Source organism: Oncorhynchus nerka, linkage group LG18 (assembly GCF_034236695.1).
Source record: "Oncorhynchus nerka isolate Pitt River linkage group LG18, Oner_Uvic_2.0, whole genome shotgun sequence".
NCBI lineage: Eukaryota > Metazoa > Chordata > Actinopteri > Salmoniformes > Salmonidae > Oncorhynchus > Oncorhynchus nerka.
In genome coordinates, this window is record NC_088413.1 from 38,755,034 (window position 1) to 38,899,212 (window position 144,179).

At 42.7% G+C, this 144,179-nt stretch overlaps 3 protein-coding genes across 3 annotated transcripts; 1 reads left to right on the forward strand and 2 right to left on the reverse strand.

The window, feature by feature from the left end:
• Window positions 1-38,758: 38,758 nt before the first annotated feature.
• LOC115146746 (FH2 domain-containing protein 1-like) lies at window positions 38,759-81,942 on the forward strand. Its single transcript, XM_029688800.2, has 11 exons — window positions 38,759-39,271; window positions 47,426-47,487; window positions 53,765-53,867; window positions 54,695-54,780; window positions 55,463-55,563; window positions 57,566-57,636; window positions 57,928-58,035; window positions 71,780-71,850; window positions 74,683-74,800; window positions 75,154-75,318; window positions 75,611-81,942. Exons 1-11 carry the CDS (start codon window positions 38,759-38,761, stop codon window positions 77,891-77,893), a joined length of 3,681 nt encoding a protein of 1,226 aa, XP_029544660.2. The 3' UTR covers window positions 77,894-81,942.
• A 6,632-nt stretch (window positions 81,943-88,574) lies between these two features.
• LOC115145799 (serine/threonine/tyrosine-interacting protein A-like) lies at window positions 88,575-97,577 on the reverse strand. The gene is made up of 11 exons (XM_029687332.2): window positions 97,366-97,577; window positions 96,972-97,004; window positions 96,771-96,824; window positions 95,843-95,940; window positions 95,673-95,733; window positions 92,549-92,585; window positions 90,959-90,998; window positions 90,762-90,812; window positions 90,574-90,646; window positions 90,289-90,382; window positions 88,575-89,132 (listed from the first exon to the last, which is right to left on the reverse strand). The coding sequence occupies exons 1-11, from the start codon at window positions 97,423-97,425 to the stop codon at window positions 89,059-89,061; spliced, it is 675 nt and encodes a 224-aa protein (XP_029543192.1). The 5' UTR covers window positions 97,426-97,577; the 3' UTR covers window positions 88,575-89,058.
• Window positions 97,578-125,283: 27,706 nt separating this feature from the next.
• On the reverse strand, window positions 125,284-134,456 carry LOC115145797 (fos-related antigen 2-like). Its single transcript, XM_065004067.1, has 4 exons — window positions 133,798-134,456; window positions 130,860-131,114; window positions 130,495-130,602; window positions 125,284-127,846 (listed from the first exon to the last, which is right to left on the reverse strand). The coding sequence occupies exons 1-4, from the start codon at window positions 133,924-133,926 to the stop codon at window positions 127,310-127,312; spliced, it is 1,029 nt and encodes a 342-aa protein (XP_064860139.1). The 5' UTR covers window positions 133,927-134,456; the 3' UTR covers window positions 125,284-127,309.
• Window positions 134,457-144,179: the final 9,723 nt, after the last annotated feature.

Genomic DNA, 144,179 nt, shown 5'->3' on the forward strand with positions numbered 1-144,179 from the left:
CTGTCTTCTTGGTAAGCAACTCCAATGTAGATTTCGCTTTACCTTCTAAATTATTGTCCTGCTGAAAGTGGATTTAATCTCCCAGTGTCTGGTGGAAAGTAGACTGATTTTTAATATGTTTAGCTCTATTCCATTTATTTTTTATCCTTAACAATTACAAGCATACCCATAACATGATGCAGCCACCACTATCCTTGCAAATATGGAGAGTGGTACTCAGTAATGTGTTGTGTTAGACTTGCCCCAAACATAACACTTTGTAGTCAGGACAAAAAGTGAATTGCTTTGCAACATTTTGTTACAGTATTACTTTAGTGCCTTGTTGCGAACAAGATGCATGTTTTATAATATTTTTTATTCTGTACAGGCTTTCTTCTTTTCACTCTGTCAGGTTAGTATTGTAGAGTAACTATAATGTTGATGATCCATCCTCAGTTTTCTCCTATCATAGCCATTAAACTGACCATCCAAAGTGACCATTGATACACCATCCAAGGTCTAATTAAGAACTTTGCCATGCTCAAAGGAAAATTCATTGTCTGCTTTTTTTTACACCTCTACCAATTGGTCCCCTTCTTTGCGAGGCATTGGAAAACCTCCCTGGTCTTTGTGGTTGAATCTATGTTTGAAATTCACTGCTCGACTGAGGGACCTTACAGATAATTGTATGTGTGGGGTACAGAGATGAGGTAGTTATTAATAAATCATGTTAATCACTATTATTGCACACAGAGTAATTCCATGCAAGTTTACGCCTGAAATTATTTAGGCTTGCCATAAGAAAGGGGTTGAATACTTATTGACTCAAGACATTTCAGCTTTTCATTTTGAATTAGTTTGTTAAAATAAATCTAAATGCATAATGCCACTTTGACATTATGGGGTATTGAGTGTAGGCCAGTGACAAAAAAAATCTACATTTAATTCAGGCTGTAACACAACAAAACATGGACAAAATTCATGGGGTGTGAATACTTTCTGAAAGCACTGTATGTCCCAAATGGTACCTTATTCTCTATATAGTTCCCTATATAATTCCCTATAGCCCCTTTGGGCCCTGATCAAAAGTAGGATAGCTTCTATATAGCATTTTGCTGTACATTAGACCGTTTGAATGCAAAATGACAGAGCAAATCTTCCAGAATTGAATCTCTCCATTCTGAAACGCTTTGCCTCAGACTCCCAGGCTGTGATTAAGGGATGGATCCTAAGCTCTGGGATTTGTTAGATACTGCCGTGTTGGAAGTCTATAGCACGAAGCCTGGAATAAAAATGAGATTGCAGGTGTTGGTGCTGCTATCGGGGCTATGCGCTAGAGGACATTGGTACAGTACTGCAGGTTCCATAGAGAGATATGTGATTCAACTATTCACACTGAGATTTGCTGGTACTTTCTTTTAATGAGATCTGGAATCCTATTTCCTTGAGATTTGCTGGTACTTTAAAAAAAAAAGAGAGATCTGGAATCAACATTTCCATGACAGAATGTATGTAGATCAATGTAGGCTGTCCATGTGTATGATTTGTGAATAAAAAAATAAAAAAATGTATCCGTTATTTTACCAGGTAAGCTGACTGAGAACACGTTCTCATTTATAGCAACGACCTGGGGAATAGTTACAGGGGAGAGGAGGGGGATGAATGAGCCAATTGTAAACTGGGGATTCTTAGGTGACCGTGATGGTTTGAGGGCCAGATTGGGCAATCAATCCTTCCTCGTGTGCAATTGCAGTATGTTCTAGGGACCCTCAATAAAATATCCCATTTCATTAATAATTTCCTTATTCCGTCAGATTGTACACTCTATGAGAAAGTACATGAATGACCAAGTTGCATTAAAGAGAACTCAGATTCTGTCTGCCTCAGCATCATTTGCAAGATACAGTATGTCTTTGAGCTCCATAGTTAATACATTTTCTGGGTTTTATATATGTTTTGAAAGACTTAACATGATGAGAAGACACTAATGACACTTTCATGAAGTAGATTCAAAAGTGACACTGTTAATGATTGTGAAATCAGAGACATGCTTTCATGTACCTCACTAGTTGTTGTATTGTATGCACTATAGTAGTGTTGTAGTACTCAAGACTGGTCTCAGTCACAAATCCGGTCTTGAGACTTCTTTTTTATTGTTTCAGACTTGGATAACGTTGTTTTCAGTCTTCACTCAGTCTCGAAGCCAATACACAGATTACTTGATATTACTGTCGAGCCCCAGACCAGCCTTTATTGCTATATTTTCATATCAACATTTTTGATAATGACTATAGTACACAAAGTACAGTATAGCAATGTGTTCAAAGTGGATGCTGAAGATTTTGGACAAGACAGGTAACAAGATGCTGCCTAAAGTTACACATCTGACAACAGAGAAAGACTTCTACTTTGTAGTACGAAGAATTTCATACGCAATCAGCTTCCTCGATACCCACATAACTCCCTTTTTCATCTGAATTGTAGTCTAAGACAATGCCTCAAATAGACAGTGGTTTGGTTTTACAACGTGGACTACCTAACCCAGAAACCCACTTACTGTGCCTTATTGGTTTAATCATCTGTCCAGCCACTCCTGGGAATAGATGGCCACCTGTAGGCCTCCCTTTTAGTGTGTTTGAAGAGATCAGTTTGAGTAAGGTGATCTTGATCACATAATGAGTAGTTCCTTGGGATGCAATGTGATTTGTAGATCACGTGATTCTGAGCACTGCATGGGCAGTCGGACTGCAATGTAGTCAATCTCAAACACACACTTTGTTTCCCCAGATTTACCTTTTCTAATGACTCAGAGGATCAATGGAGAAACCCAGACAGAAAATATGGGGTAGTGATTAGCTCCCACACACTCACTGGCAGTCTTCCACTGAAGTCCAATGGTCTGGATCTTTGTTTGTATTACATCATATAAGCGACAGATGGATGAGAAGAAGTTAGCAAAATCATTAACAAAATGTAGAAAAGCTGTAGTAGATATTAAGGCCATTTTTGTTTTGGAGGGTTTGTTATTCTAGTGATGCCATGTGTGTGTGTGTGTGTGTGTGTCAAAATAAAGATATTGAAAGGATAGAAGTAAGACATAATCATGTCCTAAAATCTTTTGCTATAGTGGCATTAATCCAACCAGTCCTTTGACCATCTGCTTCACCTTCTGAGCTCCATTTTGTCAGATTGATTGAGATTAGATTAGAGAATAGAGAGTTTAATAGTCACATGTACAGGGTTACAGATGTAATTACAGGGCACAGTGGGGGGGGTAGAACCTATTGGCGAGTCTTTCTTTTTGCCGTGGTGCTCCTATACTGACAAAAACTGTAAGACTGGATGTTGTACCGACAAAAGGAGGGCTATCAGTCATGAATTCTGAAGGCATGTCAAAGTTGGAGAGAAATTTGCATGGTTGAAACGTGACATTCGAATGGCCAATGGACTTCTCTTACAGTATATCTTACTAATGTTCACCTCTGTAAGAGTGTGTAGGTTTCCTTTTTATTGATTAATCTGTCTGTCTGTCTCTCTGTCTGTCTGTCTGTCTGTCTGTCTGTCTGTCTGTCTGTCTGTCTGTCTGTCTGTCTGTCTGTCTGTCTGTCTGTCTGTCTGTCTGTCTTGTCTGTCTGTCTGTCTGTCTGACTTCTGAATGACACCATCACACCACAACTAATTTGCATAATCCCACAGTGTGACAAATATGGAGGCGGCCATCCGTGTCTTCCGTATCCCCAATTTCCTTTACTCAATTACAAAACAACTGGAGGAGGAAGAAATAATTGGAGCACACAGAGAAAATTTAATAGAGATATGATTTAAGTGTAATTAGTCACCTTCAGCCATAATCTCTCGCACCGTGAACAAGATTATGATGCAGAGAAAATGAATAGCAGTGTATTTATAGCAACGTTTACAAAAAAAGTATTCTGTAGGCCACTGTTGAGTCAGAGCAGGGAGACAATGGGGACAGTTTGGAGGAAGAATGATGATCATTTTGGTGATCCCAGAGATTTGAAAATAACTTTATCTTCATGTTTTTGATTGTCATTTGTTATGACTGCTTTCCAAACCATAAAGTACATGCACATAAAATTGTGTAGCTTAATCGGTTACCACATAATGTTTAGTCTGGATAAATGTTTCGTCTGAATATTGTGAGGTGAACTTCTATATTATTCACAAAGAATGTATTTGATTAGTATAACTACTTTAGTCTGATCACCCATTGCAAAGTCCACCGTGACCTTATCATCTGTATCCATTATTCCAGTGTTCATAATTGCTACTACACCAACAACAAACTGTGATAATCTGCTGAAACAGCCAGGAGATTTCTAATAAACTCTTGGGTTCTGTTACACCATTACACCCAGTATAAATACCTGTCCCATACACAGCTTTGGTTGTTTGTTTGTATCCTTGATCATTTAGAATATGCCTAACCAGCCAGCCTTGTCTCATAGACTAGATGTAAGATAGTAAATGCAAAGTAGTATGATATGTTACGTTTGGTATGGTTACATAAGAAAGAAGGTTACTTAAGGTAAAAACAAAAGTAAGGTGGTTGGTCGGGCGTATGACAAGAACATCTAGCAACCCAAAGGTTGCGTGTTCGAATCTCATCACGGACAACTTTAGCGTTTTTTGCCAATTAGCAACTTTGCAACTATTACTACTTTTTATCTGCTTTGCAATTCTATAGCATCCCAAATAATAAAATGTAACCTGTACATTATCAGACTATAGGACCTGCTGCTGGTTCAAGCAAGATTGGCTTGTGGCTAATGTTTGTTAGCTAGGTTAGGGGTTATGGTTAGCGGTTAAGGTTAGGGCTAGGAGTTAGGTTAAAGGGTTAACGTTAGGGTAAGGATTAACTGACATGCTTGGAATAGAGGTCAAGCAGTAGTTCTCCCTTATCTTAAAATTTTCCAGCAAAACTAGAAGTTTAGACGCTAGTATCCTTCATTGGATATATTTTATTGGCCCCAAATTATCACAGACATCCCAATAGGGAGGGACATACTCATAAAACATAAAACAATGTAGTGTTTGAACACCTCAGTCAAGAGATGAGATAGGGGGATGGAGGGAAAGCGGGAGAGAAGGTGCATGTGTGTGTGTGTGGGGGGGGGGGGTTACTTGATAAGGAGCTCATCTGACAGAGTAAACAAGACACAATATTTCCTCAGCAAGAGTCTAAATGGTGAGTTATTTGTCTCTAGGGATGAGGTTCAAAGCTGGGGCAGTGGTTAGAGCATTGGACTAGCAACCAAAAGGTTGCAAGATCAAATCCCTGAGCTGACAAACACAAATCTGTTGTTCTGCCCCTGAACAAGGCATTTAATCTTAGAACTACCCATCCCGGAACCGGTATATTTGTCATCAGCAACGCTGAATAGCATAGCGCAACAGTCAAAATATATTACTAGAAAATATTAATATTCATGAAATCACAAGTGAAATATAGCGAAACACAGTTTAACCGTTTGTTAATCACCCTGTCGTCTCAGATTTTGAAATTATGCTTTACAGCGAAAGCAATACAAGAGTTTGTGTAAGTTTATCGATAGCCTAGCATAGCATTATGTACACTTAGCATCAGGAAGCTTGGTCACGAAAATCAGAAAAGCAATCAAATTAACCGTTAACCTTTGATGATCTTCGGATGTTTTCACTCACGAAACTCCCAGTTAGACAGCAAATGTTCCTTTTGTTCCAAAAATATATTTTTTTATATCCAAATGCCTCCGTTAGTTTGGTGCGTTATGCCCAGGAATCCACCGGAAATAGCGGTCACGACAATGCAGACAAAAAAATCCAAATTATATCCATAATGTCGACAGAAACATGGCAAACGTTTTTTATAATCAATCCTCAAGGTGTTTTTCAAATATCTATTCGATAATATATCGCCAAGACAGTTGGCTTTTCACGAGGACCGGGAGGAACAATGGCCGACTCTCTCTTTTGAGCAAAAATCACTCTGAGAGCCCCCACCTTACCACTTACGTAATGTGGTCGTTCACGCTCATTCTTCAAAATAAAGGCCTGAAACTATGTCTAAAGGCTGTAGACACCTTAGGGAAGCCATAGAAAAAGGAATCTGGTTGATATCCCATTCAATGGTCAATAGGGATGCATAGGAACACAGAGCTTTCAAAATAAGAGTCACTTCCTGATTGGATTTTTCTCAGGCTTTCGCCTGCAATATCAGTTCTGTTATACTCATAGACAATATTTTTACAGTTTTGGAAACTTTAGAGTGTTTTCTATCCTTAGCTGTCAATTATATGCATATTCTAGCATCTGGTCCTGAGAAATAGGCCGTTTACTTTGGGAACGTTATTCTTCCAAAAATAAAAATAGTGCCCCCTAGCTTCAAGAGGTTTTAACCCACTGTTCCTAGGTTGTCATTGTAAATAAGAATTTGTTCTTAACTGACTAGCCTAGTTAAATAAAGGTTCAATAAATAACCCAGGGAAGAGACTTGGTGTACTGTTTGTTATTTCATGTTTTAACGTTCGTAGAAAGTCTAAAGACAGTATGGAACCCACTTCCCCTCTGTTAGCAATTGATGTTATTCTTCAATAACACAAAATCCAGAGCAAATCAGAGGGAGAAAAATAGGTTTATTTGAGAAGGGCAATTCAAGATGTTACGCTGGGAGGTAGATGTTCAGTCTCCCCTCTCCTCAGCTTTTCTCCACCGAACAAAGGAACAAGATGCCATTTATAACCCCTCACCCTAGCCTGGGGTTGACCAATCAGAAGTCCTTGCAGTACAACTGGCCAATGGCCAAATAACAAGTTTCCTGCTCCCGACTAAATGTACATAGCACACATAGCACACGCAGCACACGTAGCTCAGGAGTGTTCAGGAGTGACATTCCACAGATTCTCAACAGATGTTGAACTGAAAACGAACTCCTATTGAGCGTTAACTCTAGTCCTCTCGTCCTCTGCGTTGTGTATTTATCTTCAAAATATTCCTATTTGATTCCCAGCGCATCTAAGCGTATCTGTATTTCTATAATGATTCATTTGTTTGAATTAGTTTGATTCATAATAGAAAATGTATATTGCAGATGCCCCATGAAATGTGCAGTGACATCTTATGAAGTATCTTGGTAGAAATGGCTCAAACTTTCAAAGGAAAAGCTCTTTTGAGAATCATGAATTCATAATATATTTGCATAGGAGCAAGTACATGTTGCTTTCGCTGTGTTGAATATTGCATTGACTCAGAAGCTTATGTAAGCTGTCTGTCTGGGTGTATTCCAAATGGTACCCTATTCCCTGTATAGTGCACTACTTTTGACCAGGGTCCATACTGCTCTGGTCAAAAGCTCTGGTCAAAAGTACAGTGGTTCTTCCTTTAAAAGTTTTGAGCTTATGCTGCGACCGTTTGTAGTAGATGGTGGCAGATTGCATTGTTCTGTCATTGCACCACATTATCACAAGGGAGAGTTAGAACACTGATCTATTGGTAGTCTAAACTGGACTATCTTTTCGTAAATTAATGGAGTGTTTTCAGTCCGAGAGTCTCTCTTCTCTGGCACTAGAGTCCTGCATCAGGCAACAACAAAAAAATGCTGGTGGTGGTCCTGGAGTTGAGAGAGACTTGGGTAAATACAATAGAGGAATTACACTTGACATGTGGACTGACGAATTTCTAAAAATAGGCACTGTGGGATTTTGGTTTCTCTCCCTCGAAAAAATGAAATAAATCATTCTAAATAACAAACTGGATTTATTTACGTGTGTGAAAGAGTGATAGCTCCTCTATATGAAGTGAGTTTCTGAAACACGGAGTCCTTTACTGATGTGAAGCAGAAACGGAATGAAAGAGAGTCCAGTGAGGATTTGTCATAGAGGTCGACCAATTATGATTTTTCAACACCGATACCGATTATTGGAGGACCAAAATAGCCGATTTAAAACAATATTTGTAATCATGACAATTACAACAATACTGAATGAACACTTATTTTAACTTAATATAATACATCAATAAAATCAATTTAGCCTCAAGTAAATAATGAAACATGTTCAATTTGGTTTAAATAATGCAAAAACAAAGTGTTGGAGAAGAAAGTAAAAGTGCAATATGTGCTATGTAAGAAAGCTAACGTTTCAGTTCCTTGCTCAGAACATGAGAACATATGAAAGCTGGTGGTTCCTTTTAATATCTTAAATATTAAATATGCCCAGGTAAGAAGTTTTAGGTTGTAGTTATTATAGGAATTATAGGACTATTTCCCTCTATACCATTTGTATTTCATTAACCTTTGACTATTGCATGTTCTTATAGGCACTTTAGTATTGCCAGTGTAACAGTATAGCTTCCGTCCCTCTCTTCGCTCCTCCCTGGGCTCGAACCAGCAACACGACAACAGCCACCCTCGAAGCAGCGTTACCCATACAGAGCAAGGGAAACAACTACTAGAAGGCTCAGAGCGAGTGACGTTTGAAACGCTATTAGCGCGCGCTAACTAGCCAGCCATTTCACTTCGGTTACACCAGTCTCATCTCGGGAGTTGATAGGCTTGAAGTCATTAACAGCGCAATGCTTGACGAACAACAAAGAGCTGCTGGCAAAACGCACGTAAGTGCTGTTGGAGGAACCCCTGCAGATACTTAGATACTTGTATGCTCAGTCAGATTATATGCAACGCAGGACACGCTAGATAATATCTAGTAATATCATCAACCAAAAATGGATCACAAATCCAGGGGTTCAGAAGCCACTGCTCCAAAACCACCATAAAAAAGCCAAATTACGGTTTGCAAATGAACATGGGGACAAATGTCCTCTGGTCTGATGAAACAAAAATAGAACAGTTTGGCCATAATGACCATCATTATGTTTGGAGGAAAAAGGGGGATGCTTACAAGCTGAAGAACACCATCCCAACCGTGAAGCATGGGGGAGGCAGCATCATGTTGTGGGGTGCTTTGCTGCAGGAAGGACTGGTGCACTTCACAAAATCGATGGCATCATGAGGAGGAATACTATGTGGATATATTGAAGAAACATCTCAAGACATCAGTCAAGAAGTTAAAGCTTGGTCGCAAATGGATCTTCCAAATGGACAATGACCCCAAGCATACTTCCAAAGTTGTGGCAAAATGGCTTAAGGACAACAAAGTCAAGGTATTGGAGTTATAGCGTCTTATGCTTTCGCCGAAAAGCCTTTTAAAAATCTGACATGTTGGCTGGATTCACAACGAGTGTAGCTTTAATTGAGTATCTTACATGTGTGATTTAATGAAAGTTTGATTTTTATATACATTTATTTGAATTTGCCGCCCTGCATTTTCCCTGGTTTTTGGCCAAGTGGGACGCACGCATCCCCTATACCATAAGAAGTTAAACAGGTCAACATTCAGAAGGACGCAGGGGCAGACGGATTACCAGGACGTGTACTGCGAGCATGCACTGGCAAACTGGCAAGCGTCTTCACTGACATGTTCAAACTCTCCCTGTCCAAGTCTGTAATACCAACATGTTTTTAGCAAACCATCATAGTCCCTGTGCCCAAGAACACTAAGGTAACCTGCCTAAATGACTACCGCCCCGTAGCACTCACATCTGTAGCCTTGAAGTAAACTGAAAAAAATCAAGAGAAAACTGCAAGACTCAATAGAAGACAAAACAAGGAACAAACCAAAAAGACAGGCTTTTGAAGAAGTAACTATTTTTCATAAAATTGTACAGTTATCTTAGCTAGCTGAATTGCTAGCTGAATTGTTTACTTGTTGCTAAGCAGTTGCTAGGGACTCCCCTGGAAGAAGCTAGCTAGCTTACAAAGAATAACAACAAAAAATATCTAGTTAACAGAAGAAAGGAAGACAAAATAAGGACAGAAGAAAAAGGAAAAGAAAAGGACAACAAAGTGAAACCTCTAAAGAAACAAGAGACCATAATACAAGAAACAGCACTATAGAGAGATAGAACAACAACAACGCAGCCACTGCCAGCTAGCCTACTTCAGCAGTACTGTATCATTTGAATTATTTTAGTCAATAAGATTCCTGCTACGTAAGCTTAACTTTCTGAACATTCGAGACGTGTAGTCCACTTGTCATTCAATCTCCTTTGCATTAGCGTAGCCTCTTCTGTAGCCTGTCAACTATGTGTCTGTCTATCCCTGTTCTCTCCTCTCTGCACAGACCATACAAACGCTCCACACCGCGTGGCCGCGGCCACTCTAATCTGGTGGTCCCAGCGCGCACGACCCACGTGGAGTTCCAGGTCTCCGGTAGCCTCTGGAACTGCCGATCTGCGGCCAACAAGGCAGAGTTCATCTCAGCCTATGCCTCCCTCCAGTCCCTCGACTTCTTGGCACTGACGGAAACATGGATCACCACAGATAACACTGCTACTCCTACTGCTCTCTCTTCGTCCGCCCACGTGTTCTCGCACACCCCGAGAGCTTCTGGTCAGCGGGGTGGTGGCACCGGGATCCTCATCTCTCCCAAGTGGTCATTCTCTCTTTCTCCCCTTACCCATCTGTCTATCGCCTCCTTTGAATTCCATGCTGTCACAGTTACCAGCCCTTTCAAGCTTAACATCCTTATCATTTATCGCCCTCCAGGTTCCCTCGGAGAGTTCATCAATGAGCTTGATGCCTTGATAAGCTCCTTTCCTGAGGACGGCTCACCTCTCACAGTTCTGGGCGACTTTAACCTCCCCCACGTCTACCTTTGACTCATTCCTCTCTGCCTCCTTCTTTCCACTCCTCTCCTCTTTTGACCTCACCCTCTCACCTTCCCCCTCTAATCACAAGGCAGGCAATACGCTCGACCTCATCTTTACTAGATGCTGTTCTTCCACTAACCTCACTGCAACTCCCCTCCAAGTCTCCGACCACTACCTTGTATCCTTTTCCCTCTTGCTCTCATCCAACACTTCCCACACTGCCCCTACTCGGATGGTATCGCGCCGTCCCAATCTTCGCTCTCTCTCCCCCGCTACTCTCTCCTCTTCCATCCTATCATCTCTTCCCTCTGCTCAAACCTTCTCCAACCTATCTCCTGATTCTGCCTCCTCAACCCTCCTCTCCTCCCTTTCTGCATCCCTTGATTCTCTATGTCCCCTATCCTCCAGGCCGGCTCGGTCCTCCCCTCCTGCTCCGTGGCTCGACGACTCATTGCGAGCTCACAGAACAGGGCTCCGGGCAGCCGAGCGGAAATGGAGGAAAACTCGCCTCCCTGCGGACCTGGCATCCTTTCACTCCCTCCTCTCTACATTTTCCTCTTCTGTCTCTGCTGCTAAAGCCACTTTCTACCACTCTAAAGTCCAAGCATCTGCCTCTAACCCTAGGAAGCTCTTTGCCACCTTCTCCTCCCTCCTGAATCCTCCTCCCCCTCCCCCTCCTCCCTCTCTGCAGATGACTTCGTCAACCATTTTGAAAAGAAGGTCGACGACATCCGATCCTCGTTTGCTAAGTCAAACGACACCGCTGGTTCTGCTCACACTGCCCTACCCTGTGCTCTGACCTCTTTCTCCCCTCTCTCTCCAGATGAAATCTCGCGTCTTGTGACGGCCGGCCGCCCAACAACCTGCCCGCTTGACCCTATTCCCTCCTCTCTTCTCCAGACCATTTCCGGAGACCTTCTCCCTTACCTCACCTCGCTCATCAACTCATCCCTGACCGCTGGCTACGTCCCTTCTGTCTTCAAGAGAGCGAGAGTTGCACCCCTTCTGAAAAAACCTACACTCGATCCCTCCGATGTCAACAACTACAGACCAGTATCCCTTCTTTCTTTTCTCTCCAAAACTCTTGAACGTGCCGTCCTTGGCCAGCTCTCCCGCTATCTCTCTCAGAATGACCTTCTTGATCCAAATCAGTCAGGTTTCAAGACTAGTCAATTCAACTGAGACTGCTCTTCTCTGTATCACGGAGGCCCTCCCAACTGCTAAAGCTAACTCTCTCTCCTCTGCTCTCATCCTTCTAGACCTATCGGCTGCCTTCGATACTGTGAACCATCAGATCCTCCTCTCCACCCTCTCCGAGTTGGGCATCTCCGGCGCGGCCCACGCTTGGATTGCGTCCTACCTGACAGGTCGCTCCTACCAGGTGGCGTGGCGAGAATCTGTCTCCTCACCACGCGCTCTCACCACTGGCGTCCCCCAGGGCTCTGTTCTAGGCCCTCTCCTATTCTCGCTATACACCAAGTCACTTGGCTCTGTCATAACCTCACATGGTCTCTCCTATCATTGCTATGCAGACGACACACAATTAATCTTCTCCTTTCCCCCTTCTGATGACCAGGTGGCGAATCGCATCTCTGCATGTCTGGCAGACATATCAGTGTGGATGACGGATCACCACCTCAAGCTGAACCTCGGCAAGACGGAGCTGCTCTTCCTCCCGGGGAAGGACTGCCCGTTCCATGATCTCGCCATCACGGTTGACAACTCCATTGTGTCCTCCTCCCAGAGCGCTAAGAACCTTGGCGTGATCCCGGACAACACCCTGTCGTTCTCAACTAACATCAAGGCGGTGGTCCGTTCTTGTAGGTTCATGCTCTACAACATCCGCAGAGTACGACCCTGCCTCACACAGGAAGCAGCGCAGGTCCTAATCCAGGCACTTGTCATCTCCCGTCTGGATTACTGCAACTCGCTGTTGGCTGGGCTCCCTGCCTGTGCCATTAAACCCCTACAACTCATCCAGAACGCCGCAGCCCGTCTGGTGTTCAACCTTCCCAAGTTCTCTCACGTCACCCCGCTCCTCCGCTCTCTCCACTGGCTTCCAGTTGAAGCTCGCATCCGCTACAAGACCATGGTGCTTGCCTACGGAGCTGTGAGGGGAACGGCACCTCAGTACCTCCAGGCTCTGATCAGGCCCTACACCCAAACAAGGGCACTGCGTTCATCCACCTCTGGCCTGCTCGCCTCCCTACCACTGAGGAAGTACAGTTCCCGCGCAGCCCAGTCAAAACTGTTCGCTGCTCTGGCCCTCCAATGGTGGAACAAACTCCCTCACGACGCCAGGACAGCGGAGTCAATCACCACCTTCCGGAGACACCTGAAACCCCACCTCTTTCAGGAATACCTAGGATAGGATAAAGTAATCCTTCTCACCCCCCCCCCCCCCTTAAAAGATTTAGATGCACTATTGTAAAGTGGCTGTTCCACTGTTCCACTAAGTCGCTCTGGATAAGAGCGTCTGCTATATGACTTAAATGTAAATGTAAATAGAAAGCCTCTCTCTTCCTCACACACACATATATAAGAAGTCAACAGACCTTTTCAGTTGTCTGAGCTGCATTGTACCTGCATTCTCAGAACCAAAAGAACATTCTTTAACACCCAAGCTATGGCCTACCTTTTGTGACTAGGGGGCAGTATTTTCATTTTTGGAAAAATAACGTTCCCGTAGTAAACGGGATATTTTGTCAGGACAAGATGCTAGAATATGCATATAATTGACAGTTTAGGATAGAAAACACTCAAGTTTCCAAAACTGTAAAAATATTGTCTGAGTATAACAGAACTGATGTTGCAGGCGAAAGCCTGAGAAAAATCCAATCCGGAAGTGCCTCATGTTTTGGAAGCGCTGCGTTCCAATGCGTCCCTATTGATCAGTGAATGGGATATCAACCAGATTACTCTTTCTCCGTATTCCCGAAGGTGTCTACAGCATTGTGACGTAGTTTTACGCATTTATGTTGAAGAATACCCGTAAGCGGCTACATTGCGCAAGTGGTCACCTGATTGCTCCCATAGTGACTCTCGCGTAAAATACAGAGGTAGCCATTATTCCAATCAAATCAAATCAAATCAACTTTTATTTGTCACATACACATGGTTAGCAGATGTTAATGTGAGTGTAGCGAAATGCTTGTGCTTCTAGTTCCGACAATGCAGTGATAACCAACAAGTAATCTAACTAACAATTCAAAAACTACTGTCTTATACACAGTGTAAGGGGATAAGGAATATGTACATAAGGATATATGAATGAGTGATGGTACAGAGCAGCATACAGTAGATGGTATCGAGTACAGTATATACATATGAGATGAGTATGTAGACAAAGTAAACAAAGTGGCATAGTTAAAGTGGCTAGTGACATAAGGATGCAGTCGATGATCTAGAGTACAGTATATACGTATGCATATGAGATGAATAATGTAGGGTAAGTAACATTATATAAGGTAGCATTGTTTAAAGTGGCTAGTAATATATTTACATCATTTCCCATCAATTCCCATTATTAAATTGGCTGGAGTTGGGTCAGTGTCAATGACAGTGTGTTGGCAGCAGCCACTCAATGTTAGTGGTGGCTGTTTAACAGTCTGATGGCCTTGAGATAGAAGCTGTTTTTCAGTCTCTCGGTCCCAGCTTTGATGCACCTGTACTGACCTCACCTTCTGGATGATAGCGGGGTGAACAAGCAGTGGCTCGGGTGGTTGTTGTCCTTGATGATCTTTATGGCCTTGCTGTAACATCGGGTGGTGTAAGTGTCCTGGAGGGCAGGTAGTTTGCCCCCGGTGATGCGTTGTGCAGACCTCACTACCCTCTGGAGAGCCTTACGGTTGTGGGCGGAACAGTTGCTGTACCAGGCGGTGATACAGCCCGCCAGGATGCTCTCGATTGTGCATCTGTAGAAGTTTGTGAGTGCTTTTGGTGACAAGCCGAATTTCTTCAGCCTCCTGAGGTTGAAGAGGCGCTGCTGCGCCTTCTTCACGATGCTGTCTGTGTGGGTGGACCAATTCAGTTTGTCTGTGATGTGTATGCCGAGGAACTTAAAACTTGCTACCCTCTCCACTACTGTTCCATCGATGTGGATAAGGGGGTGTTCCCTCTGCTGTTTCCTGGAGTCCACAATCATCTCCTTAGTTTTGTTGACGTTGAGTGTGAGGTTATTTTCCTGACACCACACTCCGAGGGCCCTCACCTCCTCCCTGTAGGCCATCTCGTTGTTGTTGGTAATCAAGCCTACCACTGTTGTGTCGTCCGCAAACTTGATGATTGAGTTGGAGGCGTGCGTGGCCACGCAGTCGTGGGTGAACAGGGAGTACAGGAGAGGGCTCAGAACGCACCCTTGTGGGGCCCCAGTGTTGAGGATCAGCGGGGTGGAGATGTTGTTGCCTACCCTCACCACCTGGGGGCGGCCCGTCAGGAAGTCCAGTACCCAGTTGCACAGGGCGGGGTCGAGACCCAGGGTCTCGAGCTTGATGACGAGCTTGGAGGGTACTATGGTGTTGAATGCCGAGCTGTATTCGATGAACAGCATTCTCACATAGGTATTCCTCTTGTCCAGATGGGTTAGGGCAGTGTGCAGTGTGGTTGAGATTGCATCGTCTGTGGACCTATTTGGGCGGTAAGCAAATTGGAGTGGGTCTAGGGTGTCAGGTAGGGTGGAGGTGATATGGTCCTTGACTAGTCTCTCAAAGCACTTCATGATGACGGAAGTGAGTGCTACGGGGCGGTAGTCGTTTAGCTCAGTTACCTTAGCATTCTTGGGAACAGGAACAATGGTGGCCCTCTTGAAGCATGTGGGAACAGCAGACTGGGATAGAGATTGATTGAATATGTCCGTAAACACACCAGCCAGCTGGTCTGCGCATGCTCTGAGGGCGCGGCTGGGGATGCCGTCTGGGCCTGCAGCCTTGCGAGGCTTAACACGTTTAAATGTTTTACTCACCTCGGCTGCAGTGAAGGAGAGGCCGCATGTTTTGGTTGCAGGCCGTGTCAGTGGTACTGTCTTGTCCTCAAAGCGGGCAAAAAAGTTATTTAGTCTGCCTGGGAGCAAGACATCCTGGTCCGTGACGGAGCTGGTTTTCATTTTGTAATCCGTGATTGACTGTAGACCCTGCCACATACCTCTTGTGTCTGAGCCGTTGAATTGAGATTCTACTTTGTCTCTATACTGACGCTTAGCTTGTTTGATTGCCTTGCGGAGGGAATACCTACACTGTTTGTATTCGGTCATATTTCCGGTCACCTTGCCCTGATTAAAAGCAGTGGTTCGCGCTTTCAGTTTCACGCGAATGCTGCCATCAATCCACAGTTTCTGGTTTGGGAATGTTTTAATCGTTGCTATGGGAACGACATCTTCAGCGCACGTTCTAATGAACTCGCACACCGAATCAGCATATTCGTCAATGTTGTTGTCTGACGCAATACGAAACATATCCCAGTCCAGGTGATGGAAGCAGTCTTGGAGTGTGGAATCAGATTGGTCGGACCAGCGTTGAACAGACCTCAGCGTGGGAGCTTCTTGTTTTAGTTTCTGTCTGTAGGCAGGGATCAGCAAAATGGAGTCGTGGTCAGCTTTTCCGAAAGGAGGGCGGGGCAGGGCCTTATATGCGTCGCGGAAGTTAGAATAGCAGTGATCCAAGGTTTTGCCAGCCCTGGTTGCGCAATCGATATGCTGATACAATTTAGGGAGTCTTGTTTTCAGATTAGCCTTGTTAAAATCCCCAGCTACAATGAATGCAGCCTCAGGATGTATGGATTCCAGTTTGCATAGAGTCAAATAAAGTTTGTTCAGAGCCATCGATGTGTCTGCTTGGGGGGGAATATATACGGCTGTAATTATAATCGAAGAGAATTCCCTTGGTAGATAATGCGGTCTACATTTGATTGTGAGGAATTCTAAATCAGGTGAACAGATGGACTTGAGTTCCTGTATGCTTTTGTGACCACACCACGTCTCGTTAGCCATAAGGCATACGCCCCCGCCCCTCTTCTTACCAGAAAGATGTTTGTTTCTGTCGGCGTGATGCGTGGAGAAACCAGTTGGCTGCACCGACTCCGATAGCGTCTCTCCAGTGAGCCATGTTTTCGTGAAGCAAAGAACGTTACAGTCTCTGATGTCCCTCTGGAATGCTACCCTTGCTCGGATTTCATCAACCTTGTTGTCAAGAGACTGGACATTGGCGAGAAGTATACTGGGGAGTGGTGCACGATGAGCCCGTCTCCGGAGTCTGACCAGAAGACCGCTACGTTTCCCTCTTTTACGAAGTCGTTTTTTTGGGTCGCCGGCTGGGATCCATTCCGTTGTCCTGGGTGAAAGGCAGAACACAGGATCCGCTTCGGGTAAGTCTTATTCTTGGTCGGACTGATGGTGAGTTGACGCTGCTCTTATATTCAGTAGTTCTTCTCGACTGTATGTAATGAAACCTAAGATGACCTGGGGTACTAATGTAAGAGATAACATGTAAAAAAAACTGCATAGTTTCCTAGGAACGTGAAGCCAGGCAGCCATCTCTGTCGGCGACGGAAGTACAGACAATGACAAATGTGATTTAGCTAAGCACCTGAGTGAGTTGGGTGAGCAATTGCGCAGGTACTTTCCCGAAACAGATGACACAAACAACTGGATTCGTTATCCCTTTCATTCCCTGCCTCCAGTCCACTTAATTATATCTTTTTATTTTACCTTTATTTAACCAGGCAAGTCAGTCAAGAACAAATTCTTATTTTCAATGACAGCCTAGGAACAGTGGGTTAACTGCCTGTTCAGGGGCAGAACGACAGATTTGTACCTTGTCAGCTCGGGGGTTTGAACTTGCAACCTTCCGGTTACTAGTCCAACGCTCTAACCACTAGGCTACCCCTCATCTGAACAAGAGAGTCTCTTCGAAATGGCAACTAGCGGTTCTGTGAAAATATCATTTAATCAGAAGCCACTGCCAGATTTCTGGATTGGGCTGCGCTCAGAGTATCCTGCCTTGGCAAATCGCGCTGTTAAGACACTGATGCCCTTTGCAACCATGTACCTATGTAAAAGTGGACTCTTGGCCCTCACTAGCATGAAAACTAAATACAGGCACAGACTCTGTGTGGAAAATGATTTAAGACTGAGACTCCAATACAACCCAACATTGCAGAGTTATGTCACAATTTTCGATGAACAAATTAGGTTTTATATGTAAGATGGTTAAATAAAGAGCAAAATTATTGATTATTATTATATTATTATTTTGTCCTATAAGAGCTTTTTGTCACTTCCCACAAGCCGGGTTGTGACAAAAACTCACACTCATTCTTATGTTTAAGCTTTCACTGATGCCAAAAAACAACATTTGAGAGTGCGCTGACCCTGGTGCTAGAGGGGGTACACAGCTGGAGGTTGAATGTTTGAAGGGGTACGGGACTATAACAAGTATGGGAACCACTGGTGTAGATGATGTCAGCGTGGGGATGAAAGCAGTGTAGACAAACGATGACTTGAAGAGAATAACCGGATGGTCCTGCTTAAATTCACCTTCTTAGATACAGTACAACAGAACAGCTACTCAACCGTAGCATTGATTGTTAAGAGGTTCCTTTGTCTTCAACCTCGTGTTGCGTTGAAGACAAACTAGACCCCAAAGGACTCGTCTGCTGCCTAATGGTTTACAATCGACGTGAGGTGTCATAAAACCCCCACAACCATTCCTCTCCCCTTCTGCAGGGAGAGAGAGAGCTCTGTAGAGCTGATCCACTGTAACCTGCTCTCTTGTGTATTCAATACTTAAGTACTCTAAAACCAGATTTGCCCCAACAAAAAAATGCATCAACCCCTACAAATATATACATTTATTAATTACCCTGCATTATAATTGTATAAAAGTCCCTTAGATATTAATTTAGAATCCTCTAAATTTAATTAGATCTACATGGACATTTTATTGATCTGCCAGTATTTTTATTTAGAGATTCCGGTAAACTCTTTGATGTTTCCTTCTATGTGTCTTACCAATTATTATTGGATTATTCACCATGGCAACAAACAACATGTATTTCTTAGTTAGGTTGGCTTTTGTGGAGATCAGAAGGTTTTCATTTTCAGGAATGTTTGTGCGTTTTTGACCAAATGTATGTCAGAACCTTGCCCTGACCATGAGCCTGCCTGCTGTCCTGTACCTTGCCCCACCACACTGGATTATTGATCCCTGCCTGCCCTGACCCTGAGCCTACCTGTCGTTCTGTACCTTTTGGACTCTGATCTGGATTATTGATCCCTGCCTGCCCTGACCCTGAGCCTACCTGTCGTTCTGTACCTTTTGGACTCTGATCTGGATTTACTGACCTCTGCCTGCCCTTGACCTGTTGTTTTGCCTGCCCCCTGTTCTAGTAATACACTTTTGTTACTTCGACACTGTCTGCATCTATGTCTTCCATGAAACGTGATACATCCAACCATGATGGGCTATTTGCAGGACAATAGGAAAGGGGGGTAGGGTGAGCATTGTATTTACATACACTGCACAGTAGCCTACTAAACATGTGTATTTTCAAGTAGTAAAAAAAAAACTGTTCTAGTAAAAAAAACGTATTTCTACCACGGTAGATGCTGTGTTTTTGGTTGATGGACAATATTAAAAACAGTCAAATGCATTCCTGAAGTCAACTGCTTTAGCTGACATGTTGTGGTTTATTCATTGTTTAATTAAAGGTCCTTTCTCTTCTCTGTGCTGGAGTTTTTTAAGAATACAAAAGAAGCCTTCCTCCCTTGATGTGGGCTATCAGCAGGATAATAGACTCTTGCCGAGTTTGGGGACTTTAAATGTATTCATTGGTGTTTGCGAGGCATGTCACTTCTCTCTTCTGCATAGCCCACCACATCTGGATGGATGATAACGAATTACTATGGAAATAAATATCACTGATAACATAAATATTGGAATAAAGTAGGCTAATAGATTGTTGCTTACTGAAACTCCCAAAGTCATCCAATTGTTATAATAGGATTTGAGGCATTAACCTACCTGTGTGTGGTCAACTATTTCAGCACCGTTTTGTGCTGCTCTGAGACAAGCATGGGGACTGGTCTTGATAAATCAATGATATTTTTATTTTCACTGAATCTCCGTTTTGGTATTGGTTAGCCTACAATTAGGGTGTGGAAATGTAAGGATTAATTTGCTCTTCACTCGCAGTCACTTAGTAGCCTAGGTCTACTGCTGACCGGTCACGTTGTACAGCATCATATTTTCCTAATATTAAAAACAGTCAAATGCATTCCTGAATTCAATCGCTTTAGCCAACACGTTGAGGTTTATTCATTGTTTAAATATTCAAGGCTCCCTTTGTTATTTCATTTTATAAAAAATGCTTGAATGTATTTAAAACATGGATGACTTCTGTGCTGTGTGATGACATGCACAAATGAATGAATGATTGATTGATTGATATACTGTATATTGAAGTAGGCCTGTATGCCATTAAGTAAGTTACGCTAACATAGCTACAGTAAACATGACTCTTAGGTCACAGTTCCATGTAATTTTTTTGTCATTTAACTTCTCAAAGATACCCTCTGGTGGTCTAACTAGCATTAATGGCAACAATGGCTGACACTTAAATAACATGAATTCTACAGCACCCCGCAAGCTGTGCTGCAGTGTGACACAACTTTTAAAGGAAGAACCACTGTAGTGCACTATATAGGGAATAGGGTGCCAGGAAACCTAAAGGTCAGTACTTGCTTAGGACAGCAACTTGGACATTTGTTAGTTCAGTCTGGAAGAGATATGAATATTCATAGGGGACCTGTCCATTTTCAGTTAGTAGGGCTACTTACACTGGCCTTTAATGTCCAATCAGAAAATACAGGCTCCATCCGAGCACTAATCTCCATCTTAATCTCAATCTTAATCCCTTTTCATTCCTGAATCTGATCAGGATTTGTCGAATAAAAGCCCCCGTTGTTCACATCGTTGCCTGACATCCCAGACACTGAATGGCAGATTTCTTAATCTGTTGTTTGAGCTAGTTGTCTATATTCATAACAGTAGACGAATGAGGTTTTGGTCTGCACTCAAAACATTTCAAACCTCGACTCGTCAGGTAGAGTGACACATTTTGCTCTGAATAACACATATTGCACGACAGGTGGATTCAGTGAGGTATGAAAGTGGATAGACCAGAGTAGACAAGTCTACGAGCAGAGTAGACTAAGAGCAGTATCGGGATCATTGTTGATGATGCAGTTGATGCATTGTTGATGCAATCTGTCATCTCCTGCCATGTGTAAATGATGTACTTGGTGTCTCTCCTGCTGTTGTACAGCGTGTACTGGAAGCATCTGTCCCGGTTTGCCACACACACCCATAAGGCGTAATTTCATATCATTTTCATTAAAATAGATTATTTGGCTGAGAGTCTCTTTTGTCTGGGTTTCTGAGTAACTGTGTGTGTTTGTGTGCGTCTATGTACGTAAATGCCTGCGTGTTTTTAATCTCACACAGTTGACATATCCACCTGCTCGTCCCATTGTTTACTCTGCAGAGATCTCTCCTCTCGCTCACACTCCCACTCCCCTTACTGTTGCTATGTGCGTGTGTGTGTATGAGTGCAAGTGTGTCACTCACCTCCCCATCTGATGTGTAAACAGACTGAGTCAGGGAAGGGGTACGCCAGGAAGCCGGTATGCTGTACTAAACTGAATAAACCCTGAACTGCCTTATTTTTCTATCGTTATCTGCCCAAAGGAGTTATTCAACTTGCCCCTCCATCGAGAAGTAACCTGAACGTCCATCTGCTAACTGCTTCCCGCTAATCATTAGCTGTCTTGGGCATATCGGCTGCTATCTGCACAGGTCTATCGAACAATCTTCTTGGACCACTATAACTATAACTATTTTGACAATTGGATTGGTCCCCTCTACCACATGGAACCCCACTAATCTACCGACGGAAACGCACAGGGTGGCTAAAAACAGACCTGCATCTTCTACTAGCTTGCTACCCATGGCTCGGCTAGCTGTCTGAATCGCCGTGACCCCAACCAACCTCACTACTCACTGGACCCTTATGATCAGGCGACTATGCATGCCTCTCCTTAATGTCAATATGCCTTGTCCATTGCTGTTCTGGTTAGTGTTTATTGGCTTACTTCACTGTAGAGCCCCTAGCCCTGCTCATTATACCTTATCCAACATTTTAGTTCCACCACCCACACATGTGATGACATCACCTGGTTTCAACGATGTTTATACAGACAATGTCTCTTTCATCATCACTCATAGCCTAGGTTTACCTCCACTGTATTCACATCCTACCATACCTTTGTATGTACAGTACATTATACCTTGAAGCTATTTTACCGCCCCCAGAAACCTGCTCCTTTTACTCTCTGTTCAGGACGTCCTAGACGTCCAATTCTCATAGCTTTTAGCTGTACCCTTATCCTACTCCTCCTCTGTTCCTCTGGAGATGTAGAGGTGAATCCAGGCCCTGCAGTGCCTAGTTCCACTCCTATTCCCCAGGCGCTCTCTTTTGATGACTTCTGTAACCGTAAAAGCCTTGGTTTCATGCATGTTAACATTAGAAGCTTCCTCCCTAAGTTTGTTTTATTCACTGCTTTAGCACACTCTGCCAACCCGGATGTTCTAGCCGTGTCTGAATCCTGGCTTAGGAGACCACCAATAACTCTGAAATCTCCATCCCTAACTACAACATTTTCAGACAAGATAGAACGGCCAAAGGGGGCGGTGTTGCAATCTACTGCAGAGATAGCCTGCAGAGTTCTGTCCTACTATCCAAGTCTCTACCCAAACAATTTGAAATTCTACTTTTAAAAATCCACCTCTCTAATAACAAGTATCTTACAGTTTCCGCCTGCTATAGACCACCCTCTGCCCCTAGCTGTGCTCTGGATACCAATTGTGAACTGATTGCCCCCCACCTATCTTCAGAGCTCGTGCTGCTAGGTGACCTAAACGGTAACATGCTTAACACCCTGGTCATCCTACAATGTAAGCTTGAAGCCCTCAATCTCACACAAATTATCAATGAACCTACCAGGTACAATCCCAAAGCCGTAAACACGGGCACCCTCATAGATATCATCCTAACCAACTTCCCCTCTAAATTCAACTCTGCTGTTTTCAACCAAGATCTCAGCGATCACTGCCTCATTGCCTGCATCCGTAATGGGTCAGCGGTCAAACGACCCCCACTCATCACTGTCAAACGCTCCCTGAAACACTTCAGCGAGTAGGCCTTTCTAATCAACCTGGCCCGGGTATCCTGGAAGGATATTGACCTCATCCCATCAGTAGAAGATGCCTGGTTATTCTTTAAAAATGCCTTCCTCACCATCTTAAATAAGCATTTCCCATTCAAGAAATTTAGAACCAGGAACAGATACAGCCCTTGGTTCTCTCCAGACCTGACTGCCCTTAACCAACACAAAAACATCCTGTGGTGTTCTGCATTAGGATCGAACAGCCCCCGTGAAATGCAACTTTTCAGGGAAGTTAGAAACCAATAAACACAGGCAGTTAGAAAAGCCAAGGCTAGCTTTTTCAAGCAGAAATTTGCTTCCTGCAACACAGGTTCTGGAACATTGTAAAGTCCATGGAGAATAAGAACACCTCCTCCCAGGAAACTCTGTCACCACCGATAAACCCACTATAATTGAGAATTTCAAGAAGCATTTTTCTACGGCTGGCCATGCTTTCCACCTGGCTACCCCTACCCCGGTCAACAGCATCTCGCCTTCCCCATTTCTCCTTCTCCTGAATCCAGTTAGCTGATGTTCTGAAAGAGCTGCAAAATATGGACCCCCCCAAATCAGCCGGGCAAGACAATCTGGACCCTTTCTTTCTACAACTATCTGCCGAAATTGTTTCAACCCCTATTACTAGCCTGTTCAACCTCTCTTTTGTGTCATCTGAGATTCCCAAAGATTGGAAAGCAGCTGCGGTCATCCCCCTCTTCAAAGGGGGGGACACTCTTGTCCCAAACTGTTACAGACCTACAGTGCCTTGCGAAAGTATTTGGCCCCCTTGAACTTTGCGACCTTTTGCCACATTTCAGGCTTCAAACATAAAGATGTATTAAACTGTATTTTTTTGTGAAGAATCAACAACAAGTGGGACACAATCGTGAAGTGGAACGACATTTGTTGGATATTTCAAACTTTTTTAACAAATCAAAAACTGAAAAATTGGGCGTGCAAAATTATTCAGCCCCCTTAAGTTAATACTTTGTAGCGCCACCTTTTGCTGCGATTACAGCTGTAAGTCGCTTGGGGTATGTCTCTATCAGTTTTGCACATCGAGAGACTGAATTTTTTTCCCATTCCTCCTTGCAAAACAGCTCGAGCTCAGTGAGGTTGGATGGAGAGCATTTGTGAACAGCAGTTTTCAGTTCTTTCCACAGATTCTCAATTGGATTCAGGTCTGGACTTTGACTTGGCCATTCTAACACCTGGATATGTTTATTTTTGAACCATTCCATTGTAGATTTTGCTTTATGTTTTGGATCATTGTCTTGTTGGAAGACAAATCTCCGTCCCAGTCTCAGGTCTTTTGCAGACTCCATCAGGTTTTCTTCCAGAATGGTCCTGTATTTGGCTCCATCCATCTTCCCATCAATTTTAACCATCTTCCCTGTCCCTGCTGAAGAAAAGCAGGCCCAAACCATGATGCTGCCACCACCATGTTTGACAGTGGTGATGGTGTGTTCAGGGTGATGAGCTGTGTTGCTTTTACGCCAAACATAACGTTTTGCATTGTTGCCAAAAAGTTCAATTTTGGTTTCATCTGACCAGAGCACCTTCTTCCACATGTTTGGTGTGTCTCCCAGGTGGCTTGTGGCAAACTTTAAACGACACTTTTTATGGATATCTTTAAGAAATGGCTTTCTTCTTGCCACTCTTCCATAAAGGCCAGATTTGTGCAATATACGACTGATCGTTGTCCTATGGACAGAGTCTCCCACCTCAGCTGTAGATCTCTGCAGTTCATCCAGAGTGATCATGGGCCTCTTGGCTCCATCTCTGATCAGTCTTCTCCTTGTATGAGCTGAAAGTTTAGAGGGACGGCCAGGTCTTGGTAGATTTGCAGTGGTCTGATACTCCTTCCATTTCAATATTATCGCTTGCACAGTGCTCCTTGGGATGTTTAAAGCTTGGGAAATCTTTTTGTATCCAAATCCGGCTTTAAACTTCTTCACAACAGTATCTCGGACCTGCCTGGTGTGTTCCTTGTTCTTCATGATGCTCTCTGCGCTTTTAACGGAACTCTGAGACTATCACAGTGCAGGTGCATTTATACAGAGACTTGATTACACACAGGTGGATTGTATTTATCATCATTAGTCATTTAGGTCAACATTGGATCATTCAGAGATCCTCACTGAACTTCTGGAGAGAGTTTGCTGCACTGAAAGTAAAGGGGCTGAATAATTTTGCACGCCCAATTTTTCAGTTTTTAATTTGTTTAAAAAGTTTGAAATATCCAATAAATGTCGTTCCATTTCATGATTGCGTCCCACTTGTTGTTGATTCTTCACAAAAAAATACAGTTTTATATCTTTATGTTTGAAGCCTGAAATGTGGCAAAAGGTCGCAAAGTTCAAGGGGGCCGAATACTTTCGCAAGGCACTGTATATCTATCCTACCCTGACTTTCTAAGGTCTTCGAAAGCCAAGTTAACAAACAGATCACCGACCATTTTGAATCCCCCCGTACCTTCTCCGCTATGTTTCAGAGCTGGTCATGGGTGCACCTCAGCCACGCACAAGGTCCTAAACAATATCTTAACCGCCATCAATAAGAAACAATACTGTGCAGCCGTATTCATTGACCTGGCCAAGACTTTCAACTCTGTCAATCACCACATCCTCATCGGCAGATTCAACAGCCTTGGTTTCTCAATTGATTGCCTCGCCTGGTTCACCAACTACTTCTCCGACAGAGTTCAGTGTGTCAAATCTGAGGGCCTGTTGTCTTGGCCTCTGGCAGTCTCTATGGGGCTCCACAGGGTTCAATTCTTGGGCCGACTCTTTTCTCTGTATACATCAATGATGTCGCTCTTGCTGCTGGTGAGTCTCTGATCCACCTCTACGCAAAAGACACAATTCTGTATACTTCTGGCCCTTCTTTGGACACTGTGTTAACAACCCTCCAGATGAGCTAGCTTCAATGCCATACAACTCTCCTTCCGTGGCCTCCAACTGCTCTTAAATACAAGTAAAACTAAATGCATGCTCTTCAACCAATCACTGCCTGCACCTGCCCGCCCATCCAGCATCACTACTCTGGACGGTTCTGACTTAGAATATGTGGACAACTACAAACACCTAGGTGTCTGGTTAGACTGTAAACTCTCCTCCCAGACTCACATAGAATATCTCCAATCCAAAGTTAAATCTAGAATTCCTATTTCGCAACAAATCATCCTTCACCCATGCTGCCAAACATACCCTCTTAAAACGGACCATCTTACCGATCCTCGACTTCGGCGATGTCATTTACAAAATAGCCCTCGACACACTAAACAACAAATTGGATGCAGTCTATCACAGTGCCATTCATGCTGTCACCAAAGCCCGATATACTACCCACCACTGCGTCCTGTAGGCTCTCGTTGGCTGGCCCTCGCTTCATACTCGTCGGCAAACCTACTGGCTCCAGATCATCTACAAGACCCTGCTAGGTAAAGTCCCACCTTATCTCTGCTCGCTGGTCACCATAGCAGCACCCACCCGAGGCAGGTATATCTCACTTGTCACCCCCAAAGCCAATTCCTCCTTTGGCCGCCTCTCCTTCCAGTTCTCTGCTGCCATTGACTGGAACGAACTACAAAAATCTCTGAAACTGGAAACACTTATCTCCCTCACTAGCTTTAAGCACCAGCTCACATATCACTGCACCTGTACATAGCCCATCTATAAATAGCCCAAACAACTACCTCTTCCTCTACTGTATTTATTATTTATTTATTTTTTATATTTCTTCTTTGCACCCCAGTATTTCTACTTTACACACTCATCTACTTTCAAATCTACCATTCCAGTGTTTTAATTGCTATATTGTATTTACTTCACCACCATGGCCTATTTATTGCGTTTACCTCCTTTATCTCACCTTGTTTGCTCACATTGTATATAGACTTATTTTTGTACTGTATTATTGACTGTATGTTTATTTTACTCCATGTGTAACTCTGTGTTGTTATATGTGTCGAACTGCTTTGCTTTATCTTGGCCAGGTCGCAGTTGTAAATGAGAACTTGTTCTCAACTTGCCTACCCGGTTAAATTAAGGTGAAATAAAAATTTAAAAAATGCCATGATGATGGACAGTGAAAAGAGCCAGATTTGGACAAGATTCACTGTCACAAGGTCAACAGGCAGTCTTACTGAGGTTAACACTAGTAAAATAAGGCTTAGAGATATGAAGAAGACACAAAAGAAGGCCATGGGCAATATGACTACCTTACACTCGTAGACAAGTCTAGATCGAGACCCTTATGAGGGATCTAAAACATATAAGTTCAAAAGCAAGGGATCCATTCCCCCACTGAGCTCTCCGCAAAGCTGTTCTCCTCTAATAAGCGTCTCCGCTTCGATGATGGCGGATGCAGGATTGGCTTAATCCCAGAGAGGCGGACCCTCTCTGCTCCCACTGTGCGAGTGAAAAGCTCCAGCACTGCGGGGGTTAACTAGCACTCAGACTGTGTGTGTGTCTGCGTGTGTGACTGCGTGTGTACTGGGGTTAACAAGCACTCAAACAGCCACAGGAAGTAACCTCTCTTGGGGACGCCGGATTACAACTCGCCCTTCGATCTGGAGGAGAATTTATCTCCTCAGCCCTCAATATTGGAGTAGTGAATGAGAAGATGGTGGTGGGCTAGGTGGAAAGTAATATGCCACATGGTCTAGGTAAAGAATGTCACCCTACAGTTGGGGGACGACACACACATACACATATACAATATCATATCTCTGCCACCCCCTTTCCCCCTATTGTGTAGAATCTGGCCACAGTATCCTCAGGGCTAAAAATCTAGCTTCAACAATCCACACTACCCGTCCTTTAAAGATAAACTTTAGAGAGCTTTTTTGCGTCCACCTTAAAACCCTTTCTCTCTGTGCCGGGGCACATCATCCCCAGTGGTTAATAAGGCTGGGTGGGGCAGCCCTGTCACTGATAAAGACTGATGGGAGTGGGAACGCTGTAGGGCTAAACAGTCTGTCTGGGCTCGCTCACTCTCAGTACAGCAGGTGGGATGTATTGTAGCTAGACACTCTTTCCAACTACGCCCTCGGTCAGTGGTGGAAAAAGTACTAAATTGTCATACTTGAGTAAAAGTAAAGATAACTTAATCTGGTTTTAAATGTACATAAGTACAGTGGTAGAAAAAGTACTCAATTGTCATACTTGAGTAAAAGTACAAAGTAAAAGTAAATGCTATACATCAAATTCCTTATTAAGCAAACCAGACGGCATGATTTTTGAATTATTTTTAATTACAGGGGCACACTCCAACACTCAGACATCATTTACAAACACAGTATTTGTGTTTAGTGAGTCTACCCGATCAGAGGCAGTGTCACGACTCCGACCGAAGGTGGCTCCCCTTCCCGTTCGGGTGGCGCTCGGCGGTTGTCGTCGCTGGCCTACTAGCTGCCACCGATTATTTTCTCCCCCTCCTTATGTGTTTATTGATTACACCTGTTTTGAGTTTGTTGTAATTAGTTGGGCTTTATTAGTCAGCCGGCCCACCCGTTTCTTAATTATTGTAACCTTTGTGTTTGGTGTAGACGAACGTGTTGGTTTATGTTCGTGGAGTTTGCTGGACTGTTTTCGTCCCCCGTGTCTGCGGCATTTGTCTTGAGCACCCAGTGTTTCATGGGGTGGCCGTTGTTCACCGTGTGTGCATTAAAAGAGCAGTATATTGAACTCTCTGTTTTCCTGCGCCTGCCTTCACACTCCCGACACCCAGAACGTTACAGGCAGTAGGGATGACAAAGCGTTATATTGATAGGTGCCATAGTTCTGTCCTGTTTGAGCATTCTAAATGTAACAAGTACTTTGGGTGTCAGGGAAAATGTAATGGTTAAAATATATATTTTTTTTTTTTAGGAATGTAGTGGAGTAAAAGTAAAAGTAGTCAAACATTTAAATAGTAAAGTAAAGGAGAAATACCCCCCAAAACAGTATTTTTACTTAAGTACTTTATACCACTGCCCTCAGGGCATTTTACAGAGTTACACATAGTTTAATGTCTCTTTCGAAGGGAGCAGACAATCTTGTTGTTGTCTTATTGGGGTCCTGTCTTCTCTTTTCAAATCAAATCAAATCAAATTTATTTATATAGCCCTTTGTACATCAGCTGATATCTCAAAGTGCTGTACAGAAACCCAGCCTAAAACTCCAAACAGCAAGCAATGCAGGTGTAGAAGCACGGTGGCTAGGAAAAACTCCCTAGAAAGGCCAAAACCTAGGAAGAAACCTAGAGAGGAACCAGGCTATGTGGGGTGGCCAGTCCTCTTCTGGCTGTGCCGGGTGGAGATTATAACAGAACATGGCCAAGATGTTCAAATGTTCATAAATGACCAGCATGGTCGAATAATAATAAGGCAGAACAGTTGAAACTGGAGCAGCAGCATGGCCAGGTGGACTGGGGACAGCAAGGAGTCATCATGTCAGGTAGTCCTGGGGCATGGTCCTAGGGCTCAGGTCAGTTGAAACTGGAACAGCAGCATGGTGTCTTTTGTCTCTAGATGCCCCAAACTAGCACTGCTGTTTTAAACTGTTGTTGACAGTTAACGTTATTTGAACATCTGTGGGAATGCTCTGACTTTAAAATTGTCTGAGATATCTGTCATATACAGAAAGAACACCTTCCTAATATTGAATTAATGTCCTTAGCTGGATGCTTAGAGTTATGCATTGACATGGACTGTTTGGTTTTGTCAATTGGCTTACAATATACAGTACATGTCCTGTTGGAAGGTGAACTGTTGAGGCACAGATCTGGGAAAGGGTACCAAAAAATGTCTGCATCATTGAAGGTCCCCAAGAACACAGTAGCCTCCATCATTCTTAAATGGAAGAAGTTTGGAACCACCAAGACGGTTCCTAGAGCTGGCCTCCCGGCCAAACTGAGCAATCGGGGAGTAGGCCTTGGTCAGGGAGGTGACCAAAAACCACAGAGTTCCCCTGTGGAGATGGGATAACCTTCCAGAAGAACAGCCATCTCTGCAGCACTCTACCAATCAGGCCTTTATTGTAGAGTGTCCAGACGGAAGCCACTCCTCAGTATACATTTATATGCAGATGATACAGTCTTGTACTCAGCTGGCCCCTTCACGGATTTTGTGTTAAATGCTCTACAATTTATAGATCAACAGGTAAGCATGCTCATGAGCGGCTAGATGTACTTTACCCAGTGGTGTAAAGTACTTAAGTAAAGATACTTTTGAGTACTACTATACTGTTTATATTTTTGACCATTTTTCCTTTTACTCCACTACATTACTAAATGAATGCTCAAGCAGGACAGAAGTATAGCACCTATCAATATAACGCTTTGTCATTCCTACTGCTTCTGATCTGGCGGACTCAGGAAACACAAATACTGTGTTTGTAAATTATGTCTGAGTGTTGGAGTGTGCCCCTGTAATTAAAAATAATTCTAAAATCGTTAATCCTTAATATAAGGAATTTGATGTATAGCATTTACTTTGTACTTTTGCTGTGTATGACAATTGAGTACTTTTTCTACCACTGTACTTCAGTACAATTAAAACCAGATACTTTCAGACTTTTACTCAAGTAGTAACGTTCACTTTTACTTGAGTCATTTTCTGTTAAGGTGTCTTTACTTTTACTCAAGTATGACAATTTAGTCCTTTATCCACCACTGTCTTTACCATTCAGCCATCAGATTTTCCACCAATGCTACTTATAGGACACATCACTGCACTCTATACTACTCAGTAAACTGGTAATCTCTGTATACCTGTCGCAAGACCCACTGGTTGATGCTTATTTATAAAACCCTCTTAGGCCTTACTCCCCACTATCTGAGATATCTATAGCCCTCATCTTCCACATATACCATCCGTTCTGCCAGACACATTCTGTTAAAGGTCCCCAAAGCACACACATCCCTGGGTCGCTCCTCTTTTCAGTTCACTGCAGCTAGTGACTGGAACGAGCTGCAACAAACACTCAAACTGGATAGTTTTATCTCGATCTCTTCATTCAAAGACTCAAACATGGACACTCTTACTGAAAGTTGTGGCTGCTTTGCGTGATGTATTGTTGTCTCTACCTTCTTGGCCTTTGTGCTGTTGTCTGTGCCCAATAATGTTTGTACCATGTTTTGTGCTGCTACCATGTTGTGCTGCTGCTATGTTATGTTGCTACCATGCTGTGTTGTCAGGTGTTGCTGTCTTGCTATGTTGTTGTCTTAGGTCTCTCTTTATGTAGTGTTGTCTGTCTTGTCATGATGTGTGTTTTGTCCTATATATATTTTTATTTTATTTTATTTAATCCCAGCCCCTGTCCCCGCAGCAGGCCTTTTGCCTTTTGGTAGGCCATCATTGTAAATAATAATTTGTTCTTAACTGACTTGCCTGGTTAAATACAGGTTAAATAAATAAATAAAAACATTTAAAAGGCACATGACAGTCTTCTTGTAGTTTGCCAAAAGGCATCTAAGGGACCCTCAGACCATGAGAAACACGATGATCTTGTCTAATGAAACCAAGATTGAACTCTTTGGCCTAAATGCCAAGTCAGGATCGAGGGAAAAATGAATGGAACAAAGTATAGAGAGATCCTGCTCCAGAGTGCTCAGGACCCTAAGCACTGGACAAGTCTCATTGACACCCCTCCCTTTGTTTTTACACTGATGCTACTCGCTGTTTATTGTCTATGCATAGTCACTTTAACCCTACCTACATGTACAAATTACTTTGACTAACCTGTACCCCGCACATTGACTCGGTAGTGGTATATAGCCTCGTTATTTTTTTCATTTTTTTTCTTTACTTTAATTTCTTTAGTGAATATTTTCTTAACACTATTTCATGAACTGCTTTGTTGATTAAGGGCTTATTAGTAAGCATTTCACGTAAGGTTGTATTCGGCACATGTGGCAAATAATATTTGATTTGATTTTGATTTGATTTTCAATAGCCGCGCAGCGACACACCCCTCCAAACTGACACAGCTTAAGAGGATCTGCAGAGAACAATGGGAGAAACTCCCCAAATACACGTGTGCCAAGTTTGTAGGGTCATACCCAAGAGGACTCGAGGCTGTAATCGCTGCCAAAGGTGTTTCAGTCTGAATACTTATGTAAAAGTATTTATTTTTGTATAAATATGCAAAAAATCTAAAAAACTGTTTTTGCCTTGTTATTATGGTGTTTTGTGTGTAGATTGATGAGGGGGGAAACTATTTCATCCATTTTAGAATAAGGCTGTAACGTGACAAAATGTGGAAAAGTCAAGGTTCTGAATACTTTCCAAATGCACTGTATGAATATGCAGCATATTCAGATGTGTGTTAATAATATAGTAGCCAAGGCCCTCCCTGATAGCCTTGGCCCTCCATTGAGCTCAGAATCTGTAGTGTGTTTGTGTGTGTGTGTCAAATCAAATCACATTTTATTTGTCATATGCTTTTTAAACAACAGGTGTAGACTAACGGTGAAATGCCTTCTTACGGGCCCTTCCCAACAATGCAGAAAGGAAAAAAATATAAATAATATAAAATTAATAACAAGAGAAATAAATACACAATGAATAATGATAACTTGGTTATATACACGGGGTACCAGTACCGAGTCGATGTGCCGGGGTATGAGATAATTGAAGTAGATACACTATATGTACGAAATCATGTGGACATCAAATTAGTGGATTCGGCTATTTCAGCCGCACCCATTGTTGACAGGTGTATAGAAATCGAGCACACAGCCATGCAATCTCCATAGACAAACATTGGCAGTAGAATGGCTTTACTGAAGAGTTCAGTAACTTCACCGTCATAGGATGCCACCTTTCCAACAAGTCAGTTTGTCAAATTTGTGCCCTGCTAGAATTGCCCCGGTCAACTGTAAGTGCTGTTATTGTGAAGTGGAAATGTCGAGGAGAAACAACGGCCCAGCCGCGAAGTGGTAGGCCATACAAGCTCACAGAACGGGACAGCCGAGTGCTGAAGCACGTAGCACATAAAAATAGTCTGGACTGGTGTAAAGCTCGCCGCTATTGGACTCTGGAGCAGTGGAAACGCGTTCTCTGGAGTGATTAATCATGCTTCACCATCTGGCAGTCCGACAGACAAATCTGCCCGAATGCATAGTACCAGCTGCAAAGTTTGGTGGAGGAGGAATATTGATCTGGGGCTGTTTTTCATGGTTCAGGTTAGACCCCTTAGTTCCAGTGAAGGGAAATCTTAAAGCTACAACATTCAATGACATTTTAGACGATTCTATGCTTCCAAATTTGAGGCAATAGTTTGGGGAAGGCCCTTTCCTGTTTCAATAAATAAAATCTGCTAAACACGTGTATGTGACCAATAAAATGTGATTTGATTTGATTTGGTCATTTAGTGTATGTACATATGGGTATGGCTAAAGTGACTAGGCAACAGGATAGATAATACACAGTAACAGCAGCATCTGTGATGAGTCAAAAGAGAGTGCAAAAAGGGTCAATGCAGATAGTCCAGGTAGCTATTTAGCAGTGTTATGGCTTGGGGGTAGAAGCTGTTCAGTGTCCTCTTTGTTCCAGATTTGGTCCATCGGTACCACTTGGATGGCTGGTGTCTGACCATTTTCCTCTGACACCGCCTGGTATAGAGGTCCTGGGTGGCAGGGAGCTCAGCCCCAGTGAAACAAAGTCCAGGGAGATGTGAGACCAGGGACGGTGAGGGACAGGCAGAGGTTGGAGGAGACCAGCCAGAGCTTGCCAAGGAGTCTTGTTCTGTGCACAGACTGTGTAAGCGTTGATGAATGCGGAGATGTCAGGAACCATGGTAGGCCACCAAAAGCGTTGTTGCACAAAGGCCAGGGTCCGACGGGAGCCTGTGGGGCAGGCAAGCCTGGACGAGTGGGTCAACTCCAGGACCGAGGAGCAAGCCACATCAGGAACCAACATCTGTTTATCTGTGCCCAACCCCCCCCTCCCCGGGGTTCGGCTGGGAACGCTGCACCTCACAAACCTGCTTCCCTATTCCCCAGATGAGTGCCGTCGCCAGGCACGAGGTAGGAAGGATCGTTTCAGGTTCCGGGATAGTAGCCGTTTCCCAGGAAACAGTGCAGCTGTACCCTGGACGTAGGCTGGGGCCATTATCAGGTTTCAGGTATGACCCAGTTGCAGACAGTGTCGAAGTAACAAAAGTTTATTTCTAGTACAGGGGCAGGCAAACGACAGGTCAAGGGCAGGCAGAGGTCAGTAATCCAGAAAGAGTGCAACATGTTCAGAACGGCAGGCAGTCTCAGGGGCAGGGCAAGCAGGGGTCAATAATTCAGAGAGGTGTGGCAAGGTACAGAACGGCAGGCAGGCTCAGGGTCAGGGCAGGCAGAAAGGTCAAAACCAGGAAAGACTAGAAAACAAGAACAGACAGGAGCAAGGGGATAAACACTGATAGGTTTCATGAGACAAAACGAACTAGCAACAGAGAACACAGGTATAAATGCCCTGGGGATTATGGGGAAAATGGGCAACACCTGGATGGGGGTGGGCAGGTACAATAGATCAGGGTGTGGCACTTGGTGGACACCAAGGAACTTGAAGCTCTCAACCTGCTCCACTACAACCCCGTCGATGTGGATGGGGGCATGCTCGGACCTCCGTTTCCTGTAGTCCACGATCAGCTCCTTTGTCTTGCTGATGTTGAGGGAGAGGTTGTTGTCCTGGCACCACACTACCAGGTCTCTGACCTCCGCCCTTTATTACAGACTGGGAGAAGTTGAAAATGTCAGTGAAGACACTTGCCAGCTGGTCAGTGCTTGCTCTGAGTATGTGTCCTAGTAATCCTTCTGGCCCTGCGGCCTTGTGAATGTTAACCTGTTTAAAGAGCTTTGCACATTGGCTACGGAGATCGTGATCACACGGTTGTCCAAAACTATAGTGTTCATCCCGTTTATTCTCCAGTGATTGCGTGTTTGCCATTAGAACAAAGGGTATAGGCGATTTGTCCACCTTCCTTCGTAGTCTTGTCCGGCATCCCACACGCTGGCCTGTACAGAGCCGTCCCCTCCTTCTTCCAGTATTGGAGATTTGGGCCTGGTCTGACATAATCAATATACACTACCGTTCAAAAGTTTGGGGTCACTTAGAAATGTCCATATTTTCTAAAGAAAAGCACATTTTTTGGCTATTAACATAACATCAAATTGATCAGAAATACAGTGTTAAAATGGTTAATGTTGTAAATGACTATTGTAGCCGGAAAAGGCAGATTTTTATGGAATATCTGTCATTTCTCAGAACAAGAATAGACTGACGAGTGTCAGAAAAAAGTCATTTGTTTCTGGCCATTTTGAGCCTGTAATCCAACCCACAAATACTGATGCTCCAGATAATCAACTAGCCTAAAGAAGGCCAGTTTTATTGCTTATTTAATCAGAACAACAGTTTTTCAGCTGTGATAACATAATTGCAAAAGGGTTTTCTAATGATCAATTAACCTTTTAAAATTATCAACTTGGATTAGCTACCACAGTGTGCCATTGGAACACAGGAGTGATGGTTGCTGATAATGGGCCTCTTTATGCCTATGTAGATATTTATTCCCCCAAAAATCTGCCGTTTCCATCTACAATAGTCATTTACAACGTTAACAATGTTTCCACTGTATTTCTGATCAATTTGATGTTATTTAAATGGACGAAAAAAAGCATTTCTTTCATAAACAAGGACATTTCTAAGTGACCCCAAACTTTTGAACGCTAGTGTACAGTATATTTCACTTCCGACTCGTTGAAGTACAAGTCCTCATCCAAATCGAGGTTAGTGATAGCTGTTCTGATGTCCAGAAGCTATTTTCTTTCATAGGAAACGATAGTGGAAACATTATGTACAAAAACAGATCATCGCAAAAAAATACACAAAATAGCACAATTGGTCAGGAACCGGTCAAACCACCACTATTCCCCCCAGTGTGTGTGTGTGTGTGTGTGCGTGCATGTGTCTGCGTGTGTGACTTTGCAGCAAATACAGTATGACAAGGCGAGTTTGCCAGAGAAGGCGGCTGTAGCAGCTTTAACCCCCCCCCCCCCTCCCACTGACTGTTTTCCCAATATCATCTCCTAGCATAACCTAGCCTACCTAATCACCACATATCTAGCATCATCCTTTTAGAAGATGACTCACCATGGGGTCAAGTGCTCCTCACAGATCCCATGAATAAAGCATGAGTGACGCGGCGGCCCAGCCAGGGACAGAGGACAGGACAGTTGACGTTGCACTGTGAGCAGGCAACACGAGGCCGGCCGTGACGTCAGCCGTATGAATTAGTAAAGGACCCGTGGGATCCGGTGGACAGGGCGCTAACGGATGTAGCGCCGTTGCCATGACATGGCAAGATCCAGGAAACAGCAGGCCTTTGGTTAAAATAGACTAGGGTTTGTCACGTTCTGACTTTAGTTCCTTTGTTTTGTCTTTGTTTTAGTATGGTCAGGGCGTGAGTTGGGGTGGGCAGTCTATGTTGGTATTTGTGTTCGGCCTAGTATGGTTCTCAATCAGAGGCAGGTGTCGTTAGTTGTCTCTGATTGAGAATCATACTTAGGTAGCCTGGGTTTCACTTTTGGTTTGTGGGTGTTTGTTTCCGTGTGAGTGTTTGGGCCACACGGTACTGTTTCGGTTTTTGTTTTGGTTACATCGTTTATTGTTTTGTATTTCAGTGTTCAGTTCGTTTAAATTAAAAATCATCATGAACACTTACCACGCTGCGCTTTGGTCCGATCCTTCTTCCACCTCTGAATGTCGTTACAGGGTTAGCATAAACGCCTTAAATCCCTGACCCAGGGTTAGTTTGAGTTTGTTTCAGCACAAATGGTTAATGTTAGGGTTGGAGTAGGAAAATCTGTTCTTAAATCAGTGCTTAGGGGCAGACTGGAGCACCTCTTCCCTTTTACCGTTGTTTCCACTGTACCATTATTATGCCTCATATCCAGTTCTTTGTTTTGTCGGGTCAGCTATCCATTTACTTGTTTGCACATGAGTGGCTATCACATGACCAAGGCCATGTCAGCTTAGGTTGTGAGTGATGTGTTGTTCTGAAAGAGAGTTAGTCACAATCACAGAACTATGGGCATTGATTTGAAAAGGGAGGAAGACCCTATTTGCCTTCCTTATGGTCGTGGTCTTTTATCAAACAGACAAAGGGATTAGGATGAGAGAAATTGATTGAGTCTTCTGTCCTACTATCCGCATTCCCGGAGGCTACTCCTTTCATTCTTATTATCAGACAAAACCTGAAAGTACTGTACAACAGAAGGAATTATTAAAGCGGAACTTAAAGAGATGGCTCACCCAAATTACAAAATTATATATTGATTTCCTTACCCTGCAAGCAGAAAAGAGAGCAATCAATGCTTTGGTTTAGTTAACCTGGCCACTTTCTCCAAACTATTTAGCATGTTTCTCCAAGAACCAATGCAAGTCAATATCCCAGATATTAACATGCTTTCCATTTAATGTACCATTTTCTCCAAACTATTTAGCATGTTTCTCCAAGAACCAATGCATCCTGAATTGAAATTGACTGTGTAGCTCAATAAAGTAACTTTAAGATGATTTAGGTATGAAACACAAAACAACATTTAAGCAATCAAGCATTGCATTGAATATGATCATGGTGCCAGGACTGGTTCAATTACTTCCTTTCAGGAATAATGCATCATATTCAGGTTTGGTAGAAACTAAGGCCCTATAAGGGGATTTGTTCAGGTTTGAGGTAACTTTCTCTCAAAGTGGCCCTTTATGTTTTATGCTGCTCTTCTGGCAACAGCTGTCTTTGTGATATCAGGTGCTTTGCATTTAGAAATGTGGGTTATTATGCGAACGTCGATGGAATATTACTCATTTCATACAAAGGTGTAAGATGACGTCACTCATGAAGTAGATTCGTAGTCCACTCCCACTCATAAAGGTAGGTCAGTAGAACTACCTATCATCCAATCTATGATATTTAATTCCTACATGAGAAAACTTCCACAGAGAAATGGACTGGAAACTTTTGTACAAATGAAAATAAATCTAATTCAATGGTTTTACACTATACTATAACTATATTCAAATCCACAAAGGGAAAATGTAAAGAAATGGAATATTCGCTAAACTGTGGAAAATGAAATACACTCCTGGCAAATCCATGTTGACTGCACTTGTGCTTTGGTAAATCTTCCAGTAACCACTGGCGTAAGCATGTGTAGACTAGTGTCACCGGACATTTTGACTTCAAGGACTTCAAAAGAACAATGGAGTCTGTCATATCCCTATTGTGGTTTCCCCTCGACCGGGGGCTTCCCCCTTCTCTCTTTTGATGTGTCGCACCCCTCAATTTCCCCAAATGTAGATTGTCCTGGGGACAACACGCATGACTGCCCCCAAATAATCCTCTCTTGTGTTGTTTTTGTACCTCCCTATAGCTCCATGGCGGTTCCCCCAACTACGACCTCCACAGAATGCTCCAGAACCCTATCAAGGCCCAGTTTGGAGTGATGGTATACGGGCAGCAAGATGGAGACAGACGGAATCAAAGAGCATGCTAACATCGCCGTGACTAGACAGACAGAAGGACACCTCATCTCATTCGCCTCAGGAAAAAACTGTTGTGCTCTTGCTATTTTGCCATTTAATCCTTGACTCGTGATTTTATTAGTTTATCAGTGTATCATTTCTTCGACATACCTGAATAACTTGAGTAACTTGAGTTGAAGTTGCATGAAAGGTTGTTAGTTGATTGGGCTACTTCAAACTCTTGAGAGCGAAATTGAGAACATAGAGAATTTGACGCAGTGGCCTCTCAGGACTAGGCCCCACCCCAGCACCACGCTAGTGTGATGCATGTTATGAGCAGCCCATCGCTGACCAATGAGACAGAGAACTGCAGCAGCGAGTGCAGCAGCAGCGCCGCCAGCACCACCTCCGACCTCTCCCCAATGTTGGGCCACATCCCCTCTGCTTCTACTCTCCCCTCTCCCTTCCCCAATGAACACCCCCTGCACCCTACCACACTACCCCACCACTACACCCCACCACCACCCCTGCCCCCGAACACACCTCCTCCTCCTCCCCCACCACCAACCTCCCTCTCCAGCCACGGTGTGTGGAAGAAGCGGCAGGTTCGGAGCTTTTTCTGGAAGCCCATCCCAGAGGAGAAGGTGCGGGGGCAGCCCAACATCTGGACCATGGCGGTGCGCTGCCAGCAGCAGTACCAGATCGACGTGCGCTCCGTGGAGGAGCTGTTCGGCCAGCCGGAGGAAGTGCAGGGCCGGGGGTGTGTGCCCGCCACCAGTGGATCCTCCTTAGCCCGCATCACCCGGTCCAGGTCCTTCAAGGAGAACAAGGACAAGGTGAGTCTGACTGGGTGGATTGTGAATGGTGGATTAGAATACGCCCTGACCTGTTTTTGTTCTACTGGTGGAATTACACGACAGAAGAGTGCTGGTAGGTCCCCTTCATTAGAAAAAGATGTTAGCAGTATACTGTGCTTAACAAAGAGTTTTTGGTTTGCACTAACATGACTAAGATTGACTGGTTGGTATGGCAGTTTACTCTGTAGTAAAAACAATAAAACGAAATTGACAACAACAAGACCAGTATAGACAGACAGTATATACTGTACCTGAACCTGAACTCAAAGGTTATTCTTTGAAGTCACTGTAATCACAGAACACAAGCTAACACAACCACTTCACAGCACAGCACAATCAGCCTCGTCTCAAGGGATGGAAATAACACTACCAATACAGAAGCCAATTGTATGGCATGCGTACCTGGAAACAGGAAACACGTCGATGGTGAGCGTAGGGTAAATCATTGTATACCCCTGAAAAAGGCTTTGGACAAACTGTAAATCTATGCCCACATGAGGCTTAGTGAAGCTTATGTCACAGTTTGACAGTCTGAACAACCTGGAGGGAATACTGTCTGTTATTTCACAACCCCTATTCCTCAAGGGACTCCAAATATAGAAACATGCTACGCACTACTCCTGAGAGCCCTGTGATTGTACGTAGGATATACAGTGCCTTCAGAAAGTAATCACACCCCTTGACTTTTTCCACATTTTGTTGTTACAGCCTGAATTTATTAAATTGAGGTTGTCACTGGCCTACACACAATACCCCATAATGTCCAAGTGGAATTACATTTTTAGAAATGTTTAAAAATTTATAAAAAATGACAAACTGAAATATCTTGAGTCAATAAGTATTCAACCCCTTTGTTATGGCAAGCCTAAATAAATTCAGGAGTAGAAATGTGCTTAACAAGTCACATAATAAGTTGCATGGACTCACTCTGTGTGCAATATTATTGTTTAACATGATTTTTGAATGACTACCTCATCTCTGTACCCCATACATGTAATTATCTGTAAGGTCCCTTAGTCAAGTATTGAATTTCAAACGCAGATTCAACCACAAAGATCACGGAGGGTTTCCAAATACCTCGCAAAAGAATACACCTATTGGTAGAGGGATAAAAATGGTGTATCAATACACCCAGTCACTACAAAGATACAGACGTCCTTCCTGACTCAGTTGCCAGAGAGGAAGCAAACCGCTCTGGGATTTCACCACGAGGCCAATGGTGACTTTAAAACAGTTAAAGAGTTTAATGGCTGAGATAGAAGAAAACTGAGGATGGATCATCAACATTGTAGTTACTCCACAATTGTCAGCGATTGGGTGCAGAGATGTAGCAGAGTCAGGCGCAGAACACAGGTTTGAGCAACACAACGGAGTTTACTCAAAAAAATCAAGCAAAAATTCCAAATAGGAACAAACATACACACTAGCACATACAACAACCACTTAGACACCAACGATCACGGACAGAACAGAAATGTATGCCAGAGGGTTAAATAAGGAACATGATATGGGAATTGAAACCAGGTGTGTGTAATACAGACCAAACAGAACGAAACTGAAACATGGATCGGTGGTGACTAGAAAGCCGGTGACGTCGACCGCCGAACACCATCCGAACAAGGAGAAGGGGTGACTTCGGCGGAAGTCGTGACAACAATACTACATCAAATAATGCTTTATTTATACAGCACATTTCAGACGTGGAATGCAACGCAATGTGCTTTACAGGGAAAAAACGAATAACAAACAATGAAATTAAATGCTGAAATATTTACTACACAATATCATAAAAAACTAAAGAATTACAGAAGCCGAACAACTAAAAAGCACCCTAAGGAAAAGCAAAGCTAAAAAGATGTGTTTTAAGATCTGTGTTTTAAATATGTGCACAGTTTCGGCCCCCGCAAGGTTCTCTGGCAGGCTATTCCAGAGGATGGGGGCATAATAACTAAAGGCTGCCTCTACATACTTCTTGGTCCTAGGCTTCAGATAGTTATAATACCAATACCAAAGTACACGAGGAACCTAATTGACAGAGCGAAAGGAAGGAAACCTGTAGATAATAACAAATATTCTAATATTCTAAAACATGTTGTTTGCAACAAGGCACTAAAGTAATGCTGCAGAAAATCTGGAAAAGCAATTAACTTTCTGATTTCCATCAGACACTGGGAGACGAATTCCCCTTTCAGCAGGACAATAACCTAAAACACAAGACCAAATCTACACTGGAGTTGCTTACCAAGACGACAGTGCGTGTTCCTGAGTTTTGACTAAAATCTACTTGAAAATCTATGGCAAGACCTGAAAAAGGTTGTCTAGCAATCATCAACAACCAATTTGACAGAGCTTGAAGAATTTTGAAAAGAATAATGGACAAATGTTGCAAAATCCAGGTGTGGAAAGCTCTTAGAGACCAACCTAGAAAGATTCACTACAAAGATTCACAGCTATAATCATTGCCAAAGGTGCTTCTACAAAGTATTGATGCAGGGGTGTGAATACATTTGATATTTATGTATTTCATTTCCAATCCATTTGCAAACATATTTAAAACATGTTTTCACTTTTTTATGGGGTATGGGGCTGAGAGATTATTATAATTGTTTTTATTTTTATAAATATTGAATTCAGGCTGTAACACAAAAAAAATGTGGAATAAGTCAAGGGGCATGAATGCGTTCTGAAGGCACTCTGGATACAGAAACAATAGCATCACAAATGCCAGCATTTGTGGTGCTGTACCTTAAAGGGATACTTTGCGATTGAAGCCCATTATATACATGCAATGAAGCCCATTACATACATGCACTTCCTCAGAACTCGTGGATACCATTTTTATGTCTCAGTGTCCAGTATGAAGGAAGTTAAAGGTAGTTTCGCAAGCCAATGCTAACTAGCATTAACGCAATAACTGGAAGTCATAGGCATTATGAAGGTATTTTTATGACATATTTTATTGTTTTATGCAGTTCCTTTGTCAGGGACCATGTGCAAATAAAACATGAATCTCTGAGACTGCAATCTAATGCATTGTACTAGCTCATTGTGGCAGCATTGTACAGCAAATGTTCATCACCAGACCCTGGGCAGGTGTACAATAAAAAACATTCATCGGAATCCTTCTGGCTGGCATCTATGTCACCATCTGTGGCACCAGTTACTAACCAAACCTCAATGTTGCACAACCGTCCGTGATTGGGAGTCCCATAGGACAGTGCACAATTGGCCCAGCGCCATCTGGGTTTGGCCGGTGTAGGCCGTCATTGTAAATAAGAATTTGTTCTTAACTGACTTGGCTAGTTAAATAACAAAAATGTTAATACAAAATAAATTCCAAAAGGAAGTATGCCCTATTTTGCTTTTAACACAATTGCTCTGCCATATGCTAGTGTAAATAGTGATGATGGCTTGATAAAAACATCTTTTGATTTGTTTTTCAACTTTTTTTCAACTCTTCTTCCCAATGCACTTTTTTGGCATCATGATGTCCCAATAAATCATCTCTATTTTTGCATTTTGGATTTGTCCACTTTTTCGACAGTGTCTCCATCTCTCCTATTCTTATTTTGAAACCTTTTCAAATACTTGAGGCAGTCGAATGTAGCTCTTATAGAGTTTCAACTATAAGGCAACTATTTTCTTTGATATTCAAATACAGGCCTCAGAAAAACAAATAATATTTGAAAAATATATATTTATTTGAAGGCTGTCAAATATTTGATGAAGAACCGAAAACGCTCACCCCATTTCTATGCAATTAAAATGCAATGACCAAAGTATTAAGTCACATGCTAATAAAATGTTTCTCCAAAAGTAACTACAGTTTTATTACACAGGTACAAGAACAGTTTAATGTCAAGTGTTACTGAGAATGCTAACAGTAACGAAATATGGATATTAAGTGTCGAAAGGAAACTAAATATCCAAAAAGCTGCCGTCTTGAATCAACTACAGCCAAGGTAAGTCTAAAATCATGTTATATTCCCCAATAGGGGAACCCTGCACTATATTTTATTTGCCCCCCCCCCCAACATAAAATGCTATAAAATCACCCGGAAATCAGCTCAAAGTGATTTTAATGTAGGAAATCGGTTCCCAAGTATTCCCACGCATAAATGTAGAGGCAAACGTGATCGTATCTCAATGTAATCAGGGTTTGAAATGATTCTATTTTTGTCAAATACTACAGTTGAAGTCAGAAGTTTACATACACTAAGGTTGGAGTCATTAAGACTAGTTTTTCAACCACTCAACAATTTTTTTCTTAACAAACTATAGTTTTGGCAAGTCGGTTCGGACATCTACTTTGTGGATGACTTAAGTAATTTTTCCAACGATTGTTTACAGACAGATTATTTCACTTATAATTCACTGGATCACAAATCCAGTGGGTCAGAAGTTTACATACACTAAGTTGACTGTGCATTTAAGCATTTCACATTCTTAAAATAAAGTGGTGATCCTAACTGACCCAAGACAGGGAATTTTTACTACGATTAAATGCCAGGAATTGTGAAAAACAGAGTTTAAATTTATTTGGCTAAGGTGTATGTAAACTTCCTACTTCAGCTTTATATCAGTTTGGGATTCGTGCAGTCAAAATGTGCAGTGTACAAATTATTTATAATTATGTCTCACGACCATCTGCTCAAGGAAAAATCGTCTCACGGCTGAATGTAATTGGGGAACCCTGGAATAGTATGTTTGAAACAAGAACACTTCCCCTCCGATGGAAAAAGAGTTTTGAAGTTGCTTTTGCCTATCATCCAAATTGCTGTTTGCAATGATTGCAATGGCTTTTAATTTTTCTGTTGTATTTTCAGGTATCATCAACTGTTTCAGTGGCACCTATTGTTCACCTAATACATTTTTTGCACTATTGGTTTGAGCCTGTAAGTAAGCATTTCACTGTAAGGTCTACTACACCTGTTGTATTCGCCACACGTGACAAATAAACTTTGATTTGAAGTTGAAAGAGGCATACTTATCTGTACAAAATATAATTGTTTTTTGTTTGACTTGATTATTACATTTACATTTAAGTCATTTAGCAGACGCTCTTATCCAGAGCGACTTACAAATTGGTGCATTCACCTTATGACATCCAGTGGAGCAGCCACTTTACAATAGTGCATCTAAATCTTTTAAGGGGGGGGGGTGAGAAGGATTACTTTATCCTATCCTAGGTATTCCTTAAAGAGGTGGGGTTTCAGGTGTCTCCGGAAGGTGGTGATTGACTCCGCTGTCCTGGCGTCGTGAGGGAGTTTTTCCACCATTGGGGGGCCAGAGCAGCGAACAGTTTTGACTGGGCTGAGCGGGAACTGTACTTCCTCAGTGGTAGGGAGGCGAGCAGGCCAGAGGTGGATGAACGCAGTGCCCTTGTTTGGGTGTAGGGCCTGATCAGAGCCTGGAGGTACTGAGGTGCCGTTCCCCTCACAGCTCCGTAGGCAAGCACCATGGTCTTGTAGCGGATGCGAGCTTCAACTGGAAGCCAGTGGAGAGAGCGGAGGAGCGGGGTGACGTGAGAGAACTTGGGAAGGTTGAACACCAGACGGGCTGCGGCGTTCTGGATGAGTTGTAGGGGTTTAATGGCACAGGCAGGGAGCCCAGCCAACAGCGAGTTGCAGTAATCCAGACGGGAGATGACAAGTGCCTGGATTAGGACCTGCGCTGCTTCCTGTGTGAGGCAGGGTCGTACTCTGCGGATGTTGTAGAGCATGAACCTACAGGAACGGGCCACCGCCTTGATCTTAGTTGAGAACGACAGGGTGTTGTCCAGGATCACGCCAAGGTTCTTAGCGCTCTGGGAGGAGGACACAGTGGAGTTGTCAACCGTGATGGCGAGATCATGGAACGGGCAGTCCTTCTCCGGGAGGAAGAGCAGCTCCGTCTTGCCGAGGTTCAGCTTGAGGTGGTGATCCGTCATCCACACTGATATGTCTGCCAGACATGCAGAGATGCGATTCGCCACCTGGTCATCAGAAGGGGGAAAGGAGAAGATTAATTGTGTGTCGTCTGCATAGCAATGATAGGAGAGACCATGTGAGGTTATGACAGAGCCAAGTGACTTGGTGTATAGCGAGAATAGGAGAGGGCCTAGAACAGAGCCCTGGGGACACCAGTGGTGAGAGCACGTGGTGAGGAGACGGATTCTCGCCACGCCACCTGGTAGGAGCGACCTGTCAGGTAGGACGCAATCCAAGCGTGGGCCGCGCCGGAGATGCCCAACTCGGAGAGGGTGGAGAGGAGGATCTGATGGTTCACAGTATCGAAGGCAGCCGATAGGTCTAGAAGGATGAGAGCAGAGGAGAGAGAGTTAGCTTTAGCAGTGCGGAGCGCCTCCGTGATACAGAGAAGAGCAGTCTCAGTTGAATGACTAGTCTTGAAACCTGACTGATTTGGATCAAGAAGGTCATTCTGAGAGAGATAGCGGGAGAGCTGGCCAAGGACGGCACGTTCAAGGGTTTTGGAGAGAAAAGAAAGAAGGGATACTGGTCTGTATTTGTTGACATCGGAGGGATCGAGTGTAGGTTTTTTCAGAAGGGGTGCAACTCTCGCTCTCTTGAAGACGGAAGGGACGTAGCCAGCGGTCAGGGATGAGTTGATGAGCGAGGTGAGGTAAGGGAGAAGGTCTCCGGAAATGGTCTGGAGAAGAGAGGAGGGGATAGGGTCAAGCGGGCAGGTTGTTGGGCGGCCGGCCGTCACAAGACGCGAGATTTCATCTGGAGAGAGAGGGGAGAAAGAGGTCAGAGCACAGGGTAGGGCAGTGTGAGCAGAACCAGCGGTGTCGTTTGACTTAGCAAACGAGGATCGGATGTCGTCGACCTTCTTTTCAAAATGGTTGACGTACACCTGAGGCAATGGACATTCAGGAGAATGGACATTTACAGAATGCTCAGATATACATCTATTGTGTAGATCAAATATGACTGTCAGATAAATTGGAAGAGAATAGGAAATGGTGTTCTATTCATTCAAATTTTTATCTTCAAAATGTAGTTCCAGATACAACCCAGATACAAGGTGAGCCAATCTAATAGTTTTGGAAAAGTAGTCACTTCCTGAGATCTATATAAAAAAACGTACCGGTAGTTGCTTAAAAAAATAGTACTTTTTTATAATCTTCACCCCCTATTGTTTTTAACTATATTTCAACATATAGTTATCCCAGGTCTGGAAGAGTTGCAGAGTTAATTGAAAATAATACCATTGTTGGTTATGTAAGGGTTTTCCTGTGGTGAAGGAGAAGTGGACCAAAATGCAGCGTGGTGGTTATTCATGTTCTTTAATCAAGGAACTAGACATGAAATAACTAGCAAAACAATAAATGTGCAAAAACCTAAACAGTCCTATCTGGTACAAACACAGAGACAGGAACAATCACCCACAAACACACAGTGAAACCCAGGCTACCTAAGTATGATTCTCAATCAGAGACAACTAATGACACCTGCCTCTGGTTGAGAACCATACTCGGCCGAAACATAGAAATACCCCAAAACATAGAAAAACAAACATAGACTGCCCACCCAACTCACGCCCTGACCATACTAAATAATGACAAAACAAAGGAAATAAAGGTCAGAACGTGACAGGTTAGTTATTTTTTTAATTAACTAGGCAATTTGCTCTTGATCCATATGGTCTATCCACTTGAAACTTGTAGACAATATGGACACAGATATAAACCATTAATACTATACATAAATAAAGTTTTTAAAAGTTATTCAAGCGCAAAATTACTACCGTACACCGTTCAAAGGTGCTTATGTTTTGTGTCTTGCCCATTCACCCTCTGAATGGCACACATACACAATCCATGTCTCAATTGTCTCAAGGCTTAAAAATCTTTCAATAACGTTTCTCCTTTTCTTCATCTACACTGATTTAAAAAGTGACATCAATAAGGGATCATATTGTTCACCTGGAATCACCTGGTCAGTCTATGTAATGGAAAGAGCATGTGTTTTGTGTACTCATTGTAGATAGTCACCTGTTATGTACCAACATTATTGATCCCGTTAACGTTGGTAAATTACCTGTAGCTTTACAACACTAATCTCGCATCACAATCATTCCCACATGATCCTCCTGTACCGAATCGTGTTCTTCTCTTTCTACTGTTCTCAGATCAGCATTCTGGACTCCAAGCGGGGCATGAACGTGGGCATTTTCCTCAGGCAGTTCAAGAAGTAAGTCTTCCTCCGGTTTTGTTAGATTAGTTTACATAAAGCGGGGATACAATTCCACCGATCGGCCTGAGGGAGAGAAACGAGACGCCTTGTGTGAAACACGACACCGTTGTGTAACTTGTTTTAAGTGGTAGCCTCCTTAGTCCGGCACGCTAGAGGATAAGGTCACGTGTGCGTGCATGTCGTAATTATGGTGTTTGCTGTATTTACATTTTAGTCATTTAGCAGAGGCTCTTATCCAGGGCAACTTGGGTTAAGTGGGTTAATTTGGGTTAAGTGCCTTGCTCAAGGCACATCAGCAGATTTTTCACCTAGTCGGCTTGGGGATTCAAACCAGCAACGTTTTGATTACTGGCCTATCTCTCTAACCGCTAGGCTACCTGCCGCCCCTGTAGAGTTGTCAATCTGTTAGGGTAGTGGTTCTTAACCCAGTTCCTAAGGATCCAAAGGCGTGCACTTGTTTTTTTTACACACCTGATTCAAATCATCAAAGCTTGATGATGAGTAGATTTTGCTTAGGCAAAAAACAACATTTGCACCCCTTTGGGTCCCCAGGACCAGGATTGACAACCACTGGGTTAGGGTATTTCAATAGAGGGGCGAGGCAAATTACAGTACAACTAGTTTGTACTGTCTGTGCCTGTTGTGTTTGTTGTTCACAGCATGACATACAGTGCCTTGCAAAAGTATTCATCCCCCTTGGCATTTTTCCTATTTTGTTGCATTACAACCTGTAATTGAAATGGATTTTTATTTGGATTTCATGTAATGGACATGCATAAAATAGTCCAAATTGGTGAAGTGAAATGGAAAAAAGGGGCACCACCAAGCAAGCGACACCATGAAGACCAAGGAGCTCTCCAAACAGGTCAGGGACAAAGTTGTGGAGAAGTACAGATCAGGGTTGGGTTATCAAAAAATATCTGAAACTTTGAACATCCAACGGCGCAACATTAAATCCATTGTTAAAAAATGTAAAGAATATGGCATCACAACAAACCTGCGAGGAGAGGGCCGCCCACCAAAACTCACAGACCAGGCAAGGAGGGCATTAATCAGAGAGGCAACAAAGAGACCAAAGATAACCCTGAAGGAGCTGCAAGCTCCACAGCGGAGATTGGAGTATCTGTCCATAGGACCACTTTAAGCCGTACACTCCACAGAGCTGGGCTTTACGGAAGAGTGGCCAGAAAAAAAGCCATTGCTTAAAGAAAACAATAAGCAATCATGTTTGGTGTTCGCCAAAAGGCGTGTGAGAGACTCCCCAAACATATGGAAGAAGGTACTCTGGTCAGATGAGACTAAAATAAAATAAAAATGGCCATCAAGGAAAACGCATCACCCGAGAATACCATCTCAACAGTGAAGCATGGTGGTGGCAGCATCATGCTGTGGGGATGTTTTTCCATGCTTTTTCCATGCTTTATGCAGTAGTAGTTTTAATGAAAAACCCCTAGAATTGGTTTTCTAATCAAAGTATTTCTCTATCCATATACTGTATTATTCCATGTGTGTGTGACTGGCAGTGCTCTCCTCAGCTCAGACACACAGTTAATAAGTATGGCGTGGAAACATGACGGCCTGCAGAAGAAGTACAGTCTGGTCTTACCGCATCGCTGTCTGTGAATGTCCTTCAAAGGCTCCTGCAAAGTTGTTTTATGTCAAAAAATATATAATTTACAGAGGAATATTAGTATTGGCACTGAAGATATCCGCACAGAAAGAGCAATGCACGGCATACAATACACACTCACATATACACACGGACACATACACACATGCAGGTGCGCGCACACACACACACAAAGTACAGAGAGGGTTTCAGGAACATCACAAAACTGACCCTCAGATTATCTGGGTTGATAATCCAGGAGAAAACGTCCACATTGTTCAAATCAAATCACCAATCAAATTTTATTGGTCACATACACATGGTTAGCAGATGTTATTGTGAGTGTAGTAAAATGCTTGTGCTTCTAGATCCGACAGTGCAGCAGTATCTAACAGGTAATATCTAACAATTCCACAACAAAACCTAATACACACAATCTAGCAAAGGAATGGGATGAGAATATGTCAGTATAAAATATATGGATGAGCAGTGACAGAGTGGCTAAGATGCAATAGATAGTAAAGAATAGATAGTGAAGGACACAGTATACAGTATATACAGTGGGGCAAAAAAGTATTTAGTCAGCCACCAATGCAAGAACTTGCACAATTGGTGGCTGACTAAATACTTTTTTCATCATAGGTCATTTTCATCATAGGTACACTTCAACTATGACAGAATCCAGAAAATCACATTGTAGGATTTTAATTCATTTACAGTGGGGCAAAAAAGTATTTAGTCAGCCACCAATTGTGCAAGTTCTCCCATTAAAAAGATGAGAGAGGCCTGTAATCATCATAGGTACACTTCAACTATGACAGACAAAATGAAAAAAAAAAAAAAAATCACATTGTAGGATTTCTTATGAATTTATTTGCAAATTATTGTGTAAAATAAGTCTTTGGTCACCTACAAACAAGCAAGATATCTGGCTCTCACAGACCTGTAACTTCTTCTTTAAGAGGCTCCTCTGTCCTCCACTCGTTACCTGTATTAAATGGCACCTGTTTGAACTTGTTATCAGTGTAAAAGATACCTGTCCACAACCTCAAACAGTCACACTCCAAACTCCACGATGGCCAAGACCAAGAGCTGTCAAAGGACACCAGAAACAAAATTGTAGACCTGCACCAGGTTGGGAAGACTGAATCTGCAATAGGTAAGCAGCTTGGTTTGAAGAAATCAACTGTGGGAGCAATTATTAGGAAATGGAAGACATACAAGACCACTGATAATCTCCCTCGATCTGGGGCTCCACGCAAGATCTCACCCCGTGGGGTCAAAATGATCACAAGAACGGTGAGCAAAAATCCCAGAACCACACGGGGGGACCTAGTGAATGACCTGCAGAGAGCTGGGATCAAAGTAACAAAGCCTACCATCAGTAACACACTATGCCGCCAGGGACTCAAATCCTGCAGTGCCAGACGTGTCCCCCTGCTTAATCCAGTACATGTCCAGGCCCATCTGAAGTTTGCCAGAGAGCATTTGGATGATCCACAAGAAGATTGGGAGAATGTCATATGGTCAGATGAAACCAAAATATAACTTTTTGGTAAAAACTCAACTCGTCGTGTTTGGAGGACAAAGAATGCTGAGTCGCATCCAAAGAACACCATACCTACTGTGAAGCATGGGGGTGGAAACATCATGCTTTGGGGCTGTTTTTCTGCAAAGGGACCAGGACAACTGATCCGTGTAAAGGAAAGAATGAATTTGGCCATGTATCGTGAGATTGAGTGAAAACCTCCTTCCATCAACAAGGGCATTGAAGATGAAACGTGGCTGGGTCTTTCAGCATGACAATGATCCCAAACACACCGCCCGGGCAACGAAGGAGTGGCTTCGTAAGAAGCATTTCAAGGTCCTGGAGTGGCCTAGCCAGTCTCCAAGTCTCAACCCTATAGAAAATCTTTGGAGGGAGTTGAAAGTCTGTGTTGTCCAGCAACAGCCCCAAAACATCATTGCTCTAGAGGAGATCTGCATGGAGGAATGGGCCAAAATACCAGCAACAGTGTGTGAAAACCTTGTGAAGACTTACAGAAAACGTTTGACCTCTGCCATTGCCAACAAAGGGTATATAACAAAGTATTGAGAAACTTTTGTTATTGACCAAATACTTATTTTCCACCATAATTTTCAAATAAATTCATTAAAAATCCTACAATGTGATTTTCTGGATTTTTTTTTCTCATTTTGTCTGTCATAGTTGAAGTGTACCTATGATGAAAATTACAGGCCTCTCTCATATTTTTAAGTGGGAGAACTTGCACAATTGGTGGCTGACTAAATACTTTTTTGCCCCACTGTAAATTCATTAAAATCCTACAATGTGATTTTCTGCCCCACTTTTTTGCCCCACTGTACATATGAGATAAGTAATGCAAGATATGTAAACATTCTTAAAGTGGCATTATTAAAGTGACTAGTGTTCCATTTATTAAAGTAGCCAATGATATCAAGTCTGTAGGCAGGCAGCCGCCTCTCTGTGCTAGTGGTGGCTGTTTAACAATCTGATGGCCTTGAGATAGAAGCTGTTCTTCAATCTCTCTGTCCCAGCTTTGATGCACCTGTACTGACCTCGCCTTCTGGATCGAAGCGGGGTGAACAGGCAGTGGCTCGGGTGGTTATTGTCCTTGATGATCTTTTTTGCCTTCCTGTGACATCGGGTGTTGTAGGTGTCCTGGAGGGCAGGTAGTTTGCCCCCGGTGATGTGTTGTGCAGGCTGCACCACCCAATGAAGAGCTCTGTGGTTGTGGGCGGTGCATTTAAAAAAATATATATATATATTTCACCTTTATTTAACCAGGTAGGCCAGTTGAGAACAAGTTCTCATTTACAAATGCGACCTGGCCAAGATAAAGCAAAGCAGTGAGACAAAACAACAACACAGAGTTTTACACATGGAATAAACAAACGTACAGTCAATAACAATAGAAAAAAGTCCATATACAGTGTGTGCAAATGGCGTGAGGAGGTAAGGCAATAAATAAGCCATAGTAGCGAAGTAATTTCAATTTAGCAAATTAACACTGGAGTGATAGATGTGCAGATGATGATGTGCAAGTAGAAATACTGGTGTGCAAAAGAGCAAAAAAGTAAATTATGGGGATGAGGTAGGTAGATTGGATTGGCTGTGTACAGCTACAGCGATCGGTTAGCTTCTCAGATAGCTGATGTTTAAAGTTAGTGATGGAGATATAAGTCTCCAACTTCAGCGATTTTTGTAATTCGTTCCAGTCAGCAGAGAACTGGAAGGAAAGGCGACCAAAGCAGATGTTGGCTTTGGGGATGACCAGTGAGATATACCTGCGTGCTACCGTACCAGGCGGTTGCCGTACCAGGCGGTGATACAGCCCGACAGGATGGCGATAGCTTTGGCTAGCAATATGTCCTACTCTATCTATTACATAAGCAGTCTGGAGTGGCTAATGCTAACTCACTGTGGAGTGGTAGACTGGGAGAGAGTTGTAGCTCGGGATTTGCATGCCAGCACAGAGCATGTGCTGTATACACTCAGCTTGTACAACACATTTGACACAATGGGTGTGATTGAACTGATATTTTTGTGATACTAATGGAGAGTTTGTCTGCACAGTTGTGCAGAGAAACTCTCCCTTATATCACAACGGTTTTACATCAGTTTACATCAGAGTGTGTACGGGGCCAGAGGGCTGATCTCATAGGACATTTTGCATGGCTCCCCCTGTAATTTTCATAGCATTTGACTCTTATCACAAGAGCACCTATCAACACTACCTTGTCCACATTGGATTTGGACACTTTCGCTTATGTAACACAGTCGCTAGTGTAGTACAGTATATCGCCATTTTTTTTGCAAGTGGCTAGCATTGCCTCCAGCCATTCTCAGCTAGCATGTTGCTAACAGTAAAACTCTAACTACTTAGTATGTTATTCGTTATTCATGTCGATGGGAACCTTGAATGCAGACAATAGGCAGATTGATAATGCTAACTAAGCTAACTAGACATTTGAAACATACATTCTCCCCCTTTCAGTTAATCTCCAATGAGAATATCATATTTTAAGTGATTCTCCCGAATTTGATATGACACAAATGTCCACAGAATTCATTTTTACTGAATTAGCGGCATGTTGTTGCAGTTGCACGGGCTCCCACCACATCTCCCTGAACCCCTTTCAATTAATGGATTCTCCAGTCCCATGGCTCATAAATCCATATCAGGCCTGGGCATTAGGCTCACTCATCGGAGTGCCTGTGTGAGGAATGGCTGGATTTACTGCTATGTACAAACAGAGAGTGAGAGCCTGTGTGGTTTACCAATGAACTGAACTGACTGTTTCGGTACCACTTAAGCCATAAGTGGTACCGGCTTTATAACTTGTTTTGTATGAGCCTTTAGGATGTTCTATTATAAGGTGTATAATATGGTATGTTTCTTTGACCAACGGGTATAATGCTTATAACTTGTAATGAGCGCATAAGAGCCTCTTAGAACAAGGCTTATAGTGTGTTAAGTCTCATTGCACCAAATTGTCAACTGGCTCAAAATGGCTTTTATTCACCTTATGAGATGTTCATAAGATAATATAATACTGTACATGCTTATAACAAATCTTGTCATGCATTATAACCACATCATAATGCACTATATCGGTTATCACTTTGTCCATCTCATCCAGGTCCAATCACTCCATCGTCGAGGACATTCGCCAGGGAAATGGCAAGCTGTACGGAGCTGAACTCCTCAAAGACCTGCTCAAACTCCTGCCCGAGTCTGAAGAGGTGTGTGTGTGTGTGTGTGTGTGTGTGTGTGTGTGCGTGTGCGTGTGTGTGTGTGAGAGTGAGAGAGAGAGAGAGAGGGAAAAACACACACACACACACACACACACAATGTACCAGCCAAACAAGGCACCAATGCACCACAGTTTTTGAATAGGATACTAGCACAGCCCAGCTTGCATAGGCTTCCTCTATGTCTATGATATAATTAAGCAATAAGGCACGACGGGGGTGTGGTATATGGCCAATATATCATGGCTAAGGGCTGTTCTTAGGCAAGACGCATCGCGGAGTGCCTGGACACAGCCCTTAGCCGTGGTATATTGGCCATATACCACAAACCCCCATGGTGCCTTATTACTGATCTAAACTGGTTATCAATGTAATTATAGCAGTAAAAACACATGTTTTGGTATACCCGTGGCATACGGTCTGATATACCACAGTTATCAGTCAATCAGCATTCAGGGCTCTAACCACCCAGTTTATAAATACCTTTAAATCATTCTCAAATGGATGGAGCACGATCATTCAATGATTTAATTCAATGACAGACATTTTCTAAGTTACTTTGTACATCACATTTTTAAGGTAAATTTGTGTTGTTGAGGTTAGTTTCTTATGGATTGCACTTATTGGAGCACAAAATAAAATTAATAATATTATTACACTTTCATCAAAAGTGACTTACAGTTAGTCATGTGTGCATACATTTGTACATGGGTGGCCCCAGTGGAAATTGAAACCCATGATCCCGACTTTGCAAGCGCCATGCTTTACCAACTGAGCCACACAGGAACATGTTTGTATGTTTATTGTCGTATCCACAGGTAAAGAAACTGAGGGCGTTCAAAGGGGACTCCAGCAAACTGACCCTGGCAGACTCCTTCATGTACCTGTTGATCCAGGTGCCTCGGTAAACTACACTCATTGGTATTACAGCTCAGAAACGGATTGGCAATAGGGCAGTTTGGACAAATGCTGGTCCATCTTTAGCCTTTTTTTGATGCAGAAGGATCCTTATTTACCTAATAAAGAGGGCCTCAACAAAATAAATGGGCCGGTGTGGGGGCCTCGAGGAAAAACTTAGTGTTAGAAATGCCCGAGACAATTTCTGAACTCACTCCGTCCCTGTTACTGCATGAATCAATCAAATCTTGATTCACTTATCAATCAAATCAGCCATGAGTCTACCTACCTTGCTAGTATTTTTCAGGTACCCACAACTGTTCATTCTGCAATTGAATTTGCTCAAAGGAAAATGCATGGTTATATGCTATAGCATAAATTATGCAGGTTTGAGAAATTGACTGAGTACTTACTTCAATTAAATAAAAGGGTGTGTAGTATATGGTACTGTACATAAGGTCTATTCTATTTTGCTTCAAGGGCTAAGCCACTGCTGTTTTTCTCCCTGGTAGTTAATTGATCAAGGCCAAGTGTAAATCAGTACCAGATTAGAAGAATGAAAACCAGAATGAAAACCAGCAGTGCTTTGGCCCACGAGACTGAGGGCCTGGAGTTGTATAGCAAATTGCACTATTCTGTGCCCTGTGCCAGTGAATCTGACACCCCCTGTTCTCTGTCGCCCCTGCCAGGTTTGAGTTGCGCATCGAGGCCATGGTCCTGCGTGAGGAGTTCTTTCAGTCCTGCTCTGTGATGAGCCATGAGATCGATGTCATCCGCGTGGCCACCAAAGGTAATGATGATGACACACCACTGCCCCACCATCGGCCACTGGCGCTGCCACACATCGTCGACTGGTGACCCAGAGTCACTTCTCTGAGGTGTGACAAGGACCCAGTGTGTATGTGCGGGTGCGTGCGTGTTATATGAGCTGGTGCTGTATTTGGACAGATTTAAAAAGTAGATGAGTGATAGCAGCAGAACAGCAGAACAGAACAGAAAAACTGAAAATAACAAAATTATTTGAGGAACAGAACCCAAACCAACAAACAAAAGTGCTGTATACTGTTCCTGTCACATTTGGAGTAGACCAAGATGCAGCATGGTATGTTTCCATCCTTTATTTTGGAAATGAAAACGTCAAAGAACAAAAGAACAAAACGAACAAAGAAACGTGAAGCTAGACTAATGCTCACAGGCAACAATACATAGACAAGATCCCACAAAGCACAATGGGAAATGGCTACCTAAAAATGATCCCCAATCAGAGAGAACGATAAACAGCTGCCTCTGATTGGGAACCATATCAGGCCAACATAGATATACAATTCCCCTAGATAACCCACCCTAAATCACACAACCGACCCAACCAACAAAGAGAATAAACAGCTTTCTATGGTCAGGGTGTGACAGTTCCGTAACAGAACTGTTATTTTGAAAGCATGGGAACAGGTTAATAATATTATCTTACGTTCTAGGCATTTTCTTCCAGTCCGACAAAAATCACAACAAAGCTCCTATGCAAAGCCCTCATTCTGTCACTCAGAAACGTATTCCAGAGTCTGCCTGCCAGCTGGAAATCTTTGCCAGTGGGTGTGCGTGTGTGTGTAGGCTACATGCCCCTCCCCTCTGAAGCATAGGTTACTGTAGCCTACTGACGACATTACAAGCGTAATTCAGAAATTAGGCAGAGATGTTAAATTAGAGAAGAATGGATAGACTATTTTCAATGCTTGTTAAGGATACTATAGTTATCAGGTTTCACATTGGATTGATTAGATACAAAAAGTAAGACGCATTTTTAATTCTAGCTAATTCTAGCTAACGTTTGCTCTGGTCCAACTTTAAACCAACTTGGAAAGTTCAAAGTTCAAAGTTCCTCCATAGAAGCCGCTCCGTAGGTATAATTCTGTGGACCTAATACAGATAATGCATAACATAAGATGCCCAGCGCTTCAAGGCAAGCTTCCGCCATCCTCTCTCGTTCTCTCCTCACCCTCAAAATGTCAGTTGCGTCTCGCACCCTACACTGTGACTGGCAGCACAGTATGTGTGTTTGTCTTTCATTATGATTAAACCATGCTATTATGACAAAATTCAATTTGCTCTTTTAACGACTTTCTTATACAGATTAAATTGCTTACCTGCTCCACAGCAAGTTTCCGTCGTTATTTTGTGGGCGTTTTTTGTGTTTACTCCATCTCATCATGAATAGCTTTTGATCTAGGATGTGCATATACATATATATGATGCATTTTGTTAAGCTGTTGTCCATTCGCTATTTAAACAAAGGTCAAGTCACAGACAAGCTACTTCCTGATTGTGATTACTTGTGAAACCAGACTCTTGGTGTGGGCTGACGTTACTCCTAATGAGTAGCTAGCTGTATTGTACAGTATTTGAAATATCAATAGGCCTACAGTCATGCTGGAATTATGACATCATCTCCATACAGTTGTATACCTCAGTTGAAAACTAGCTTGAGTTGTAGTGGAAGTGTATGGTGGAAGTTAATTCCAAACAGAGATGGTGTTTGATGGGGGTACTTGAATACTTGAAAAGTATTTCCAAATACTTTGAGCATTTGCTTGAGTCTGCCTGGAGCGCCAGATGGGCGGGGTTTGCAGTTTTGGAACTTTTTTATTAGTTAGCCAGGCAAGGTCAACTAGGCACAGGTAAAGTATTTGAATCGATTTTTGAAGTATTTGAAACCCAGATCTGATGGAGGTTGCTGCTGAATGCTCTGTGAGCTATGGGTTTGTATTGACCCCTCTCTCCTCTCTCTCTCTCTGTAGAGCTGATGACTTGTGAGGAACTACACGCCATCCTCCACCTGGTCCTGCAGGCTGGAAACATCATGAACGCTGTAAATCAACGATGCCATTATCTCTCACTCCCTCCCCCCACCCCACCCCTTTCTATTTATCTATCCTCACTCTCTCTTCCTCTCTTTCTCTCTCTCCTCAATCACTCACTCTCTCACTCACTCAGTCGGTCTCTCTCTCTGTCCATCAATCTGTGACATCTGTCTCATTCTTTCCTCCCCCCCATCTCTCCTCTCTCCCTCACTCCTTATCTGTCTGATATGACGATGGCTAAGGTGGGATAATGGCTTTTATTTCACCACTGCCTGTTTATCCTCCTCCCTGTCCCGCAGGGTGGCTACGCGGGCAATGCCGTGGGCTTCAAGCTGTCATCGCTCCTCTCGCTGGCCGACACCAAGGCCAACAAACCTGGCATGAACCTGCTGCATTTTGTGGCTTTGGTGAGTCTGACAGAGAGAGATGGGAAGAGATACTGAAGGAGACACACTGGAGGAAACACACAGACTTGCACACACACCACAGGATATTGATGGCACCTTAATTGGGCAGGACGAGCTCATAGTAATGGCTGGAATGGAATAAATGAAACGGTATCGAACTCATCAAACATGATAAACATGGTTGCCATGTGTTTGATACCATTCACTCCATTCCAGCCATTATTATAAGCCGTCCTCCCCTCAGCAGCCTCCTGTAAAACACACACACACACACACACTGGAGGAGACAGACACACTGGAGGAGACAGACACACTAGAGGAGACAGACACATTAGAGGAGACAGACACACTGGAGAAGACAGACACACTGGAGGAGACAGACCCACTGGAGGAGACAGACACGGTAGAGGAGACAGGCACACTGGAGGAGACAAACTGACACGCACGCACGCACGCACGCACGCACGCACGCACGCACGCACGCACGCACACACACACACACACACACACACACACACACACACACACACACACACACACACACACACACACACACACACACACACACACACACACACACACACACACACACAGGAGAAGACACACATACACACTGTAGGGGAGACCCTGGAGGAGACACACAGAGAGGCAGATTAGTGGAGAATCCCTTTGTAAAGCAAGCAGTGTGCAGGAATATCTTCAGGTTTCTTCTGCTGGTCATGCTCACTTTAAAATGAAATGTCACCGATTGGGACTATGAGTCAGTGTGCTGACCCGTGGATCCTTTTGGCATTCGCACAGAGTACAGACACTCCCCACTGGGCACAAACTGGTTGAATCAATGTTGTTTCAACGTAATTTGTCCCCATATTGAGACATGGAATCTAGGTGGAAAATACATTGGATTTGCAAAAAGTCATCAACTGTTGTTTTGAGGGTAAAATTTAAACCACAGGATTTTCAACATAGTCATAACTTTTTTCAAATTCAACCTTGTTCAATTTGTACATTTGAAACAACATCAGATCTTCAACGTTATATCCACTATCAGAAAGCTGATCAGCTGATCTATCTACAGCTATGCATTTGGTCTCTCGTCCAGGATTTTAACCTCTTAGTGATCCCTTCACGTGCCAATCCCTTTAGCGGGATCGATTTGACAACATCCAGTGAAATTGCAGAGCGCAAAATTCAAATTACAGGAATATCAATATTCAACATTCACGAAAATATAAGTGTAATACATCAAAATAAAGCTTAACTTCTTGTTAATCCAGCCGCTGTGTCAGATTTCAAAAAGGCTTTACGGCGAAAGCAGACCATGCGATTATCACATGAAAATCATTTTTCAACCAGGCAGGTGCTACACAAAAGTCAGAAATAACGATATAATAAATGCCTTACCTTTGAAGATCCTCTTCTTTTTGTAATCCCAAATGTCTCAGAGACACAACGAATGATCGTTTTGTTTGATAAATTCCTTCTTTATATCCCCAAAATGTCCATTTATTTGGCTTGTTTGATTCAGAAATACACCGGTTCCAACTCGCCCAACATGACTACAAAGTATCTAATAAGTTACCTGTAAACTTAGTCCAACACATTTCAAACAACGTTCCTAATCCAACTTCAGTTATCCTAAAATGTAAATAATCGATAAAATTTAAGATGGGATAAACTTTTTCTAATACCGGATAAAAACAACGTGCACGAGTACCTAAATAGTAGGGAACTTCAGAGTGACACATGGAATGAATTGGTACTTCTTCATTTCTCAAAAGAAAAACATCGACCAATTTCTAAAGACTATTGACATCTAGTGGAAGCCATAGGAACTGCAACCAGGTTCCTCATAAATAGGGTTTCCCATTGTAAATTTATTGGGAAATCCTATGACCGCAATTTGTTTTCTTCCCTGGATGGTTTGTCCTCGGGGTTTAGCCTGCCAAATCAGTTCTGTTCTATTCAGACATTATTCTAACAGTTTTAGAAACTTTAGAGTTTTCTATCCAAATCTACCAATTATATGCATATCCTAGCTTCTGGGTCTGAGTAAGAGGCAGTTTACTTTGGCACGATTTTCATCCGTAAAAGTTAAGCTCTACTTAGCTTTAGAATATGTCACTGACTAATACCAATTTGTTATCGTGAGAATGATTATTGAGCGTTCTCTTAATAACTAAATAGATTCACTGTTGTTATCGAAGTAATTTCAAGAGATGGGTTTAACAGAACAAATTTAAGCATACTTTATATGCCATATATCATCAATGATACTATTTAGGCCTATATTTAGCCTTTTATTATTAATATTATAAATATTATTATTGTTATAGAATTTGCAAAGTCATCTACAAAACTTTATTTAAAGTGTGTTTAAAGTTTGATTTGATTCACGTCTCCATTTCAGCCAAACATCTAACTTAAAATAATATAACTAAATTAAATTAAATAAAACAGTAAATGCATTTTAAATAAAGTTTGATTTGATTTTGTCATGATCTTTAACTTATATTTTTGATTGAGATGGAACAGTTATTTCAACATATCAATTATTAAATGGTTGATAAACTGGAATTAAAGTCAGACGAAGTCAATGGTACAAAATATGCAACTTCTTCAAATGTTGATATTTGGTTGTGGGGACAACAAAACACAATTCAATATCACTTTTGCAATGCACTTTTGCCTATTAACTTGTCCACAAGTTAACAAATTATATGTTGGATTCACGTCTCCAACTAAACCAAAAATATCATTTCAAGAATAGGATTAAGCTTGTGCCTCAGATTAAACTATCTAAGCATTAGATACAGCTCCTTTAAATGTTGATATTTGTATTACAAATATAACTTTTGTAATACAGTTAATAGCCTAAAGTTAGGCTATTTTACAAACTAATGTGACAGTATTTATTCAACCTTAAAATTAGTAACACATCCAGAGCCACTTATTGAGGTTCCTGTAACTATAAAGATCTTCTTCTGTAATCATAGAAAGCGTGCATGTTCAAGATAGTATGCAAAGGTTGCAGGTCTGTGGAGATCTTCACAGTTGTTATAATAATCTGTGCAGAATATTAAACAGCATGGATTACTTGTACTTTTAATGTAATCTCAACTACAATACAGGTAATTCAGGGTTCACAGTGAAGCACACTAGAGGCCATGAGTAAAGAATGGCTGAGTTATTGATAAATCTGATTTATGTGTCCATTTAAATCATTTGTAAATCCACTCCACAATGGCCTATCAACTTGAAACCGTTTAAGTTAGTCAGAGACATTACCACGATGAACCAAGTCTGGCATTGATATCCTAAAAAATAAGGAAACTATTAACAATTTACTTTTGTTACGCTAATGCTTAAAATAAGTATAAAGAATCTTCTCATGGACTAAAAGTCAGATTCACTGCAAATGTGTTTTTTGGTCATAATAATCCCTACGTTGATGCATTCAAAGATGTCCACACTATACCAGTAGGTGCATATTAGCACATGCACTAATATGCTACAATTTGCTGAATGTACACACCAAATGTGGAATGTATGCCTATTGTACATGTCTTAATTTAGTTCAAAAACTAAGGGATTGGCCAAAACAAACAAAAGTTATTGACAAATAAAAAATGTAATTTCCCTTGTCCATTTAAAACAATGTAAATCGACTCCACAGTGGCTTATCAACTTGAAACGTATCATTGCTATCATGGCCATCCCTAAAATGAAACATACTGAATTTGGTATTGATATTTCAAAAAACAAGGAAATTATTAAAACTTCTTAGGGCTAGGCCCCTTTTTTTTCTCAATTTCCGCCTGAATGACGTGCCCAAAGTAAACTGTCTGCTGCTCAGGCCCTGAAGCCAGGATATGCATATAATTGGTACCATTGGAAATAAAACACTTTGAAGTTTGTGGAAATGTTCAAATAATGTAGGAGAATATAACACAATAGATATGGTAGGAGAAAATCCAAAGAAAAACCAACTGGAATTTTTTGTTATTGTTGAGAGACCATCCTCTTAGAATGGCAAGTATAAGTTCATATTGAAAATTAGCTCCCTGGATGCAATTCCTATGGCTTCCACAGGAACGTCAGCAGTCTATGTCAGCAGTCTATGTTCAAGGTTTTAGGCTTGTAACTTCAAAAATGAATAAGAAATATCCGTTTTAGTACAGGGATACAGTCTTGGAAATTCGTGTTTGTGCGCCATGAAGACAGGACGCACCTGCTAAAACCAGTTTCCTATTGAACATACGTCTTTCCGTAAGCAATATTATAGTTTGATTACATTTTAGGGTATCTGAGAAGTAAATAGAAACTTATTTTGACTTGTTGAAACAAAGTTTAGGGGTAGATTTTCGGATTCCTTTCTCTGCATGTTGAACGAGTGGATTACTCAAATCGATGGCGCCAACTAAACAGACTTTTTGGGATATAAAAAATGGTTTTATCTAACAAAATGACAATACATGTTATAGCTGGGACCCTTTGGATGAAAAATCAGAGGAAGATTTTCAAAAAGTAAGTGAATATTTAATCGCTATTTGTGAATTTATGAAACCTGTGCCGGTGGAAATATATTTTGATGTGGGGCGCCGTCCTCAAACGATCGCATGGCATGTTTTCGCTGTAATAGCTACTGTAAATCGGACAGTGCAGTTAGATTAACAAGAATTTTAGCTTTCAACCGATATAAGACACTTATATGTACCTAAATGTTTCAAATCCATACTTTTTATGATTATTTATTAGAATTGCGCGCCCTCCAGTTTCACCGGAAGTTGTCCCGCTAGCTGGATGCCTAGCCCTAAAAGATTTTAACAACTCATTATTTGCATGTGTAACACTAATGCTCAAAATCATCTGCATTTACCTTATCCTCATGAAAAATGTCAGAATCACTTCAGATATTGTATTTAGACTCATTACATCAGTCTAATGGTTTTTGAGACCTTTGTGCCTATAGATGCATGTTAGCACATATGCTAATGCTACAAATATGCTAATGCTACAAATACTTTTGAAAAATGTTATTTCAAAAAATATTTTTAGCATTATCCTATTTGCTATAGTACACCTATAGGTACAATGGAGCCATATTTGAATGCAGCAACATGTTTTTAAGTCAGATTGACTCAAGATTTGGTATATAGACTCCATGAATTAGCCTCTAATGAATTTTAGAATTATAAGGTGCTGCATTCAAAGTCGGCAACGGTACACCACTAGATTGCACCATATCACACCAGGGCTATAAGAACTGAACCGATGGACATGGGGCAATGAAATGTGTCATGTAGATCTTATATGAATATAAAGTCACTGCAACCTTAGATGGGTGCACCAGACGAATTGGTGGCACTATAGATGTCATTGGCACTAGTGGCACCATAGGGATACTAGAGTAATTACTATTGATCAAATGGACTTTGTCTCATGCAAATGAGTGTTAGGTTTAAATTATGCAGGCGAACAATGTGATGTAATTGTGATAAGTATATCTGTATAATCACACATAGTTGCCCTTTTATGTAGTTTGAACTTGAAAAGTGGCTATTTTATTTGGGTCCTGCCGCTTAAGCGGTCAGCGTATTACATCTGTGAGAGTGTATTGAAGTATTTTGGAATGCTAATGTGGAGTGTACCAACTGAGATTTAAATAATTTACAAAAACAGATTGAATTTTTACAATTTAACCTTTATTTAACTAGGCAAGTCAGTTAATAACAAATTCTTATTTACAATCACGGCCTACCCCGGACAACATTGGACCAATTGTGCACCGCCCTATGGGACTCCCAATCACGTCTGGACATCCTGGAATCAAACTAGGGACTGTAGTGACACCTCTTGCACTGAGATGCAGCGCCTTAGACTGCTGCTCCCAGAATTCAAAGATGACCACAATATACCAATAAACACAAATCTAAACCATTAGTCAAATTGACCCCATAATTGGATTATAAACTCAATACATTAACTTCTTGCGTCGAGCCATCCCGGATCCGGTATCGTGACTACAGCCTCAAGCTCATTACCATAACGCAACATTAACTATTCATGAAAATCGCAAATGAAATGAAATTAATTTATTTGCTCTCAAGCTTAGCCTTTTGTTAACAACACTGTCATCTCAGATTTTCAAAATATGCTTCTCAACCATTGCAAAACAAGCATTTGTGTAACAGTATTGATGGCTAACGTAGCATTTAGCGTTAGCATTCAGCAGGCAACATTTACACAAAAAAACAGAAAAGCATTCAAATAAAATCATTTACCTTTGAAGAACTTCAGATGTTTTCAATGAGGAGACTCAGATAGCAAATGTTCAGTTTTTCCTGAAAGATTATTTCTTTAAGACAAATCGCTCCGTTTTCTGCGTCACGTTTAGCTACGAAAAAACCCCTGTATCCAGGATTGTGTAAATCTATCAGCAAGCTCATTACCATAACACAACGTTAACTATTCATGAAAATCGCAAATGAAATGAAATTAATCTATTTGCTCTCAAGCTTAGCCTTTTGTTAACAACACTGTCATCTCAGATTTTCAAAATATGCTTCTCAACCATTGCAAAACAAGCATTTGTGTAACAGTATTGATGGCTAACGTAGCATTTAGCGTTAGCATTCAGCAGGCAACATTTACACAAAAAAACAGAAAAGCATTCAAATAAAATCATTTACCTTTGAAGAACTTCAGATGTTTTCAATGAGGATACTCTGTTAGATAGCAAATGTTCCGTTTTTACAAAAAATATTATTTGTGTCGACTAATCGCTCCGTTTTGTTCATCGCGTTTGGGTAAGGAAAAAAAATAAAAATAAGTCATTAAAACACGAACTTTTTTCCAAATTAACTCCATAATATCGACAGAAACATGGCAAACGATGTTTAGAATCAACCCTCAAGGTGTTTTTCACATATCTATCGACGATCAAATCCATCGTGGCAGTTTACTTTAAATTCTGAAGAAATGGAACGCGCATGGACCTACAGATTACGCACACAGGACACCGGGCGGGACACCAGGTAAATGTAGTCTCTTATGGTCAATCTTCCAATGATATGCCTACAAACACGTCACAATGCTGCAGACACCTCAGGGAATAGACAGAAAGCGCAGGCTCATTCCTGGCGCATTCACAGCCATATAAGGAGACATTGGAACACAGCGCCTTCAGAATCCGGGGCATTTCCTGTATGAAACTTCATCTTGGTTTCGCCTGTTGCATTAGTTCTGGGGCACGCACAGATAATATCTTTGCAGTTTTGGAGACGTCAGAGTTGTGTCTTTCCAAGACTGTCAATTCCATGCATAGTCGAGCATCTTTTCGTGACAAAATATTGCACTTAAAACGGGCACGTCTTTTTATCCAATAATGACACAGCGCCCCCATAGGTTCAACAGGTTAAGTAAGGACTTTAAGAATGATTACCTGCTGGATTCAAAGGTAACCAACTTACAACACGAGACAAAACTTCACTTTTGGTATTGAAAAATAAACATGGTAATGCTTTCACGGATTGCACGTAAATGAATAAAGTCACATGGTATAGTGCTTGCTTTGCTATCCAACTGATCTCGTGTCCTTTCTGTCATCTTGTAAACCCTGTTGCTCACAGCTATATATTGGTTTTGCTATTAGATGAAGCACAGTGAGAACACGTACACTGAGTATACAAAACATTAAGGACACCTGCTCTTTCAATGTCACAGACTGACCAGGTGAATCCAGGTGAAAGCTATGATCCCTTATTGAAGGTATTCCTAAAGTTTGTAAGGGAACACCCCCCTGAAATGTACAAAAATGAATGGGAACATATTGGCACCGTACGAAACATATACACGGTGTCCAATACCACTCAATTGGACTTTGTTTCATTCAAAGTTGATTGCAAATGCCATATGGCAAATGCCAAGTGTAACTCTGCAAAAATCCAATAGATGGCGAGTGCGCTCCACCGTAATTTTTCATATTGCAAATGTAACACAAGGCAAGACCCAAGAGTAAAAATTTGAACATTTTGTCAAAACTTATCACCCCCTTAAAAAAGTGCTTTCTGGACCGTTTTACGAAATTCTTTCAATTTTTTTGGTCAATTACACATGTACAGTATAAGAACTGTATGAACATACTTTTGTCAAAGTAAAAAAAAAAAAAATGTTTTAACTTGTCCATAAGGCGTACAGTGGGGAGAACAAGTATTTGATATACTGCCGATTTTGCAGGTTTTCCTACTTACAAAGCACGTACAGGTCTGTAATTTTTATCATAGGTGCACTTCAACTGTGAGACAGAATCTAAAACAAAAATCCAGAAAATCACATTGTATGATTTTTAAGTAATTAATTTGTATTTTATTGCATGACATAAGTATTTGTTCACCTACCAACCAGTAAGAATTCCGGCTCTCACAGACCTGTTAGTTTTTCTTTAAGAAGCCCTCCTGTTCTCCACTCATTACCTGTATTAACTGCATCTGTTTGAACATTACCTGTATAAAAGACACCTGTCCACACACTCAATCAAACAGACTCCAACCTCTCCACAATGGCCAAGACCAGAGAGCTGTGTAAGGACATCAGGGTTAAAATTGTAGACCTGCACAGGGCTGGGATGGGCTACAGGACAATAGGCAAGCAGCTTGGTGAGAAGGCAACAACTGTTGGCGCAATTATTAGAAAATGGAAGAAGTTCAAGATGACGGTCAATCACCCTCGGTCTGGGGCTCCATGCAAGATCTCACCTCATGGGGCATCAATGATCATGAGGAAGGTGAGGGATCAGCCCAGAACTACACGGCAGGACCTGATCAATGACCTGAAGAGAGCTGGGACCACAGTCTCAAAGAAAACCATTAGTAAAACACTACACCGTCATGGATTAAAATCCTGCAGCACACGCAAGGTCCCCCTGCTCAAGCCAGCGCATGTCCAGGCCCGCCTGAAGTTTGCCAATGACTATCTGGATGATCCAGAGGAGGAATGGGAGAAGGTCATGTGGTCTGATGAGACAAAAATAGAGCTTTTTGGTCTAAACTCCACTCGCCGTGTTTGGAGGAAGAAGAAGGATGAGTACAACCCCAAGAACACCATTCCAACCCGTGAAGCATGGAGGTGGAAACATCATTCTTTGGGGATGATTTTCTGCAAAGGGACAGGACAACTGCACCGTATTGAGGGGAGGATGGATGGGGCCATGTATCGCGAGATCTTGGCCAACAACCTCCTTCCCTCAGTAAGAGCATTGAAGATGGGTCGTGGCTGGGTCTTCCAGCATGACAATGATCCGAAACACAGCCAGGGCAACTAAGGAGTGGCTCCGTAAGAAGCATCTCAAGGTCCTGGAGTGGCCTAGCTAGTCTCCAGACCTGAACCCAATAGAAAATCTTTGGAGGGAGCTGAAAGTCCGTATTGCCCAGCGACAGCCCCGAAACCTGAAGGATCTGGAGAAGGTCTGTATGAAGGAGTGGGCCAAAATCCCTGCTGCAGTGTGTGCAAACCTGGTCAAGAACTACAGGAAACGTATGATCTCTGTAATTGCAAACAAAGGTTTCTGTACCAAATATTAAGTTCTGCTTTTCTGATGTATCAAATACTTATGTCATGCAATAAAATGCAAATTAATTACTGAAATATCATACAATGTGATTTTCTGGATTTTTGTTTTAGATTCCGTCTCTCACAGTTGAAGTGTACCTATGATAAAAATTACAGACCTCTACCTGCTTTGTAAGTAGAAAACCCTGCAAAATCAGCAGTGTATCAAATACTTGTTCTCCCCACTGTATGTTTTGTCCATTTGCAATATGATGTCATAGAAAGTCAGTCAAAAGTCACTTAAAAAAAATTGGGGGCCAAATGCCATAAGAAATCTCCAAATGCAATATGAAAGATTTGAAAGTGCCAAGTCAGGATGTTATGTTCTTTTGCCATGTACGATCAATGGCAGTCGGTTTACAAACCCAAAAGTCAGTGAACCATGTCCAAAAGGCATTTACACTGCCAAAATTATATATAGCACTATGTTAAGCCATGAATCAACCTAGATGGTCTATTTGTCATGTATGATGAGGGAGAAGTGGGACTGTTGTTTTTTAACGATTTTTTTTAAAAATGTCCAAAATGACAAGGGGCACGGGTAGGGGGTGCTCCCTACCCAACCGTGGACCCCTTGCTACCCCGTAATGGCATTAAAAACCATTTTAAAAATGTGCGCATGGTAACCCGTTCCAATCACAAGGTGCACGGCTGTGCATTTGCAATATGTTTCAATGTGCATTTACCATCACAAATTTGACATGCTCAAAAATTCTGCGGAAATGCAAAATTGACTGGTCTGATGAACTCGGGATGGCCGGGCAGTGATAGTGGTTCCTCTCCATCGCTCGTTGTGTTGATTTCCTCATGTCCATTTGGTGATGTTTTTTCACTGTTGAATCATATTGCAAATGCCCTGTGCATTTGCAATATGTTTCAATGGGCATTTACCATGACGAATTTGACATGCTCAAAAAAACTGCAGGAATGCGAAATTGACTGGCGTGATGAACTCGGGATGGCCAGGCAGTGATTCTGGTTCCTCTCCATCGCTCGTTGGTGTTGATTTCAGAGTGACTTTTTGGTGATGGTACCTCACTGTTTAAACATATTGCAAATGGACAAAAGTCAGCCAGCAAGTCACCGTCCATCAGTCAATTAGATATCATTCTGATACCAAACTGATACAAACTGACCCCACACCCACTTTTTCCAACTTGTTTAGAAGCCAACTATCACATATTCAGAGCTGGCCCAAAATTCACAGCGCCTTCTGTTCAAACCATAATAAAAACATTAAATTTGTAGTCACGTTCTAGCTGCGGGTCCAGTTCTGACATAATATGTAGGCCTAGCTGAGGCGACCCTGAATCCCAAGTTTCGGCTCGACAGGTCATTCGGTGCCCGAGCAACGACCTTAATTGGTGTTGAAACTCCACATTTTACGGGAGTTGCTATGGGGTCCTTGAATAAGCTATCGGACAGAAACGTTTGGGTCCGTCTCTATGGGCCGAACCGGTTTCAATGCACCTAGTCTTGCGACTCTGGGACTTTTCTAAATATCGTCATTTTCGTGATGTCAAAATGAATTGAAGTTATTGCAAATGTACGAGGCTGTTTCTCTTTCCGAGAACCTTCTAGAGCCACGTAACTCAACACGCACTATCGACCGGAGGTCTAGAACAGGTTTCTAAAGGTTCAGAACTCTTAAGTCAAACGGTTCTTTTTTAGTTAGAACAAAGGTAACTATTGCAGGCACTGTCTGTCTCTTTAACCCTTCGAAACAGCTCCTATGACACCATTTAAGGCACTTCCGGTTGGCACAGGAAGCTATAAGTAAACACATATCCTGAATGGGGTATGCCTTTACAGAATCCTGAGTTTTAAGTGTTTACGTTAAGAACTGACCGATTTACACAGGGTTGAATGCACTATTTATCACAAACTGCTGGTTGGGTATGAAAAACACTTTTAGAATGATATTAACCACTTCCGATTGCTCCAGGAAGCTTAGAATAAACACAGGTAGACCTCATAGTGGCCTGATGGATTGTCGTTAAAGACAGGTTCATAAGACATTCATAACCCACATAGGCTTCAGGTTGAATTTAGGGGTGCAGGCAATGTATTCCTATGGTGAGAGAAGTCATTGAAAACTGTTTGATGTAAACACCTTATTTGAACTGTTAAGGGTTAATGCCACATGGTCAAGGTTAGGCTTGCACAGATCAGGAGGACCTCAGGAATGTTCCTGAGGTCTAATTGTGGTTCTAAACCTAACTGTTCTCCCGCTGTCACCCAAAAGCACCAGCAATTTAGGGCCAGGCTTCATTATGGGCCTACTTTTTTCATGGTCGCTGAGCTCAGACCGAGCAAGCTACGGTCTAGTGGGGCATCTCGTTGAACTCGGCACAGCCGAGAGATTATGATAATGCCATTGCAGGCTCTGAGTGTCTTTAAGCACCGCACTTTGTCACTCCATCCTTGCTGTGTGTGTGTGTGTGTGTGTGTGTGTGAGAGAGAGAGAGAGAGAGAGGGAGAGAGCTTTTCTTTGACATCTGTTGGGAGAAATGACTGACTTACAGTTCATGAGAGTTGCCTAATCACACATATGAAGTTTTGAAAATATCTGACTTTTTTAACCCTTCGAAACAGCACCTATGACACCATTTTAAGGCACTTCCGGTTTACACAGGAAGCTGAAAGTGAACACATATCTTCCTTGGGGTAGGCACTTATAGAATTTTGAGTTTTAAGTAGTTATGTTCAGAACTGACTTATTTACAGAGGGTTGAATGAGTATGTGTTATTTCAGAAAATCACAGAAATCTCACAGAGCTCCGAAACACACTTCAAAAAGATTAGTCTGAACACGCTGCAACTGGATCTGTAACTTTTTTTTAAATAAACCTTTTTTTGAACATCACCAATTGTACATTGTACGATTTTTCTTAAATTACAATAGATAAATGGCTGGTTCTTTTTTTCCTGACACCGTAGGTTCATTTACTTTGACGTGAAGCAATGAAATTATTGCTCTATTTTCGTTTTTGACATTTAATCCCAGAAAAATGGCCATAACTCAAAAAACGTTGAGGCCTCTGCGCCATCTTGTTTGGGGCCAACTGCCCATTATGCCAAACCTATGCTCATCAAGTTTCGTCTACGAAGTCTTTTCCGTTTAGGAGAAAAGGCCACGTCGTGATTGGTGATGTTTTGTACATTTGCAATATGATTCCATTCGCACTCTTGTGGGATTTACCGGGACAGCGGAAAAATGACCAAAATTAGAAAATTTTATAAAACGGAAACCGAATGTCCGAGAGACTTCGTTTGATGACTTCCTGGAAGATCCGGGCCCTGCTGCACGGCCCGCCGCAGTCCGCAAATTTTAGAAACGTTAGTAAGGGACTGTACATTTGCAATGTGGACTTTCTCACTAACCATATGGCGAATGTCAAAATGTTCCATTGAGGTATGTTATACTCAGTGTATGGACACAAAATATCTGACATTGTATTCCCATTTGATAACACATTTAGATGACAACTAAACCAAACATCAGACATTGTTTTTTCATTGGAATTTGGTTTTGCTTTTAGAAGGTTGAAAGCATAGTGACACATTGGGAATTCAACAAACTTCTGGCTGTCTTTTCAGTGGGTCAATAAAGGTTTCTCATTGATCAACGTCTCAACCGAATATTTTTGACACAGAAAAAGGAGAGGCTTTCCACAGATGCCTTTTAGGACGGCAGAGAAGTTGTCACCCGTAAATATTCCATGACATCGATGTTTGAGTAAACAGAGACTAAATGAAAGAAATGTTGAATATTGCAGGATGGCAGATGTTAAGGAGTTGAGTTCCACCATCTGTATGTATTTTCAAGCTTTTTTCAAGCTTTCAGATTGGAAATTACAAGCGGGATATTTAATTTTTTTACCTTTATTTTACTAGGCAAGTCAGTTAAGAACAAATTCTTATTTTCAATGACGGCCTAGGAACAGTGGGTTAAATGCCTGTTCAGGGGCAGAACGACAGATTTGTACCTTGTCAGCTCAGGGATTCGAACTTGCAACCTTTCGGTTACTAGTCCAACGCTCTAACCACTAGGCTACCCTGCCGATATGGGTGTACATAAAACATAATAAAGCATTATACAAGGCTAATCATAATTCCCTTTCTATCTACTCAGGAGGCACAGAAGAAGGACGAGAAGCTGCTGAAGTTCCCTGAGAAACTTCAGGACATCCAGAGCGCTTCCAGGTAAATAGTCCTTCATTATGCGGTCTTCATGATGTCGGAAACAAACTGGGAATAAGTCATTTGAAGAGTCCTCCAACTCATAATTTCCGTAAAGTCAAGACACTCAGGTGTCAAATATGTGCCACAACTACAACGTCACCTATTCAGGAAATTATTTAGAAGACAGCATTTTCAGCAGTTAAATGCAACAACAATACATTATTTATCAAAATCAATCAAAAAAAGAAACGTCATCTCACTGTCAAGTGCGTTTATTTTCAGCAAACGTAAATATTTATATGAACATAACAAGATTCAGCAACTGAGACATAAACTGAACAAGTTCCACAGACATGTGACTAACAGAACTGAAATAATGTGTCCTTGAACAAAGGGGAGGGCTCAAAATCAAAGTAACAGTCAGTTGCTGGTGTGGCCACCGGCTGCATTCAGTACTGCTCCTCATGGACTGCACCAGATTTGACAGTTCTTGTTGTGAGATGTTACCCCACTCTTCCACCAAGGCACCTGCAAATTCCCGGATATTTCTTGGGGGAATGGCCCTAGCCCTCACCCTCCGATCCAACAGGTCCCAGACGTGCTCATTGGGATTGAGATCCGGGCCCTTCGCTGGCCATGGCAGAACACTGACATTCCTGTCTTGCAGGAAATCAAACACAGAACGAGCAGTATGGCTGGTGGCATTGTCATGCTGGAGGGTCATGTCAGGATGAGCCTGCAGGAAGGGTACCACATGAGGTAGGAGGATGTCTTCCCTGTAACGCACAGTGTTGAGATTGCCTGCAATGACAACAAGCTCAGTCCGATGATGCTGTGACACACCACCCCAGACTATGAACAACACTCCACCTCCAAAACGATCCCGCTCCAGATTACAGGCCTCAGTGTAACACTCATTCCTTCGAAGATAAACGCAAATCCGACCATCACCCCTGGTGAAACGAAACCGTGACTCGTCAGTGAAGAGCACTTTTTGCCAGTCCTGTCTGGTCCAGCGACGGTGCTTTTGTGCCCATAGGTGACGTTGTTGCCGGTGATGTCTGGTGAGGACCTGCCTTACAACAAGCCTACAAACCCTCGGTTCAGCCCTTCTCTCACCTGGTGTAACTCGGGCAGTTGTTGTTGCCATCCTGTACCTGTCCCGCAGGTGTGATGTTCGGATGTACCGATCCTGTGCAGGTGTTGTTACATGTGGTCTGCCACTGCGAGGACGATCAGCTGTCCGTCTCCCTGTAGCGCTGTCTTAGGCGTCTCACAGTACAGACATTACAATGTATTGCCCTGGCCACATCTGCAGTCCTCATGCCTCCTTGCAGCATGCCTAAGGCACGTTCACACAGATGAGCAGGGACACTGGGCATCTTTCTTTTGGTGTTTTTCAGAGTCAGTAGAAAGGCCTTTTTAGTGTCCTAAGTTTTCATAACTGTGACCTTAATTGCCTACCGTCTGTAAGCTGTTAGTGTCTTAATGACTGTTCCACAGGTGCATGTTCATTAATTATTTATAGTTCATTGAACAAGCATGGGAAACAGTGTTTAAACCCTTTACAATGAAGATCTGTGAAGTTCTTTGGATTTTTACCAATTATTTTTGAAAGACAGGGTCCTGAAAAAGGGGCATTTATTTTTTTGCTGAATTTATTTATACCGTTTTTGAACACTGTAATTTGATTTTGACCATAATAACTGTAGTTTATGATTAACATACCTAGTTAGCCAATTGGCATTTTCAATGACTTCAAAGCACGTGAATACATACAACTTAATGCTCAGAGTTTGTAAGTTTTGTTTCAAAACACTCTGACGTCAAGGACACAGCATTTGCACTGCTTTCCTTTGACAGGAGTTTTAGAACTACTTCACCTAGAAGACGCCCAGTCAATTTCACACCCATTATCTATGAATGCCCTATACTGTATAAGGACTTTTAATGGGCTCTTTTCACAATCAATATCACTAACTCAGTTCCTGGAATGCTATGTGTAGCCTATAGGTTCTTGCTTCAGCCACTGTTCTTAGAGAGCATTAGCACGATTATTTCCCTCCATTAGCCCTATCTAATGCTGCCCCACCCACAACATTTCTGCTGCCCCACCCACTAGCTGCAGTCTGGTAACATTTCTGCTGCCCCAGCTACATCCCTTAACTGTTTACCTGCAGAGAGCTGGGACCAAAGTAACAAAGCCTACCATCAGCAAGGGCATTGAAGATGAAACGTGGCTGGGTCTTTCAGCATGACAATGATACCAAGCACACTGCCCAGCAACAGCCCCAAAACATCACTGCTCTAGAGGAGATCTGCATGGAGGAATGGGCCAAAATACCAGCAACAGTGTGTGAAAACTTTGTGAAGACTTACAGAAAACATTTAACCTCTGTCATTGCCAACAAAGGGTATATAACAAAGTATTGAGATAAACTTTTGTTATTGGCCAAATACTTATTTTCCACCATAATTTGCAAATAAATTCATAAAAAATCCTACAATGTGATTTTCTGGATTTTGTTTTCTCATTTGGTCTGTCATAGCTGAAGTGTACCTATGATGACAATTACAGGCCTCTCTCATCTTTTTAAGTGGGAGAACTTGCACAATTGGTGGCTGACTAAATACTTTTTTGCCCCACTGTGTGTGTGTGTATATATATATATATATATATATATATATATATATATATATATTATACGCCATTTAAAATACACTTTCATCTATTTTATGGGTGGTCACAGCAGCAATCAAACACACAACCCTGATGTTGCGAGTGCCACGCTCTACCAACTGAGCCACACAATGTATTTTAACAGCCTTTGGATGATTTGCATATCCCCGCAGAATATCAGTGGAAAACATTGAGTTGGAGTTCTCGTCTCTCTACGTCAGGACCAGATCCCTGGAGGAGAAGGTCCAGAGTGACCCAGAGCTCCTGGAGCAGCTGAACCCCTTCCTGCAGGTGGCAGCACATTTAGTCAGAATCTAATTTAGGAATTCCGCCCTCATGCACTGATTACGGTGCATGAGGGCGGCACACAGTGAAGGCATCCTTAGCCAGTTGTGGTATATAAGGGGATCCTAGGGTGACTGTAACAAAGAAATGTATATCAGATAACTTACCACTATGGTCTCAATTGGAAGAACACCCTATAAGCATAAGAAAATATTGGCCAATATGGGCCAATATCCTAAATCCCTGATATACGGTATCACCAAGCCCCCTGTTTTTGGTATATTTTGATGGTAATAATATGTTATAATTCTTTTATATCTTATCTGTGTCTGTCTTCCATTGTTTGCCATCCCCAACAGTGCTCCACAAGGACACTCCAGGACCTGAAGAGGTGTAGGCTGGACCTGCGGAAGGAGGGTAAATCGCTTATTGACTTCTTCTGTGAAGACAAGGACACCTTCATGCTGGATGAGTGCTTCCGCATCGTCCAGGACTTCTGTCTCAAGTTCAAAAAGGCTGTCAAGGTGAGGTCTTTTCTTTAAATATTTCAATTTAAAATGTTAAGTCTCTACTAAGTAGTTTCAGATAAGTAATGTAACTCACATTCTCTATCTAACCTACAAATGCACACTCACATTAACCTGCACTACATTTCCTGAAGTAACAAAACCAATAAACTCTTCAAAAGGACATACTGATGTAGATGTATGTAAACATATAACAAAATGTGGAAAAAGTCAAGGGGTCTGAATACTTTCCGAAGACACTGTATACAATATGTTATTTATTAGCCCGTCCTTTCGCTGTCTCCGTCAGGATAACCGGGAGCGGGAGCATAAAGAGGCGGCCAGGCAGCGGCGTCTCAGAGAGCTGGAGGAGAAGCGCTTTGCCTGGAATGCCGACCAGCAGCAGGCTGCTTGCGCAGGTAATGGCGGCTTTGGCCGCAGCAGCAGCGAGAACGACATGGATATGCTCACCAAGGAGGGCCTCCTGGACTTCCTCCAGCTGCGTCCCGCCAGCCCCCACAGCCCCCTGGGTCGTTCAGCCAGCGCCCGTCGCCACCGCCACACCGTGGCCGCCATGGCCGACCGCGAGCTTAACGAATACCTGGAGCTGTTCGGCAGTGACACGGCACTACCAGCTGACTATGCCAACAAGTTCAACAGCCTGCCGCGCTCCGGCCGCACCCTCCATCGGAGAACCGCCCCCTGTCTTGTGTCCCAGGATGACAACCACAAGCTGGGGAATGGGCAGCAGGTGCTGGCCACGTCACACCGGGCTGAGACGGAGCCCATCAGCCCCTTGGCCATGTACTCTTTCACAGCCTTTAATGCCAACGAGGAACCGTATAACAATAACAACAATTACACGACCGTGTCCGAGGGGAGCTATCTGCCTCGCTCATGTCAGAACCGCAACGTCTTTCAGAAGACGCCCAACCCCGGAGCGAGCGTCACGGCACACATGAACGTCAGCGTGGAGAGGCACACTCTAGTCCTGGGAATTCAACAGTTTGACCTCCCCAGTCCGAACAATAACACAAATCAAATGCACTTCGTTGACCACAAAGACTTGGTGGTAACGGACTTGGAAATGAAGACGGAATCTCCAAAGACACTCATTTTGGATACCCCTCCTCCTTGTCCAAAGAGTTTGGAAAGAGGACCAGAGCCCGTGGCGTGGGAAGGTAAAATGCCGTCCTCTCAGTTTGTGGTTGGTTCGCTTCAGAAGGAGGAAGAGGAGGAAAGCAGCACCGTCTCCTCAACCACCTGTGATATGCCCCTCCCTCTTGACCCCTCCGTATCCAATAAGAAACCGGTGTTCTACATCTTAGACTGCACAGAAACGGACTGCTCCGTAGCGCTTGACTACTCTGAGATCGAAAGCTCGCCTCTAATGAGGGAAGGATTGGTCCCCGATGTAAAAAACACTGACTGCAACAACATCCAGGGGAACCTTCGAGACCCCAGCTCACTATCCTCCAACTCCAACTTTGATTCCACATCCAAAAATGATCAGTCCGTCTCTGCCTCCACAAATGAGCTGTCGGTGTCAAAGTCCACAGACGAACGTGCCCCATCCGTTGGCTCACTCGTCACCACGGAAGAGGGGGACACAGATAGCTGGGACACGGCAGAGGCTAGGCAGGTGGGCGAGAAAGCTGTACAGACATATAGCCATAAACCAACACACACCAAGACCAAGAATGTGTCAAAAGTTTCCAAAAACAGCAAAGTGGGTTGCGGCGTCAGGATATTGACCACCACTGAGAACCAGGGCATGCGGAAGGTGGTGCCCATCACCAAGCTAAGCCGGACTGGCCGTAATGCCAAGCGGGTGGAGAGACCCGCCGGAGGCCATGAGGGTGCCAGGCAGCCGCTCATCGACAAGAGCACCCCAGCCAGGGAGAAGGGTGAGAAGACCGGTTGGCCCGCCCGCCACTCCAGCTTGCCCCCAAAGACCAAATCCCAGGGGAACGCTGGCCTCTCTGGCTGGGCACGTGACCTCAACCTGCGAAAGCCCTCCTTCCGCAAGCCCAGCGCCAAGCCGCTGAGGAACCTGCCCAAGGCACCGCCGGAGGAGAAGATGTGCCGCTCCACCATGAGAGCCCTGGCTGCTCAGGCCCAAGGTCAGGTTAGGACACCCTCTGAGGCTAGCGCTCCCGAGACACCTATTCACAGCTCCAAAACCCCATCAGCCACCCTGCCTGGCTGGGCACGCAACACTGTGGCCTCCTCCTCTCGGACCACCAAGAAGGAACTCGCTCCAACCCTCTCCAACCCCCTGACCCCCTCCAGGAGCCCCTCTCTCCTGTCCCGGAGCAGCTCCCAGAGTCAAGCACCTGCTCGGCCGCAAGCCGCTGCCACAACCACACCTCCTGCCAAAGGGGGGCAGCATTCACCCCGGGGGGAGGAGAAGGAAAAGGCCCAAGAGGGTGGTCTGCAGAGGGTCAGGGAATCAAGCCGGGCGAGCACTCAGCGTAGCGACGCCCCCTCATCGCCGCCCACCCGTGAGCGCTCACGCAAGAGCAGCAGCTTCTCCGAAAAATCTGTCCAATCCACTACGTCATGTAGGACCATCAAGCCCACCTGGAAGTAGAACTCAAATATGGTGGAACTTGATTGGAGCAAGAGAGGAAGAAATGTACTATGGGTTTCCCCACATACTGTAGACTGACATTTTGTGTCCTCTTTCATTAGCTACTCTAAGACATCCCACCTCATCCATATCAAGTCATTATACAGGGCTCCGTCAACACGTATTGTATGAACTGCAAAAATATATAATGCACTGTATAAGATTATTTCTTCATGAGCCCCCGTTTATTTTTGAGCATTCTTCACGGGGAGACAGAACTGACAAATGGCAAAATCCCCCTTTTTTCCTTCTTTGCCTGCGTTGTGGTCTTAAACTCTATTTAATAAGGTTATTATACATGTCAAAAAAGAAAAAAAAACATTATGCTTTTTTTACAACCCATTTTAAGATGGTGTTTACATGGTATTTACTTAAAAACGATGTGGTAGTAACAATGGATATTTTCTGGTACTCACCTCAAAGAATTCAACACTATTGGTAATTTACTGTTACCAAATGGCACATAGCGACACGTGTGTCAACGCATCTCGTGTGATTACTATCAATTATTAGATAATTACCATTTAAACAAGTACTTTCTAGGTAACTACCTGGTAAACAATGACTGTAAAATGAAGTGTTACTGAAAACCCACTACTGAACATGTTTGAATGCTGCTAATTAGCTTTGACAATTTGGGGACTGTGTTAGTGTCTTCATTCAGGGTATGAGCTTTGTAAGACGCTGCCTTGCTGCTGTTGTGATTGTGACTTTCTGTGGTTCTCTACTTTCCTTTGCACAGCCGTACTATACAGTAGCCTGGAGTCCACACTGAATATTGCTCTGTTTTTCACTTTACTGATTTAGTCTGAGTCTGATCCAATAGGGTTCATTTGGAATTGGCAAAAAAAGAGCTGGTCCAATCAGTGTCTTCTCAGATACTATGTGCGGGACAATAATGAAAATAAATATTCAGGGCCTAACAAAGAAACAACTGTTTTCGTTTTCCGTTTGCACTAAAGAATATGACCCTGGCTCAGTGTCATTGTACTTCTCAGCAGCTGGCCACTGAGTTCCTTTCCCGCTCCACTGAAGTTATACCGCGGTTATACTTGACATTGCAAAAATAGTATATAGTAAAACAAATCCAAAATAAAAGGCCACAGAAGAAATGCCCATAGGCCCCATTTAATCCAACCGGGTATCCGGGGTTAAGATAAATAGACATTATTGTTGATGTGCTGCATCGTCTTGGACAAAATTATATGTGTAGTCAGACATTAGGAAACTGAACTATATTTGAATTCTAAGGTCAATGAAGTTGAAGAATTTTGTTTTTCACTTGTTTTGGATATTTGGTTGTCAGTGTTTGATTGAATCAGGTATCCTATTGTGTACTGAGTCAAGTACATTAACTATTACTATTAGCAAGTACAGAACGTTATTGAGTCATTATCCTCTGTTTATGATACTCCAGTTAGTCCTTTGGTATGATTCCACTGTAAAGTTTTACCTTTACCTCTTAGAATACAGTACATGCCAAGGGTGTACTTTGTCATGCAATGCATTTTCATGTACTTGTGGTACTTTTGACATTTGTATGTATATATCAATATAACGAGCAATGTTTCTAAATGCTCTTGATAAAACGCCTTCATTCAAGCATGGAGTAGAAGTGCACACAAATGAAATATTTGTCCTGCTTTATGCTATAGCTAGACCAACACTAACGCTATGAAAAACAACATTGAACATGTAGCTCTTCAGACTGAAGTAACACCCAACATGGTGTTGTTTTTCTTTGCGTTTTGTCACAATAATCGTCTTTGTAATCCTCAACTTTTTTACTGTGAATGTTGTCATCTCCTGATTTTTGTATTACTTGACATTGTGTAATTGTGTTCCTTGACCGCCATCGGTCGTGATCAAAGTAATACTGTAGATTCTTCAGCCCTGCAATTGCTCCTCACTACACTGGTCCCAGATCAGTTTGTGCTGTCTTGTTGACTCCTATGGTCATTGGCAAGCCAGCACAAACAGATCTGGAACCAGGCCAGCTTGTCACACCAGTTGCCTTTCAAACAGCATTGTGCCATTGACATAAACAACAACTAGAGTGCATTAACTTGAAGCTTGATGTTGCCGTCCCATAATCAGTGTCTCCTAAATTGTAAATAAGAGTAGAAATCCTCCCTACCTTCCATTGCACCTACCAAAATAGCTATTAGACTGGATACTACAAATCACGGGCTTAGCCAATTAGCTGTCCACTCTGTGTACATAGTGTAAAGACATACTATTTTTGATTATACGTAGAGCTCGCAATATGTTTACATGTAGCAAACTGTATATGGAGGCTTGGAAGTAGTGAAGGTGAAAGGATTCTGTTGACAAGTGGAAATGGTTAACCAGACTTTTTCCTTTCTTGAAATTGTCACAATGAACAGCATCGTTGTTCACAGACCATACATTGAGGCACTCAATTCAACTTGTCTTGAATCAACCATGTCAATCTACTGTACTCTAAGTCTGAGGATATCTCAAGCATCTCTATACAGTTGTTGTACCATGTCTGTCTGCAATATTGAAAACCCACAACTGAAAATGTTTGAATGCTGCTAATTAGCTTTGGCAATTTGAGGACTGTGTTAGTGTCTTCATTAGGGTATGAGCTTTGTAAGACGCTACCTTTCTTCTGTTGTGATTGTTGTACCATTTCTGTCTGCAACTCTCAGAGTAGGCTTAAGAGAGCCCATTTTAAATTGATCCTACAGGCCACAACCCTGCAGTAGGCCATGATATGTGTATCTCCCTGCTCTCTGCAATGCAAATGAAGTGAGGCAGCGAATGTCACTAAAGACCCAGAGGCCATACGTCAGCCCAGATGGTCTGTCTCTCAAATGGCACCCTATTCCCTATATAGTGCACTGCCTTTGACCAGGGCCCATAGGGCTCTGATCAAAAGTAGTGTACTATATAGGAATAGGGTGCCATTTGGGACGCCGGCCTACAACATGGCTAATGACTAAAGAGCGAGACACAATGCTCCTCTCTCTCCCTCTCTTTTCCCACCTACAGTCACAGTCACCTGTTCACCAGACTTAACACAATGTCCAGTCTTTTACAAGGATGGTCTTTTACAAGAGCGGCCTCCCACATCTTATCGCACAATGCTTCCTGCTGTTGGGCTCATTTTAAGAGGAGCATGTCGACAATGGGTGGTCTTGCGTCAGAGCCACTAAATACGGTGGGACTTCAATACGGAATGTCTACCCTTGCATCCACCCACCACTCTGCCGCCACTTCCTTGTTATGTGATGGTAACCATGACATCCTGGTCCAGCAGCTCAGTCAGGACGCTGTGGGACTGAAAACTAGAAGTGGTCCGTCTGACTAATAGCCTTAGCCTTTCTAAACTTAGGCCCGACTCCTAATCATGACAGAGCAGGCGCCTGGCAACCCAAAACGGCGTTGAAACATTTGTCCAATGTTGCCCAACCCAAACCGAATGGTGGCGATTAAGATTTTCCCATTGATTGATTGATGTTGGTGTTTTTTCAAGCCAACTCGAGAAGTTGCACGCACACAATACAGTGACTTCATCCACAGTAGGCTACCTTCAAATGTTGACCTTAAATCACAGTGTGAGCTATTGGCATGGATTCCTAGGTGATGGTGCTTGTGTGTTGGAACTGAAAGCAAGGGCGAATGTTTTCTAGCCTGATCCCAGATCTGTTTGTGCTTCATAGCCAACCATATGATTGTTGTCATGGCCTGACAACACAAACCATTCCGGGACCAGGCTTGGTGTTTTTTACTGTTTTAATGTGATTCTTTATGGGGATCAGACTACGCATATCTTAGCTGGAGTTCCCACCACTTTATATAGCTGCTCCACTTAATTGCCTTGGTTCTGCTTTGCCGCCTTCTTCTCCAAGTAACTGTCTTCGATGTTAATAAACTCAAACTTCTACCTGGAGAAAATTACTGTAATCACTAGAGTACACAAGGCTGAATATTATGTTATTCTACAGCACTGATCATTTTTAAAAGTTATGATGTGAAACAAAATCAATAAAATCACCTGATGCTGTGTCACTTTGAAGCCGTGAAGCTTTTTTCTCTGTCCTTCTCAGCCTTTTTCCACCAGGAATGGACATTGTTGTGAATCTGAAACTCTACATGGATCATATTGGTTTTTTGTATGCATTCTACAAGGGGCTGCTCTAAGCAGACATACTGAGGACTGTGCTACAGTGGGCTAGACATTTAACCCCCTTTTTCTCATCTGTTTTATTAATTAAAGGGAGAGTAACCAATCATGATGTGGAACATGGCCAGCTGGGCCATGTTCAGTTGCCAAACATTCTCGAATGTTGCAGATAGAAATGCCATGAATACGTGATTCCTTATTCTACATGTTAGAGAGGCATGTTTGTTCTACATAGCCTATTTCTATCTGAACGTTCCAAAACGTTGCGTCCCTGTTCTTTACGACATGAAAATGCTGGCAAACATTTTGGGAGAACTATCCCTTTAAGTAGTCTATTAACACCTCCTGAATTCACAGCTCTGTAACATATCAGTGGTAAAAACCCTATAGATTTTTGTAAAAAATGATTATGGAAAAGCAACAAAAAAATGATATATAAGGGTACGGATAGGGTACAAATTGTTCCCTGGGGTAAAAAATATCCAAATACACATAATGTACATTTAGAGGAACACATCGTCTCACATGGTACTGTTCAGTACCTTTTAGGGTACATGTGCAGACCTTGTATAATGGTACATTTTTATACCCTATATTTTGAATATAAAATATACAATCATCCCACCCTACTGTGAGGATATTTTTCTGTTGTTTTTAAAAATACAAATGTACTGTATTTTATGCTTTGTTTTTTGGCTAATAGAGTACAAAGAGAGACAGCCTTCCCTTCCTGGTTATTCCCATCAACTGAATGATCAATGGGTCTGGGGCTATAACTCTATCAAAGGCTTTAGATAAGTAATCAAAAATGAGAGTCCCCTCATCCTGCTTGCACCTCTCACACAGTGGTGAGGTGTCCAGGAATATTTTATGCAGTTTCAGTTTTGAGTAACGTAACCTGTGTATCACTTTAAACTGAACAGGATTGTGTCTGGCATTTACGGAATTGTGGTTTATATTCCTGAGAGCTTCTACCCAGCCCTCATCTGAGATTTCTGAACCAAGTTCCTGCTCCCAAGCCCTTTTAACAGTGTCTGTAGATACCTCTATGTGGGCCTGTAGCACATCATAAAGTCTAGAGACCGACCCTTTTGAATGAGGTTTGACAAGGATAAAGCTATCTAATGTAGGATTATTTGGCTTAATACCATACTGTGGGATATGTGTCCTTAAGAAATTCCTGGTATTTGGAGGCATCTGAAAAAATGTTGTTGGCATGTCAAACTTATTACACTGTAATTGTTGATGAAGCTAACTGGCCATCAATGTATAATTGTTGTGAGCCCCTTCTCCCTCCACTGTGAAAACACACCAGGTCTACTCTGTGCCCGGTCACTATGTGGCATTTCCTATTTTTGAGCAAATTGTTGCTGTCATACCAAACTCAAAAGAAAAACGTCCCTCCGTGCAGGAGCTATTCATGCCACCTGTATTAAAAGTGATCATAAAACAGACCCCCGTCCCCATCCCATTACTGAGTGTACCCTCAAGGTATAATGATGTATTTTTGCCATTTTAAAGGAACTTTAATGTAGATTGATCGAGTAATCTTATGCTACACAAAGATAAATAACATATTTTTCTAAACTAATGCAATCAGTTGCATTTTTTGCATCCTTTACTGAAATGCTTGTTCCAGTTTCAATGGTTTAGGTAGTCTCCCCATAATGTTCTCATTCTGAATGCAGGCTGTGGGTGAATAATAATAGTTGGATATATGACTGGATTCTGATAGGAATTACACAGCACTTTCCAAGCCAGCATAATGTGACTTGCAGGTAGGGTTGCAAAATTCTGGTAACTTTCCCAAAATTACCAGGTTTTCCAGGAATCCCGGTTGGAAGATTCTTGGAAACAGGAGGGAATAAGCAGGAAATCTGTTACCAGAATGTTGTAACCCTACTTGCAGGCCTGATGTGGCCTATAAACCATGAGCTAAGGTGACTACTCTATTACGGTAAAACTAGGCCGCAAAATAAGGCCTTATGAGATATGTAATTTCATGTCATAAATAATTAAATTTTTATGATAACATTAGCCTAGGAACTCACTTGGAGAAGACCACAGGACTGAAAATGAAGGAATTCACAGGCAAGGCACACTGTGAAATTATATTGGAGGCTTTGCTTAGTGTGGACGTGGCTTTTTAGTTAATTTCTTTGGGCCACCAGTGAGTGGAAGTGTTGTACCATGTACCTTATCTAAAGTCACCTTTGTACCTGTTGACTATACATTTTGTTACGTTACAGCCTTATTCTCAAATGGATTAAATAAAACATTTTCATTATCAATCTACACACAATACCCCATAATGACAAAGCGAAAACACGTTTTTAGAAATATTTGCAAATTTATACAAATAAAGTACAAAATTTACCTTATTTACATAAGTATTCCAACGCTTTGCTATGAGACTGAAAATTGAGCTCAGGTGCATCATGTTTCCATTGATTATCCTTGAGATGTTTCTACAACTTGTTTGGACTCAAATTTCAATTGATTGGACATGATTTGGAAAAGCACACACCTGTCTATATAAGGTTGACTGTTGACAGTGAATGTCAGAGCAAGAATCAAGCCATGAGGTCGAAGGAATTGTCCGTAGTGCTCAGAGAAAGGATTGTGTACCAAGTTTGGAACCACCAAGACTCTTCCTAGAGCTGGCCGCCCAGCTAAACTGAGCAATCGGGGAAGAATGGTCTTGGTCAGGGAGGTGACCAAGAACCCGATGGTAGCGCTCCAGAGTTCCTATGTGGAGATGGGAGAACCTTCCAGAAGGATAACCATCTCTGCAGCACTCCACCAATCAGGCCTTTATGGTAGTGTGACCAGATAGAAAGCACTCCCAGTAAAAGGCACATGACAGCTCACTTGGAGTTTGCCAATTTGTTTTATTTAACCTTTATTTAACTAGGCAATTCAATTAAGAACAAATTCTTCCAAACGGCACCTAAAGAATCTCAAACCACGAAAAACAAGATTCTCTGGTTTGAAGAAAACAAGATTGAACTCTTTGGCCTGAATGACAAACGTCATGTCTGGAGGAAACCTGCCACCATCCCCACGGTGAAGATTGGTGCTGACAGCTTCATGCTGTGGGAAAGTTTTTCAGCGGCAGGGACTGGGAGACTAGTCAGGATCGAGGGAAAGATGAACGGAGCAAAGTACAGAGAGCTCTTTGATGAAAACCTGCTCCAGAGCGCTCAGGACCTCAGACTGGGGCGAAGGTTCACCTTCCAACATCGAGCATCTCTGGAGAGACCTGGAAATAGCTGTGCAATGACGCTCCCCAACCAACATGACAGAGCTTGAGAGGATCATGCAGAGAATAATGGGAGAAACTCCCCAAATACAGGTGTGCCAAGCTTGTAGTGTCGTACCCAAGAAGACTCGAGGCTGTAATTTTTGCCAAAGGTGCTTCAACAAAGTACTGAGTAAAGTGTCTGAATACTTATGTAAATATGATATTTCCATGGGTTTTTTTGTTTCCAAAAACCTGTTTTTTTGTTGTTTTTTTGTTTCTAAAAACCTGTTTTTGCTTTGTCATTATGGGATATTGAGTGTAGATTGATGAGGGGGAAAAAATATTTAATCCATTTGAGAATAAGGCTGTAAATGTAACAAAATGTGGAAAAAGTCAAGGGGTCTGAATACTTTCCGAAGGCATTGTATATAATGAAGAAACTGAGGTATGTACTGGGGTACAATCAAATCGAAACCTTTGTTTCTAGGAGTGTAGATCAGTCAACTCCAGACTGTGATTGTGTCTATAGATCACTCTTACTACCTTGAGGTGTATGGCAGGGTATTCTGTTGATATCTAACGGTTTTCTGGCAATCTTTAGAGCTACCCAATGATCAAAAATTACATTATTTTGCACCAAAGTACGTTCATCTCTAGGAGACAGAACACGTCTCCTTCTTGAGTGGTATGACGGCTGCGTGGTCCCATGGTGTTCATACATGCATACTATTGTTGGTATGTGGTACATTCAGGCATTTAGAAAATTGCTCCCAAGGATGAACCAGACTTCTGGAGGTCTACAAAAAAATTCCTGAGGTCTTGGCTGATTTCTTTTGATTTTCCCTTGATGTCAAGCAATGAGGCACCGAGTTTGAAGGTAGGCCTTGAAATACATCCACAGGTACACCTCCAATTGACTCAAATTATGTCAATTAGCCTAACAGAAGCTTCTAAAGCCATGACATCATTTTCTGACATTTTCCAAGCTGTTTAAAGGCACAGTCAACTTAGTGTATTTAAACTTCTGACCCACTAGAATTGTGATTAAGTGAAATAATCTGACTGTAAACAGGATTAAATGTCAAATTGTGAATAACTGAGTTTACATGTATTTGGCTAAGGTGTATGTAAACTTCAGACTTCAACTGTATACATATGTGATTCTTCCATTCGTCCCCCCCAATTTAGTTTTGGAAAATATTTTCCTAACTCCATTTCCTGAACGGCATTGTTGGTTAAGGGCTTGTAAGTAAGCATTTCATGGTAAGGACTACAGTCATGGCCAAAAGTTTTGAGAATGACATATTAATTTCCACAAAGTTTCTTGCTTCAGTGTCTTTAGATATTTTGGTCAGATGTTTTACATTACACTTCAGTATTCCATAGTAACAAGCATTTCATACATGGAAAATGCTTTTATTGACAATAACATGAAGTTGATGCAAAGAGTCAACATTTGCAGTGTTGACACTTCTTTTTCAAGACCTCTGCAATCCACCCTGGCATGCTGTCAATTAACTTCTGGGCTACATCCTGACTGATGGCAGCCCATTCTTGCATAATCAATGCTTGGAGTTCGTCAGAATTTGTGGGTTTTTGTTTGTCCACCTGCCTCTTGAGGATTGACCACAAATTCTCAATGGGATTAAAGTCTGGGGGAGTTTCCTGGCCATGGACCCAAAATATCTATGTTTTGTTCCCCGAGCCACTTAGTTATCACTTTTGCCTTATGGCAAGGTGCTCCATCATGGTGGAAAAGGCATTGTTCGTCACCAAACTGTTCCTGTATGGTTGGGAGAAGTTGCTTTCGGTGGATGTGTTGGTACCATTCTTTATTCATGGCTGTGTTCTTAGGAAAAATTGTGAGTGAGCCCACTCCCTTGGCTGAGAATCAACCCCACACATTAATGGTCTCAGGATGCTTTACTGTTGGCATGACACGGGACTGATGGTAGCGCTCACCTTGTCTTCTCTGGACAAGCTTTTTTCCGGATGCCCCAAACAATCGGAAAGGGGATTCATCAGAGAAAATGACTTTACCCCAGTCCTCAGCAGTCCAATCCCTGTACCTTTTGCAGAATATCAGTCTGACTTCTTTGCTGCCCTTCTTGACACCAGGCCATCCTCCAAAAGTCTTCGCCTCACTGTGTGTGCAGAGGCACACACCTGCCTGCTGCCAATCCTGAGCAAGCTGTGTTGGCGGTGCCCCGATCCCGCAGCTGAATCAACATTAGAAGACGGCCCTGGCACTTGCTGGACTTTCTTGGGTGCCCTGAAGCCTTCTTCACAACAGTTGAACCGCTCTCCTTGAAGTTCTTGATGATCCGATAAATGGTTGATTTAGGTGTAATCTTACTGGCAGCAATATCCTTGCCTGTGAAGCCCTTTTTGTGCAAAGCAATGATGATGGCATGTGTTTCCTTGCAGGTAACCATGATTGACAGAGGAAGAACAATGAATCCAAGCACCACCCTCCTTTTGAAGCTTCCAGCCTGTTATTCGAACTCAATCAGCATGACAGAGTGATCTCCAGCCTTGTCCTCATCAACACTCACACCTGTGTTAACGAGAGAATCACTGACATGTCAGCTGGTCGTCTTGTGGCAGGGCTGAAATGCAGTGGGATTGTTTTTTGTGGATTCAGTTCATTTGCATGGCAAAGAGGGACTTTGCAATTCATCTGATCACTCTTCATAACATTCTGGAGTATATGCAAATTGCCATCATACAAACTGAGGCAGCAGACTTTGTGAAAATTAATATTTGTGTCATTCTCAAAACCTTTGGCGACAACTGTACACCGGTTGTATTCGGCGCATGTGACAAATACAATTTGATATGACATGGGTTGTATTAGTTACTGGTTATTTCAGCCCTCAGGAAGTTTGTAATCAAGAGGAAATTATGTCCCATAAACTACATAGCTACAGTACATTTGGTATCAGATAAAGAATTCCCATGTATATTTGTGTGGGGTAAATGAAATGTAATTGTAGTGAAAGCTTATTTAATCAACCTTATTTTCAGTAGTCTTAACTGCAGACATTTGTATTTTATCATTTAATTATAAGAATACATTCTATGTAAAATGCAAATAAATACTTTTTAAACATTCGACTGGTTGTTACTTTGTCTATTGCTCGAAATACAAAAACCTGACTTATACTACTTGGGTGCATTGACTTTTACGTAAACTTCCATAATAGTGTTAAATTGATAATCTAGAAATGACAGTACAACAGGCATGTTAGCCGTCTGTTTATTGAGCAGTGGGTCGTTAATTCTCTGGCAAGCTTTTTTCTCTCCCTTTCATTTAAATACCATCACATTTTAAGCCTAATCTCTGTCCAACACTCCCAAATGTGGGCCTCCATCTCTCCATAGGGCATTGACTTTCTATTACTGTCCCTTACGCCAACTGCCACCTTCTTGGCAAGAAATAACAAATCAAGTATCAAAAGTGCATTATTGCAATACTGTCCCGCTGAAAATGCAAAATGCTTTAAATAGTATAAAACTGCAAAAAACAGTGCATACAGCAAAAAAATAATAATCACTTATGAAACTGTACCCCCACTCCCTTTGGTCTCAGACGTCAGGAAGCGAACCCAATCCCCCACCCGTCCCCTTTAGAAAAGTTGAAATATCTACATTTTTAATCCCAATAAAAATGTTTTTTTTTTAAAAGAGTGCACTGTATGCAAAAACACCGCTATCTGCATAATAAACCTATCCATTCTGTGCAGCAGTGACCTGCATTCCCCCGAAGTCCTCGTCTTCTTCCAGGCTTCGTTTCAGGCTGCCTGAGAAGTACAGACATTCACAGAGTCAAACATCCAGAAATAAAGAAAGGGAAAGATAGCAGTGACTGGCGGTGAACTTAAAAGGGATACTTCGGTACAATATGCTACCTTACATTTTTTTTCAAACTGCACGCAGAGCCATAAAAATGGTATCTGTGAGTTTGTCTGAATCTGGGTAAGTAGGAAATTACCAGAGTATCCCTTTAATAAACTTTGTGTAAACACCTGAATTTCATGGGAAAGAATCGCTTATCTTTGGGCACTTATGAGAGCATCAATTCTGCTCAGTTGCTGATCAACTTCTTTCAATGCATATTGCAATACAGGGATAAAAGTTGAGCCTACATGTCCGACTGCATAAACCACAAGATTGGCAGTCATGCCGTTTTGATTTAAGTTGCTTCAAGTCTCTGCAGTTGCTCCTCATCCACTGCACCCTGCAGCTATTGTGGAAAGCACAATTGTCCCCCAATCATTAATTAGGGTGTTTAGCTTGACCTACGTGAACCTGAATAAGAATAATTTGCCACAATCTATAAGCTGTATTGCCCCCATATACTCTACTGGCAGACCGCGGTCGGACTTCAACCCGATATCATAGAAACACTCATAAGGCATGGAAAATGTGTAGAATTGCGGGAAATTAGCTTTAAAATGAATAATTCTATCTCCGCCAACAGGGCTGTGAACAGTTTGGGTCGCATGGGTTTCGAGTTGGGGGTTTGCCACCTAGGAAAGGTGTGTGACCGGAACTTCTCAAATAGTACTTGAGTACCCCTGCTATAGCGGATCCAAACAAATGTGATATTTGAGAGACCCCTTACCACAATATGATATTTAGTTTGTGAGTGTTCTTAATGTGTTGTTGGACGATATAGGGTGGTAGAATGTCACAATAAACTCTTCTCTAACTAAAACCTCTATTGAACAACGGTGGGTATTTTGACACTGCCCTGTTGCTATGAGCTTTGCGGTTGGAAAACCACTAAATGTGTTGTCTGTACATAAGAACCTCCGCCGACTGCAATCGAGGACTTTCTAGGCTGTTGGTAAGTCCTCTTAAAATGCACCCACGGTGACACAGACGTGTATGGTAAGCGTGGAATAAGCACAGGTTCCTGTAACTGTAACATGAATGGAAGATGCACACACTGACCTGGCATTCCAGCATGCAGGGAGAACGATCTGCCCAGCTGTATTGGTGACATCATCTTGATGGTTAGTTTAGCTGAGTAGATCGCTTCATATTCCTGGAAAACACATCATCAAAGAGATGGAGCGCTGCATTACAAACCATTCAGACAGAAATGTCTTGTATCAAGCAGACATCCATCTGACACATTTGTAAAGTTGAAAACCATTGAATATGGCTCATGTAATCTCAGTGATCAGAGCGGTTTGAAAGATTATGAGTTCACGACTTGATTACACAGGACCCTACCTGTAATTGATGCACAAAGCCCACGTTAGGGTTGATGCAGAATCTCCTCTCCTGAACGTGGCTGAAAGCATCCCTGTAGAAGAACCAGCACATTTCACAAGGACATGTTACTAGATATTTGGTCACAATGCATCTGGACAGTGTCTCTGCAATAAATGAAACCTGCTTGGTTTGTTGAACGGTCTTACCTGTACTTTATGCCAAATGTCTCCATAAGGTATGCAATAACTAAGGCAGCGCTGAAAGGACAAGACAATAATTGTGATTGAGAGTAATACTTGTCGAACAGGAAGATCAAGCAAGATCAACTCTCAAGCAGGCAAGAGTATTTTCAAACACTAAGGATCTATTAAAAATCTAATCTATAACATGAGATGTGACAAACCTTCTTGATATCCCTGCGTTTCCATGGACTAGTACCTTTCCTATGTGAACAAGACAAGGACAGAGTCAAGATACACTACTGTTCAAAAGTTTGGGTCACTTATAAATCCCCTCGTTTTTGAAAGGCACATTGTTTGTCCATTAAAACATAAAATTGATCAGAAATAGTGTAGACATTGTTAATGTTGTTATTGACTATTGTAGCTGGAAACAGCTGATTTATGGCATATCTACATAGGCCCAATATCAGCAACCATCACTTCTGTGTTCCAATGGCATGTGTTAGCTAATCCAAGTTTATCATTTTAAAAGCACCGCTGAAAACTGTAGTACTGATTAAAGGAGGAATAAAACTGGCCTTCTTTAAACTAGTTGAATATCTGGAGCATCAGCATTTGTGGGTTCGATTACAGGCTCAAAATGGCTCGAAACAAATAACTTTTCTGAAACTCATCAGTCTATTCTTGTTCTGAGAAATGAAGGCTATTCCATGCGAGAAATGGCCAAGAAACTGAAGATCTGGTACAACGCTCTGTACTACTCCCTTCCCAGAACAGCGCAAACTGTCCCTAACCAGAATAGAAAGAGGAGTGGGAGTCCCCAATGCACAATTGAGCAAGAGGACAAGTACATTAGTGTCTAGTTTGAGAAACAGATGCCTCACAAGTCCTAAAACTGGCAGCTTCGTTAAATAGTACCTGCAAAACACCAGTCTCAACATCAACAATGAAGAGGCGACTCCGGGATGCTGAACTTCTAGGCAGAGTTGCAAAGAAAAGGCCATATCTCAGACTGGTCAATAAAAAGAAGAGGTGGACAAAACACAGACACTGGACAGAGGAACTCTGCCTACACGGCCAGCATCCCAGATTCACCTCTTCACTGTTGATGTTGAGACGGGTACTATTTCATGAAGTTGCCAGTTGAGGACTTGTGAGGCGTCTGTTTCTCAAACTAGACACTAATGTACTTGTCCTCTTGCTCAGTTGTGCACCGGGGCCTCCCACTCCTCTTTCTATTGTAGTTAGAGTCAGTTTGCGCTGTTCTGTGAAGGGAGTAGTACACAGTGTTGTACCAGATCTTCAGTTTCTTGGCAATTTCCTTTGCCTTCAAACAGGCAAAATGGTTTTCTAATGATCAATTTGCCTTTTAAAATGATAAACTTGGATTAGCTAAACACAACGTGCCATTAGAACACAGGAGTGATGGTTGCTGATTATGGAGTATCTACAGAGGCCCATTAAAATAAAATTAAAATAAACCGTTTCCAGCTACACTAGTTATTTACAACATTAACAATGTCTACCTTGTATTTCTGATAAATTTGAAGGTATTTTAAACGGACAAAAAAGTTGCTTTTCTTTCAAAAACAAGGACATTTCTAAGTGACTTCAAACTTTTGAACAGTAGTGTATATTGTAAAGAGTTCACAAGTACTGTATAGTACTGCAAATTCCAACCATTCTCAAGGTGCAGGGTACAAGAAATGTAACATTGAAGTAAAAGTACCCGCACACTGTTGTACGCACAGAGTTTATTGCAACTAAATTCTAAAGACAAGATACTATTCAATTAAAGAAATGTTTATTACCTCCACTGGCTAAACAGTCATCAATAAATTCTTTAATCTGTGGAGAGAGGAAAATATATACATTTTAACATGACAGGGCAAATCAAATAAAATTGTAGTCACATGTGCCGAATACAACACCTTACAGTGAAATGCTTACTTATTAAGCCCTTAACAAACAAAAAAATGAACTGGATTGTTGGTTAAGTAAAAAAAATGAAAAATAACAGTAACAAATAATTAAAGAGCAGTGGTAAAATAACAATAGCGAGGCTATATACAGGGGTACAGGTAAAGATTCAATGTGCAGGGGCACCTGTTAGTCAAGGTAATTGAGGTAATATGTACATGTCGGTAGTTAAAGTGACTATGCATAGATAATAAATAAAGTAGCAGCAGCATAAGTGGGCAATGCAAATAGTCTGGGTAGCCATTTGATCAGCTGTTCAGGAGTCTTATGGGTTGGGGGAAGAAGCCTTTTGGACGTAGACTTGGCACTCCGGTACCGCTTGCCATGCGGTAGCAGAGAGAACAGTCTATGACTAGGGTGGCTGGATTCTGACAATTTTCAGGGACTTCCTCGAACACCGCCTGGTATAGAGGCCGAGCAGGCCATACCTGGCAGTGATGCAACCAGTCTTAATGGTGCAGCTGTAGAACATTGAGGATCTGAGGACCCCATGCCACATATTTTCAGTCTCCCGAGCGGGAATAGGCTTCGGTGTGCCCTTGATTGTCTTGGTGTGTTTGGACCATGATGGTTTGTTGGTGTACTGAACACCAAGGAACTTGAAGCTCTCAACCTGCACCACTTCAGCCCCGTCGATGAGAATGGGGGCATGCCCGGTCCTCTTTTTCCTGTAGTCCACAATCATCTGCTTTGTCTTGATCACGTTGAGGGAGAGGTTGTTATCCTGGCACCACACGGCCAGGTCTCTGACCTCCTCCCTATAGGCTCATTGTTGTCGGTGATCAGGCCTACTACAATTGTGTCATCGGCAAACTTAATGATGGTGTTGGAGTCGTGTCTGGCCATGCAGTCATGAGTGAACAGGGAGTACAGGAGGAGAATGAGCACGCACCCCTGAGGGGCCCCCATGTTGAGGATCAGCGTGGCAAATGTGTTGTTACCTACTCTTACCACCCGGGGGTGGCCCATCAGGATCCAGTTGCAGAGGGAGGTGTTTAGTCCCAGGGTCCTTAGCGTAGTGATGACCATTGAAGGCACTATGGTGTGGAACGCTGAGCTGTAGTCAATGAATAGCATTCTCACAGGTGTTCCTTTTGTCCAGGTGGGAAAGGGCAGTGTGGAGTGCAATAGAGATTACATCATTTATGGGTCTGTTGGGGCAGTATGCAAATTGGAGTGGGTCTAGTGTTTCTGGGATAATGGTGTCTATGTGAGCGATGACTGACCTTTCAAAGCACTTCATGGTTACAGCCGTGAGTGCTATGGGTCGGTAGTCATTTAGGCAGGTTACCTTAAGTGTTCTTGGGCACAGGGACTATGGTGGTCTGCTTGAAAAAAGTTGGTATTACAGACAGGGAGAGATTAAAAATGTCAATGAAGACCCTTGCCAGTTGGTCAGCGCATGCTCGGAGTCCACGTCCTGGTAATCCATCAGTAAGATTCGATCTTATTCCAGTATTGACGCTTTGCCTGTTTGATGGTTCTTCTGAAGGCATTGTGGGATTTCTTATAAGCTTCCCGGGTTAGAGTCCCACTCGTTGAAAGCGGCAGCTCTACCCAATAGCTCAGTGCGGATGTTGCTTGTAATCCATGGCTTCTGGTTGGGGTATGTACAGTTGAAGTCGGAAGTTTACATATACCTTAGCCAAATACATTTAAACTCAGTTTTTCACAATTGCTGACATTTAATCCTAGTAAAAAATCCATCTTTAGGTCAGTTAGGATCACTTAATTTTAAGAATGTGTAATGTCAGAATAATAGTGGAGAGAATGACTTATTTCCGCTTTTATTTCTTTCATCACTTTCCCAGTGGGTCAGAAGTTTACATACACTCAATTAGTATTTAGTAGCATTGCCTTTAAATTGTTTAACTTGGGTCAAACGTTTTGGGTAGCCTTCAACAAGCTTCCCACAATAAGTTGAGTGAATTTTGGCCCATTCCTGCTGACAGAGCTGGTGTAAATGAGTCAGTTTTCTAGGCCTCCTTGCTCACACACGCCTTTTCAGTTCTGCACACAAATGTTCTATAGGCTTGTGGTCAGGCCTTTGTGATGGCCACTCCAATACCTCCACTTTGTTGTTCTTAAGCCATTTTCCCGCTTAAGCCATTTTTCCGCAACTTTGGAAGTATGCTTGGGGTCATTGTCCAGTTGGAAGACCCATTTACGACCAAGCTTTAACTTCCTAACTGATGTCTTGAGCTGTTGCTTCAATATACCCACATAATTTTACTTCCTCATGATAACATCTATTTTGTGACGTACACCAGTCCCTTCTGCAGCAAGGCACCCCCACAACATGATGCAGGACACGTTTTACTGTGGATATAGATACTGGAGGAAACCGGTACAAAAGTATCTCCACAAGGTCCTTTGCTGTTGTTCTGGGATAGATTTGCACTTTTACACCAAAGTACATTCATCTCTAGGAGACAGAACATGTCCCCTTCCTGAGCGGTATGACGGCTGCGTGGTCTAAAGCCATTACATAATTTTCTGGAATTTTCCAAACACAGTCAACTTATTGCATGTAAACTTCTGATCCACTGGAATTGTGATACAGTGAAGTATAAGTAAAATAATCCGTCTGTAAACAATTGGAAAAAATACTTGTGTCATGCACAAAGTAGACTTGCCAAAACTATAGTTTGCTAACAAGAAATTTGTGGAGTGGTTGAAAAACGAGTTTTAATGACTCCAACCTAAGTATATGTAAACTTCCGACTTCAATTGTACGTACAGTCACTGTGGGGACGACGTCATCGATGCACTTATTGATGAAGCCAGTGACTGATGTGGTGTACTCCTCAATACCATCAGAAGAATCCCGGAACATATTCCAGTCTGTGCTAGCAAAACAGTCCTGTAGCTTAGCATCTGCTTCAGCTGACCACTTTTTTTATTGACCGACTAAAATACTATGTAACATTATCCACCACACATGCTGAAACTCACCATAGGAAAATATCTAATTATGTTTTCCACAGGATTGTCAGCAATATCTAAAACGAGGTATCTGAAAACAGAAGAAAGCAGGCCACATTAATTAGCTGATAAATTAAGTGAGAGATGTCATTGGCTGAGTTATATACACTACAAGTACCTGTTCTCAGTTTGTCGCTTACCTAAATTTATGTGGGAAGTTGGGCTTTATAAAATTGGCCTCGATATCTTGGCGGACACACACCATGTGCGTTATCCCCTGTCTTTCAAGGACAGAAAGCTAAAAAAGACCAAAAGAGTTGAGTTAACAACATATTGTAGAATCTCAAAGTTATTTTATAGTCCAGGGCACGGTTTCCCAAAATCATCTCTCTAGGAGCTGATTCGTCATTAATATTGTGGAATAATTATAATTTCAAGGTAAGATTTGAATGGAGAAGGTTGATCAGAGAGAAGCCCAGTATCAACACATGCTCCAACGACACACATAATTTGTTATTCGGCGCGTTGTAGGATCATTAAAACACTTGTAAGCATAAGTTCCATCACTATCGGAAAACCGTGCTGAGAACCTTCAATGTTTCGATGACCAACGTAGAGGGCCGGTGTGGGTTCTGGCTTTTCATCTAGCCAAGCAGAAACACACCTGCTTCTAGTAATCAACTAAACCCAGTCTATAGTCAAGATTTGCCAGGTTAAATCAGGGGTGTAACCATTACGCCAATTCTGTTGCAAAACGTTGTCTATTGTAAATTAGCGTTACTTATGGGGGAGTGGACTAAGACACTGCATCTCAGTGCAAGAGGCGTCACTGCATCACATCCGGCCATGATTGGGAGTCCCATAGGGCGGCGCACAATTGGCCCAGCATCGTCCGGGTTTGGCTGGGGTAGGCCGTCATTGTAAATAAGAATTGGTTCTTAACTGGCTTGTCTAGCTAAAAAAGGTTAAATAAAAATACTTTGGTAGTTTCCTCCCAGTTTCATTCCGTTTGGTTCTTAAACAGTAAACAGTTTCTGCTTGACTAGTCTGGAACAAATGCCTGCACCCACATCTGCCCTCAGCAGATAAGAACAGCCACCCCAGCAGATTTACGGGATACCAAATTACCTTGCTTTTCATAGCAGCTGAGTAGGGACCTAAAAACAGGCCTGGTAGAATTTCCTAAAACAACAGATGAGCAGGTTTTAGGCACATCATTATGAGATTACATGATTTAGCTACTATAGCTAATCACTCAACAGCAGTCACTTTTGGTGCCCCTTACAATAATTCAATTTTGGGGACAAAAGGGCAACAAGCAAACGGTACCTGCATCTCTCTTCTCATTGGATACGCCCAGTCCTGTGGAAATAGATAAGAAAATCAATGGAATATGTTAACTGACTGGTTAGCTAGTTCTCTAGCCGGTCAGTAGTCATCTGCCACAAGATACCCCTACCTGGATGTGTTATTGTAGCGAGCATAAGCTACACTTGCCAATGGGATAGCCAGCTGAACTCTTTCGACTGGCGATATGTGGTTAGCTAGTTAGCAAACTAGCAAACAAACATTTGAATTCACTTCATTCATGATTACATTTAGCTACAAGTCCAATTTAGCGAGTGCGATTTGTTCATGTTACGGGCTGTTTTTGAGTATGCTCGCAAGTTAGCTAAATTGTTCATGATTTGCTAGCTGCGTTAGCTTGCATGCTATCGCTTACCAATAGGTCATCCTTTGACGGAGGAAGGGACGGGAACTGAAGTTTATTATCCTTGTCCATGTTGCAGTGACCTCGGGCGGACGTGGCCTAGGCCTGTCGCACGGTTTTCGTGGTTTGCTAAGTGTATAATTGCAGGAGTTTGTTTTGAGGTTGCGTATTCATGTCCGCCATGCTGCTCCCTCGGAGGAGTCACGTGACCAAAGTTACGTAGATGTCGTTCGTCACTAGTTACCACATCCACAAAGTCATAAACCACGCCTATTTCTACAATTTATTTTCTTAAAATGTGATTTTAAACCTATCCTTCAACCTAACCACGCGGCTAACTTTATGCCAAAACATACACTTAAATTAAGACTAAAACTGGTTGTTTTTATGGTAACTAGTGGAAACCATTCTTCTTCTCAGGTGATGTTTTGGGGCAAACGGTGTATTTCCGCACACTACTGGATGCTGGAAATTAAAAAAGCTTTGGTGCTATCTGGTTCATTGGGACATCCCTACCCCCACTGAATTTGAAATTTAAAAAAGTTAAGATTAGGGTTAGGATTATGGTTAAGGTTAGGGTAGGGATGTCCCAAGGATCCCGGATGACCAATAAAAAAAGGGATATCCAAAACGTAAAATGGAATTCACTAAAAACTAAATACAAAAAGTAAAAACGTAAAACCCTCAGTCCCTCAAAACACACTCAGAGCCCTACTCAGGCCTGCTCTCCATTCCATATTTTCCATTTTACTTTGACCTGTTCTGTTATTAGGGCATGTTGTGTGTTAACATGTCAGCACTTTTTTTATTTGATGGCGCCATTTAGTTTAGGCTATTTGATCAGAGAAACCTGCATGATGTAAAAACTGTCTCTCATTACATTGTCATAGATTTTATCTACAGCCTGTAGGCTACAGAAAAGGCCACATACTCTTTCTACAGATATATACTATATCTGCTACATGATTTATGTTAGATTCTTTTTTGGAATGTTGGGGGAGCGCCGCAACGATGCGTCACTGCAACAGCGCCCCGGAGAGGCGATAAATATTTTGCAAAGTGGGCACTGCTTATCACAGGGTGGCATCAGTGCTCACCTAAAAAGCCCCTATGCCAGTGGTTGAGATAATTTGTAATTGTTTTGGGGCAGAGTTATGTGAAGTTTTATGTGTTGTTGGAGGTGAGTCTTGGTCAGTTGAGGTCAGAAAATTCTGACTCCAAGGGGGCCTCCTAATCTACTTCTGCAGTTTATCGCCATAGCAATAAATGCCAAAATATCTACTTCCTTCATAACAATGGAGCCAGAGAAGGCAGACGTTTTACGTGCCCCCAACCGATTGTATTTTTTTGTTTGTTTATTTGCGTTATTTGTAACTTATTTTTTTACTTATTTTGTACATAATGTTGCCGCTACAGTCTCTTATGACTGAAAATAACTTCTGGATATCAGGACCGTGATTACTCACCACGGACTGGCAGAATCCTTTTTTCTTTTCATGAGTCTGATGAGCCCGACGTGAACGATATACTGCTTTCTCGGGAACAGGCCCAGATCCCCGTGATTTGCGTGAAGAGGAGGTGGAGAAAAAGGGTCCAGAGGGCAGGCTGCCGTCTGATAATTCGTAGGCGATCGAATAAACCCCCACTTCCTTACATTCTGCGAGCAACCATGCAATCTTTGGACAATGAAATAGATGACTTACTCGGAAGATTAAACTACCAACGGGACATTCAAAACTGTAATATCTTATGCTTCTCGGAGTCGTGGCTGAATGATGACACTATCAACATGCAGCTGGCTGGTTATACGCTGCACCGGCAGGATAGAACAGCGGCTTCTGGTAAGACAAAGGGTGGCGGACCAAGTATTTTGTAAATAACAGCTGGTGCACGATATCTAAGGAAGTCTCGAGCTATTGCTCACCTGAGGTAGAGTATCTCATGATAAGCTGTAGACCACACTATTTACCGAGAGAGTTTTCATCTGCATTTTTCGCAACTGTTTACATACCACCACGGTCAGAGGCTGGCACTAAGACAGCAATGAATAAGCTATATTCCACCATAAGCAAACAAGAAAACGCTCACCTAGAGGTGACGCTCCTAGTTGCCGGGGACTTTAATGCAGGGAAACTTAAACCAAATTTCTATCAGCAAATAGAATGTTAAATGTGCAACCAGGGGGGAAAAAAACTCTGGACCACCTTTACTCCACACACAGAGACTCATGTAAAGCTCTCCCTCAACCTTAATTTGGCAAATCTGAAAATAATTCTATCCTCCTGATTCCTGCTTACAAGCAAAAATTAAAGCAGGACGCACCAGTGACTAGATCAATAAAATAAAATGGTCAGATGAAGAAGCAAATGCTAAGGTACAGGACTGTTTTGTTAGCACAGACTGGAATATGTTCCGGGATTCCTCCGATGGCATTGAGGAGTACACCACATCAGTCATGGCTTCATCAATAAGTGCATCGATGACGTCGTCCCCACAGTGACCGTACGTACATACCCCAACCAGAAGCCATGGATTACAGGCAACAGTCGCACTGAGCTAAAGGGTAGAACTGCCGCTTTCAAGGAGCGGGACTACTTGAGCGGGACACCTTGAACCTTATAAGAAATCCTGCTATACCCTCCGACGAATGCCCTCCTCCATCCAACAGGCAAAGCGTCAATACAGGACTAAGTTTGAATCGTACTACATCGGCTCTGAACCACTCCAATTTGCGTACCGCTCCAACAGATCCCCAAATGATGCAATCTCTATTGCACTCCACACTGCCCTTTCCCACCTGGACAAAAGGAACACCAATGTGAGAAAGCTATTCATTGACTACAGCTCAGCGTTCAACACCATAGTGCCTTCAAAGCTCATCAATAAGCTAATGACCCTGGGACTAAACACCTCCCTCTGCAACTGGATCCTGGACTTCCTGACGGGCCTCCCCTATGTGGTAAGGAGAGATCATCTGCCATGCTGATCCTCAACACAGGGGCCCCTCAGGGGTGCGTGTTCAGACAGAGTCAGGGGTATACGCCATTGAAGCGATTCTTAGGGCCATCAGATCACTTCGTCCACAGACCAGTTCTTCTAGCGCATATCCGGGTAAACTTGAAGCGCTCAAGGCCTGTTCAATTTGACACAGCGCGAGTCTTATCTTAAGCCATTTTCTCATCCTTAGCGCTGGAGAAAAACTCCCGGGTTCTGCGCGATAAAGGGGTTTGTGGCCGCTGTCTGTGAATATCTTAACCATAGATTCCTCAGGTTGGAATATGTAAGACATATGTCCCTCACTCGTACCCAAAACTCCTTTAAAACATTCTGGGGTCTCACGCAAAACATCCTCCAGGCTTTTGTCATTGGGTTCATGACATGAGCCGCATAGCACCCCGAGAATTGGCCTAGGAGACATATTTTTATGTTTAATATTCTGGGTTTTATTTAAAAAATCTTGTTTAGGTTCTAATCTCCCTGGTGTACATGCACCGAACATCCATAGGCTGGAACCACCTGGAAGCTCTGTGCATGTACATATAAAGATAACTAAATAGGAAACTCAACAGTGTGTTAGGCTGAGAAACATTATTTAGATGGCTGTTTTATTGTTGTTGAAAGCTTGAAATGTACACAATGCCAAGGGACCTTGTTTCTAACACACACACACACACACACACACACACACACACACACACACACACACACACACACACACACACACACACACACACACACACACACACACACACACACACACACACACACACACACACACACACACACACACACACACACACACACACACACACACACACACACACACCTGCTTCATAGATAGCAACCCTAAGGGCAATAAAACAGGGGTGTGGGGCCATACTCTTTCAAAAGTTCAAACACAGAACCCCCCAGTTCAACCAGGTACCTAGACATCAATCAGCATGACAACTTCAAAGGAATAGATGCAATATAGATATAAAATAACACACCCTCTAACACGTGACAACAGGAACCCGTGCCGTCTACTTTATTCTCTCTCCCAACTACACTCCAGACATTTTCATATTGGTCTTCTCCGCCCCAACTTCCACAGAGACTCTTCAATGGTACTCTGCTCCGATGGCAGTCACCTCTTTCTCCTTGATTCTGGTGAGGCGCAACCGCATACTCCTTTTGTTCTGCCGACACAAAAAAATCTACAGAATTCCAGTTCTCGTCAGCCTCAAAGATTCCACTTTACCCAACAGATTATTCACCATTTAACATCAAAACAGATCTCCCAGGTACATCTTCTTATCCTTAAACAATGCTGCTACTACAAACTGTGAAGTAGGCCTAGTTGAAGTATTTGTCTTAAGACATGACATCACAATACATTATACTAAAAATCAATTAGTAGTAGGCTTACTAGATGTTGCTTTAACTGTGAATTGAGCTCTCTTTATCTGTCCTTCAGTAACTGTTGTCCGTCCAGTATTCTCGTCACCTTCATTCTCATCTTTGCTGGTGCCATCAGATTCAAACTCAGCATCAGATTCCGCCATTTTCTGCTCACCATGTAATGTGTTCTCAACTGCTCTGTGTAAAAAAAAAACAGGAGAAGGACTCGCGAGAATTAAGCAAGCAGGTATATTAGAAAAGACTCAGTTACAATGAACTTCACTAGTCCACTGTATCAATAGGCCTAACTCTACATACAACCATCCATACGATATTTTAGTAATTACATATTGTACATACATGATGGGGATCATGATGAGGATGATGAAGATGGTGACGTAGAACAGACAAACATACAGTCAAGAAACATGCAAAATACATAAATCTATAGTGAGATGCAATTTAATTCCCTTTGCAGCTGTGACATTAAAGTTAGTGTCAGTTAGAATAATTTGTGCTGTCCTAAGACAAATACTTCCTGTACAGTGTGCATACAGTATAATGACCTGTGTGTGTACTGTATGTGTGCTTGTTTGTGTGTGCTTGCGTGTGTGTGTGTGTGTGTGTGTGTGTGTGTGTGTGTGTGCGTGTAGACAAATGTTTGTGTCAGATGGCCACAGACTCAGGTCATGCCAGCTGACTTTTTACTTTGTGGATGGCACTTGTAACCATCACTGTCCTTGGGCCAGAGATAAAGAGAATACATAGAAGATGAGTGTGTGTGTAATATGAGTGTGACAGATTTCTTAAGGTAATAGTTTTAATCGCAGTAGATGCTATGTGACTGAACAACATGGCAAGGCATGGCACAAGTAGCAGAGAGACACAAGCATTGGAAAATGTTAAGATGAAGATTCCGCCCATGATCTACTGCATATGCATTCACAGGGTAGGTACATATCAAGAGTCGCTTTAGGTGAAGAGAGAGAAGAGGACCACTGCCTTTAAAATGAGTCTCTTTCAAGAAAGGAGAAGAGTTCAGCCTCTGAAATGAGTCCTGCCGTGGATTAGGACCCCTTCCATGGAGCTAAGAAGTGAAAACAGTCTGTGCTGTATGTTTGAGTATCTGTGTGTGCAGATATGACTTGAGATCTGAAATCCTGCAAGGAGCTCAATACAATTCCATCATTTTCAGACAGTTTGAATTAAAGCTGGAATGTTTTTCTGTGTTGTCCTGAGGCCCAGTCCACAAGCAGAGACCGGCTGTATGTCCATGAAGAGTGACCAGTCTATGATGCTGCCAATAGAATTCAGACAGAAAGCTTTTCCTACAAAACAAGGGTAAATTCCCATGCATATATTTTTGTTGTTGTGGCGGGTGACATTTTATTATACTTTTTACGAGTTTGCGGTCTATCAAAAAGCCAGTGAAGTTCAGGGATGGAGAACATTACCTCTACATAATAGCATGAAATGTAACAAGGTTATTACAATTGAAATGACGCATAGAAATCATAGAACATGGTCAGAGGAAAAATACACTATTGCTAAATCCAAAAGAGAATGACTTGACATTTAAAAGGCATGATATTCTTTGTTTCGTGGTTTAATTAATGTTCATGTTATGTTTTTGACAAGGCCCAGCATGAGAGATCGGACTCACCTGTACCTATGTGTGTGTCCATGAAGACTGCCTATAGAATTCAGACAGAAAGCCTTTCCTACAAAACAAGGGTACCTTCCCATGCATATATTTTTTGTTGGGTGACATTTTATTCAAATCAAAACAAATGTATTTATATAGCCCTTCTTACATCAGCTGATATCTCAAAGTGCTGTACAGAAACCCAGCATAAAACCCCAAAGAGCAAGCAATGCAGGTGTAGAAGCACGGTGGCTAGGAAAAACTCCCTAGAAAGGCCAAAACCTAGAAAGAAACCTAGAGAGGAACCAGGCTATGAGTGGTGGCCAGTCCTCTTCTCGCTGTGCTGGATGGAGATTATAACAGAACATGGCCAAGATGTTCAAATGTTCATAAATGACCAGCATGGTCAAATAATAATAATCACAGTAGTTGTCGAGGGTGCAGCAAGTCAGCACCTCAGGAGTAAATGTCAGTTGGCTTTTCATAGCTGATCATTCAGAGTGTCTCTACCTCTCCTGCTGTCTCTAGAGAGTTGAAAACAGCAGGTCTGGGACAGGTAGCACATCCGGTGAACAGGTCAGGATTCCATAGCCGCAGGCAGAACAGTTGAAACTGGAGCAGCAGCACGGCCAGGTGGACTGGGGACAGAAAGGAGTCATCATGCCAGGTAGTCCTGAGGCATGCTCCTAGGGCTCAGGTCTTCCGAGAGAGAGAGAGAGAATTATAGAGAGCATACTTAAATTCACACAGGACACTGGATAAGACAGGAGAAGTACTCCAGATATAACAGACTGACCCTAGCCCCCCGACACACACACTACTGCAGCATAAATACTGGAGGCTGAGACAGGAGGGGTCAGGAGACACTGTGGCCCCATCCGCTGATACCCCCGGACACGGCCAAACAGGCAGGATATAACCCCACCCACTTTGCCAAAGCACAGCCCCCACACCACAAGAGGGATAACTTCAACCACTAACTTACCATCGAGACAAGGCCGAGTATAGCCCACAAAGATCTCCGTCACGGCACAATCCAAGGGGGTGCGCCAACCCAGACAGGAAGATCACATCAGTGACTCAACCCAGTTTACAAATTACTTTACAGATGTTTCTCTCTACAGTACTCTACGGCAGGGTTTCCCAAACTCAGTCCTGTGGCTCTCCCTGGGTGCATGTTTTTGTTTTTGCCCTAGCCCTAGATTTTTTAAACCAGCTGTGTCGTGCTAGGGCAAAAACAAAAAGGGGGGCAGGACCAAGTTTGGGAAACCCAGCTCTATGGGACAAAGTTCTTAAAGTAACTGCCCAGTAAAAAAAACTAATTTTTAAAAGTTCATATTCATGTAACTCATACCCAAATAATGTTGTTGGATCATATTTGTGGCCAAAGCATGAATTTGAGAAACTTGTAAACAGACTTGTAAACTTGTTTCAACTATTTGAAGATGCAATGGTCATGAGAATGAGATGGCTCATCAGCGGTCTACTCGCATTAATATTTTGAATGACTGGTATACGTCCATATCATTCTGTTGTTGGGTTATGCCCACCCCATTCTAACACAGACAAGCCTTTCTTTAACATACTTAATTGAAATGTTATGCATTGTTGGGAAGGGCTCGCAAGTAAGCATTTAACTGTTAGTCTACACCTGTTGTTTACAAAGCATGTGACGAATAAAATTGTATTTGATTTGTTTGTAAGGAAAACAATTTCAATCATATTGAATGTAATTAATTATAGGTCATATTTCATAGAAATCTGGAAACACTGGGCAGTTACTTTAAATTTAACAAGGTTATCACATTTGAAATGGTACATAGAAATCAAAACACTATCAAATGGAAAATACACTATTACACACATAGGAAACTGTTGAGTGACAAAAACCCATCAGCGTTGCAGTTCTTGACACAAACCGGTGTGCCTGACACCTACTACCATATCTCGGTCAAAGGCATATTTTGTCTTTGTAAGGATCGACGCTGGTAGACGAGAAGCAAGTACAGAGAGTGAACATTTGATAGGCAACGGACATGGAACAGGAGAGGACAGCGTCTGGACATGAACACATAACGACATTACTGCTGACACAGGGAACAAATAGGGGAGCAGACAGAAATAGGGAAGGCAAACAACAAAGTGAAGGAGTCCAGGACAGACCAGCGAGCGCTAATGCGCATAATGATGGTGACAGGTGTGCGTAAAGAAGGGCAGCCTGGCGCCCTCGTGCGCCAGAGAGGGAGAGCGGGAGCAGGTGTGACAGTCTTGCCCATTCACCCTCTGAATGGCACACATACACAATCCATGTCTCAATTGTCTCAAGTCTTAAACGTCCTTTGTTAAGCTGTCTCCTCCCCTTCACCAACTGAACTTTATAGCATACCATAGAAGGGGAATTACTCCCATTCAATCCTGGCACAGAAGCACCACAAGAACATATACAGTAGCAATTAAATTAAAGTGAATATCACCTCATTGTTTATTTGTTTGTTTTTTTAATTGGGGGAGGCACTTCACCCATCGTCAGAGGACTTTGTTTTAACAGCTTTGTCTTTTGTTGTTATATGTGCACACATTTGACATACATCACTGTAATTTGAAGAATCTGAAATGTAAAATATATTTTGATTTGTTTAACACTTTTTTGGTTACCACATTATTACATGTGTTATTTCATAGTGTTGATGTCTTCACTGTTATTCTACAATGTAGAAAATAGTCAAAATAAAGAAAAACCCTTGAATGAGTAGGTGTGTCCAAACTTTTGACTGGTACAGTATATACAATATTATGCATAGATTGATGAGGGAAAAAGGTATTTCATCAATTTGAGAATAAGGCTGTAATGTAACAAAATGTGGGAAAAGTGGATTGGTCGGAATACTTTCCGAATGCACTGTACTGTATATATATGGGTGAGCTGAATATACAGTGCCTTGCGAAAGTATTCGGCCCCCTTGAACTTTGCGACCTTTTGCCACATTTCAGGCTTCAAACATAAAGATATAAAACTGTATTTTTTTGTAAAGAATCAACAACAATTTTAACAAATCAAAAACTGAAAAATTGGGCGTGCAAAATTATTCAGCCCCTTTACTTTCAGTGCAGCAAACTCTCTCCAGAAGTTCAGTGAGGATCTCTGAATGATCCAATGTTGACCTAAATGACTAATGATGATAAATACAATCCACCTGTGTGTAATCAAGTCTCCGTATAAATGCACCTGCACTGTGATAGTCTCAGAGGCCTATCGTTGATTGTTGGCGCAGAGGCTGGTCCCAGCCCCCTAAGCGCTTCAGTTGATAGATGTAACTGTTGCTGTGAAGAATATCTATGCGCTCATGCTCGATACCGTTATCTCGCACCTGGCTCCTGTTATCTAACAAAAGACCGTTTGTTCTCGCAACACTACGTTCTGAATGTGCCCCCCCCAACTCATTGCACAGTTCCTGTCTTCATGTTATTCTGTATTATTCCATCATGAGAAAGGTCCATGGCCCTGAAACTGTTAACAATTTTTCAAGTCAGCTATGTTGCAAAACACATGCATACATCCACACAAGCCAACAGCAGATAATATTCAATCACATATATGGTAACGGGCTATAGTGCATAACACAGAATCCTCATAATCCCCTTTTTACACCCCCAAGGGGTGTAACCACACCATCCGATATACTAGGTTGCTGATGAACCCAGGAACTTTAAACCTTTATTTTGTGAATATATGAAGTGATGCACGTCCCTTTGTTGATTAACATATATATTAACTGGAGTTTTTGATTCCCCCTTTTGACACCCACAAGGGTGTCACTCATTATCCTTTATTTCAGCGGTCCCAACATAGTAATATGTTAATAGCATTTCATGAAAATAATAAAACGTTTATTATTAATAAAACCTTTTTAATAATTTTTTTTAACAGAAAAACAGAAAAGAAAAATTCGACAAGTGATACATGCTTTTGTCATAAGGGTGTCACTTATCAAAAACAGAATAAAACTTTATCGTTTATTGACATGTATGATATAGGATAAAACTTTGGACATGGAAAACAGAGTAAAGCAGAGCAAAGCATATTATAAACCATCTGGTCCTCTCAGCTACTCCTATCCTGCACCCAGGGACTCTAAACCTTCACATAAGAGAGGACAAGTTATATCGTACACGTTGTGTATTTAAGAAGTTATCATTCCACAACCTCACCCACAGCAAACCAGGGGTCATCCTTAGTCAGCCCCATCTTTCTCCGGAAGTTAGATTCCGTATCTGCATCTCCTTCAGGAGCATCAAGCAAGGGCATCATACCTGAAGCCTGTACCACATCTGTAACAGACTTCTTCAAACAAGGTATGATGCAAGCAGCACAACACAACACATCAATAACAAAAATACAAGAATTAGAGTCAGAAATCCAGTAACCACCATACCAGTGAACTTACAAAACCAGGCTCCCAACCAAGAGAACAGTCCGGACTCCTCCACCCCGCCATGGTCCTCATCTCAGCAGATAGTGCATCAAGCCCACTAAGGGCCTTAGATATACTACCAAGTCTATTCTGTCTGGCAACCCTAGATGTGGCCTCCAGCTGTTCAGACATACCAGTGAGTGCATCATGGGAGTATAATTCACAAAACGCTGTTGATTATAGTATATATAATTAATCCATGCAGTCTGTCTTGCATCTACTATGGCTGGACCTATAATAGGTAGTAAGTGCCAGAGTCCGTCATTCCTACCCAATGCCTGAAATTCATGAGGAAACCCAACAGGCACCCCCAACAGATTAGTGTGTATGTCAACTACATCCTCCGTCCATGGAGCACTACGTCTATGTCTCTCCCATGGGATGTAATGTTTTCAGGCCCCCTGGATACAGAACCTAACAGCTGTTCAGCAGTAACATCAACAATGGTCAGTGGAATTATCAAACCAGTCAGAGCACACATACCTTGCCAGTCTCCTCTAAGAATGGGTCTCAGTACTCTTTTGGGTCCACATATCCACCACACATCAGCCAGACCACTAGTTTGGTTTAGGCCTGCAACTGGCCAAGTAGCATTAATGGTCATGTTACTACTGCAATCAGCTTCAGGCAATCTCCCATAGTCTATGTCATTACCTGTACCCGTGATGCAACTGTAATTGCCCCCATACGCCTTAACACCCCAAGGGGACCGATGAGGAGGTACTGTAGGAAACACAAGGCTCAAAGAGGAACAGAGAGTTGAATTGGGCTGAACCTGGTAAAAACCTCTCAGAATACACAACCACCCCTCTCCTTCTCCTATAGCAAATGGGTGTGTAGCCAGAACAGGTCTAGCATGACCACATATAATGCAGTCCTTTCTTTTCAGGGTCTTAGCTGTATACCTCATATAAGACAGCCACAAATTGTCCCTACCATCAAAACCAGTCTCAGTGCCTAATTAATCAATAGCTGAATCATCTCTAACGTTAATTACCTGAATGGGATTTGACACAGTGGTGGTAGGTGGCAGGCTCGGTCCAGGGGTGGTAGAGGAGTGTGTCTGGCTCTGGTTCGTCTGGGACCTCTGTGGTTTTTGGCAGCACCTTAAGTTAGGGCCGTGGTCCCGTGGTAGGAACATCAAAGCGGAAATGTTCAAGAGCGCCACCTATAGTGGTTGATAAAACTCAAACTTTCATTAAAATGGACATACAATGTACTGAATTAAAGCTACACTCGTTGTGAATCTATCCACCAAGTCAGATTTGTAAAATGCTTTTTGGCAAAAGCATGAGAAGCTATTATCTGATAGCATGTATCCCCCAGAATACAGCAACGTCACCTAACGACAGATTTTGCGATAGCCGGGGGCTACTCAAAACGCAGAAATAAAATATAAAACATTCATTACCTTTGACGAGCTTCTTTCTTGGCACTCCTAGATGTCCCATAAACATCATTTTGGGTCTTTTTTCGATTAAATCGGTCCATATATAGCACATATGTCAGAGTCAAGGCCCGCGGGCCACATCCGGCCCGCAAGAAGGTTTTTTACGGCCCCTGGGATGATCTTGATTTATTATTAGAACCGGCCCGCAGCAAGCCGGCAGCCCGCAGATCTTTTACACGCACCAATACTACATTTCCCACAATGCAAAGGTGACGCACCGAGCAGTAGGCTGCTTCATTTCAATATTTATTGGCACAGCAGTCGTCAGCATCACAGTAAAATTAACTTTCAGATACCCATCAAAAATGGCAAAACGGAAGGTGGATACTGAGAACCGGGGGTTTCAAACAAGGTGGGAGTCGGAGTATATGTTCACGAAGGTAGCTGGAAAACCTGTGTGTCTTCTGTGTGGAGAAAGTGTGGCGGTACTGAAAGAGTATAATCTGAGACGACATTATGAAACGAAACACGCGGACAAAAACAAGAATATGGACATGGAACAAAGGCTACAAAAGGCAGAGGAATTAAAACGAGGCCTCAAATCTCGACAGGCTCTGTTCAAAAAGCCAAATCACAAGGCCAGGCTGCTGTCAAGGCCAGTTTTATTTTGGCAGAAGAGATCGCTAAATCAGCCCGGCCATTTACGGAGGGGATTTCATCAAAACTGCATGATTAAAGTTTGTGTATTAGTTTGCCCAGAAAAAGGCAACTCTTTTAAATGTGAGTCTGAGCAGAAACACCATTGCCGAGAGAGTAGACCAGTTGTCCATCAATCTAAAAGAGCAGCTTGTGAAAAAGGGAAAAGATTTTATTGCATATTCCTTGGCTGTGGATGAGAGCACCGACATTTCTGACATTGCCCAGTTGTCAATTTTCATCCGGAGTGGACTCCAACCTAAGCGTGACAGAGGAGTTTTTGGCTTTACGTCCTATGCATGGCACAACTACGGGGCATGATTTGTATGAAGAGGTGTCAAGATGTGTAAATGAGATGGAGCTGCCTTGGGAAAAACTCGTGGGTTTGACAACCGACGGAGCACCTGCGATGTGTGGACACAGGAGCGGACTGGTGGCGAAGATACGGGAAAAGATGCAAGAGGAAAACGCGACAGGTGAGCTGACAGCTTATCATTGTATCATACACCAGGAAGCGTTGTGCGGTAAAACCTTGAAAATGGAGCATGTAATGAGCATCATCACGCGCACAGTTAACTTTATCAGAGCCAAAGGTTTGAATCACCGCCAGTTCAAGGCATTTCTGACGGAGTTAGAAACGGAGCATGGTGATTTGCCTTATCACACAGAGGTGCGATGGCTAAGCCAGGGAAGGTGCTTCAAAGATGTTTCGAGCTTCGTGAGGAGATTTGTCTGTTCTTGGACAGCAAAGGGAAAGACACAACACAACTCCGAGACGAAATGTTTCTGTGTGAAATGGCTTTTCTGTGTGACATTACGAGTCATCTGAATGCAATAAACTTGCAGCTGCAGGGTCGGGATCGTGTCATCTCTGATATGTACAGTACAGTGAAGGCATTTAAAACCAAACTGACTCTGTGGGAGACGCAGATGCGGAAAGAAAATTTGAGCCACTTTCCCAGCTGCCAGACCATGAAAGAGAAGCTCTCTACCAGTGCGTTCCCGAGCACACAGTTGGCTGATAAAATAGGTATGCTTGCCGCTGACTTTCGGCCTCATTTGCTGACTTTGAAGCACAAAAGCAGGTTGGAACTGCTCGGTAACCCATTTGCTGTTGACGTGGAAAGCTCACCACCAAACCTCCAAATGGAGTTGATTGACCTCAATGCAATGATGCACTGAGGGCAAAATATGCGGCAGTGGGTGCTGCGGAGTTCGCCCGTTTCCTCCCGGCACAATGCCCCAGCTGCGCATCCAGGCTGCTCAAACGTTGTCTATGTTTGGCAGCACATACCTGTGTGAACAACTGTTTTCTTTGATGAACCTGAACAAAACATCACACAGAAGTCGACTTACTGCTGAACACCTCCACTCAATTCTGAGGATTTCTTCAGCTCAGAGCCTTACCCCGAACATTGATGAACTTGTGGAAAAGATGGGACACCACCAAGTATCACCCTCAACCTCAAACAAGTGAACATTACTGTGCAATCACATATTTAGAGTTTTTACTCAGTTCAAGTTTAAAAGTTAAAATTTAATATTTGTTTTCACTGCATGTTACTTCTCCTTAAACAAAGTGTTGTTTTTGATTAATAGATTTTTGCACTTTATTTTTGTATTTCAATCCAATTATATTTTAAAAATATTTCAGTTGAGTGGATGATAGAAAATTGCTATTATTGTTTTTCTTTGAAGTAAATTTAGCCCACTTTTGCTAAAATAGAAAATATAGTCTACTGATGGTGCCTTGAATACCGGTTTCTTTCATTTAATGTTCATGTTATGGGGATATTTATATAAAGGAAATTTGTCTTTTGTGTCTGTTGAAAATTAAAGATTACTGACAGAGCCATAAGAAAATATTGCTTTATTTATCTGATCATATTGTAATATATTTGTTAGGTTTTCAGTAGGTTCAATTAGGTTCACTAGACTATATGCGTCATTTAAAAATTTTTCAATGAACATTCGAACAGTCCGGCCCTCGTCTTGTAGCTGATTTTTTTATTTGGCCCTCCGTCCATTTGACTTTGACACCCCTGATATATAGCCTAGATATCGATCTATGAATACTGTGTGAACAACGGAAAAAAATAGCGTTTTCTAACGTAACGTAATTTTTTTAAATTAAAAAAGTCGACGATAAACTTTCACAAAACACTTCGAAATACTTTTGTAATGCAACTTTAGGTATTAGTACACGTTAATAAGCAATAAAATTCATCAGGAGGCGATGTAAATTCTATAGGTGTCCGTCTGGAAATAATGTCCGGAGAAATCTCAACAAAAACATCCGGTCGGAGACCGGAGGGAATCGGTTCCCTTGTGTCAGTTTGACCAAGAATCAAAGCCGAAGCAAATGACAAGACTCTAGACATCGTGTGGAAGCTGTAGGTACTGCAACCTCGGCCTCATTTAATCCGGTTCACCTTTAACAATTCCTGGAAGTGGCGCATGGATATTTATTTCCATTTTCAGTGATCAGATTTTCCTGCACTTTTCGATGAATCGCACGTTCTGTTATAGTCACAGCAGTGAATTAACCAGTTTTAGAAACGTCTGAGTGTTTTCTATCCACACATACTAATCATATGCATATACTATATTCCTGGCATGAATAGCAGGGCGCTGAAATGTTGCGCGATTTTTAACAAAAAGCTGCGAAAATTCGCAACTTCCCTAAGTTAATAGAAAACACACCCATCGTGTCTGTCCCGGTCCTTTGTAGTCCGAGGGTGTAAGTGCCTGCATCAGAGAGCTTAATAGTTTTGATGGTTAGTAGGATTTCATCACATTTAAAGAGTTCAACAGTGCTCCCAGGTTTCCCCCATTCATGGAAAACCTATCCACCTTTGTGGGATCCCCTATGCTATAAGGATACCCTCTTCTCCAATCCCAGAGCTGTCCCAAGTTGGTTATCATGTAATCCCCATACGGACACCCTCCCCCATTTGATACCTGGCTCTGCCCAGGTAACAACCTTACCTACTCTAAATAATGATTTAGGTAAGATTAGTATTATCCTTATGTTCTGACATTATCATGTAGGAGCGCCCCTTTCATTCTCCACATGTCCAATTCTCCCTTTTGTCTCCATTCAGTAACTATTATCTACCCATTCTGTTATCTTTGCTCGTCCTGGCGCCCCTTCTAAAACTTCTCCTCTCTGCTCTCCAACCTTCAAGGTCTCCGCAGTGTGGGGAGGGCTGTTCTGTCTGCCTTTTCCCCCTCTGTCTGTAGCTCTTTTTCTCATGTTTCCAAATTTTAACTAAATGTCTCTGTTTGGCTTTATCTAAACTCATGGATTTTTTTGAAAAACATGTCTATGGTGGCAATTTCTAAAGTCCTTATATAGGTTAATTAAACTCCACTATAATATATATATATATATTTTTTAAACAGTATTACCCATGACCACAAATTCATTATTCAAATGGCACCCCCCTGTGGCTGATCAGACCACCTGGGAGAGCCATGAAAGCAGGTCAAAGGTTACACCATCCCCTTACATTCGTGTTCCATACCATATTAGACATATTAAAGAACCCTTTATCTTTAAAATATATATTTAAAAAATCACTTGTTTAATCAAAACTAAGAAAATAAAACTCCTAATATTCCATATGTGAGTTTACCCCTTTAAGATATCTTGTCTCTGTGAACATGGAAATCCCCTTAAACCCAAAACGTTTGCTACAAACAAAACCTAATAATCATAATAATACCCTCAAATAGTTAGTTTTACATTTCCTCAATGTTTCATGTAACTCATTCAATCTTTCTCCAAATAAACTCAACCTGCAATCCATTGTGGTAGTTGGTATTGTTGACCTTGTGAACCCCCTCTCTGACCCTGCCAGCTCTCTGAGTTCCTGCGTGTCCCCCATTGGCCTCTTCCCCCATTGGGGTCCAAAAGGACACCTACCACTTCTCCGGACTACTCCTGATGACTGCCCACAACTCCATGCCCAGTGACCATAGAGCCTCCACATCTATAACAGGTGAGGTTAGCCCCTCTGTCTGGATCTTGATTGTAGCTTGGCCATCCTGTAGAAGGAGGTTGTCCCCTATACGCATTCCTTTGGGGTGTCATCAATCCCGCCATAGTCTGCACCACAGCAGTAACAGTGTCACTGGTGTTGGCTCCAGAAGGTTGTGGTGCAGGTTGAGGAGTGCTGGTTAGAGGCATCTGTTTTGCTGGCTTATCCTCTGCCAGTTGCTTCTTCAAGACTTTCTTCTGTAGTTGCTTTATTTCATCCTCTTCCTTCCTTTTCTCCACATGGTGTTGAGCAATCTCAGTGAATTCCATCACATTCTTCGCAGTGATCCACACCACTTTTTCACACTCTGTGCGCACCTGGTCCGGCAGCCCTTTCATGCACTGTTCCAGAAATAGATGTTTCATCTCATTCTTATCTGGCTCAGCATTCCAGGCCTGTCTCCACAGGATCCTGGCTTTTTTCATATAAACCGGCACAGTTTCATCCTCTTCTACGGTCAATGATTTCATCAACTGAGGCCTGGGTTGAGTGGGGTATTTCCTCCTGATGGCAGTCCACATCCCATTGGGGTATTGATCAAATGGAGTCTTTATGGCAAACATCCCCCTCATCCCTGCATCATTCATGAGTTCACGACATTCCTGGTCCCCCCCATGCATCTATTCATGACAGCCACCATGTCTCCTACTGTCAGTTCATCCGCTGCAGTCAGGCTCTCAAAGGCCTTCACCCACCTACATTCAGACTCTTCTGGTAGCGGCAGGGCTTCTACTAGAGTCTGAAAGTCCCTGTGAGCCCAAGGTTTGTATACTGTTTGTCCACCAGGTAGTTGTATTAGTGGCATCATGTTAGCACCACCCTGTTTGGTCTTACTCCTGGTGTGGTGTGCGGGAGCGGACTGTTGATCCCATAGGCCCCCCTCAAATACGCCACAGATGAATCTTTGGTCAAGCTCACACTGTGGGGGCCCGACCCGGGGTGTGTCTTCACCATCTTCATATTCCTCTGTTCCTTGGCTGTGCGTACCCAGCCTGATGAAATGTACACCTGGCCCTGATGTCGTTGTGCATTGATTCAGCTTAGTCTGTTCCTTACGCCTTATTTCAATCCATTCCATGTCTTTCAGGGTCCGTTCCAGTATTTTCACTGCTCCCTCCTCCTTTCTGAGTTTGTCTTGGAGTTCATTCCATACTCTCCTCTGCTCCTCTTCTTCCTCTTGGGTATTTGTCAGGCTTGTCTCAGTCCATGTGATTCCATTATCAGAGGATCCACTTTCACTCCTGCTGTCTATGCTCATATTTCCTCCTTCCATCTGTACTTTACTTAGTTCAACCACTCCTCTGCTCAGCTCTCTGGCAGCTTCCACCAGAGCCTGTATTTCTTCTTTTCTTCCCTCTGACGCCAGGCACCATTCTTGTCCACTGCTGCCATCATCTGGTCTTTTGTGGTAGTTTACTGTGGCTGAGAGATCCAGTACAGGTGCCATTATTCGTGGACTATCATAGGGTGGTGGCGCTTTAGGGAGTTCCGGGTATAGTCTAACTCCCTGTGGTTTTGGTGGGTTTTCATCCGTGCACATTTTCTTGAGTTTTTCCAGCATAGCCAGTCCTATGCGTTCCTTCAATTTTAGCCTTCTCCATGTCTTCCTTGATTTTACTCTTACTCGGCTCTCCTCCCTGTTTCCACTCGGAACAGGTTTTGTATGTTTTACGCTTCAGCGCTTCCAGCATTCTACCAGGCTCCCGTTCGTCTGGGAGCCCGTTGGGCGTGGCAATACTGCTCTCTTCTATCCATCGTCTGTATAATTTTTCTCCAATCTTTTCCCTCTTTTCCTCCATTGGTCTCTAATGCTGATTTCAATGTTTTCAACACATTTACACATTACATTTAAGTCATTTAGCAGACGCTCTTATCCAGAGCGACTTACAAATTGGTGCATTCACCTTATGACCTCCAGTGGAACAGTAGTGCATCTAAATCTTTTCAGGGGAGGGGGTGAGAGGGATTACTTTATCCTATCCTAGGTATTCCTTAAAGAGGTGGGGTTTCAGGTGTCTCCGGAAGGTGGTGATTGACTCCGCTGTCCTGGCGTCGTGAGGGAGTTTGTTCCACCATTGGGGGGCCAGAGCAGCGAACAGTTTTGACTGGGCTGAGCGGGAACTGTACTTCCTCAGTGGTAGGGAGGCGAGCAGGCCAGAGGTGGATGAACGCAGTGCCCTTGTTTGGGTGTAGGGCCTGATCAGAGCCTGGAGGTACTGAGGTGCCGTTCCCCTCACAGCTCCGTAGGCAAGCACCATGGTCTTGTAGCGGATGCGAGCTTCAACTGGAAGCCAGTGGAGGGAGCGGAGGAGCGGGGTGACGTGAGAGAACTTGGGAAGGTTGAACACGACGGGCTGCGGCGTTCTGGATGAGTTGTAGGGTTTAATGGCACAGGCAGGGAGCCCAGCCAACAGCGAGTTGCAGTAATCCAGACGGGAGATGACAAGTGCCTGGATTAGGACCTGCGCCGCTTCCTGTGTGAGGCAGGGTCGTACTCTGCGGATGTTGTAGAGCATGAACCTACAGGAACGGGCCACCGCCTTGATGTTAGTTGAGAACGACAGGGTGTTGTCCAGGATCACGCCAAGGTTCTTAGCGCTCTGGGAGGAGGACACAATGGAGTTGTCAACCGTGATGGCGAGATCATGGAACGGGCAGTCCTTCCCGGGAGGAAGAGCAGCTCCGTCTTGCCGAGGTTCAGCTTGAGGTGGTGATCCGTCATCCACACGGATATGTCTGCCAGACATGCAGAGATGCGATTCGCCACCTGGTCATCAGAAGGGGAAAGGAGAAGATTAATTGTGTGTCGTCTGCATAGCAATGATAGGAGAGACCATGTGAGGTTATGACAGAGCCAAGTGACTTGGTGTATAGCGAGAATAGGAGAGGGCCTAGAACAGAGCCCTGGGGGACACCAGTGGTGAGAGCACGTGGTGTGGAGACGGATTCTCGCCACGCCACCTGGTAGGAGCGACCTGTCAGGTAGGACGCAATCCAAGCGTGGGCCGCGCCGGAGATGCCCAACTCGGAGAGGGTGGAGAGGAGGATCTGATGGTTCACAGTATCGAAGGCAGCCGATAGGTCTAGAAGGATGAGAGCAGAGGAGAGAGAGTTAGCTTTAGCAGTGCGGAGCGCCTCCGTGATACAGAGAATAGCAGTCTCAGTTGAATGACTAGTCTTGAAACCTGACTGATTTGGATCAAGAAGGTCATTCTGAGAGAGATAGCGGGAGAGCTGGCCAAGGACGGCACGTTCAAGAGTTTTGGAGAGAAAAGAAAGAAGGGATACTGGTCTGTAGTTGTTGACATCGGAGGGATCGAGTGTAGGTTTTTTCAGAAGGGGTGCAACTCTCGCTCTCTTGAAGACGGAAGGGACGTAGCCAGCGGTCAGGGGTGAGTTGATGAGCGAGGTGAGGTAAGGGAGAAGGTCTCCGGAAATGGTCTGGAGAAGAGAGGAGGGGATAGGGTCAAGCGGGCAGGTTGTTGGGCGGCCGGCCGTCACAAGACGCGAGATTTCATCTGGAGAGAGAGGGGAGAAAGAGGTCAGAGCACAGGGTAGGGCAGTGTGAGCAGAACCAGCGGTGTCGTTTGACTTAGCAAACGAGGATCGGATGTCGTCGACCTTCTTTTCAAAATGGTTGACGAAGTCATCTGCAGAGAGGGAGGAGGGGGGAGGGGAGGAGGATTCAGGAGGGAGGAGAAGGTTGCAAAGAGCTTCCTAGGGTTAGAGGCAGATGCTTGGAATTTAGAGTGGTAGAAAGTGGCTTTAGCAGCAGAGAGAGAAGAGGAAAATGTAGAGAGGAGGGAGTGAAAGGATGTCAGGTCCGCAGGGAGGCGAGTTTTCCTCCATTTCCGCTCGGCTGCCCGGAGCCCTGTTCTGTGAGCTCGCAATGAGTCGTCGAGCCACGGAGCGGGAGGGGAGGACCGAGCCGGCCTGGAGGATAGGGGACATAGAGAGTCAAAGGATGCAGAAAGGGAGGAGAGGAGGGTTGAGGAGGCAGAATCAGGAGATAGGTTGGAGAAGGTTTGAGCAGAGGGAAGAGATGATAGGATGGAAGAGGAGAGAGTAGCGGGGGAGAGAGAGCGAAGGTCTCTGCCTCCTGATTAGCCATTGTCTAATGTATTTCAATTACTTGTTTTAATTTGAATACAATATAAATTATCAGGTTCAATTGTGTGCTGCCTTAGAATGTGTCCCAATCTAGCCACTGTCTAGTAAACACCATGCACTTCTCCTTTACCGTTTCAAAACATAACCTAGGTCTCACACCTGTTATTTACCCGAAGGTCATACAAACTTGGTATTAGTATTTCGACCTAATACCTAATGTACAATCATACGGTTCGACTCTCTCAAACCTTCAAACATACACGGTTGAATCACTCAAACCTTACAAACATATGTCAGTTTGAATCACTCAAACCTGCAAACATACATCAGTTCGAATCACTCAAACCTGCAAACATACACGGTTGAATCACTCAAACCTTACAAACATACATCAGTTCGAATCACTCAAACCTGCAAACATACACGGTTGAATCACTCAAACCTTACAAACATATGTCAGTTTGAATCACTCAAACCTGCAAACATACATCAGTTCGAATCACTCAAACCTGCAAACATACATCAGTTCGAATCACTCAAACCTGCAAACATACACGGTTGAATCACTCAAACCTTACAAACATACATCAGTTCGAATCACTCAAACCTGCAAACATACACGGTTGAATCACTCAAACCTTACAAACATATGTCAGTTTGAATCACTCAAACCTGCAAACATACATCAGTTCGAATCACTCAAACCTGCAAACATACACGGTTGAATCACTCAAACCTTACAAACATACGTCAGTTCGAAGCACTCAATTTAAATAATAAAAATGCGCAGTTATTTATCCTCCCTTACTCTTATGCAATATAACCAGGTACTATGACCCTTATAAGCATTTATAAACCTTTCATTCAAACTTGATACCAGCTACAACTGAAATATCTAATGTACTACATATGCTTCAGCAACCATCCAATGTAACACAGGTCTTTTTAATTTGTTGGCCTGCAAATTCTATCCGTAGATCATTCACTCTGATACAGCGCGCCCACTTATATCCCAGTGTTACTGCACTCACTCTAAATTTACCCAAAGTAAATATCCATTTATACTAGAACAATGTCCTCATGCACAACAGTACACAGCATTCATTGTTACATTGCGATCCTGCTCACACACACACTAGTGAATTCCTTTAACCAATCCGATTCACCGTCATTCAAACAACTGGGTACACGTTAACACCAACCGACCCATTTAGTACATTACATTCGTTGTTATACCATAAGAGCGATCGATCAGTTCAAAATTGCATTTACCACTATGTATTCCCCATGATCCTTTACCAATACAAATTAATAGAATTTGGTTACTTACATCAAACAGGTGTCTCACAAAACTAAATTTGGATAACTCCAATGTGCAGAACTTTAGTTTTTCACAACAAGTTTCTGATTACCTTTTTTAGTTGACCGGTCAGGAGTTGTGACACACTGTCCGACGACAGTACTGAGAGTGCTACGGGTGGGTGCTGCTATGGTGACCAGCGAGCTGAGATAAGGGGGACTTTACCTAGCAGGGTCTTGTAGATGACCTGGAGTCAGTGGGTTTGGAGACGAGTATGAAGCGAGGGCCAGCCAATGAGAGCGTACAGGTCGCAGTGGTGGGTAGTATATGGGGCTTTGGTGACAAAACAGATGGCACTCTGATAGACTGCATCCAATTTATTGAGTAGGGTATTGGAGGCTATTTTGTAAATGACATCGCCGAAGTCGAGGATTGGAAGGATGGTCAGTTTTACAAGGGTATGTTTGGCAGCATAAGTGAAGGATGCTTTGTTGCAGAATAGGAAGGCAATTCTAAATTTAACTTTGGATTGTAGATGTTTGATGTGAGTCTGGAAGGAGAGTTTACAGTCTAACCAGACACCCAGGTATTTGTAGTTGTTCACATATTCTAAGTCAGAGCCGTCCAGAGTAGTGATGTTGGACAGGCGGGCAGGTGCAGGCAGCAATCGGTTGAAGGGCACGCATTCAGTTTTACTTGTATTTAAGAGCAATTGTAGGCCACTGAAGGAGAGTTGTAATGGCATTGAAGCTCGCCTGGAGGGTTGTTAACACAGTGTCCAACGAAGGGCCAGAAGTACACAGAATGGTCTCGTCTGCGTAGAGGTGGATCAGAGAATCACCAGCAGCAAGAGCAAAATCATTGATGTATACAGAGAAGAGAGTCGGTCCAAGAATTGAACCCTGTGGCACCCTCATAGAGACTGCCAGAGGCCAGGACAACAGACCCTCTGATTTGACACACTGAACTTTATCAGAGAAGTAGTTGGTGAACCAGGTGAGGCAATCATTTGAGAAACCAAGGCTGTCGAGTCTGCCGATGAGGATGTGGTGATTGACAGAGTCGAAAGCCTTGGCCAGGTCAATGAATACGGCTGCACAGTATTGTTTCTTATGGATGGCGGTTAAGATATCGTTTAGGACCTTGAGCGTGGCTGAGGTGCACCCATGACCAGCCCTGAAACCAGATTGCATAATGGAGAAGGTATGGTGGGATTCGAAATGGTCGGTAATCTGTTTGTTGACTTGGCTTTCGAAGACCTTAGAAAGGCAAGGTAGGAGAGCTATAGGTCTGTAGCAGTTTGGGTCAAGAGTGTCCCCCCCTTTGAACAGGGGGATGACAGCAGCTGCTTTCCAATCTTTGGGAATCTCAGACGACACGAAAGAGAGGTTGAACAGGCTAGTAATAGGGGTGGCAACAATTTCAGCAGATAATTTTAGAAAGAAAGGCTCCAGATTGTCTAGCCCGGCTGATTTGTAGGGGTCCAGATTTTGCAGCTCTTTCAGAACACCAGCTGACTGGATTTGGGAGAAGGAGAAATGGGGAAGGCTTGGGCGAGTAGCTGTGGGGGGTGCAGTGCTGTTGACCGGGGTAGGGGTAGCCAGGTGGAAAGCATGGCCAGCCGTAGAAAAATGCTTATTGAAATTCTCAATTATAGTGGATTTATCGGTGGTGACAGTGTTTCCTATCTTCAGTGCAGTGGGCAGCTGGGAGGAGGTGTTCTTATTCTCCCTCTTTACAGTGTCCCAGAACGTTTTTGAGTTTGTGTTGCAGGAAGCAAATTTCTGCTTGAAAAAGCTAGCCTTGGCTTTTCTAACTGCCTGTGTATATTGGGTTCTAGCTTCCCTGAAAAGCTGCATATCACAGGGGCTGTTCGATGCTAATGCAGAACGCCATAGGATGTTTTTGTGTTGGTTAAGTGCAGTCAGGTCTGGAGAGAACCAAGGGCTATATCTGTTCCTGGTTCTAAATTTCTTGAATGGGGCATGCTTATTTAATATGGTGAGAAAGGCATTTAAAAAAAATAACCAGGCATCCTCTACTGACGGGATGAGATCAATATCCTTCCAGGATACCCCGGCCAGGTTGATTAGAAAGGCCTGCTCGCTGAAGTGTTTCAGGGAGCATTTGACAGTGATGAGTGGAGGTTGTTTGACCACTGACCCATTACGGATGCAGGCAATGAGGTAGTGATCGCTGAGATCTTGGTTGAAAACAGCAGAGGTGTATTTAGAGGGCAAGTTGGTTAGAATGATATCTATGAGGGTGCCCATGTTTACAGATTTGGGGTGGTACCTGGTAGGTTCATTGATAATTTGTGTGAGATTGAGGGCATCAAGCTTAGATTGTAGGATAGCTGGGGTGTTAAGCATGTTCCAGACTAGGTCGCCTAGCAGCACGAGCTCTGAAGATAGATGGGGGGCAATCAGTTCACATACAGTGGGGAGAACAAGTATTTGATACACTGCCATTTTTGCAGGTTTTCCTACTTACAAAGCATGTAGAGGTCTGTAATTTTTTATCATAGGTACACTTCAATTGTGAGAGACGGAATCTAAAACAAAAATCCAGAAAATCACATTGTATGATTTTTAAGTAATTAATTAGCATTTTATTGTATGACATGAGTATTTGATACATCAGAAAAGCAGAACTTAATATTTGGTACAGAAACCTGTATTTGCAATTACAGAGATCATACGTTTCCTGTAGTTCTTGACCAGGTTTGCACACACTGCAGCAGGGATTTTGGCCCACTCCTCCATACAGACTTTCTCCAGAGCCTTCAGGTTTCGGGGCTGTCGCTGGGCAATACGAACTTTCAGCTCCCTCCAAAGATTTTCTATTGGGTTCAGGTCTGGAGACTGGCTAGGCCACTCCAGGACCTTGAGATGCTTCTTACGGAGCCACTCCTTAGTTGCCCTGGCTGTGTGTTTTGGGTCGTTGTCATGCTGGAAGACCCAGCCACGACCCATCTTCAATGCTCTTACTGAGGGAAGGAGGTTGTTTGCCAAGATCTCGCGATACATGGCCCCATCCATCCTCCCCTCAATACGGTGCAGTCCTGTCCCCTTTGCAAAAAAAAGCATCCCCAAAGAATGATGTTTCCACCTCCATGCTTCACGGTTGGGATGGTGTTCTTGGGGTTGTACTCATCCTTCTTCTTCCTCCAAACACAGCGAGTGGAGTTTAGCCCAAAAAACTATATTTTTGTCTCATCAGACCAACCAGATGGCCATTTGCAAACGTCAGACGGGCCTGGACATGCGCTGGCTTGAGCAGGGGGAACTTGCGTGCGCTGCAGGATTTTAATCCATGACGGCGGAGTGTGTTACTAATGGTTTTCTTTGAGACTGTGGTCCCAGCTCTCTTCAGGTAATTGACCAGGTCCTGCCGTGTAGTTCTGGGCTGATCCCTCACCTTCCTCATGATCATTGATGCCCAACGAGGTGAGATCTTGCATGGAGCCCCAGACCGAGGGTGATTGACCGTCATCTTGAACGTCTTCCATTTTCTAATAATTGCGCCAACAGTTGTTGCCTTCTCACCAAGATGCTTGCCTATTGTCCTGTAGCCCATCCCAGCCTTGTGCAGGTCTACAATTTTACCCCTGATGTCCTTACACAGCTCTCTGGTCTTGGCCATTGTGGAGCGGTTGGAGTCTGTTTGATTGAGTGTGTGGACAGGTGCCTTTTATACAGGTAATGAGTTCAAACAGGTGCAGTTAATACAGGTAATGAGTGGAGAACAGGAGGGCTTCTTGAAGAAAAACTAACAGGTCTGTGAGAGCCGGAATTCTTACTGGTTGGTAGGTGATCAAATACTTGTCATGCAATAAAATGCAAATTAATTACTTAAAAATCATACAATGTGATTTTCTGGATTTTTGTTTTAGTTTCCGTCTCTCACAGTTGAAGTGTACCTATGATAAAAATGACAGACCTCTACATGCTTTGTAAGTAGGAAAACCTGCAGAATTGGCAGTGTATCAAATACTTGTTCTCCCCACTATATGGTGTCCAGAGCACAGCTGGGGGCAGAGGTTGGTCTATAGCAGGCGGCAACAGTGAGAGATTTGTTTTTAGAGAGTAGTTTTTAAAAGTAGAAGTTAAAATAGTTTGGGTACAGACCTGGATAGTAGGACAGAACTATGCAGGCTATCTTTGCAGTAAATTGCAACACCACCCCCTTTGGCCGTTCTATCTTGTCTGAAAATGTTGTAGTTAGGGATGAACATTTCTGGATTTTTGGTGGTCTTCCTAAGCCAGGATTCAGACACGGCTAGAACATCCGGGTTGGCAGAGTGTGCTAAAGCAGTGAATAAAACAAACTTAGGGAGGATGCTTCTAATATTAACATGCATGAAACCAAGGCTATTACGGTTTCAGAAGTCATCAAAAGAGAGCACCTGGGAAATAGGAGTGGAGCTAGGCACTGCAGGGCTGGAACAGAGAGTAAAAGGAGGTTTCTGGGGGCGATAAGATAGTTTCAAGGTATAATGTACAGACAAAGGTATGGTAGGATGTGAATAGAGTGGAGGTAAACCTAGGTATTGAGTGATGAGAGATATTGTCTCTAGAAACATCATTGAAACCAGGTGATGTCATCGCATGTGTGGGTGGTGGAGCTGAAAGGTTGGATAAGGTATAGTGAGCAGGGCTAGAGGATCTACAGTGAAATAAGCCAATAAACACTAACCAGAACAGCAATGGACAAGGCATATTGAAATTAAGGAGAGGTATGCTTAGTCGAGTGATCATAAGGGTCCAGTGAGTAGTGAGGTTGGTTGGGGTCACGGCGATTCAGACAGCTAGCCGAGCCATCGGTAGCAAGCTAGCATTGGATGGAGGTCTGTTTTTATTCACCTCGTGCGTTTCTGTCGGTAGATTAGTGTGGTTCCGTGTGGTAGAGGGGATCAATCCAATTGGCAAAATAGATATAGTTATAGTGACCAAATAAAAATTGTCCGATAGACCTATTCAGATTGTCTTACCGGCTGCTAACGATTAGCGGGCCGCAGATGGGTGTTCAGGTAACGTCGCGACGGAGGGGATAGCAGTCACACGGATAGCAGCCATCCAGCTGCGAGATCCAGGTGTAAATGTCCAGAGCTTGCGGTTAAAATCCGGGAATATGGAGAGAAAAATAGGTCCGGTATGTTCTGGTCTGAGTTGCATTGTACAAAACTGGCGATAGATTTGAGCTAAAGGATAGCTGATGACCACAAACCGTGGTTAGCGGAATACTAACGTTAGCCAGTAAACTGGCTAGCTTCTATTGTGGATTTCATTTGAAGTAAATATATATATTTTTTTAATTGGCGAGGTGGGTTGCAGGAGAGTGTTTAAGTTGTTTTTGGAAAAGAAAATATATAAAAGATATGCGAAGATATATATATGGGACACAAGACGAGGACTGACTGAAACTGACTGCTTAGAACGACCTACCAAGATGTGGGCATGTGTAACACGGACTTCCATCCCACCATGAATCCTCCTGTATTCTGACATTTTCACCATCGTTTATGGCAGTGTTATGTTCTGCTATTGACAGGTGGTTTACTCTACTCATACTCCACTTAAGGGCTCGATTCAATCCGGATCGAGGAAGATCTGTGGTATAGCACGATTGAAATTTAAAAAGGTAGCCTAATGTCCGATTGAGCCGAGATACACAGCGTTTACCATGAATGCAGTCTCCAGTAATGCGGGAACATTATCTTTAAAATGTCCATCCTGCTATACCCTGGATCTTCTGCAAGACAGATTGAATCAAGCCCTAATTGAGGAACGCCACCTTTTAAATGAAATGTGCCTAATGTTTAGAGATACAAAAATGACACTGCATTGCCCATAGACACTGAAGACAAATAGGTCAAAAGCAGCTTTCAAGAATTCCTTGTTGAAAATGTTTTTTTATTATTGAATTACGAAATTAACAAACATTGCGACACATTGCTGTTTTGATTCATTTTAAAACAATTAAAGCATTTGGAAAAATAAGAAATAGTTTTCAAAAACAGAAGACATGTACTGTAGAATATCTCAAGTTGATGGCTTTCCTATGTGTTTTTAGGGCCTCAAGACTCGAACAGACAAGACAATTACGTTTTGTTCTTTTTTCTTGGCCTGCAATTTATCCCAATGCATGATAGGAGTTGTCCAAATGCCACCATGTGATACTATAACCATCCAAACAAAGATCAATAACTGATGCGACTAGTCCACAACAACAGCAGCACTGCTTTTTACGTCTTATTTGCTGCACCCAGCACAACAAATGTTTCAGTCCGTCTTCTGTCCTGTTATCACCACAATGGTTATTACCCCACTGGCCATGTAAAGAATGTTTGAAGTAAACAATACGTCTGAAATATTGCAATTCTATCCATTTCAGTGCTTGGTATCCTTAACCCTCTGTCCCATAAAAACACACGAGTGTTCTTTCACCATTATCCTCAAGACATTCCTCTTCCACCTCAGGCCAGCTGTAAAGAAAATCTCATTTGTCCCATCAGTCAAAAGGAATTGAAAAGTGCATCGTTTTTGCTATGGGTCTGAAATGGCCACACAATGGCCAGTGAACAGGTTACAATGTGCTTGTTGATATAGGGTCACCTGCACACATATCGGTGTTGCCCCTTATAAGAACATTAATGATGAAATTACAAAATTATGTAGCCAGTGTTATTACCATGTTTTCACACCACAGTAGCATCTGAAAAGTTCAACCAGACCACTCCTTTAGTACAAATGATACAGATATCTTTTCTTGGTTTCGAAACCTACCCTATTGCAAGGGAATATTGAGTTCACTGGGCAATACCCAATCCCCTTTTTCTGACAAAGCCAGAGTTTGTTACAGGCGAGAGGAAAAGAATGCTGATACAAAACAAATGGATAACTTTCAATCAAGCTCTAGAGTGTCTGGTTGAACGTTCCATCAGTAGTGGGGGTATAAGGAGTTGCTCACAATAACCTCATTGGTCAAACTGTCTTGGTGAATGACATTTTAGAAATCCTCAGATATCACTCTAGCATTTAAACCCCAATGCCTCCCAAGCTGCGCCTTAAAATACATTTTATTCAACCACCACACAGAAGAGAAATCCCTCACATCAATGTAAATCTCACAAACTTGTAATAAATGCATAATATAGTTCAGGTACGTTACTGAGGAAAACATCAATACGATGGCCATTGATACTATGATCAATGTTAGGAGTAGACTGGTGACAAACAAGGCATTGAGTAAAAATTGGCTCTTTTCCTATGAGACACTGCGGCTTTACAGCTCACCCAGTGAACCATTTTTGCTGTTCTACAGGCAGATCAGAAGACATCAGAACGCAAGGACACATTTAGAAAATATTAGCACACGCCATAAATACAAGTAGATATGGAAATAGTCAGATATTTATGAACACACTGTCTTTTGAAATCTCTCCATTGTCTCTGTATCCCTCCTTCAAACAGGAGGGATGTCAGGACATGATTTCTCATTTAATGATTTATTGGTAAATTGATTGTAGGAGAGTGCAACTGTCACCAGATGGCTTTACTTAATGTTGATCTAAAAATAAGTCTTGCTTTCCACAGTTTGCCCCTCATATGAATGGCTTTGCTGGCATTTCTCACCTCCATGTCATCCGTTTATTGCTCAACAAGCAAATTGAGGTGCTGGAGTTGAAATGAAGGGATGACACTGGCTGGTACAGGGGGAACACATTTGGGTATACATTTTATTTGAGTTAAATCACACTGACGCGTATGAGAAAAACAAGCGGCTTAGCCCTTGAGGGTTCCTGATGGCAAGAACACAGCTCACGGTTGGCTTGGTCCAGGTTTGAGTGTGCTTTTTGTCTGCTAAGTAGGGGGCGCTGCTCACCTTCCCCCACAAACTCACCATAACTGCCCCTGCTCAGAGGGCCAGGAGGGTGGGCGAGTTGAGGGAGTCCGAAGACTGATCCCCGCTGCTGCTGCTGCTGCGCAGGTGAGCCTTCGAGCAGGACTCAGAGGATGGCGAGGGGCTCTCGGGCTCCAGCATGCTGGGGTAGGTGAATATGAGGCTGGGGGCGCTGGGTGTGGATGCTGGGGTGGAGGCTGCCACCACCGGGGTGTTGAGGCTGTCACTATCGCAGAAGATCCCACTACCTCCCCCAAGACAGATAGGCTTAATGACAGAGCGCTGGGACTTGCCTTCCACGTAGTCTTCTTGAGGTTCTTGCTTCACCACAACGGGGTTGATGGGGCCTCGGGGACCCAGACTGTTGCGCATGGTCAGAGGGAGAGGGGCACACTGCTGCTGGTGGTGGCCCCTCTGGTGGCGATCGTTGGGGGGCAGCTTGCACATGGGGTTGTGGGCCACCAGCATGAACTCCAACTTGTCCTTCTCCTTCTGCAGTGTCTCTATCTCTTTCTGTAGATCAGACTTCTCTTCCTCCAGTTCCTCAGTCTCCTGTAAACCACAGCAACAAAAAACAGCTGATAAGGACACTTAAAAAAAAAAAAATCTTCAGTATCTGGAGGGTTCATATTCAGCTCAATTACAATTCTGGTGTATGGATTAGACAGCAAAGCCCCAACCACTGTTTAAGGTTCACATTGGTAAGTTTCTGCATCACCTAATGCTACCACAAGAGGTCGCCATTTCACCAAAAGAACCCAAAGCACATTGTACAGTGCCTTCAGAAAGTATTCATAACCCTTTACTTACTCCACATTGTTGTTTTACAGTATGAATTAAAAATGGATTAGACGCAATACCCCATAATGACAGTGAAAATATGCTTTAGAATTTTTAGCAAATGTATTGAAAATTAAATACAGAAATCTCATTTACATAGGTATTCACACCCCTGAGAAAATACTTACAGCGGTGAGTCTTTATGGGCAATTTCAGAGCTTTCCACACCTTGATTGTGCAAAACTTGCCCATTATTCTTTTCAAATGTATCATTACTAGACAACCATGTTCAGGTCTTGCCATAGATTTAAGTAAATTTAAGTCAAAACTCACAGGAACATTCACTGTCTTCTTGATAATCAACTCCCGTGTAGATTTAGCCTTGTGTTTTAGGCTATTGTCCTGCTGTAAGGTGAATTCGTCTCCCAGTATCTGGTGGAAAGCAGACTGAACCAGATTTTCCTCTAGGATTTTGCCTGTGCTTAGTTCCATTACGTACATTTGTAATCCTGAAACTCACCAATCCTTAACGATTAAAAGCATACCCATAACATGACGCAACCACCACTATGCTTGAAAATATTGAGTGAATCTCAGTAATGTGTTGGATTTGCATCAACCATAACACGGTGTATTCAGAACAAAAAGTGAATTGCTTTGCCATATCTTTTTTTGCCTCTTTTTTCTTTAGTGCCTTGTTGCAAACAGGATATATGTTTTAGAATATTTTTATTCTGTACAGGCTTCCTTTTCACACTGTCAATTAGGTTAGTATCATGGAGTAACTACAATGTTGTTGATCAATCCTCAGTTTTATCCTATCATAGCCATTCAACTCAGTATCTGGCCTCATGGTGAAATTACTGAACGGTTTCCTTCCTCTCCGGCAACTGATTTAAGAAGGACGGCTGTATCTTTGTAATCACATGGTGAATTGATACACCATCCAAAGTGTAATTAATAACTTCATCATGCTCAAAGGGATATTCAATGTCTGCCTTTTTTAAAATTTTGAACCATCTACCAATAGGTGCCCTTTGTGAGGCATTGAAAACCCCCCGGTCTTTGAGGTTGAATCGGTGTTTGAAATTCACTGAGGGACCTTACAGATGTTTGGGTACAGAGATGGAGGTCATTCAAAAATCATGTTAACACTATTGTATTATTGCACAGTGAGTCCATGACACTTACACATTCTTACTCCTGAACTTATTTACATAATTCCACTGACATTATGGGGTATTGTGTGTACTGAAGGCCAGTGACAAAAACAATCAGTTTAAACCATTTTAAATTCAGGCTGTAAGACATTTGGAAAACGTCTAGGGGTATGAATACTTTCTGAAGGTACTGTAAGTTTGCTAAGGAAAAGAGTTGAGATACAGCAAAAGGGCAATCAATACACATCTTGGCGGTGTGACCGTTATCCTGATACTAAAAGTAATTCCTATTACAACTTTGTCCAAACAAAAAACACATTCATGTTTAAGGTTGTTGTTCTCAGATGGAGCTACGTGATGTAACACGCAAAACACAGCGTGTTTCCTCTAGCGTAATGTGTCATTAATGTGTCACGGACCCAGCAGACAAAGACAGACCCTTAGAAGCCTGTAGTCACCAGATCAGGAGGACAGAAATCAGATAAGTCACAGGCCTGTCTGAGAACTTTGTCTCCCAACACAAAGATATGAGAAAGTAGGAAACAAACTAGCAGACCCCCCCCCCCAAAAAAAATAGGAGCAATAGAAGAAAGATGATACGTTTGCTGACATGGCTAGAATATGGCACTTCCTTATTTGGTAATTCAACTAAGAGTCGTGTGGTGGAGGGAAGCCGTTTTTGCTGGAAGCAGTTGGAGGGTGTAGCCATGGATTCATCAAAATTGCATGGGATAGTAAGAGATGAAACTCCCACTTTATTAAACATCTCCCATTCATAATGACAGCCGCCTGCAGCACATTCCTTTCCTGTTTCTTTTGTAATTGAGCTAATGAGTCTAATTAGTGCTGTCTGCTTAGCTAGGAGGGTTAGGGCCCAGCCCTGTCCACAGCCGTCTGCACCCAGACAAAAACCCTTACATCCACTGTCAGCACGACTTAGTGCTAATAGCTAAAGTCCTCCGAGACCTAGACAAACCAGTGTCGCGAGGTTCTGGTTTGAGGTCGACGCATAAATACGTGCAACACTGTTTGAGAAGTGTTAGTGAACTGAGCTGAACATGAAACTGTCCTGCACAAGGGAATATATTTTTCCCCCTTTGGTGCCTCGTTTGTACTGCAAGTGCACAACATATGAAGAATTGTAGCAACTAAGTTGACAGAGAGTCTCTGGAATTTAAACTGACAGGGGCGTGTGTATGTGCGCATGTATGTGCGTGTGTGTACGCGTAGGAGAGTGTGTTGTGCAGTTGTCTAACTAACCCCTTGGAGCATCTCGGTGAGCTCTCGTCTGCGATTGCGGCACTTGGCGGCTGCCAATTTGTTCCTCTCGCGCCTCACCCTCCTCTTCTCCTCTTCCTCAGGGGTAAGCTGAGGGCAAAAAGAACACTTTGTGAGTTGTCATTAACACTTAAGCTGAACAGAACAAACAAGTAGAGAAGCTTTAGGTTTACAACTATAAGCCATCATCTTCAAAATCGCCAAATTCCTCACATCTTGGTACTTTGAAAGTAGAACTCTGTTTAACAATATTAGAAGATATTTTAAAATGTTGCTTGCCGCCACAAGATGCTCTCCACACATAAGTAACTTTTGAACACAAGCATCTGTACACTTGTGGTCCTCACCTGCTCATCTCTCCTTCGTCGTACGCGGGTGTCCCCGACAGAGCGTATGACACCCGGGCGGGCGAGGGCAGTGTGACCCAGGAGCCCGGGGCTGTTGGAGAGGTGGTGGCTGTAGGGGTGGGAGCGTGAGTAAGGGTTGGACATGGAGGTGATCACTGTGGGCTGCACCATCCACTGCAGGTCCTGGCTGGTCGTTATGGCGTTTATCGTGGGGATGAAGGCACTGCTAGAGCCAGGCATGTCGGCCCGGTATTTCTAGATACAGGAAAGGTAGCAAAGAGAAAGGGAGATTGGGAGAGGGAGAAAGAGGGCAGATCAGGAGAGAAATGGTGAGTGGATGATTTCAAGATGACAATTGATCCTTTGCTTACTATTGCAACCTCTGACATTTTCCCGGGAAGCTCAATTCAACCACTGCCAAAATCAAACTGTTTCTAATACAGACTAAAATTAAACAGCTATAACAATTGCTTCATGTGAAGCTGGTAAAATTATATTTGTAGTGTAGCTAGCCACTGAATGGCTCTGAATTCCCTGCCAGCATGCAATTTGAGCCAACTAGTGCTCTCAAATCAGATCCTCATGTTGACAGCAGATGGGAGTTATATTCATAACATTGCCAACTTAGCTAGCTAACATACACCTTAAGAAAACAATATATATTAAGTGGCTAGCTAGCTAGCATTAGCAACATTTGGAGGTCAATGAGACTGCGTGCTAGCTAACCAGCTGGACTAGCAAATAATGTAACAAAAGTATAATTTCAGATTTTAAAAACACTCCATGAACTGGCTCTGAATTTCAGGAATCACAGTTGCTCCTCCTGCAGCACTGTTAAATTATTCAGCCATTTAAAAACTTACATTAAAAATTTTCAAAAAACTGTTTAAAAATCAGCCTTCACGGGCTTTCAAACCATTTAAAGTGAGCTTGTCCTTGTCCGGGTGGTGGACTCGACTATCCATTGGAGTCCATTGGTTGCCCAAAATTATGGGGCAGGGCCTAGCAAGTAAGTTCTGTGTGTCAACTCTAGGGGAAGACCCATCATTGTATTGAAGTAACATACCAACATGGTGACTATTTCACAGATCTCAATTTCCATTCATTTTTTTTTCTCCACTTGTTACAGCAGAAGAAAAAAAACACCACTTGACATGTAGGCTATTTGACTGCTATCAATTTCCAAGCCCTGTAGCTTAACCACCTTGAACACACAAGTCACCCACTCTTAATCATACTCACAAATCCTCTACATTGAAGCCTACTGTAGTAGTGAATCACTGACTCCACACACAAACACTGTCTAGATTTGCCTGTTTAACCCCCAGAGTGGCAGTCAGTGACACATTCAGTGAATCATGGCGGGAAAGCCCGTAGTGCTGCTACTGTCTCCATCTTACTATGGCTATAGGAGAGAAGAGCTTAGTTGCGTCAATCAGCAAGTCATCTGGTGAGCAACTTGGTATGGAATTGTACATCTCTGGAAAAAAATACAATCCATGGAGAAAGGACAAGTGTGATGACTAGTTTATTCCTGTCAGAAAATGTGGTTGTTTTGCATTGGCACTGAACACTGGATAGGCCCATCTCTTTCCATATACAAGTGTAACCTATCTAATAAAATAGATTATAGGAATAGATTAGATAAGACATCAAGGTTACTTGGGTATCTGAAGACTATAACGCTCATAAGACAGTGACACATTTTACCAACATTGTGAGTTGCAACACAGAAGTGACCATCTGAGGCAAAATATAGTAGAGGCCTACTAAATAAAGCTTACTCTTTCTTAAGCCCTCACGAGGCACCTTTAGGGTGATAGACTTAAAGGCAAGGATATGACACCAGTGAGCATGTCCATTGTACAGACAATTCACCCATTATGTTGTGATGAGTCATGTTGGGGATATGTAACGCATGTGCGTAAAGCGGTCAGTTCCAGTAAGGCGGAAGCGGTATTATATTAGGCTAGAGAGAAAAAACAGGTCCCCCACCAATACATTCCAGAAGTGAGGCAACAGTGAAAATTCCATTGCATTCATAAATCCCAGGGGCAGATAACTAAACAGAAGGTAGAGCTATAAATTGAGTAATCTAATGGTTGGTTACAATAAATTGAGGTGCCTGTTGCCACACGGAGAGGTCATACATTTCTGGTAAAGAGGGGGGATATGAAAATATGTCAAGGCGATTGTGCAAACTTAATTTTAGAGACAATAGGTGAATCGACCGTGGGTAAACTAATTAAAATGCATGAAAAGCACCATTGTTTGGAAACATTTCAGGTGCGGGGTCCAAATAAAAACACAGCCAACACGTTTCATTGCACCGAGATTTGTCTCCAATAAGCTATCATGTCAGTCCTAGTGCCCCGGAAAACTTTCCCCGCTTTCCCGGATTCTGGTCCTTAATAACATACGGGGACTTGACCACTGCTGTAAGAGAAAAACAGACCACTTACACTAACAGAATACTTGTCCTCCGCCCCCAGAAAACTAAAAGGATGTAAAATTCCAGGAACTATCACCTGCATAATACTAAACCCTTCCAGGGTAGAGAAAGCACCAACGGCAATGCTTAACTATCTCGAAGTTGATGTAACCCATACGGTCATTTGATGTATAGGCTCATTTCAAAAGACCAATTTAAACTATGACCAGTCCAGCTATTGTGCTTCCGCACGTCAACTGGTTCCATTTGGCAGAAGCAGCAGTCATGATAAAATCCCAAAATTGGCACCAGTCTTCAGCGTGATAGCCTTGACAATACTGTAGCTACGCATCAAGTTAGGCCTACCAATCGAAGAGTGCGTCAGTGGGTAGAAACTCAGACAACTGCAGTGACATTTAGATACAATGAAACTCAAATTAAGCTAATGATAGTTGTGAATACCAATATTTTCATTTGAGAGAAGAGAAAATACATAGTGTTGGTTACCTGGTAGCTTGAGGTAGAGATTGGACTGCCGATCGTGCTGCTGCCGCTCGTGAATGACTCTGGCTGGGCCGGAGAAGTGCTGCTGCCACGGGACGAGGTGTCGTAGTTCACGGAGTAGTCCTGGTACATGATCCAGGAAAGACGACGATTTCTGTAGATGATATGAGCTCCGACGCTCTCAAAAAAACGAACAGTTGACTTGAACAGTCTTTAAAACACTGAGAACCCTCACAACATTCTCAAAATAGCCTGACTATTAGTGCAATAAATCCAGTCTCTTCGAAATGAAATAACTTAAGGCAATTACCAAGTAAAGCTGTTTTTTTTGTCCACTCCAAAATAATTCTCTCCTTGAGAATAACTTCAGCTATTGTTCTTTCCTCCACTGCTAGCCTATTCGGGTGTGCTACAAGAGCCAACTTCAAGAAGAAAAAAAGTCAGCAGGACCCCTACTTTCGCTGTCAAAACAGAGTTGACGGAGAATAGACCCGTTTTGCGTGTGAGTCACAGACAGAAGCTTTGTTTGCTTTCCACCTCAGCCTACTCTATAGAATCCCTTCCCCAGGACACATTTATTTCAGCTATCCCTTGGAACAGTTCTGTATTTCTTTCTATATCCCTTCCCCGAACTTCCTAAGATGACTCACTCTAATGACAATACGAACAAATGCAACCGCTTATCAACGCTAACGGCTCCCACGTCACAGTCCCTGGGCGTAGACACTTCACTTGGGAAGGGGTTATCACAGCTAAGATTGTAAAAATCAGCACACAGTATCGTAAATCAGTTTTATTGTTTATACGTTACATAGTTAAAGGGGATTTATTATGTTTATGCTAAATGTTTATGCACATGTATATAAAATCCGTTGGAGGTGAGATACACCGTTTGTCTGATTTGGTACGGTCCATTGACGCATGTTTCCTGAAATGGGCAGTTGCGTCAGAGGACACGCGTGTGGGTTTCCTTGGTAAAGACACGTCAGAGACTGGAAGGGATTACCTCCCCTCCCTTAACGCACTTTCTCATCTCTTGCTCTAGGGAAAGGGTCTCTGGGCCGCACAGAGTAGGTCTATGCAGTTAATCACCGCATGTTATATCTGTATCTTGCAGTCCTTGTGGATTTTCATTTCATAACTATTCAAAGTGTTTGAAGCTTTTTATTTTTACCGAAGAGAGAGAAAGAGAGAGGGAGAATGCAATCGAGAGAGATGATAATCCCTTGATTTTTTTTTTCGCAGCTTCAGTATGTCAATTCCTGTCCTTATGTGTAGCCCAAGTAACATATAGATGTCGCTAGGCCAACAGTAACGGGAAATAATAAAGGAAACGCTACCACTTTCTCGACATTCTTTCCCCCGTCTCGAGTCCTCATAGCACATCGAACTATTTGGACCAGTGACATTTCAGAAAATACATCTGGCAAAGGCATATTGCTTATGTGGTTCATGCAGGATATATTGGTTATTTTGCTGTAAGGACATTTGGAAACAAAACACAACACAAAAAATGCTATGGAATTATCATAGAGTGCAGCTGTGGATAATGTGTTACACACAAATGTGTTTCATAGCTACCGCAAAGGATGCGACATTAAATGTGGGGTAATTCAGACGCAGTTCCAGGAGGGCATAGAGCCCAGAATTACGCCACGTAGAAGAGGCCTACTAAATGCCAAATTAACTGCAATCCAATGTTATATGGTTCCTATATTAGTCGTTAAAACCACAACAACAAATAACACCACTAAAATAGTGTTTGTTACATGCATCCTTGCCAAGAAAGTGTATTTAAGAGACAAACTACCGTTACATTAGGTCTACACTTGTTTAGGAAACGTTCAAAACGAAAGACCAATGATAGAGACCAAGGGTGTTCTTCCAATATGACACAAAAGGAACAACAAAATATTGGGAGTTACCTCAAATGACCTTTGAATTAATTGAGTCGCCCTTGACCTATCTGTTCAAGACAGTTTCCAGAGTGGTCCAATATGAAAAGCCAGACTAACGGGAAATAGTTGAAAGGTAAAGCTACAATGAGAACAAGGGTGATATAAACACTTAAATGTAGGCTTGGGGTAGTGCCAGATAGAACCTAGGCTATTGATCATTGTGCCCCATCGTCCACATTTGGTAGCCTGTAGATCAGGTGTGCAAACAGCCTTTGGGGTTTACTCCCTCTCAACATAAACAATGTGTTATATAATCCATAACATGAATTATAGTGTGTGAATGTGCAAGTTTCAGCATAGGTAATGAAATAACTATTTTTTCAATCTATTGCATCAGAATGACTAATAATTTGCAAATAAATTCATAAAAAATCCTACAATGTGATTTTCTGGATTTTCTTTTCTCATTTTCTCTGTCATAGTTGAAGTGGACCTATGATGAAAATTACAGGCCTCTCTTATCTTTTTAAGTGGGAGAACTTGCACAATTGGTGGCTGACTAAATACTTTTTTTGCCCCACTGTATTTGGATCATCCACAAAAATACAGATTTCATGGAAATTGGTGCGATTATGGTTGTTAATACAGTTGAAGTCGAAAGTTTACATACACCTTAGCCAATTATATTTAAACTCAGTCTTTCAAAATTTCGGACATTTAATCCGAGTAAAAATTCAATTTTAGGTCAGTTAGGATCACCAGTTGATTTTAAGAATGTGAAATGTCAGAATAATAGTAGAGAGAATGATTTATTTCAGCTTTTATTTATTTTATCACTTTCCCAGTGGATCAGAAGTTTACATACACTCAATTAGTATTTTGTAGCATTTCCTTTAAATTGTTTAAATTTGGGTCAAACGTTTTGGGTAGCCTTCCACAAGCTTCCCACAATAAGTTGGGTGAATTGTGGCCCATTCCTCCTGACAGAGCTGGTGTAACTGAGTCAGGTTGGTCGGCCTCCTTGCTCGCACACGCTTTTTCAGTTCTGCCCAAAAATGTTCTACAGGATTGAGGTCAGGGCCTTCTGATGGCCACTCCAATACCTTGACTTTGTTGTCTTTTAGCCATTTTTCCACAACTTTGGAAGTATGCTTTGGGTCATTGTCAATTTGGAAGACCCATTTGTGACCAAGCTTTAACCTCCTGACTGATGTCTTGAGATGCTGCTTCAATATATCCACATCATTTTCCTACCTCATGAAGCCATCTATTTTGTGAAGTACTCCAGACCCTCCTGCAGCAAAGCACCCCCACAACATGATGCTGCCACCCACATGCTTCACGGTTGGGATGGTGTTCTTCAGCTTGAAAGCATCCCCCTATTTCCTCCAAACATAACAATGGTCATTATGGCCAAACAGTTATATTTTTGTTTCATCAGACCAGAGGACATTTCTCCAAAAAGTCTGATCTTTGTCCCTATGTGCAGTTGCAAACCGTAGTCTGGCTTTTTTATGGCGGTTTTGGATTAGTGGCTTCTTCCTTGCTGAGCGGCCTTTCAGGTTATGTCAAAATTGGATTCCTTTTAATGTGGATATAGATACTTTTGTACCCGTTTCCTCCAGCATCTTCACAAGGTCCTTTGCTGTTGTTCTGGGATTGATGTGCATTTTTCGCACCAAAGTACGTTCATTTCTAGGAGACAGTACGTGTCTCCTTCCTGAGCGGTTTTGACGGATGTGTGGTCCCATGGTGTTTATACTATTGTTTATACTATTGTTTGTACAGATGAACGTGGTACCTTCAGATGTTTGGAAACTGCTCCCAAGGATGAACCAGACTTGTGGAGGTCTACAAAAAAAAATCTGAGGTCTTGGCTGATATCTTTTGATTTTCCCATGATGTCAAGCGAAGAGGCACTGCGTTTGAAGGTAGGCCTTGAAATACATCCACAGGTACACCTCCAATTGAATCAAATGATGTCAATTAGCCTATCAGAAGCTTCCAAAGCCATGCCATACATTTCTGGAATTGTAACGATTCTCGTACTCCTCTTCAGAGGAGGAGTAGGAAGATGAATCGGAGGACCAATGCCCAGCGTGGTACGTGTTCATGATGATATTTATTCAACTCAGAACACTAAAACAAAAATAACAACGAGAATGATACGAAACAGTCCTGTCTGGTGACATACACAAAGACAGAAAATAAACACCCACAAAACACTGGTGGAAAAAGGCTACCTAAGTATGATTCTCAATCAGAGACAACTAACGACACCTGCCTCTGAGAACCATACCAGGCCAAACGCAAAACACAACATAGAAAACGGAACATAGACAACCCACCCAACTCACGCACTGACCATACTAAAACAAAGACAAATCAAAGGAACTAAGGTCAGAACGTGACAGGAATTTTCTAAGCAGTTTAAAGGCACAGTCAACTTAGTGTATGTAAACTCCTGACCCACTTGAATTGTGATACAGTGAATTACAAGTGAAATAATCTGTCTGTAAACAATTGATGGAAAAATTACTTGTCATGCACAAAGTAGATGTCCTAACCGACTTGCCAAAACTATAGTTTGTTAACAAACCAAATAGGAGACATAAAAAGGATCTCTAAGGTCAGGGCATGACAGAAACCCCCCCCCCCCCCCCCAAAGGTGCCGATTCCGGATGCAAAACCTGAACCTATAGGGAAGGGTCTGCGTGGGCATCTATCCGCGGTGGCGACTCAGGTGCGGGACGCAGACCCCGCTCCACCACTGGCTCACCCCACTTTGGTGGCACCTCTGGTGTGGGGACCCTCGTCGCCGACCCCGGACTGGGCACCCTCGCTGCGGGCCCCGGACTGGGCACCCTCGTTGCGGGCCCCGGACTAGGCACCGTCTCTTGAGGCCCCGGACTGGGCACCGTCTCTGGAGGCCCCGGACTGGGCACCGTCTCTGGAGGCCCCGGACTGGGCACCGTCTCTGGAAGCCCCGGACTGGGCACCGTCTCTGGAAGCCCCGGACTGGGCACCGTCTCTGGAGGCTCCGGACTGGGCACCGTCTCTGGAGGCTCCGGACTGGAGACCGTCTCTGGAGGCTCCGGACTGAAGGACGTCGCTGGAGGCTCCAGACTGGAGACTGTCGCTGGAGGCTTCGGACTGAAGGACGTCGCTGGTGGCTTCGTGCCATGACTCCTCACTGGAGGCTTCGTACCGTGCATCATCACTGGAGGCTTCTTGCCGTGGATCATCACTGGAGGCTTCGTGCCATGGATCATCACTGGAGTGGAGAGACACACAGGAGGCCTGGCTCTGGGAGCAGGCACAGGACTCACCAGGCTGGGGAGACATACAGGAGGCTTTGTTCTTGGCAGAGGCACCAGATACACTGGGCCGTGGAGGCGCACTGGCGGTCTCGAGCGCAGAGCTGGTACACCCCGTTCTGGCTGGATGCCCGCTTCCACCCGGCAAATGCGGGACGCTAGCACAGACCACAACGGCCTGTGAATGCTCAACCGAGACGCCGCGCGCATCACCCCATAGCGCGGTACCTGACCAGTCACATGCTCGCCACAGTAAGCACGGGAAGTTGGCTCAGGTCTGAATCCTGACTCTGCCACACTCCCCGTGTGCCCCCTCGCCATTTTCTTTGGGGCTGCCTCTCATGCCTGCTTTGATGGTTAGCCTCCTCATATCGCCGCCGCTCTGCTTTAGCTGCTTCCAGTTCCTCTTTCAGATGGCGATATTCCCCAGCTTGTGCCCGGGGTCCCTTGCCTTCCAATATCTCCTCCCATGTCCATGTCTCCAGCTAGCGCTGCTCCCTCTTACCACGCTGCTTGGTCCCTTGGTGGTGGGAAGTTCTGTCACGGCCGTTGAAAGAAGAGGACCAAGGCGCAGCGTGGTGAGCGTACATATTATTTTTATTAGAAAAGACGCCAAACAAAACAATAAACACTACAAAACAAACCATGAAGCTAAAGGCTATGTGCCATAAACAAAGTCAACTTCCCATAAAGACAGGTGGAAAAGGGGCTACCTAAGTATGGTTCTCAATCAGAGACAACGATAGACAGCTGTCCCTGATTGAGAACCCTACCCGGCAAAAACATAGAAATACAAATAATAGAACATAGAATACCCACCCTAAATCACACCCTGACCAAACCAAATAGAGACATAAAAAGGATCTCTTAGGTCAGGGCTTGACATCTAGGTATACAAAACATTAGAAACACATTCCTAATATTGAGTTGCACCCCCTTTTGCCCTCAGAATAGCCTCAATTCGTCAGGGCATGGACTCTACATGGTGTCGAAAGCATTCCACAGGGATGCTGGCCCATGTTGACTCCAATGCTTTACAGAGTTGTCAAGTTGACTGGATGTCCTTTAGGAGGTTGACTATTTTTTATACACACAGGAAACTGTTGAGCGTGAAAAACTCAATAGCGTTGCCGTTCTTGACACACGCAAACCAGTGTGCCTGGCATCTACTACCATACTATGTTCAAAGTCACAAATATTTTGTCTTGCGCATTCACCCTCTGAATGGCAGACATACATAATGCATGCCTCAATTGTCTTAAGAGTATAAATCATTCTTTAACCTGCCTCCTCCCCTTCATCTCATCGGAATTCACCTGGTCAGTCTATGTCATGAAAAGAGCAGGTGTTCCTAATATTTTGTGCACGCAGTTTTACTGTATGTGCGCAGGAAAATAGAGCATACTGCAGACAGCATAGAGAATAAAAATATATGTTTAGAATTGATAATTGATCGCATGGTGCAAGAACGAATGCAGAAAATTGTTTATTGAATGTTATGATGGACACAGCTTTGTAGAACCAAAACACACACAGCCTCTGCTTAACAAACTCGAACTCGAGAACAAATTGTTTGGGGGTCTGCCTGGGTGCTGCAGTTCACGAACGATATCATGCTTATCACCCCTCACAGCAGTCAAGCAATGCATTCCGCCAAGAGACGTTCACAATCTAATCCGGTTACAATTAGACATCGTTTCAAATGTATCAATACATAATTTTGCAATCAACAAATGTACATACTCATTGATTAATAATATGTACATTACTTATATAGTTTAAGAAGATTTATTCGTGAAAGTAATTATACATTGTTACCTAATTGTTTTACATGGGCTCTCTACAGCCTCATCAACAATGTAGGACAAGGCCGTGCAACACATAGGTAGTTACAAACATTAATGATCTCATCTTTACTAATGCTGCAGACATGTGCTTTCAAGCAGTATCCAAATTCATCGGATGTAGTGATCACAATATAATAGCCATATCTAGGAAAACCAAAGGATGGACCTAATATAGTGTATAATAGGTCATACAATAAGTTTTGTTGTGATTCTTATGTTGATGATGTAAAGAATATGTGCTGGTCTGTGGTGTGTAATGAGGAGCAACCAGACCTTGCACTTGACACAATTATGAAATTGCTTATTCCAGTTACTAATAAGCACACACCATTAAGGAAATGACTGTAAAAACTGTTAAATCCCCTTGGATTGATGAGTAATTGAAAAATTGTATGGTTGAGAGGGATAAGGCAAAAGGTATAGCAAATAAGTCTGGCAGCACAACCGGTTGGGAACGTACTGCATATTGAGAAATCATGTGACTGAACTGAATAAAACGAAGAAGAAACTGGGCTGTGAAACACAGATAAATGATATAAAGAACAAAAGTAAAAAGCTTTGGAGCACCTTAAATGAAACTTTGGGTAAAAAGGCTACTCAGCTCCATCATTCATGGCTCATTCACCACAAAACCCACTGTTGTTGCCAACTACTTTAATTATTAGCAAACTTAGGCATGCCATGACAACAACAAACACTGACACTACACATCCAAGTATATCTGACCAAATTATGAAAGACAAGCATTGTAATTTTGAATTCCGTAAAGTGAGTCTGGAAGAAGTGAAAAAATGTATGTTGTCCAGACAACAATGACAAGCCACTGGGGTCTGACAACTTCAATGGAAAATTACTAAGGATAATAGTGAATTATATTACCACTCCTATTTGCCATATTTTCAATCAAAGTCTACTAGAATGTGTGTGCCCTCAGTCCTGGAGGGAAGCAAAAGTAATTCCGCTACCCAAGAATAGTAAAGCTCCCTTTTTTTAAGTGTTTGACCAGATACAATGCTATTTCACAGTAAACAATTGACAACATAATTTCAGAATGATTGTAAGGAAGGACACTCAACAAGCACAGCACTTACACAAATGACTGATGATTGGCTGAGAGAAATTGATGATAAAAAGATTGCGGGGGCTGTTTTTTTAGACTTCAGTGCGGCTTTTGACATTATCGATCATAGTCTGCTGCTGGAAAAAAAATGTGTTATGGCTTTACACCCTCTGCTATATTTTGGATAAAGAGTTACCCGTCTAACAGAACACAAAAAGTGTTATTTAATGGAAGCCTCTCCAACTTAATCCAGGTAGAATTCCCAGGGCAGCTGTCTAGGCCCCTTACTTTTTAAAATGGTTTTTAAAGCCAGGTGTGTCATGTATGCGGATGACTCACTTCTTCTATACACGTCAGCTACTATAGCGACTGAAATGATTGCAACATTTAACAAAGAGCTGCAGTTCGTTTTAGAATGGGTGGCAAGGAATATGTTAGTCCTAAATATTTCAAAAACTATTTGGGAGAAATCATTCACTAAACGCTAAACCTCAACTAAATCTTGTGGTGAATAATGTGGAAATTGAGCAAGTTGATGTGACTAAACTGCTTGGCGTAACACTGGAGTGTCATGGTCATGGTCAAAACATATTGATACAACAGTAGCTAAGATGGGGACAAGTCTGTCCATAATAAAGCGCTGCTCTGCCTATTTAACAACACTTTCAACAAGGCAGATCCTACAGGGCCTAGTTTAGTCACACCTGGACTACTGGTCAGTCGTGTGGTAAGGTGTTACAAAGAGGGACTTAGGAGCATTACAATTGGCTTAGAACAGGGCAGGAGAGTTAACATTAATGATATGCATGTCTGTCTTTGTTTGTTGGTTTGGCAATGCCACTGTCAGCCAGAATATGCTGAGAAGGATTAACACCACACCAAGCAAGGTACTTGGAGTCAAACGGACAGGCCTGGATAAGATCTTTAAGGTCAGGACCCTCCGCAAGGCTCACAAAATAATTTTAGACCCAAGCCACCCCCTGTACCCGGACTTTAAACTACTCCCCTCTTGGCACGGGTATACAGGGCACCCCTCAGCAGGAAAAACAGAACTAGACAATCATTTGTGCCAGATGTGATATCCCTCCTAAATAGCTCGGGCTAATGTTCCTATCGACTCAGTAAGGCCAGTAGGCTAGTCTTTAAAAAAAAAATGTTTTATTGGTATGTAACTGTTCTGAAAGTTGTATTGTCAATTGTGTTATGTATTTAAAACACCACTGTGTACATGACACTGCAACAAAATTTCCCCACGGGGACAATAAAGTCAGTAAGTAAGTCTCTCATGGCTCAAAGTGGAGAAGAGATTGACTTCATCACTACTTCTAGTTTAAGTGTTGACAAGTGGAGTGCACCGAGCTGTCTGTTCAAAATACTAGCACACACCTCGGACACCCATGCGTATTCCACAAGACATGCCACTAGAGGTCTCTTCCCAATCCCCAAGTCCAGAACAGACTATGACTATGACTACATGGCATTCTATTCCACATCAGGTAACTGATGCCAGCAGTAAAATCAGATAAAAAAACAGATAAAAAACATCTTATGGAACAGCGGGGACTATGAAGACACACACAAACACAGGTACAGACACACGCTAGCACACGCACTCTACACACACGTACATTGTAATATTGTTTTATGGTGGTTTGTAGTGGAGATATGTGTAATTATGTTATATGATGATAATGTTATATGATATACTGTTTTATCGTACATTATTTTATGGCGGCAGGTAGCCTAGTGGTTAGAGCGTTGGACCAGTAACTGAAAGGTTGCTGGATCAAATCCCTGAGCTGACAAGGTAAAAATCTGTTGTTCTGCCCCTGAACAAGGCAGTTAACCCACTGTTCCACGGTAGGCTGTCATTGTAAATAAGAATTTGTTCTTTAACTGACTTGCCTAGTTAAAAAAATTCAAATGTTAGCCTTGGCAGCAGCGAATGCGGATCCTTAATAAATACAAATAGCGTGTCATTTCCTGCATGAGATCAGGAGGGTCAAACCCTTTTGACCCACTGCCTTCAATGGCTAAACCCAGTTCCTATTGTTTGTATCTCCACCAACAGCTGGCATTCAAACAAAACACAACTCAATTTATAAATCAATAGAGGTCAAGATCAATGTTTGACCATCCACCTCCATATGACCGTATCTAGACAAAACACCATTCTGTTAGCTGGTTACAGTTTCAGTGGTATTGTAATATCCATCTATATAATACGTGGCTTTGTTTTGCTGCAGGGCTTATGTTAATTTCA

Coding starts and splice junctions, on each gene's coding strand:
- LOC115146746 (XM_029688800.2), top strand. CDS start 38,759: ATGCATGTTATGAGCAGCCCATCGCTGACCAATGAGACAGAGAACTGC. Junction 53,868..54,694: donor TCCTGCCCGAGTCTGAAGAG/GTGTGTGTGTGT, acceptor TCGTATCCACAG/GTAAAGAAACTGAGGGCGTT. Junction 58,036..71,779: donor TGCTGCATTTTGTGGCTTTG/GTGAGTCTGACA, acceptor CTATCTACTCAG/GAGGCACAGAAGAAGGACGA.
- LOC115145799 (XM_029687332.2), bottom strand. CDS start 97,425: ATGGACAAGGATAATAAACTTCAGTTCCCGTCCCTTCCTCCGTCAAAG. Junction 97,005..97,365: donor CGTCAAAGGATGACCTATTG/GTAAGCGATAGC, acceptor CTATTTCCACAG/GACTGGGCGTATCCAATGAG. Junction 90,383..90,573: donor GCTTTGTGCATCAATTACAG/GTAGGGTCCTGT, acceptor TGTGTTTTCCAG/GAATATGAAGCGATCTACTC.
- LOC115145797 (XM_065004067.1), bottom strand. CDS start 133,926: ATGTACCAGGACTACTCCGTGAACTACGACACCTCGTCCCGTGGCAGC. Junction 131,115..133,797: donor TCTCTACCTCAAGCTACCAG/GTAACCAACACT, acceptor TCCTGTATCTAG/AAATACCGGGCCGACATGCC. Junction 127,847..130,494: donor TCACCGAGATGCTCCAAGGG/GTTAGTTAGACA, acceptor TGTGGTTTACAG/GAGACTGAGGAACTGGAGGA.